The sequence below is a fragment of the Jaculus jaculus genome, chromosome 3 (genome assembly GCF_020740685.1).
Source record: "Jaculus jaculus isolate mJacJac1 chromosome 3, mJacJac1.mat.Y.cur, whole genome shotgun sequence".
Taxonomy (NCBI): domain Eukaryota; kingdom Metazoa; phylum Chordata; class Mammalia; order Rodentia; family Dipodidae; genus Jaculus; species Jaculus jaculus.
This window is the reverse complement of record NC_059104.1, coordinates 89,582,617-89,726,795: the sequence shown is the minus strand read 5'-3', so window position 1 is coordinate 89,726,795 and position 144,179 is coordinate 89,582,617. Positions and strand designations below refer to the sequence as shown.

At 38.0% G+C, this 144,179-nt stretch overlaps 6 protein-coding genes and 2 pseudogenes across 7 annotated transcripts; 6 read left to right on the top strand and 2 right to left on the bottom strand.

The window, feature by feature from the left end:
• Window positions 1–5,280, top strand: part of LOC105944919 — a 6,053-nt pseudogene extending 773 nt beyond the window's left edge.
• Window positions 5,281–15,082: 9,802 nt separating this feature from the next.
• LOC101613017 (olfactory receptor 150) lies at window positions 15,083–21,417 on the top strand. Its single transcript, XM_012951700.2, has 2 exons — window positions 15,083–15,091; window positions 20,476–21,417. The coding sequence occupies exons 1-2, from the start codon at window positions 15,083–15,085 to the stop codon at window positions 21,415–21,417; spliced, it is 951 nt and encodes a 316-aa protein (XP_012807154.2).
• Window positions 21,418–34,590: 13,173 nt separating this feature from the next.
• LOC101613306 lies at window positions 34,591–35,378 on the top strand (annotated as a pseudogene).
• Window positions 35,379–39,924: 4,546 nt separating this feature from the next.
• LOC101596783 lies at window positions 39,925–40,860 on the top strand. Its single transcript, XM_004670559.3, has one exon. The coding sequence runs from the start codon at window positions 39,925–39,927 to the stop codon at window positions 40,858–40,860; it is 936 nt and encodes a 311-aa protein (XP_004670616.3).
• Window positions 40,861–54,725: 13,865 nt separating this feature from the next.
• Window positions 54,726–55,661, bottom strand: LOC101597082 (putative olfactory receptor 10D4). The gene has a single exon (XM_004670560.2). It carries the CDS (start codon window positions 55,659–55,661, stop codon window positions 54,726–54,728), a length of 936 nt encoding a protein of 311 aa, XP_004670617.2.
• An 8,045-nt stretch (window positions 55,662–63,706) lies between these two features.
• Window positions 63,707–64,639, bottom strand: LOC101597367 (olfactory receptor 148-like). The gene has a single exon (XM_004670561.2). It carries the CDS (start codon window positions 64,637–64,639, stop codon window positions 63,707–63,709), a length of 933 nt encoding a protein of 310 aa, XP_004670618.1.
• Window positions 64,640–72,948: 8,309 nt separating this feature from the next.
• Window positions 72,949–98,304, top strand: Vwa5a (von Willebrand factor A domain containing 5A). Of its 2 annotated transcripts, XM_045145838.1 has the most exons (22): window positions 72,949–72,965; window positions 73,276–73,366; window positions 73,963–74,079; window positions 74,249–74,324; window positions 74,501–74,558; window positions 74,670–74,872; window positions 75,580–75,802; window positions 75,922–76,097; window positions 76,347–76,461; window positions 82,491–82,660; window positions 83,847–83,935; window positions 84,119–84,263; window positions 84,681–84,760; window positions 86,759–86,873; window positions 87,772–87,936; window positions 88,192–88,292; window positions 88,546–88,799; window positions 91,967–92,056; window positions 92,149–92,268; window positions 92,723–92,853; window positions 96,645–96,771; window positions 97,315–98,304. In XM_045145838.1, exons 5-22 carry the CDS (start codon window positions 74,516–74,518, stop codon window positions 97,392–97,394), a joined length of 2,427 nt encoding a protein of 808 aa, XP_045001773.1. In that variant the 5' UTR covers window positions 72,949–72,965; window positions 73,276–73,366; window positions 73,963–74,079; window positions 74,249–74,324; window positions 74,501–74,515; the 3' UTR covers window positions 97,395–98,304. The 2 variants fall into 2 exon arrangements, with proteins under 2 accessions (XP_045001773.1, XP_004670619.1); XM_004670562.2 differs by lacking the exons at window positions 72,949–72,965; window positions 73,963–74,079 and having other exon boundaries at window positions 73,269–73,366.
• Window positions 98,305–130,756: 32,452 nt separating this feature from the next.
• Window positions 130,757–131,693, top strand: LOC101613587 (olfactory receptor 149-like). Its single transcript, XM_012951704.2, is given in 2 exon segments — window positions 130,757–131,011; window positions 131,013–131,693. Coding segments are annotated over 2 exon segments (936 nt in total).
• Window positions 131,694–144,179: the final 12,486 nt, after the last annotated feature.

Here is a 144,179-nt window from a genome sequence, read left to right as displayed (position 1 = left end):
GGTTCCCCACCATAACTGTGTGCCACTATTGAACTTGTGTGAGCATCACACCAGGTTATTTGTTGCTAAGTAGGTTAGACCATGAGTTGCTTGGACAGATATTGGTCATTTCCCCCAGTCACCCATGTAGCACCTTCTGGCACTAGACATGCTGACTGTCTGGGGACTGACTCTCTCCTGGTTTCCATCCATGCCATTCCCTTTTACATGTCAGCTGGGTATGGAGTCTTCAGCAATAGGGTCTTACCACTGGCCTTTGATAGGTCATCAAGTACTCTGACAGAAGTCTGTCATTCTTCCAGGAAAACTTGTAGGTTTCTCCGATCAAAAGCTCATTGTGGGTGATAGCCCCATGCTGGTAGTGGGGGTTACAGGTCAGTTCCCACTAAGAAAATGAGGAAAAAAATAACTAATATACAAGAGTTAGAGAGGAGAGAGAGAGAGGGGGAAGGGGGAGAGGGAGAGAGGAAAGATGTAGAAGTTTTAGGTTAGACTTGATCCTACCCTCTCCAGTGTCTTGTGGTTCAGGTATTTCCTGTAAGGGTCTACTGAAGGTTCAGCCATTTGGCCTGAATTTTAGGAAGTAGAATTTTATGGTACCATTGCCATTTGGGTCCAGATTAGTGATTCCCACCCCTTCAATGGCCTTCCCTTACTCCCCATACATCCTAGTGTCTAGTCCATGTGCTTGCTGGGTATGTAAGGTAACTTTGGTAGATTCAGGTTAGGTGTTGTAGCTGAGTGAGACTAAGTGTCGATTTTTTTTTTTCTGTGACAGGGTAAGTTCACTGAGAATGATCTGTTCCAGGTTCAACCATTTTTCCTCAAATTTCTTTGTGTCATTTTTTCTTACTGCTGTATAGAATTCCATTGTGTAGATATACATCTTAGTTGTCCATTCTTCTAGTGATGGACATATGGGTTGATTCCAGGTCTTAGCTATTATTAATTGAGCCGCTACAAACATGGTTGAGCAAATCTCTCTGGCCTGTGGTTTGAAGGTTTTAGGGTAGATGCCCAGTAAGGGTATAACTGGGTCTGTTGGTATCTCTATAGTCAGCTTTTTCAGGAGTCTCCATATTGCTTTCCAAAGTAGTTGTACCATCCTACATTCCCACCAACAGTGAATGAGTGTTCCTTCTTCTCCACATCCTCGCTAGCATTTATTTTCATTTGATTTTTTGATGTTTGCTATCCTTATTGGGGTAAGATGGAATCTCATAGTTGTTTTAATTTGCATTTCTCTGATGATTAGGGATGATGAACATTTTCTTAAGTGTGTGTTTCCATTTGTATATCTTCCTCTGTGAACTGCCTGTTCATCACTTTGCCCCATTCTGTGAGTGGGGTGTTTGTCTTCTTATTATTTGGATTTTTGAGTTCTTTGTAGATTCTAGAGACTAGGCCTCTATCAGTTGGATAACCTGCAAATATTTTCTCCCATTCTGTGGGTAACCTATTGGTTTTGCTTATAATATGCTTGTCTGTAAAGAAACTCTTCAGCTTCATATGATCCCATTGATTAAATGACTGTTTAAGATCGTGAGCCACTGGGGTTTTGTTCAGGAAGTCTTTTTCCATTCCTATATCATGGAAAGTAATTCCTAAATTTTCTTCCAGTAGTATTCTAATTTCTGGTCTAATGTTGAGGTCTTTGATCCATTTGGATTTGAGTGCAGTGCATGGTGAAATGTGTGGATCAAGTTTTGGTTTCCTGCATATCATTATCCAGTTTGTCCAGCACCATTTGTTGAAGATGCTATCTTTTTTCCATCCTATATTGTTCAGGCTTTTGTTGAATATCAAGTAGCTATAGTTGCTTGACTTCAACACACCATTATCAGTAATAGACAGATCATCCAAACAGATGGAACATTCTGTAAAATAGACCATATACTGGGTCACAAAGACTGCCTCCACATATTTAGGAAAATCAACATAATTCCCTGCATGATATCAGATCACAATGCTATATTGCTAGAAATCAACAACAAAAGACCCACCAAGAATCCCAACGGCACCTGGAAACTGAACAGCACACTCTTAAGCAATAAATAGATAGTGGCTGAAATAAAAAATGAAATTGCAAAATTCCTGTAATTGAATGACAATGAGAACACATCATACCAAAATTAATGGACACAATGAAGGCAGTCCACAGGGGAAAATTCATAGCTCTCAATGCCTTCATAAAAAAGACAGAAAGATCCCAAATCAATAACCTAACGATCCACCTAAAGGCACTGGGAAAACAAGAAAAATCCAACCCAAAGAGCTCCAGAAGGAAAGAAATAATTAAAATCAGAGCAGAAATTAATGAATTGGAAACCAAGGAAACAATTAAGGCAATTGATAAAACAAAGGTCTGGTTCTTTGAAACAATAAGCAAGATTGACAAACCTCTGGCCAATTTGATCAAGCAAAAAAAGGAGAGCCTCCAAATTAACATAAGTCAAAATGAAAAAGGAGGGATCACAACAAACATAAGTGAAATTGGGAGAATCATCAGGACTTATTTCAAAAACCTCTACTCCACAAAACTGGATAATGTGGAGGAGATGGATAAATTCCTGGATGCATACTTTCTACCAAAGCTAAACTTAGAACATATTAATCACCTCAATGAACCCATCACACCCATGGAGATTGAAAAAGTAATAAAAAACCTCCCCAAAAAGAAGAGTACAGGACCAGATGGATTCTCAGCTGAATTTTATCAAACCTTCATGGAAGAACTCAACCCAATCTTCCTAAAATTGTGCCACACAATTGAAGGACACTGAAAGCTACCCAACTCCTTCTGTGAAGCTAGTATCACCCTAATCCCAAAACCAGGCAGAGATGCCACAAGGAAAGAAAACTACCGGCCTATTTCCCGAATGAACATAGATGCAAAATATAAGTTTTAAACATTTGATTTTACTTTTGCAAGGTAAGGTCTCACTGTAGCCCAAGCTGACTTTGTAGTTACAGGCTGGCTCTGAACTCATAGCAATTCATACCTCTGTCTCCCAAGTGCTAGGATTAGAAGTGTGTGCCACCATGCCCAACAAAATTTTTAAACTTTTTATGGTGTTTAATTTATTGTTTTTTAGAATAGTCTCTGGTCTACAGGTGTCAACACTTCCAAGGTAGCAAATATTTACTCTTAGATATATTCCATAATGTTTTAGCTTTAGTTGTTACATTTAGTTGTAGGACCTATTTGGAATTAACTTTGGCATGTGGGCTAAGAAAAGTGTTGTGTATTGGTTATTTTACAACTAATTATATCATTATATCAGTACCATTTCTTTAAGAATATCCTTTGCCCACTGAATTATCAGAAAGCTTTAATAATAATTTAATTATACATAGTTGTAAGATTATTTCTGGGAGGTCTATTTCATTCCATTTATCTGAGTTTCTTTTTTTCAATTTTTAAAAAATATATTTTATTTATTTATTTTAGAGAGACAAAGAGGGAAAGAGAGAGAGAGAATGGGTGGGCCAGGGTATCCAGCCACTGCAAATGAACTCCAGATGCATGTGCCCCCTTGGGCATCTGGCTTATGTGGGTCCTAGAGAATCGAACTGGGATCCTTTGGCTTTCAGGCAAATGCCTTAACCACTAAGCCATCTCTCCAGCCCCTGATCTGAGTTTCTATACTTCTAATTATACTACATTATTTTAAAATAAAAGTAAAGGAAATATTGGACTTGTTTGTATATTAACTTATGAGCAAGACTTTTAATGCCTCACCAGAAAGGGTTGAATTAGCTGTGGGAGTTTTGTGAATGTTATTTTAACTAAAAAGCACTTTCTTTGTAGAGAACTAATAAGTATTATAAGAAAGGCCATGAAAAGTTCTTATGAAACTTCATGAACATTACCCTATATGGGTTTCATTTGGGATGAGTTCATAAAATGGGAACAAATGCACGCAGACTAGAAGGTAGACAGACAGGTCTACCCAATAATTCTGTACATTATCCACAGCTTTGAGATTCTTCAAGACTTTAACATGAATGTGAGACTGTCAGAGAACTAGAAAAGCACTTAAATTCTATGTCACACCTCAATGTGTGGAAGGATAATAAAAAAATATCCCATTTTTTAAAAAAAAATTTTGTTTATTTATTTGAGAGTGACAGATACAGAAAGAAAGACAGATAGAGGGAGAGAGAGAGAATGGGCGTGCCAGGGCTTCCAGCCTCTGCAAACGAACTCCAGATGCGTGCGCCCCCTTGTGCATCTGGCTAACATGGGACCTGGGGAACCGAGCCTCCAACAGGGGTCCTTAGGCTTCACAGGCAAGCGCTTAACCGCTAAGCCATCTCTCCAGCCCCCCACTTTTTAATTCCTAAATTGAAGACCTATAAAAAAATGAAATCATTCCACAGTGACTGAGTTCATCCTTGAGGGGCTAACAGACAAGCCAGAGCTGCAGCTGCCCCTGTTCCTCCTCTTCCTAGGATTCTACGTGCTCACTGTGGTGGGGAACCTGGGCATCATCCTGATCCTGCTCAGTTCCCACCTGCACACTCCCATGTACTTCTTCCTCAGCAGCCTGTCCTTCATTGTCCTCTGTTATTCTACTGTCATCACCCCCAAAATGCTAGTGAACTTTGTGACAGAGAAAAATATCATCTCCTACCCTGATTCAGCTCTACTTCTTCCTTGTTTTTGTTATATCCGAATGTCACATGTTGGCTGCTATGGCATATGACCATTATGTTGCCATCTGTAACCCCTTACTGTGTAATGTGACCATGTACTATCAAGTCTGCTCCTGGATGGTTGGTGGGGTATATGGCATGGGCTTTATTGGTGCTGCAGTTCATACACTCTGATGGCTAAGGGTTCTTTTCTGTAAGGCCAATATAATAAACCATTACTTCTGTGATCTTTTTCCACTGATGGAGCTGGCCTGCTCCAGCACTTTTATCAACGAGGTAGTACTTTTATGCCTCAGTGCTTTTAATATCTTTATTCCCACCCTGGTCATTCTTAGCTCTTACATCTTCATCATTGCTAGCATCCTCCGCATTAAATCCACTGAGGGCAGGTTCAAAATCTTCAGCATGTGCAGCTCCCACTTCTTTGCTGTGGCTGTTTTTTTTGGACCTCTGGCATTCATGTATCTGCGGCCATCATCAGTCAGCTCTAAAGACCAAGGGAAAGTGTCATCTGTATTTTATACTACTGTTGTTTCCATGCTGAACCCTCTGATCTATAGCATGAGGAATAAGGATGTCAAACTTGTTCTAAATAAGATCCTTCAAAGAAATTTTACATGAAAAAGAACATTTTTCATTAGCAAAGTTTATAATTTCTGGAGTTTTGATGAGGAAACAGTCCAGAAATGTCAATGCATGGTCAATCATAAGATTATTTATAATATATAATTATTTGAGAACAAAGTTTTGGAGCAGAATTAGATTCCCAGGTTCAGATATGTGGATGGAGTGATTCTGAGATACCCAGAGTCCATCCACATAGAGTAACCTCTAACACTTCTAAATATTCTTACAACTCTTCAAATCTTTTTTTTTAATTATGATGGTTATTATGGCACATGGCTCTTGTAAGCAAGATTTAAACTTATTTAATGAAATAAATGCCTTTTGTAAGTACACTGTGATATTCTTTACCTTTGTATATGTGACCTTGTCTACCAAAGTGCATTGCCAAACATTCTAAAAATTTAATGTCTAAAGTGAATAATTTAAACAAAAATGAAAATATACAGAATGTATTGTCTACTTTTTCTAAGCATATAGAGTTTTATTAGGGAATATGGAGACCAGTGGGGAATAGTATAGTTCCTTCCACAAGGAAATAACACTGATGTATAAGAGTAGCAGTACTTGTTGGTGGGAATGTAGGATGGTACAACCACTTTGGAAAGCAATATGGAGACTCCTGAAAAAGCTGACTATAGAGATACCAACAGACCCAGTTATTCCCTTACTGGGCATCTACCCTAAAACCTTCAAACCACAGGCCAGAGAGATTTGCTCAACCATGTTTGTAGCGGCTCAATTTGTAATAGCTAAAAGCTGGAATCAACCCAGATGTCCATCATTAGAAGAATGGTTAACAAAGATGTGGTATATCTACACAATGGAATTCTACATACAGCAGTAAGAAAAAAATGACACAAAGAAATTTGAGGAAAAATGGTTGAACCTGGAACAGATCATTCTCAGCGAACTTACCCAATCACAGAACAAAAAAATTGACACATAGTCTCACTCATCTACAACACCTAACCTGAATCTACCCAAGATACCTTACATACCCAGCAATCACCTCATGGACTAGACAATAGGATGGATGGGAGGGCGGGCAGGGCATCGAAGGGTGGAAAACAGTAATCTGGACCCACACAGCAATGGTACCATAAAATTCTACTTCCTAAAAGACAGACCAAATGGCTGAACCTTCAGTAGACCCTTACAGGAAACACCTGAACCACAAGACACTGGAGAGGGTAGGATCAAGTCTAACCTAAATCTTCTACATCTTCCCTCCCTCCCTCTCCCCCTCTCCCCTCTCTAACTGTTGTATATTAATTATGTTTTTTCCTCAATTTCTTAGTGGGCACTGACCTGTAACCCCCACTTCTAGCTTGGGGCTACCATCCACAATGAGCTTTTGATCAGAGAAATCTACAAGGTTTCCCAAAGCAATGACAGACTTCTGTCAGAGTACTTGATGACCCACCAAAGGCCAGTGGTAAGACCCTATTGCTGAAGACTCCATACGCAGCTGACATGTAAAATGGAATGGCATGGCTGGAAGCCAGGAGAGAATCAGTCCCCAGACAGTCAGCATGTCTAGTGCCAGAAGGTGCTACATGGGCGACTGGGGGAAATGACCAATATCTGTCCAAGCAACTCATTGTCTAATCTAATTAGCAAAAAATAACCAGATGTGATGCCCACACAAGTGCAATAGTGGCACACAGCCATGGTTGGGAACCAACTGCTCTTGATTTGGCTAACTTATCCCCTCAGTGGTATGGGACCCATAGCTGGAGCTGGGAAACAAGTCAGAACCATACCCAAACATAAGCCCACTCTCCAATATCAAGCTACCATCAATCATGGGGTACAAGAGGGCCTACATCTATCAAACTCTATCAAAAAAGTAAGTGTTATCTCAATTTTCTGGGTGCTAACTTACTCTCCGTTGGAGAATCTGCTTCTCTTTTTCAGATAGATGCAGATCCTAAGGAGAGAGCTGCCCCATCATACCTCAAAAGGGGCCCAACTGAAACTAAGGACAATTGACGAAACAAGCAAGGGTGCTGTTTTCCTGTGAACTGGATACCAGCACAAAGGGGAAGGAAACTAATGCAGAGAAAAATCAACTCCTACTAAATCAGAGAGCCAGAGCCTCAGAGGCCCCAACACCTCAGCACTGAAGCAGACAAAAAATGACCTAACATGGCTCAGGGAAATTTTGTGGAAGAGGGGTGGAAAGAATGTCAGAGTCACATGTTGGGTCATGATTTCCAGAGACATTTATCATACCAATAACTGTGGGCTAACTACACAATGCACGACCCATTTACATCAACAAGGAGGGTCCAATGGGAGGGGGTAGATCATAGATGAGCCTAAACTATGGTACCAAACTGCCTGTATTTGCTGAAAAGAAAACTAATAAATTAAATTTAAAAAAAAGAGTAGCAGTACTAAAAATCTGCATGCATTTTGTACATCATCATATATTTTTGTGTTATTCTTTGATTCAGTTTGGGGGTATGCTAATGTTCTGATATTTCTATACCTATGTTCCTATTTCAAAGAATTTATGCACTTCCCTTGGCCTACATTATACAATATTGGTGACACCAATCTCTATTCAACTCCTATGCCTTCTCCTGTTGGGGACACCACATCTGCATAACCTTTCTCATCTCTCCTTAGAACTGCTTCTCAAATTCTTTGAAGCCAGATAGTTCTCTATGATTTTAGAGCTTCTTCCAGATGATAGATGTTGACTGTATTCTTTATGATTCTTATAAGCTCCAAAGTCTCCAAAAGTTGCATAATGAGACAACCATGGTCAGCTTCAAGTAACACCATACTTACCCTTATCCCAGACCACTTATTACATTGTTTCCATGGTGGCCGTAGCATCAGATTCATTAGATGTCTTTCTCAGCATGAGCATTTAATCCTGTTTACCCTACATCTGTAATATCAGCAGTCTTCTAAACAGTTACACAGTGAATGTTATGTCTTCATCTTGCCTTCAAATATATGGGGATATCTCCATGTGACCTCACATGTAGCATGAACATTTGTAATGAATAGGGGAAGATTCCCCTCTTTGAAAACTAGAATAAATGGTCTTTTTGATTTTCAATATATGAAGGAGTCCTCACCGTACCCCTTTTACTTTCCTTCAAATTACCATACATGTATATCTATCATGGATTGCTTATGTTTTTCATTGTTGTGACAAAATACCTGAAGAGAATTAACTTAAAGAAGGAAAGGGTTATTTTAGTTTACAGTTTGAGAGGATACAGTCCCTCATGATGGGGAAGTCATGGTGAAAAATTTATAGCAGTAACTGGTCACATAGAATCCATAGTCAGGAAGCAGAAGTGATGAATTTTGGTGCTCAGGTTATTTTCTCCTTTTTATTCAATCCAAGACCCCAACCCAGGGAATGGTACCTCCCCATTTAGGGTGACTTTTCCCTTCTCAATTAAGCTAATTTACAAAGCCTCGCATAGTCATACCCAGAGGCTGGTATCCTGTGTGATTGTGGATCCCATTAAATTGGCAATCAATGTGAAGCATCACAATCCACATATGGTTCTTTACATGACTGTCTTATATGGAGTTTTACATTTGGATTTAGCATCACATCTAAGAATAACAATAGTGACAAATATGATTAAAATAAAACATGTAATATATGAATACTATACATAATCTTTCTGTGTAGGGCACTTTCAGATATAATTGCTTTTATTGATTCCCATCTCCCTCCGACTCTTCCTCTCCTTCCGCCAACTACCTCCCCTGTACGTCCTTCGGTTTACATATCTCACCTATCATTTTGTCCATTCCTCCCCACCTCTTCCAGATCATATCTTTAAATTCACTTTTGGTTATATATCTATGTTTGTAGGTTTTTATTCATACTCCCCCATATATGCATACTTAGAGATATTATAAACTAAGATCCACACATCAGAGAAAGTTGTGATTTTGGTGTTTCTGAGTTTGAGTCACTTTACATAATGTGATTCTTTCCATATCCATCCATTTTCCTGCAAATTTCAAATTTTCATGTTTTCCTTAATGCTGAATTGAATTTCACTGTGTATATGTACTACATTTTTTATTATCCATTCATTTGTCACTGCACATATAAGCCATTTTCAATTCTTAGGTATTGTAAAAAAAAGAGTTTCAATAAACATGGATGTACAATAAACATGGACCTCATAGTAGAGTGTAGAAACCTTAGGGAGTATGTCCAGAATTGGCATAGCTGAATTGCATGGGAGGTCTATTTCTTTGTGAGTTACCTCCAAGCTAATGTCTACTATGGCTGTACTAGTCTGTACTCCCACCAAAGGAGATGAGGACTCCCCTTTCTCTGCATCCTTACCAGCATTTCTTGTCTGCTTTCTTGGTGCTAGCCATTCTGACTGTAAGAGGGTATCTCAAAATTATTTTGATTTACATTATTTTTATTTACCTTGGTACTAGCAATATTAAATATTTTAATACTTTGCCATTTGTGTTTCTTCTTTTGATAGCCATCTATTCAGTACATTAGCCCATTTGGTGATTGGCAATATACATTTGTGGTGCTTATGTTTTGCAGTTCTTTGTAAATTCTTGTTATTAGCCCTTGTCTGAAGTACAGGTGACAAAGGTTTTCTTCCTCACTTTAGGCCATCGGCCAGCTATGGTGATGGTTTCCTTTGCCAGTGTAGAAACTTTTAAATTTCATGTAGTCCCACTAATTCTTGGTACTATTTCCTATTTGGAAAGTTCATGCTTATGCCTATATCCTGGAGAATATTCCCTATATTTTTCTCCAGTTCATTCTATGTTTCTGGTTTTAGATTGTGGTTATTGATACATTTTCTTTCTCTCTCTCTCCATATATATATATATATATGTATATATATATATATGCGCATATATGTATATACATATATGTGTACATATATGTACACATGCATATATATGTACAATATATATATGGAGAGAGAGAGAGAGAGAAATACTCATCTAATTTCAATCTTCTGACAGTAGAGATCCTTCATTTGTTGAATAAATTGTATTTATTCCTCTGAATATTCTTGGCTCATTTGTCCAAGCATTGCAGTTTGACTTCTGGATCTTCCATTTTTGTTCCACTGGCCAGTCTGTTTTGTTGCCAGTACCATGCTATCTTTATAACTATTGCATTATAGTGTTATAATTTGAAATCAGGTTTTGTGATGCTTCTTGCTATGCTCTTTTTCCTTAGGATTATTGTGGCCTTTCACAGTGTTGTATGAATCCATACAATTTCCTGGATTAATTTTTCAAGATGTATCAGGGATATCATTGGAATTTTGATGGGCATTGCATTGAATATATTGATTATTTTTGGTAAGCTATTTTCACAGTGTTAATTCTTACACTCTCAGGATATGGAAGGTGTTTTTATTGTATGATACCTAGTTTGATTTCTTTTTTATTTAAGCTCTTTTTATTAATTTATTTTTTATTAGTTTTGTACTCAGTGAATACAGTCAAGTTGGTACCATTGTTAAGCTCATCCTTGTCCTACCTCCTCCCCCTGCCCCTTCCTTGTTGATTTCTTTTTTAATGTCTAGAAGTTATCATTGAAGTAATTTTTGGCTAGGTTTATTTCTAGGTATTTTTTTTATAATTACTGTGAATGGGATATTTTCCTTGATTTCTTTCTCTGCAAGTTCATTTTTGGTATATATAAAGGCTACTGATTTTGTGTATTTATTTTGTATCCTGCAAAATTACTGAAAGTATTTATTAATTCTAAGAGGCTCCTTTTTTGAAGATTCTACTGGGTTTTTAAAATATTGAATCATGTCATCTGAAAACAAGAATGGTTTGACTAGTTTCATTTGCATTTTTATTTTATTATTTTATGTCTTCTTTTTCTCATGTTGCTTTAGCTAGGCCTTTAAGCATGACATTGAATAGAAGTGGCAAATGTGGGCGTCCTTGCGCAGTTTCGATTTTAGAGAAAATGGCCTCAGTTTCCCTCCATGTAATATAATGTTAGCTGTGGGTTTGTTGCATGTGGCAATTATTTTGAAGTATGATGCATCTATTTTGATCTTTTCCATGACTTTCAATATGAAGATGTGTTGGACTTTGTTGAATGCCTCTTCTGTATCAATTAAGATGGGATCCTGTGATTTCTATTCTTAAGTTGATTTATGTGGTACGTTACATTTGTTGGTTTATGTATATTTTACCAACTTTGAATTCTAAATATGAATTCCACTTGGTAATGATAAATAATCTTAATATGTTTTTAATTTTGATTTGCATGAATTTTATTGTGAATTTTTATACCTATGTCCATCGTGGAAATTGGTATATAGTTGCCTTTTTTAATTGTGTTTTTATATGTTTCAGGGATCAAGGTAATGAAGAATGAATTTGAAAGTGTTTTACCACTTTCAATTATATTGGTATACCTTTAGAAGAGTTGGAATTAGATAATCAGTAAAAGTTTGATAGTATTGTAGTATGACTCCATTTGGTGGTAATCTTTTCTTTCTGGAGAGACTTTAAATGAATCTTCAGTTTCATTGTTTGTAATGGGTTTACATAAGTTATTGATGTCATCTACTTTTAATTTTATTAGGTTATATGTGTTTGGAAACTTGTCTATTTCTCCTAGATTTTCTAGTTTTGAGGAACACAAATTTTCAAAGTATTCTCTAATGTTGTTGATTTCAGTGGCATCTGTGGTAAGAACCATATGGCTGTCTCAAATTTTGTTCATTTGCATTTTCTCTCTTCTTTTTGCTAGCTTGGCTAAGAGTTTATCGATATGATGTATTTTTCTCAAAGAACCATCTCTTCATTTGATTAATACTGTATGTTGTTCTTTTGCTATACTCTACTGGGTTTGGAGTTGTCTTATTGTTACTTTCCTAAAGCATTCAGGTGAACCATTAGCTTGTTTATTTGACATCACTGTATGTTCTCCATATTGATGCTTATGGCAATAAACAGTTCTCTTAGGTGTGCCTTGTATAATCATTTTTATTTCTTTATAGGATTTTTAAAATTTTCCTCCATGGTTCCTCCCTCCCTCCCTTCCTTCTTTCCTTCCTTCCTTCCTTCCTTCCTTCCTTCCTTCCTTCCTTCCTTCCTTCCTTCCTTCCTTCTTTCTTTCTTTCTTTCTTTCATTCTTTCTTTCATTCTTTCTTTCTTTTTGAGGTAGGGTCAGGCTGACCTGGAATTCACTATGTAGTTTCAGATTGGCATTGATCTCATGGGTATCCTCCTACCTCTGCTTCCCAAGTGCTGGGATTAAAGGCATGCACTACAACTCACAGGTCCTCCTTGATTTCTTGAATAACCTATTGCTCACTCAAAGATAAGTTGTTCAGATGCCAAAATTTTGTGTAGTTTTTGTATTTTCTCTTTTTGTTAATTTCTACTTTTTATGCTGTGAGATTATAGGATGTATTGTATTACCTCAATTTTTGTATTTGTTAAGATTTGTTGAATGTCATATTTGACATTTGAAATTTGAAGAAGTTTCCATGTACCACTGAAAAGAATGTGTATCCATTTTTATTGGGTGGGATACTCTGTACATGTCTGTTAGGTCCAATTGATTCATGGTGTAGTTTAGCACTGAGGCTTCTTTTCTTATTTTTAGTCCAGATGACATAGCTAAGTAAGAAAGTGAGGGACTAAAATCTCCCACCATTATTGCATCTAGACCTATGTGTCCCTTTCTGCCTTCTACTGTTTTTTTTTTTAATGAAGTTATGAGTCACAGTACTTGGTGAATAAGTGTTTACAACTGAAATATCTTCTTGATGTAGTGTTCTGCTTGTTAAAGTAAAATGTTCCTTTTGGTCTTTTCTGATTATGTTGGTTTGAAGTCTATTTTGCCTGATACAAGGATGGACAATCCTACTTGTTTGCAGCTCCTGTTTGCTTAGCAAGTCAATTACCAGCTTAAGAAATTGTTTGTCTATTTATTTCTGAGAGAGAGAGAAAGAGGCAGATAGATAGAATGGGCACGCCAGATACTCTAGCCTCTTCAAGACAACTCCAGACACATGTGTCACCTTGTATATCTGACTTATGTGGGTACTGGGGAACTGAACCTGGGTATTTAGGCTTCACATGCAAGTGCCTTAACTGCTAAGCCATCCCTCCAGCCCCAATTTCCAACTTTTGATATTCATTTTGTGAATATTTTGTACATAATATTTCAGTAACTATTAAGATCTACTGAAAAGGGTTATCATAGCATGCTAGATGGAGAAATATCTTATAAGTTCTGAGCTTATTCCTAAAGCCCTGTTTTTATTTCTGATGTTTTGGTCTATAGAAATAGTATCAGACTACACTATCTTTGCAGGTTTTACACACTTTTTGGTGACAACCATGAGTGGCAAATTTCCTGCACTCTAGGCTCTAATCAGGCTGCTTCGTCACACTTACTGTCATAAAGATATTTCCTCTGAATGGCTTGCAGAGCTTATAAAACTGTGTTTTTCAGAGCATCATATTTCTAATTCTAAGGTGTGACCATTACTGATCATAACAGGTTTCAATGGGATTATGGTTTATTCTGTTACTAAATTCTTATCGTTGTTTTTCCAAGGTAGGGTCTTACTCTAGCTCAGGCTGACCTGGAATTCACTATGTAGTCTCAGAGTGGCCTCAAACTCGCAATAATCATCCTACCTCTGCCTCTTGAGTGCTGGGATTAAAAGCGTGTGCCAACACACCCGACTCAATAATTTTTATCTTTTGAGACAGGGTCTCAGGTAGCACATGTAGCCTCAATCTCACCATATAACTTCCAAAGACATGATCTTCATAAGTTCACCCCCTCATTCTAGAATTTTAGACATGCATCCTGGACATGCACCATTGACAGGCTAGTTTTGTGTAGTGTTGAGAAGTGAAACCAGGGATTCATGAATACTGGTCAAGTACTCACTAACTGATCTTTGGAGCACAGTTTTTATCATCTTAATTATCTTAAATTCATTTCTATGTCCTGTCTTAACTCCTGAAGCTTCCTTACCTAGACATGGATTCTTGACTTCACTCCCTTTCCAGATTTTCATGGTGATTAATTCCCATGTCTCTCCCACCACTCCAGGGTCTAATCTGCTATACTTCATCACACATTGTGTAATAATAATGTTTCCTGTAATGCTCATGGATCATATAAAATTGTGCCCTATATTATATAATAATTTCAATTCTATGATTTGAATTTCATAGATGTGTAGCATGTTTATTGGGGTACATGATCTACTCTGTTATCCTCTGCTGTGGCTATTTTCTTTGGATCTCTAGCATTTTGGTACAGTCAACTTCAAAGACCAAGGGAGAGTGCCATCAGTGTTTTACATAACTGTTGCTCCCCATGCTGAATCCCCTCATCTGCAGCCCTAGGAATAAGGATGTCAAACTCACACTAAATAAGCTCCTTCACAAGAGAATTTTCATATGAAAAATAATATTTTGCCTTAGTAAAGATTTATAATTTCTATGGCCTTTTTAAGGAAACAACCCAAATGCATCAATACATGTCCAATCATGAGATTAATACTGACACATGCTTATCTGCATGTCCAATAATCCTGGAGAGAGTGAGACCCTATCTATAAAAAAGGAAAAGTTCTCCCTTCACTCAGGTTATGTCCTCAGAAGAATGTAGGGAATGAAAGCAACAATCTACAATTCCAATTATAAATGAATCTCTATTTCTCCAACAATAAGTCTAACAGAAAAACAAAAAGTCATAGCTGGAATTGTTTCAAAAATATGTTAGGTTCAGAGCCCTGTTGTCATAAGGCCTCGTACAGCCATGACACTAGTCCTTAGTGTCTAGCCCATAACCTACTGTTAGCTCCTCATTCAAAATAGAGCCAATTAGGCCCAAGGGACTCAATGAGAGTGTCATATTAAGGATAATACAGGGAATTTTAATTGGTCTACCCCTCTGCAGCTCATCCCTAGTGAAAGGAAATCTTGAGAGGGATTCATTCTGTATGTTTTTATAACAACTCTTAAATACCAAAATGCTATATTAAAAGTAACATCATTTATGCAAGTGCCTCAGGAAGCGACTATGAGAATCCCAGCACGCGGTTTGTCATATGCACATGAACTACTCAGAACTTGAGATCTGCTCCTTAAGTGAAAGTGATTCAGGAAGTTTTATTTTGAACCAACCCAGCAGCAGTGACATCAAGAACCCCTTCAAGTAAGGAGCACTTGGTTTATACCTCACAAATACCTGGGATAGATCTAAGTTCCCAAGTAGAGAAGGGAGTGCCTAAAGTCCACCTGTCTTAAAACTCTTCAATTTCTACATGTTCAAGGACTTTCATGCACTTTGCTTTCAAAACAATAGCAATTTCCTAACGGGCTGAAACTGATTACTCATGTTCTGCAGTGAAATTATCTTCTTGATATTTCAGCCTCTTCTCTCAAACATGCTGTTATCAGAAGGGTTTTGATATCAGCACAAAATGCATCTTATCTACATAGCTTTCTCATCTAAGGCCATATAACAACAAAATTCTGATTTGTATTACTAGTTATATAAGAGAGTAGGCTCAAATCACTTTAATATAAATGTTCAATTTTCATGGAAAAATATAATTTATAAAGTAAATATATCCCAGCTAATGGAAGTCACCAGGTGCTATTTATTTTGTTTCTGACAATTCTGCCTGTTTTAATACTCTGTTTCTTTTAATAAATCACTTGAAATTATGGACATGTTTTAGTGGCTTTTTAGAGTCCTTCCTTATATTAAAATTTTTTTAAAAATTTATTTGCAAGGAGAGCTGGGAGTGGTGGCACACCTTTAATCCCAGCACTTGTGAGGAAGAGGTAGGTGAATTGCTGTGAGCTCGAGGCCACCCTGAGACTACATGATGAGTTCCAGGTCAGCCTGGACTAGAGTGAGACCCTACCTTGAAAAAACAAAGGAAAAAAAAATTATTTTCAAGCAGAGAGAGAGAGAGAATGGGTGCACTAGGGACCCTAGCCATTGCAAACAAACTCCAGATGTACGTACCACTTTGTGCATCTGTCTTTATGTGAGTACAGGGGAACTGAATTCAGATCATTAGGCTTTGTAGGCAAGTGCCTTTATTTCTGAGCCATTTATCCAGCCCCCACGAACCTTATATTTTTAACGTGAAAATATGGTTACTTTAGTGCTTCTTATCTTTGCATTGTGTAGAATTGGTTTATTTGTACTAATTCTCAGAGATTCGGGATTCTGTTAAATAGCATTCATTGATATCTTATTATTGGCTAGCACCATAACAGCTATGTTGCTATCTTCCTGTCCGTTTTCTCCCCATGACCTTCTAGATTGTAACATTCTGAGAAGCAGGGATTCTATATGATGAATCTTTCTATCCTGAATGCCCACCATAGCATTTCTACTTGCCCATATTAAAGAAAAATCTTAATTTTTTAGTAATTAGTAAACTGAACATAATACATGTTCATAATGCATAAAACATGCTCATACCCAAGCAGTATCTTTGTGAAGTACTGTTATCATGGACGTTTACTAATTTTATGCTTCATGTCAGCTTAGTTATTGATGCATTTTTAAAGACAAACTGAAATGTAAACTGCACTGGGATAAAAAATCAAGATTTCCCACTCTATGAATAATCTTAGATATTCCCTGAGTTGACACAACTGTGAGATATTGTTCTCTACTTTTACACAGAAAAAATACATAACTGTGTGGTAGATATAAGATGACTATTGAGATTTAGTTAAGATTTTATCAAGATAATGTCAACTTTCTTAATCTCCTGTTATATTAATCATGTAAACAGTATGATGAAATAAAAGAAACCTACATATGAATTACCAATCAAACCTGTGATGATTCTGAGTCATCATTTTATTCTTTAAAATAACACTTTGTTTTTCATTCAAAGGAAACATTCCAGTTGGAAACAACGTGGGTAAACATGGAGAGCACTGTGCTATATGAAATAAGCCTATCTTTATAGAGAAGTACTGTACAATTATTCTTATGGAAGATAATAATAATAGTTAAACTCAGAAGAAAACACAAAAATGATCACTAGAGGATGAAATATTGGAAAGACCAAGGGAACAAATCTTTAGTAATGATGGATGCATAAACTAGAGATATTCTACTAGGGACAGTGACTAAAATTAACAATATGCTATTTTGTATTCAGCACTTTAAAAGGTAAAGTTACGTTAAGCATTCTAAGCACCAAAAAAAGCAAGGAACAAAAACCACAAAGTAACACCAAGAAATGTTGAGAGATTACAGATATGTTGATTACCTTGATTATGTGGCATGGTCATTAGTATTTATGCATAAAACTGTCAAATTATAGTTATTCAATCTTTACAACTCATTGTAGTATTATTTTTACAATAACACCTGTTTAGAGAAAAACACAAACTTTTCCTTTTAAGTTCATTGTTTGTCATCTTTTTACTTTTTGGACTAGCTTTTTTTCTCCCTTTGGTTTTCCAAGGTAGGGTTTCACTCTAGCCCAGGCTGACCTGAAATTCACTATGTAGTCTCAGTGTGGTCACGAACTCATGGCAATCCTCCTACCTTGGCCTCCTGAGTGCTGGGATTAAAGGCATGCAGCACCATGCCCAGCTTTGGACTGTCTTTTTTAAAGAACAAACTTTAAAATAAATTTTTTTTAAATATTTTTTGTTATTTTTATTTATTTATTTGAGAGTGACAGACACAGAGAGAAAGAGGCAGATATAGAGAGGGAGAGAGAATGGGCACACCAGGGCTTCCAGCCACTGCAAATGAACTCCAGATGCATGCACCCCCTTGTGCATCTGGCTAATGTGGGTCCTGGGGAGTCAAGCCTCGAACCAGGGTCCTTAGGCTTCCCAGGCAAGCGCTTAACCGCTAAGCCATCTCTCCAGCCCTAAAATAAATTTTTGATCCATTTGGAGAGAAAGAGGGGAAAGACAAACTTTTACCTTGGTATTATGTTCAGTTAATTAATTTCATGATAGCATATGATTTTTACATCTTCTAGAAGATGCCTAACCAAGACCAACATTGCATAGATTTAATCTCATGCTTTCTCCATATTGTTATACCTTTAGCTCTAACATTAAGTTCTATTATTAATTTTAAATGAGTTCATTTTAAATCATTAATTTTAAATGAGTTTTATCAAATGGCTTGAAATGGTGCATATTAATTATTTTATAAGTGGACATCTAATTAGCCCAGTACTCTTTGCTATAAAAAATACTTTCCTGGGCTGGGGGGATGACTTAATGGTTAAGGTACTTGCCTGCAAAGCCAAAAGACTTTTATTTCCCAGGACCCACGTAAACCAGTTGCACAAGGTTGCACATGCATCTGGAGTTCATTTGCAGTGGCCAGAAGCCCTGGCATGTCTATTTGTCCTCCCTCCCTCCCCCCCTCCCTCCTCCCCCCCTCTTTCTCTGTCTCTCTGCCTCTTTCCCTTTCTCAAATAAAAATAAAAATTTAAAAAAAACTTTCCTTATTAAATTGCTATAAAACTTTTCTACCAGTTCAATTTTTGGTACATGTAAGTCTGTTTCTGGACTTCCGATTTCGTCCAGTGGATTCATACATCTGTTCTTGCACCAGCACCACACTGCCTTGATGAAACATTGTAGTAATTTTCATGTGGGAAAGGGTAAGACCTCTAACTAAATTCCCCTTCTTCAAGAGGTTATGATTTTCTTGGGCTTCATACATGTTTTAGGGATTTCATGAACTTCACTAATAAAGCTGGGATTTTGATACAGATTGCTCTCTAGAGATATGTAGATTTGGGGAGAAATTTTCCCATTTTCACAATGGTGAATTGTTTGGTAAATCAACACGCTAACTCTTCCCATTTATATAAAACTTTAAATCCTTTCAACAAAGGTTTATAATTCTATGTGTAATATCATAGATTTCATTCATATAACTTACTCATAAGTATTTTATTATGTTCCATATTGCAAATGAACCTTATAGTTGTTGAGTTTTTATTGGTCTTACTTTCCACTTTCCTCATGACCTTTGAAATCTGTCCTGGGTCATGTTCATAGATTGCTCAGAATTTCTAAGCGAAGCTTTATTCTAATTTAATTTCTTGCTATATGGCTAGAAGTGTTCTATTGTTAATTTCTCTACCTAGAATCTCTGCTTTAATACTGAATAATAGTGCAAGGAATGTTAATCATGGTTTGAGATTTAATTATTGTGAAAGCCTTTCAGTACTTTTGGTGATAGATGCTGCTGAAAATGACACTGGAGAGAGCTCTGTGGGACTAGAACTCCCATGCCAGATGCTCTTAAGTCTTAGGTTCTTATTCTTCTCAAAAAAGAATTGAGAATACAGACTTAAGATGAGTAATTATGAATTATGAGATTTATTTTAGGAAGAGTAAAGAGGGAAAGAAAAACAGGAAAGCACTCAAGCAAGTCCTTCTTACATAAGGAAGAAGAGCTTACAGGTAGCTAAGGGGCTCAGAGCTCACCCACATGGCTTGGATCCAATTTGTTAGAATAAGCCTAATCACCAGACTCAACTCTGTCATGAAGGGACCTGATTGATTGGTGGACTCAGAAGTCTAATTCAGGAGGGGCCAACCCACAGGTACTCAGCCCTGGAACAGTTGATAGATAAGCAGGAATCTGTTGCCATTGCTGAGAAAGGTGTGTTAGGAGGTGATTGCTCATAGTCATCTTGGATGAGACTGGAGAAGACATGTTTTCTAGTACTTCCAGGGCAGGCCAGGGGCATCAGTCCCTATGTACCAACTTTCAAAGAAAAAAGTCCTTAGCTAACAGCATACAAAGAAAAAAGGTACATATTCCTAATGCATCTAACAATTTTCAACATCAAATATTGTATTCTCTGTAGGGAAGTTGGGAGTACTCAAATTAAGACATGAAAAGTTCTTTGGAAACTCATTCCAAGTTATTATAAGTTATGTGTATGTTCATGGGTTAGTTGCTAATATGCTCCTAAGTAGGACAACAGAAAGGCATAGATCTAGTTGATACTTATTTACACTTCCAAAGTTTTCTAATCACAAAGTCTTGAACTTCTAACATACATGAAGTGTCTGAAATTGGAGATACCAAACTAAAAAGACCTAAATTCTGTATCATACCTTAATGCACAGAAAGTCAATTAAAAAACTACTTTATTCTTATTTTGTAATTAGGGCTCCCAGAAGAAAATGACCGAAGGAAACAATTCTATAGTAACTGAGTTCATCCTTGCTGGGTTAACAGACAAGCCAGAGCTGCAGCTGCCCCTGTTCCACCTCTTCCTAGGAATCTACGTGCTCACCATGGTGGGGAACCTGGGCATGATCATCCTGATCCTGCTCAGTTCCCCCCTGCACACTCCCATGTACTTCTTCCTCAGCAGCCTGTCCTTCATTGACCTCTGTTATTCCACTATCATTACGCCCAAAATGCTGGTGAACTTTGTGACAGAGAAAAACGTCATCTCCTACCCTGAGTGCATGACTCAGCTCTACTTCTTCATTGCTTTTGTAATATCTGAATGTCACATGTTGGCTGCTATGGCATATGACCGCTATGTTGCCATCTGTAACCCCTTACTGTATAATGTGACCATGTCCTATCAAGTCTGCTCCTGGATGGTTGGTGGGGTATATGGCATGGGCTTTATTGGTGCTGCAGTTCATACACTCTGCATGCTAAGGGTTCTTTTCTGTAAGGCCAATATAATAAACCATTACTACTGTGATCTTTTTCCACTGATGGAGCTGGCCTGCTCCAGCACGTTTATCAATGAGGTAGTACTTTTATGCCTCAGTGCTTTTAATATCTTTATTCCCACCCTGGTCATTCTTAGCTCTTACATCTTCATCATTGCTAGCATCCTCCACATTAAATCCACTGAGGGTAGGTTCAAAGCCTTCAGCACTTGCAGCTCCCACTTCTCTGCTGTGGCTGTCTTTTTTGGATCGCTGGCATTCATGTATCTGCAGCCATTCTCAGTCAACTCCAAAGACAAAGGGAAAGTGTCATCTGTATTTTATACTACTGTTGTACCCTTGCTGAATCCCCTGATCTATAGCTTGAGGAATAGGGATGTAAAACTGGCTCTACATAAGTTCCTACAAAAAGGAAGTTTCATATGAAAAGAAACATTTTGCCTTAGAAAATTTTAATACTTTTTGTACTTTAAAAAACAGATATATCAGTATATATCCAATCATGAGATAATTTCTAGTATGTGATTATTTGATTGGAATGTATTCACACAGGATTGCATTTGCACTTGCAGATATATGCAGGAAGCAATTCTAAGATGTCCCCGGGTACATCTACACAGAGTTTCCAATAACACTGCTAACAATTTTAAACCCATCAAATCCTTCTTGCTTTATGTATATGGAACATGGCTCTTTTAGGTGAGATTCATTTGTGTTATTTATTTAAAGGAATAAATAGATTTGGCAAGAATCCTTTTATAGTCTCTATATTTTGTATATTATCTGGTCAGCTTATAGCCCAGCATTTATGTAAGTGTAGTCTCTAAAATTTCTTTAATTTACATTCACCAGGAGAGAGAGAGAAAGAGAGAATGTACACACCATAGCCTTTTGTCTTTGCAAATTAATTCCAGATAAATGTGTCATTTTGTGTATCTGGCTTTACATGGGTACTAGGGAATTGAATTCGGACCATCAGGATTTGCAAGAAAGCACCTTTAACCACTGAGCCATCTCACCAGGTTTTTTAAAAAATTTTTTTGTTTATTTTTATTTATTTATTTGAAAGTGACAGACAGAGAGGCAGCAGAGAGAGGGAGTGAGAGAGAGGGAGTGAGAATGGGCGTGCCAGGGCTTCCAGCCACTGGAAACAAACTCCAGATGCGTGCAACCCCTTGTGCATCTGGCTAACGTGGGTCCTAGAGAATCGAGCCTTGAACCACGGTCCTTAGGCTTCACAGGCAAGTGCTTTACCACTAAGCCATCTCTCCAGCCCCCCTTTTTTGATTGGTTGTGTGTTTTTTTTTTGATGAGCACTAAATTTATAAGGTTTATGAATTCTCTGATAAGATTTTACTTTTTAACTTACAATAAATATTCTTTAGCAATTTGAAAGAACTACATTTGTAAAGCAGACTAAAACTTAACAAGCCCCAACTATTTAAATCATTCCAAAGTAATTTTATTACAAAAATGTTGTAAAACTGTTGGATGTGAAGATAATGACTGTCTCTATTCTCCCTCTTCTTTTCTTCCTTCTTTGAACCACCCAATAGGTGAGCCTTGCCCAGCCTAGGATTCTGGAATCTCCATGGACTATTATGGTAACTGACTAATCCTTACCATAGGAGGGTTCTAAGGGAGAATGATACCTCCTCCCTGTAATAATCCGTCACCACTCATACATTCCATGCAAGGCCCTTCCCTTGCAGTGCAATGTCCCTCTTCCCCTCCCCACAAACTCTGAAAACTCTTCCCTCCTTTACTTAGTGTTCAGAAGCTAAACTCAAGCTGAAATAGAATGGTGTCAAGCTCAAGGCTTCCAGATTTTATGGTGTCATAGTCAGGAGTCCAGATCTATCTTCTTTAAAAAAAATTTTTTTTATTGACAACTTCCATAATTATAAGCAACATCCCATGGTAATTCCTTCCCTTCCCCCACTGTCCCCTTTGAAACTCCACTCTCCATCATATCCCCTAGCCCTCTCAATCAGTCTCTTTTTTATTTTGGTGTCATAATCTTTGCTTCCTATTATGATGGTCTTGTGTCAGGCACTGTGAGGTCATGGATATCCAGGCCATTTTGTATCTGGAAGAGCCTGTTGTAAGGAGTCCAACCCTTCCATTGGTTCTTACATTCTTTCCACTACCTCCTCTGCAACAGAGCCTGAGCCATGGAAGGTGTGATTAAGATATTTCAGTGCTGAGCACTCCTCTGTCACTTCTTCTCAGCACCATGGTGCCATGTGGCATCCCCAAGGTCACTTCCATCTGAAAAGAGAAGGTTCTCTAGCCAAAAGTGAGAGTAGCATTAATATATGCATATGAAGATTAAGAAAAGTGTTTACTTGGCAGTTTGGTGAGCTTAGTATACACATCTAGCCTGACACCAGCAGTCTTACACCCCTAAGGGCTCATGACTAACTCATGTTGTAAGTTTTCAGTATCAGGGATGTATTCCCTCCCATGGAAAAGACCTTTAGTCAAATTAGAGGGTGGTTGGTTTTCCCCATAACAGATGTACCACTATTGCAACCAATGGCTGACAGGCCAAATATAAGGCTTGCAGTTTCCACTGTTGGGTAACTTCACTGGAAATTTCTTTCTCTCCTATTAAACTGTATGCAGCATGACTTTTTTTCTGCTTTCTGTCAGCTGGTCTACATGGAGGAGATTTTCAGTTCAGCTTCAGCAGAGTTTTTCAGTGGCCTTGCAGCCCATGTATGTGAGGTCTTCAGCAATAGGGTCTTATCATTGATTCCTGGTGGGAAACCAAGCTCCTCAGCAATGGCCTGTAATGTTTTGGGGGCATCAAGGAACTCCCTGGAAGGTATCCCATCCTTGGCACTGAAAATTTTCTATTAACAATCTATGGCTCCTGTGTGTTCCATCGTCCAAAGAAGTAGGTTGCCATATGATTATTTATATCCTCTTAGATTTTGATTAGCCTTCTCTCCACCTTTCCTTAGTCGGTCTCTTCCCCTGACCTCATTTAGACCTTTTAACTCACATTAATTTGTCCTTCTACTTACATATATACAATACCATCCTATTAGGTCCCCCTCCCTCCCTTCAGATCTATCTCCTTACATCAGCAGGATAAAGGATACTATGTGGCATGCTCTGAATGAATCAAGTTAACAGAGGTGTAGGGAGGGGGCCTCTAAATACAAGAATAAAAATAGTTATTGACTGAAGTCTACCTTGTCAGATAGTAGGATATCAGCCCTTGCTTGTTTTCTAGGCCCTTTTGCTTGAAATGCCATTTTCAAACCTTTCATCCTAAGATAGTGTCCATATTTTGCAGAAAGGTGAGTTTCTTGGAGGCAAAATTTGAAGGATCCTGCTTTTTAATCCAGTCTGTAAACCTATGTCTTTTGGTTGGTGCATTGAGGCCATTGATATTAAGAGTTATTATTGAAAGATGAGCATTTATTTTTGCAATTTTCCTTGTTTTATAGTTCTTCAGGTTTTACCTTTGCTCTCTTGTACTAACTAGTATTTGAGTATGATTTGTTTTTCACAGGTTCCTTATATGTGTGCTTTTTTTTTTTTTCCTCTCTCTTCAGCAGGAGGATCCTTTCAAGTATTTTCTGTAGAGCTCATTTTGTCTCCAAATATTCCTTTAGCCTCCTTTTGTCATGGAATGTCCTTGTTTCTCCATCTATCTGATGGATGGTTGGATTTGCCATTCTTAAATAAGCTCTTTGGGGCTTGTCATTTGTTGCTTCCTGATTTATAGTGCTTTTGTTTTCTCATGTGTCATTTGTCCATGGGCCAGGTATTATGGTGCACACCTTAAATCCCAGCACTCGGGAAGCAGAGGTAGGAGGATCACTGTGAGTTCCAGGCCACCCTGAGACTACACAGTGAATTCCAAGTCAACCTGGACTAGAGTGAAATGCTACCTTGAAAAACAAACAAACAAACAAACAATCAAACAAAAAAGGGCAATGGAACTAAATAGAGAGTTCTCAAAAGAAGAAATAGAGATGGCATACCAACATCTGAAAAAATGTTCTACATCCCTAGTCATCAGGGAAATGCAGATTAAAACCATGTTGAGATTCCATCTCACTCCAGTCAGATTGGCTACTATCATGAAAACAAATGACCATAAAGGCTGGCGAGGATGCAGGAAGAGGAACCCTTCTATAATGTTGGTGGGAATACGGTCTGGTCCAGCCATTGTGTAAATCAGTGTGGAGGTTCCTAAGACAACTAAAAATAGATCTACCATATGACCCAGCTACAGCACTCCTAGGCATATATCCTAAGGACTTGTCTCACCACCTAAGAGATACTTGCTCAACCATGTTTATTGTTGCCCTATTCACAATAGCTGGGGAATGGAACACACCTAGATGTCCCTCAGCTGATGAGTGGATAATGAAGATGTGGCACACTTACACAATGGAGTTCTACTCAGTAGTAAGGAAAAATGAAGTTATGAAATTTGCAGGAAAATCGATGGTTCTAGAAAGGATTATACTAAGTGAGGTAACCCAGGCTCAGAAAGCCAAACATTGCATGTTCTCTCGCATACGTGGATCCTAGCTACAAATGATTGGACTTTTATGGGAGTAGGAAGAAAACTAAGTAGCAGAGGCCAGTATGCTATAAAGGAGATATACAGGGCACAAAAAGGGAGAGAGAGGGGACTCCACCCTTTAGGATGGTATTGTATATATGTAAGTAGAAGAACAGATTAATGGGGGTGAAAAGGCCTAAGTAAGGTCAGGGGAAGAGATTGAGTAAAGAGAAGGTGGTGGAGGGCTAATCAAAATCTAAGAGGATATAAATAAGTCATATGGAAACCTAATTTTTTGGACAATGTAACATTCAGAAGCCGTAGATTGTTACTAGGAAAAAGTACCAGGGTGGGAATGCCATCCAGTGAGTTTTTGGCTCAGGAGGTCCTTGATGCCCCCACAACATTACACAGCATTGCAGAGGCCCTTGGTTTCCCAGGGAGCCAAGAAGAGATGGTAAGACCCTATTGCTGAAGAATCCACATATTTGGCCTGCAACATCACTGAGAAACTCTGCTGGAGATGAGATAAAAACCTCCTTCATGTAGACCAGCTGTCAGAAAGCTGGAAAAAGCCATAATGCATGCAGTTCAGTGGGAGAGACAGAAACCACCAGTGAAGATACTCATCGAAGGGGTGGGAAACACAAATCTAGACCCAAAAGTCAATGGTACCATAAAATTCTACTTGATAAAAGGCAGACCAAATGGCTGAACCTTCACCAGGTGCTTACAGGGAACACTTGAACCACAAGACACTGGAAAGGGTAGGACTAAGGCTAACCTTAATCTTCTACATCTTCCCTCTCTCCCTCTCCCTCTCTCTCTCTTCTCTCTAATTCTTGTATATTAGTTATCTTTTTCCTCATTTTCTTAGTAGGCACTGACCTGTAACTCCCAATACCAGCATGGGGCTATCATCCACAATGAGCTTTTGATCAGAGAGATTTACAAGGTTTCCTAATAGACAGACAGATTTCTGTCAGAATACTTGATGAGCCACCAGTGGTTAGTGGTAAGACCCTATTGCTGAAGACACCATATGCAGCTGACAGGTAAAATGGAATGGCATGGCTGGAAGCTGGAAGAGAGTCAGTCCCCAGACAGTCAGCACATCTAGTGCCAGAAGGTGCTACATGGGTGACTGAGGGAATATCTGTCCAAGGAACTCACGGTGTAACCTACTTAGTAGCAAATAACCTGTTGTGATGCCCACACAAGTGAAATAGTGGCACACAGCCATGGTTGGGAACCAACTGCTCTTGATTTGGCTAACTTATCCCCTCAGTGGTATGGGACCCATAGCTGGAGCTGGGAAACAAGTCAGAACCATATCCAAACATTAGCCCACTCTCCAATATCAAGCTACCATCAATCATGGGCTACAAGAGGGCCTATACCTGTTAAATTCTCTATTAAAAAAAGTAAGGGTTATCTCATTTGTCCTGGTGCTAACTTACTCTCCATTGGAGAATCTGCTTCTCTTTTCCAAATAGATGTAGACCCTAAGGAGAGAGCCACCCCATCATACCTCAAAAGGGCCATGGCTGAAACTAAGGAAAATTGGCGAAACAAGCAAAGGTACTGTTTTCCTGATGAACCGGATACCAGCACAAGGGGGAAGGAGACCAACACAGAGAAAAATCAACGCCTACCAAATCAGAGAGCCAGAGCCTCAGAGGCCCCCAACACCTCATCACTGAAGCAGACCAAAAATGAAATCAACATGGCTCAGGGAAATTTTGTGGAAGAGGGGGCAGAAAGAATATCAGAGCCACATGTTGGGTCATGATATGCAGAGACTTTTATCTTACCCATAACTGTGGGCTAACTCCACAATGCATGACCCATATACCTCAACAAGGCAGGGCCAACTGACTGTATTTGCTGAATGCAAAACTAATTAATAAATTTTTTTTAAAAGAAATTTTATTGTTGTAAGCAGAGAAGCCGATGTTATATAAAACAGAATAAAGGTGTCATCTAATGGTAAACATGTAACTTAGCATTTGAATATAATCATAAGCTTTAGGTATCTCATTTAATAAAAGACAAAGCACAAAATTCCTGTGTGTAAACATGAGTTTCTTTTTCTGTGGGACCTGACATCCACATGACATACGTTGAGCAGTTGTGACATTTTTGTAATGTACTAACAGAACTAAGGGCTAAGAATGTCATCAGAGAGCATCTGAAGCCTATGATGAAGATTTCTCCATGTGGCTAAAACCTGCCTATCTGATGGCCAGCCAATATATTTGATAAGGGCCTTCATTTATGACTTTCTTTTGATCTGTAACAATAAAACTTTTATACTGTTGAAACATGGAGTTAGGGTTACCTAAATCTATGTTCCTAGGCCATAGTCATTCATACTTGGCTCATGGATAAACTGTCTCTCATCTTATTTGAGATAAGATCTGTGTCATTTGCATCAACAATTCTAATAATATGTTCATTTAAAATTTGATAGCTGGGGCTGGAAAGGTAGCTTAGTGATTAAGGTGCTTTCTTGAAAAAAACCAAAGGACCCAGGCTTGATTTCTCAGGATCCATATAAGCCAGGTGCATAAGGTGGTACATGTTTCTGGAGCTTCTTCACAGGGACTAAAGGCCCTGGGACACCCATCTATCTGCCTCTTTCTCTCGCTCAAACTAAAATTATATATATCAGATAGCTGTTCTGTGAATAAGAAGCCTTCCACCTCTTCTCCACCACACTAGGATTAAGACTGGGACATTATGGCTCCAACATAATTTTTAATCTCCATGTGATACATTGTGATACATTCACTTCAGAGAGATTCACATATATATTATGAACAATAGAAATGATTCCTGAAAGTACACAAACACACACACACACACTTTTTTTTTTCAAGGTAGGGTCTCACTCTAGCTCAGGGTGAGATGATCTGCATTCTGAACCCATAATTAAAGCCAGAAGGTTTTATTTTGGATCATCAGCACCAAAAACAAGCTCTGTTTCATTTAAGGGGCATTTCTTCCAAGGTTCACATGTAACAGGAATGGAAGTTTCCAACTAGAAGAAAAGTGAGTACTTGAAGTCCACTTGTTCTATTACCCATGAACATCGCAATGTTGAAGGACCTTCATGAGCACTAGTCTTGATACATTACAGGAACTGCCCAATGCTAGCTTAAAGTGATTAATCATGGTCCAGGACCAATATATCTTCAAGGCATGTTTAATGGCTATTGGGATTTAAAGAGTAGCAAAAAATGTATCTCAGTGGCTGTAACTCTCTCCTCTAAGCTAACATAAAATAAATGCAATCCTGACTTACATTACTTTTCATGTAGACACAAGGTTTAAAATATTTTCAAATAACTTTTATTCATGGGTAATTTAAAAATGCTGTCACAAAATATGCCCCCACAAGCTAAGCTAAGCTAAGTAGTGTACTAATCTATGTTTATATTATATCATTATCATATCACCTATTTTGATACCTCATTTCTTTTAATAAATTATTTGAATTTATTGGTACATTTTGGCATTTTTATGAATCAACATTCATGAGCATAAAAATTGTTATAAGGTTTCTTTTCATTGAATATTTGTAGATTTAGCTTATTTCTACATAATGTTCCCAAATCAGGTTTCTCTTCAGAATCTTTCATCAACCCCATTCTGGGCTACCAACATAGCAACTGTGTTCCTATTTATTCCATAGTCTACCTCTCTGCCCATGTCCTTTAGATTAACATTCTGAAGAGCAGGGGTGGTATATCATATCATGTCCTGACCTCCTAGAGAAACCTTTTTGCTTATCATTAAGTTTTCTATCAATCCACATTTACAACCAAACCTTATTGTCTGGAGTCAGCATCATGCAAGACAGATGAAATATAAAGTCTCAGGAAAGAGTTACTCAAGATTTCCAACTCTATGATTAATGTTTAGATGTTCCTTAAGTCAGAAGAACTATGAGCTATTGTTCAAGTATGAAGCAGCCACATCATTTGATAGGATGACTACAAGAAGTGTAACACAAAATCTCACCAAGGTAACCTAAGAAGCTACTACTTAGTGGGGAAGGGAAGCAAATGCCAGTGAAAAATCATGACATATATGCATGAAGATGCCACAGTGAAACACATTTCTTTCTATACTTTATTTTTTTTTTAATTTTTAATTTTTTTTTTTTTTTTTTGAGGTAGTGTCTTGCTCTAGCCCAGGCTGACCTGGAATTCACCATGTAGTCTCAGGATGGCCTCAATCTCACAGAAAATCTCCTACCTCTGCCTCCTATGTACTTGGATTAAAGGTGTCCACCACCACACCCAGTGATAACTTAATTTTGAAAATATAAATCTATTAAATAATAATGATAAACCAAAAATTTAAATGTTCTTCAGCAAGCACCTGATCATTCTGAGTTATCACTGCATTTTTTAAACTAATGCAGTCTTTCCTTCTATAAAGGAAATCTTACAGTTAAAAAGAATGAAGAAGAATAGCCAAGGTAGGAGAATCATTGTAAATTTGAGGCCAGCTTGAGATTACATAGTGAATTCCAGGTCAGCCTGGGCTAGAGTGAGACCCTATTGTGAAAACTGCTCTAAAACTGCCCTAAAAAAGCCACAAATGGACATTAAGGAATCTATGCTAAGTAAAACAAGCCAGTCACAGAAGGAGAAATGCTGAATGTATATACTTATAGTTGCTATAATGTTCATACCCATAGAAGTAGAAAATACCATAATGATTATGACAGAACTGGAGCTGGAGAGACAGGGTGGTTGTATTCAACGTGTACGACTCTTTGCTAATGCTGTAGTACTTCATTTAGGTAAAATGTGTAAAAGTTTAGGTGTCAGGAAAATTAGGTGGGTATAGGATGAATTTATTGTCTTGATCAGTGTGGTAGTTGGCATGAGTTTTTTCATATGTCCAAACTGATCAAATTGCATTTGATTAAATATGTGCAGATCATTGTATATCAACTATACCTCAATAAAACTATTGAAAAACATACTCCCCTTCAATCATTTTGATATTTTATTCATCACTTATTATTCTCTAAGATGAAACAAAGACTGCCTAAGATAATGGATTCAGGAGAGTTTTGGTTTTTGTTTGTTTGCCTCTTCTTTGAAATTATCCAACAAGGGCAGAGGCATGTGGCCCTATAGGTGTTACTACTGAAGCAGAGCAGGAAGCAGCAGGATTTAATAACATGTGTCCAACTCAGACTTAAGGCAATGGATCATCGAGAGTGGGACAGAGAACTGAATTCCATACCTGCTATCAAAGCTGCTATGACCAGACAAGATATAGTGCAGCTTCTGTGATGGGTACCTGTGTTCTCACCTAGGACAGCCTAGGTGAGAAGGTAAGAAACAGAAAAAAAACAAACAAACAAAAAAACAAAAAAACAAAAAAACAAGTTAGCTTGCTAATGAATGTAGTCCAAAACATGGAAGGCTATGTTTCAATGAACAATTCAGCAGTTTTAGTTTATTTATGGAATTACACACCCATCAGCTTGCTATATTGTAGAATATTTTCATCACCATCCTAACCAAAGCCCCATAACTATGAGAAATCACATCCATACCTCCCTTTCCACAACTTCTGTCACAGACTCAGCTGCTTTCTATCTGTATGAACTAGACTGTTCTTTACACTGCAATGTGTGGACTTCCAGGTCTGGCGCCTAACATTGAGTGTTTCAGACTCTTTGAAGTCTATATATATATATGTATATATATATATACACATATATGTGTGTGTGTGTGTATGTCTATTTATATTTTTTTTATTTATATTTATAATCAGAACTCCATCATTCTTTATTGCAGCATAATTTTCCATTTATAGATAAAGTACACCAGTAATTATGCGGGGATTTCAATTTCTTCACATGGCTGTCAGCTACTTACCCTCCCTGGTTTATGTGAAATATCATGATAGATTTTATTTAAATTTCTTTAGTAATTAATGATAATGCTCATATTTTCAGGTGCTTACTAGGAATTTGTCCATTTGCAATAGAAAAATGCTTATGCAAATCTTCTGCACATTTTTGATTGGATTAATTTTAATTTATGGATAGTGCCTTTTATTGACAAATTTTTATACATGTGGATAATGTATTTTGATCACAATACACTCCCATTAACATCTTTGATCCTTCCCCATCACCTTTCATTAATTAACTTTTTCTTGTACTTTGATGTTTATCTTGTGTCCTTTCATGTGGGTATAACCCACTGAATTTATTTAGGGTTGCCTACATGGGCACTGCTGGGATAGAGTACCTGGGTACTACCCCTGCAGAATGTCTTCCAGTCTTCACATAGCCATTAATTACCTACAAAATCCTCAGGAAAGCATAGGAAATTCATAACTTCTACCATCCATGACAGTATACTGATGAACCCATTATTGTGTGTTTCCCTCGGATAACACTCACTGTGAGATCATGAATGCAACTGCCATGTCGTGCCTGGTTTACAACATTCCATACCAGTTCTCCCACTCCCTGGCTCTTGCATTTTTTCTGCCCCCCCCCCCTTCTGCATTGTACCATGAGCACTGGAAGGGGTGTTATAAATGTGGGGTGTTATAAATGTCATTTAGTGTTAAGTAGCCCAGAGTCATTTATTTTCAGCACGTGGATAAGTTGTGATTCTCCTCAGTAGTAACTACCATCTCCAATGGTGAGCTTTTCCCACCAAATGAGAGACTGGCACTAAACTATGGGCATAGGCACACATATCTAGGGGGCAATTTGATGGACACACAATATTTCTATCTAGCAAAAAAAGAAAAAAAAAAGATGGTAGCAGTCCCCTTGTCGGGACTATGACCTTTCCAGCCATAGGTTTTTCACTAGTAGCCAGTAATTCCTTCTCATAGAATGTGCCTCAAATCAAATCAGGTAGCAGTTTGTAACCTCCTACATACCTACATAGTTCTGATACTGTTGCACTAGTGGGTACATCCTACCTAGCTGGCTGGTTTGGTAGCTCACAGGTTTCCCTGCTGGGTAAGATTATTAATAACTTCTCCCCCAGCATCATACATAACACCTTCCACCACTGTGATAGTTAGTCAGTAGGGATGAAGCTTCCAACTTAGCTTCAGATTGATTATTTATGGTCCTGCAGCCAAAACAAGTGGTATCTTCAGCAATAGGCTCTTACCATATGGTTCTGGTGGGCAACTGAGAACCTTGGCAATAATTTGATTTTGGAAGCCTTAAGGGCATTACTGACTGACCATTCACTGGGACATAAGTATCCTGTCACTGAGATTTCCCTATAATAACCTGTAGCTTCTACAAGCAGCATTATCTATTCATGTAAAGTGCTTCTGTTCATACTCATTTTTAATTTTGTTTTAATTAGCTAACAAAGAGGTAGATTTCCATAAGACATTTATATGTCTTTACTTTGGGCTAATCCTTCCCCCTCCTATTGTTCATGCTCTTACCTCTAACCCCATGTATACCTCCCATGCACTAGTTAGGAAATGGAATCAGCCTAGGTGCCCTAGGACTGAGGAATAGCTAGTAAGATTCTGGCTTAAGTTTTAGTCAGCTATAAATAAAAATGAAATGTGCAAGAAAATGAATGGATTTGAATGGCATTTTAAGGCATGTATTCTTTTAAGGTTTCATGATATCCAATATACTACAAGTTTTCTATTACAGACTCTGACTCTGGCATCTTATTCAGGACCACCAATTCCATGGTTACACTTTTTTCTAATATTGATAAAATATTTGTTCTTACTCTAAGTTATGGGGCCCATTTTTTATGAAATTTTATGTATGTCATGAGAAAGTATTGTATCTCAATTCTTTCACATGTAGCTATCTAATTGTCTATTTGTTTACTACAGAACATCTTTTCCACATTGTATTGTTATGAAAAAATAAAAATTTAATCCTTCATAGATATGTTCATTTCTACGTTGCCTATTTTCTTCAACTAATCTGTACATGTATGTTATTATAATACTATAACATTGTAGACAGTTTTTATGTGGGGAACTTGAGACTTCCAACTTAATTTTTCTGTTTCAAGTTTGTGTGATTACTGCAGGTCTGTTTCATGTTAATGGGTATTATATGGAGAAGAAAATCAATAGTGGTAAAAGTCTCGGGTTTTGATAACGATTACACTGAATTTATAATTAGTTTGGAAAATATTGTCATTTTACAATGCTTAAACTTCTGATTTATAGCATGGAATATTGTTTCACTTAGGAAAGAATTTAATGCATCCAATAGTGCTTTATAATTTCAAGTATTAATTACTCCATTTCTTTTATTTATTTTGCTGCTTTATTGTTTTTCATGATATTTCAGCTGGAGTTTTATAATTTCTGTTTTCTTGTTGACTTTCTGTTCTACCACCTTGCTATACTTTCTAATTAATACCAATAGCTCTTTCTTATAGGTTTCTTAGAATTACATATACATATAATATCAATTCATTTACAAGGAAATATATTTTTTTCTTTCTTCCCACTGTGGATTTTATTTTAATGCCTTCTGATTTTATTTTAATGCCAAATTTCCCTGGTTTGAACCTCTATTACAATGTTGAGTAAAAGTGCACAGAGTGTATGCCATGTGTTTTTAGTGACTTATGGGAGAAGTCTTTCAGTCATCACCATTAAACAGATTGAGAGAGAGAGAAAAAAAGCGTGCATGTGCGTACACACACATGCATGTGCACAGGCACCCATATAATGCATTGTTGTTATTATTACAAAGAAAACCATTTTATCTGTATGTTAGAAGGATTACAATACTACATGAAAAGTCTTCAGCAAACTCTTAAATCCAAAGATCTCTTTTTTGGATGTTCAAGGATTGGATATTAACATATCCTTGTTTGTTGTAGTTTCCCAAAAGGGGTAGACCTATACATTCACTTACATGTTCCATATTTTAAGGATCCAAATATCTTAGACTCTTTCAGAATATTGGAAATGCCTGGCTGAAAAAGGCTTAAATTGTGCTGTATACCTTGGAAACTAGTAAGAAAGTACAGACCTATCTCAGTTTATTTCTTTTCTAGAGAAAAATGGTCCAAGGTAATTACTCCACAGTGACTGAGTTAATCTTTGCTGGATTCACAGACAAGCCAGAGCTGCAGCTGCCCCTGTTCCTGCTCTTCCTAGGAATCTATGTGCTCACTGCGGTGGGGAACCTGGGCATGATCATCCTGATCCTGCTCAGTTCCCACCTGCACACCTGTTATATCTGAGTGTCACATGTTGGCTGCTATGGCATATGACTGTTATGTTGTCATTTATAACCCCTTGCTGTACAATGTTACCATGTGCTATCAACTCTGCTCCTGGATGATATTTGTGGTTTACAGTATGGGTTTGATTGGTGCCACAGCTTACACAGTCTGCATGCTAAAAGTCCTTTTCTGTAAGGCTGATGTAATATAGCATTATTTCTGTGATCTCTATCCATGACTGGAGCTCTCCTGCGCCAGTACTACTACCAATGAGGGAGTAGTTCTGTATTTCAGTGTTTTTAATATCCTTTTCCCAAAGGTGAGCATACATAGCTCTTACATCTTCATCCTTGCAAGCATCCTCCACATCTGATATACCAAGGGCAAGCCCAAAGCCTTCAGCACCTGCAGCTCCCACAGCTCTGCTATTGCTGACTTCTTTTGGTTCAACTGCCTTCATGTATCTTCAGCCACTGTCAGAGAGTTCCATGGACCAAGGGAAAGTGTTATCTGTGTTTTATACCATTACTGTCCCCATGTTAAATCCCTTAGTTTATAGCCTGAAGAATAAGGATGTCAAACTTGCCTTAAATAAGTTTCTTAATAAAAGAGGTTTCTTATAAGAAAAAAAAAAAACTATGGTTCTTTATCAGTATTGATAATTTCTGGAGGTTTGTAGACCACAGACCTATGTATATCCACATGTGAGATTATTGCTACTTCTTGCAAGAACAGATTCAAAGAATGAGACAGATGGAAAACACACCTGTTAGGAATACCCAGGAATCCATCCACTCAGGATAATGTGCATCCATGTAACCATTTTTTAATACTCTGAAATGTTTTGATATGTATATCATATTTTGATAATATGTACAGGACACATGGTCCTTTGTATGTGTAACATCTTATTTCAGAAATAAATACATTTGGGCAGTAGACTTTGATATTCTCAATATAATGTACAACCAGACATTTTTTTTAAATTTTGTTCATTTTTTATTTATTTATTGGAGAGTGACAGAGAAAGAGGCAGAGAGAGAGAGAGAGAGAGAGAGAGAGAGAGAGAGAGAGAGAGAGAGAGAGAATGGGCATGCCAGGGCTTCCAGCCACTGCAAACGAACTCGAGATGCATGCGCCCCCTTGTGCATCTGGCTAACATGGGTCCTGGAGAATCAAGCCTTGAACTGGGATCCTTAGGCTTCACAGGCAAGCGCTTCACTGCTAAGCCATCTCTCAAGCCAACCACACTTTTTTTTTTTTCGAGGTAGGGTCTCACTCTAGCTCAGGATGACCTGGAATTCACTCTGTAGTCTCAGGGTGGCCTTGAACTCATGGTGATCCTCCTACCTCTGCCTCCCAAGTGCTGGGATTAAAGGTGTGCGCCACCATGCCCGGCTCCAACCAGACATTTTTAATGAAGTGTATTTCTAAATAATTCTAAAAACTATTATCTCCTAAATAATTTTAGCAAAATAAAATATGCAAATACAAGATCTGATTTTTAGTGTATATAGTACTGTGTTAGGGAATATGGGCAATGACAATGCATGAAAATATAATTTCTTCCCACAAAGTGTTACAGTTGAAAAAAATGACTATACTAAATAGGACTGCAAACTTTATGCAATTTTCATATACATTCATGCAAAGAGTCTTTGATTCAGTTTTGTGACTATGCTCACATCTTTATTTTCCTGATGCATTTGTGCTCATGTCCCATATTCTAAAGAGATAATGTCTTTATTTGAAATGATATGATAGTATCTTAGGTTCAGAAGTGCATTATTTTACTATTACAATCATAAAGGTTATTCATTCACATGCAACAATTGCAATTAGAAAATTATTTTCTTAGTAATGACAAATGGCTTTTGTTATAGTCAACTCCTCCTTCCCAGCATGAACATTTAATCCTGGTTGTCCTGCAATTGCAATGACAATAGTCTTCTGTATTGGGCACAAGTAGTCCTGGCTTTGTCATCATCATGACTGTAAGCTTGTGATGTGAACATTTCAATGTCATGTCACCTTTGTCTCACCCTATAAAACCAGGACCAGCAATGGAAGAAAGAATGCTATTCTCCTGTGTGAAACTAAAATATTCATTCTTCTTGATAGTTTATACACTACTGACTTTTCATACCTCTTTTATTATCCCACAAACTAACCACATATGAATGTATAGAATACATATGCAAAATCATGACTCACCAGATGGCATTATAAATTAATATGTAATCAAAAAATATTAATAATTATAAGAAATATGACAGGGTAAATGTATGATATTACTATACACTATGATAAAACTGGATAGTAGTTTTATATAGAGTTTGTTTTTCATTTCCCTAATACAACAAATTATTATATTCCATAAGAAAATAGTTCCTCATATTTAATTGGCATGTTTAGGCACCATTAACTAAAATGGTAGGGTACTTTAGATACTATTATTTTTTACCAGATATATTTATATAAGTAGGTTTACCTGTATAACACACACACACACACACACACATACACACATATACACAAACACCATATTTCCTTCAAGCAAAAGATCACTCAGGGTTTTACAATAATTCACCAGAGGAATAAGTTTCCTTTAAATTGATGATATCCAGAGTTACAAAAAACAGATGTAGCTTCCATCTTTGGTTTCACATAATTACTCCAGATCCGACCTCCATCATTAACCAAAAGTCCACCAGCCAGAAATACATGGAAGAAAGTGATGTCCCTTCATGTGAAGAATACTGCCTGGAATCATATACTTCGCCTACAACTACATTCCCTTGAGAATGACTTAGTCACTGATATAAGCTGAAAGAGGTGGAGTTGAGAAATACATTATGATTTATATATATGGCAGTGTGTCAAACTGATGTTCATATTATTAAACCATATTTCCTGGGGAAGTAAAGGAGAATATCTATCAAGAACATTTGGTGTCTTTTGCACATTCTAAAATGTGTATTAACTTTTAGGAAGACTCTATGTTGTATCTAGGGCTTTAGATTGGGATTTAGCACTTCGTCTTAGGAAAATAATAGTATGAAGTGGGATTAAAATGAAGTGTGCAATGCACAAATAATATATATGTCATTAAGTATTAAGACCTGCCTGAAAGGTACATGTCATGTTAAATAAAGCAATCCCCATAATTGTAGCAACTCTGGGGTGATATATCCCTATTCAGTAATGCCTTGTTGACTCAACCCTCTTTGTAGATTTTACACACCTTTAAATGACAAGGACAGTGATGAATTCCCATGTATCCCACCACACCAGGTTGTAGTCAGGCACATGCTGCTTTAGCACACATTGTGTGGTAATGATGACTCTCCTGAATGTTTGTGGATCTTATTAAAGTGTGTCTTGAAGTGCATCATATTTCTCATTCTATTTTTTATTGTTATTGATTAGTATCATGCTTTACAGGGTATATGATTTATTCTATTACTAGGTTGTTATTCATTAAAACTCAAAGTGTAACACTACCATGACTTTATAAAATATAAAGTTCACATTCAACAGGAATTTAAGTCAATGCTAAATAAATTTGATTTTGAGAATGTATTGGTACTGGTATATAAAAATTATATATGTTAATAAATACCAGGTAAAACATCAAATATTATTTTACTTCCAGGGAGATAATTTACTATGAAAATAATTTCTATAGCATATGTATTATCCTTGTTTCTCAACATTTCATTTTTAAGTTTATAAGAAAAAAATCATGATCTACTCTCACTAGTCTTGCTAGGGACTATGCATGGGTCTTTAGTAATATCTGAATATTTAAATTGGGAGATAAATAAAATTTGCTGTTACTCAGCCCTCAGTTTGAAATATTACAATAGTTGCTGACTTATGAATGTAAGATAACATTTGAATATTATCAGAGAAGTCCACAAAAGTAAATGTTTGGAAAGAATTTCTTTTCTTTTCTTTTCCCCATTTTCCCTTTATAAGGTATAACAATAGGTATTTCCATTAAAATAAATTTTAAAACTCATCTGAAATGTTGAATTTATAAATGACTTGGATTAAAAGTACCCATGGCTCCCACATCCTTATTTTTCAATTGAAACCTAATAAAAAGCATCAATCACATTTATGTGATTATAATACATGTTTGGCAACTGGTGAGACAAAGGGAATTGTTGATTTTTCCCCAGAGTTGTTACTTGTGGAATAAGATTCTAGTGGGAGGTCATTATCACTGTTTGTTCCCAATCATTGATATCTTCTGGGTTAATTCCCACAAACACAATATATAATCTGGTTATCTTCACATAAACCCAATATTTCAACTCAACATATCAAACAGCCTTTGCAGGGGAACAAATGATTTGGACATTACCTTCATTAGAGAAAAGGATCAGAAATTAAATAATACCTTGAGGCTATTTCTCCTCAAATCATCAGACCCATTTCTCACCCCAGAGCAATGATGACAAAAAAATATCTGAGATTGAGCTCTCTGAATAAGGGGTATGTGTGAATTTTAAATATTTTTTGGTAGTGTGCCAAATGTGTGCTTTTTAAATATTGTATGTTTCTGCTGCAGTCTTTCTTCCAGTACACACAGAGACGTACATAGCTTTATCCATTCAACCCATCCTCCTCTGAAGAGCTGTACTTGCTGGTTGATGAGCATACTCTAACATCCTCCCATCCTCTGCAGTATAAATTCATGTAAAACACTGCTTTGTTTGAACATTTTAACTCAGGCAGAGTGAAAGTTCTGTTTTGTGGTTGTATTTGTATTGACTGAGTTCTAAGGTTCTTTCAACAATTGTAGTAAACAGTTTTGTTGAGACTGGTAATCATCTTTGAAACTGAAGTTAAAAATTCCAAAGTTGTGTTCATCTTATAAGGTTATGATCTAGTTTAATTCAATTCCTCTTTTGGTCATGTAGTCATATAGTGTCCCAAAGAAAAAGGAGAAGCTCAGGTTATAATGTCCTCCAAGTAACAATAATGAGCTCTACTGCATTCTATTTCTCTCTCTCTCTCTCTTTCTCTCTTTTACATACACACACACACAAACACACACACACACACACACACACACACCATACATATAACACATATGCAGAAAAGCACACTCGTTTTCTCTCTTTTGAACTTAGAACCTTCTGACAAGATGACAGGATAATGGAGTCTGGAAATCATTCCATGGTATTCAAGTTCATCCTGGCTGGTCTCTCAGAACAGCCAAAGTTACAGCTGCCCCTGTTCCTCCTCTTCCTAGGAATCTATGTTGTCACTGTGGTGGGGAACCTGGGAATGATCACACTGATCCTGCTCAGTTCCTCCCTGCATACCCCCATGTACTTCTTCCTCAGTAGCCTGTCCTTCATTGACCTTTGCCATTCCACTGTAATTACCCCCAAAATGCTGGCAAATTTTCTGGTGGAGAAGAACATCATCTCTTATCCTGAATGCATGACTCAGCTCTATTTCTTCCTTGTTTTTGCTATTGCAGAGTGTCACATGCTGGCTGCAATGGCATATGACCGTTATGTTGCCATCTGCAACCCCTTGCGTTATAGTGTCATAATGTCTCATCACCTCTGCTTCTGGCTAACAGTGGTAGTTTATACTTTGGGTTTCATTGGGTCATCCATTCACACAGGCTATATGCTGAGACTCTTCTTTTGCAGGACAAATGTGATTAACCACTACTTTTGTGATTTATTTCCTCTCCTGGAGCTTTCCTGCTCCAGTATTTACATCAATGAGTTATTGGTTCTATTCTTAAGTGCATTTAACATCCTGATGCCAAGCTTAGCCATCCTTACCTCCTACATCTTCATCATTACCAGCATCCTCCGCATTCGCTCCACTGAGGGCAGGTACAAGGCCTTCAGCACCTGCAGCTCCCACATCTTGGCTGTTTCTATCTTTTTTGGTTCTGCTGCCTTCATGTATCTGCAACCCTCATCAATCAGCTCCATGGACCAAGGGAAAGTGTCATCTGTCTTTTACACCATTGTTGTGCCCATGCTGAACCCTCTGATCTATAGTCTGAGGAATAAAGATGTCAAATCTGCCATGAAGAATATTTTGAATAAGAGAGGACATACATGAATGGAGTCATTATCATATCAGAAACATGATTTTGATTTGAATATATGTGTATAAAATCTGTTAGTCTTAATTTGCAAATTTTGGCATATCATTGATGCTTTTCGATGTAACAATTTTGAACAATTCTCCTCAAGTACAATTTCTTTGAATTTATATTGTAATGACTATATCTGTAAAATATAAAGAAGGGCTGGAGAGATGGCTTAGCAGTTAAGGCATTTGCCTGCAAAGCCAAAGGACCCAGGTTTGATTCTCCAGGACCCATGTAAACCAGATACCCAAGGGGCACATGTGTCTGGAGTTCATTTGCATGGCTACAGACCCTGGTGTGCCCAACTGTGTCTGTCCCTCTTCTCTCTCTCTCTCTGCTTGAAAATAAATAAATAAATAAAATTTTTAAAATATATAAAGAATAAAATCTCAAGATTTTGAAGCCTTGAAAAGTCTTATTTTGGGGATGTAAAGATTGCTAAGTGGTTAAGGATTTTGCCTGTGAAGCCAAAGGACTAAGGTGCAATTCCTCAGTACCCACACAAAGCCAGATGCACAAGTGGCACATGTATCTGTAAGATGTTCTGTTTTTTTCAAACGGGCTTTAGCTATGTAGCCTAGTGTCACGTGAAACTCACTACTCTCTGCTTCAACCTCCCAAGTGCTGGGATTATAACAAAAGACTACCACGCTTGGTTTACGGTAGGAGCTCCCATAGAGCTTGGATTACAGGGGAGGGCCACCACAATGGGCTGAGAAATTCTAAATTTTGTCTGGCCATGTTGGAAAACACCTTTAATATTTGCTGCTTGGGAGATTTACAGTGGATTGCAAGTTTGAAGCTACATAGTGAATTCAAGGAAACCCTATGTAGAAAAATTTAAAAATTAAGTTGGGCATACTGGTTTATGCTTATAGTCCCAGCATTTAAGAGACTGAGGCAGCAGTCCTGGGATCACAGGAACACTTTGCCCAGCTTTGTTTTTGCGTGGGTGATGAGGATCCAAACTCAAGTCCTCACGTTTATACAGCAAGCATTTTAGTGACTGAGCTATCTCCCTAGCCCAGTGGTAGTGTTTTGTTCAGTTGCCTATGCTGGCTTATAACTCAATAGGTATCACCGGATGGCTTCAACAATCTCTCTGTCTAAGCTTCCTGAGGGGTAGGTGAGACAGGAATGGACCATAACTCTCATCCAGTTCTTTAAGATATACTGCATTTGTACCTTGTTCTTTAAACTGAAATGTTTGCCTTTATTATTATCTATGAAATTTCCTACCACTAGAATTCTTTCTTTAACACCACAATTTGAACTGACTGAAATCCCAATATTTACCTTCATTGATAATGGTCACCATTATTTTCTCTCTTTACTTTGACACAAAATCTGACTTAATCACATTTTTAGACTAACATTATTGCCAATGCTCAGATATCATTTTGGAATCCATTGGATATTTTGGCCATTAATCAACTACTTAAATGAACCCTTTTACATTCTTGCTCCAAAATTACCTAAAATAATTACCACTTTTATTCTTCTACTTAATCTATTATTATTAAATAAAACAGAGGTATGTAATAAAGTTTGTCAAAGAAAATGTTATCTATTAGGACAATATGTAAAACAAAATGGCACCATGGTTACTAGTCTTAGATACCATTTTATAAAGGAAAAAGAGAAAATAAGATATAAATTTCTGATCTTGGTTATGGTCTCATACCACATGTTTTAACTCAAATTAACCATTGGAAATATGTATTAGAATCCATATGCTTTCAAAAGTGAACTGAAGTACAAAATGAGTAATAGCATCACCAAAGTCACATTATATAAAGTATAATTTAAGATGTGAGTTATCCACTCCAAATTCAAAATTTATTTATTTGAGGCAGAAAGAGAGGTGCAAGGACTCTAGCGACTGCAAATGAACTCCAGACACAAGTGCCACTTTATGCATCGGGCTTTACATGAGAACTGGGTAATCTAATCTGAGTCCTTAGGCTTAGTAAGCAGCTGCCTTAACCACTGAGCGATCTCCAAAGCCCCAAGAAATTTTTTTTGTACCAAAACTTAGTTGATGCCAAAAACAGTTATATGTGTTTTACACTTTTTGTACATAGTTCCAATATAGAGTTTGAAAAATGAATAGAAAAATACTTATGTTTCATAAAATGAAATGGTATTGTAACAAGTAGATCAACACCTTAAGGATGAGTATATATATTTTTTATTTATTTGTATATGTATGTTGCAGTCAGATTCACTTTGCTGGTAGAAATCACCCAACCAAGAGCAGGCTGTGGGGACAAAAGAAGTTTATTTTGATTTACAGGCTCCAGGGGGAAGCTCCATGATGGCAGGGGAAATGATGGCATGAGCAGAGGTAGAGGGTAGACATCACCCCATCTGGCCAACATAAGGTGGACAATAGCAACAGGAGAGAGTGCCAAATGTTGGCAAGGGGAAACTGGCTATAACACCCATAAGCCTGCTCCCAACAATACACTCCCCTCAGGAGGCATTAATTCCCAAATCTCCATCAGCTGGGAACCTAGCATTCAGAACACCTAAGTTTATGGAAGATTCCTGAATCAAACCACCACAATGTATATATTGATTAATCTTATTTCATAATCTGACAATTTTAAAGTAGGTGGCATTTATTAAGTCTGAACTGTAAGCCAGCCTACATTTTAAATTTCCCCCCGATTGTCTCAATCTTTATAAATACTCTATAAAGTGAAAATGTTTTTAAAAAAGTAAGTAGAAAATTAAGACACTAATGCTTAAAGAATTTTTTTTTTAGAAATAAGAACAAACTAAAACTACTCAAACATTTGTCATAAGCAATGACATCTAATAATGTTGACTACATTCTCTGCTTTTTCCAAGGTTTCAAGGTATCTGTTATCTTAAATCTTTAAATAAATAATCAAAAAAGAGTGGTGATAACCTTCCCATATAAAGTTATTTGAAAGAGAATAAAGTATGCTGGGTGGGGTGGTGCACACTTTTAATTCCAGTACTCAGAGGGCAGAGGTAGGAGGATCTCTATGAGTTTGAGGTCACCCTGAGACTACAGAGTGAATTCCAGGTCAGCCTAGGCTATAGTGAGACCCTACCTTGAAATATTTTTAAAGTACTGTTTTAAAAATTGAGTGTCAACAAGGAGGGGCCAAGAGGAGGGTGTTAGGTCATGGATGAGCCTAATAATGATACAAAACTAAATGTATTTGCTGAAAACAAAACTAATTAATAAAAATAAATAAATATAAGAACATATGTGTTCAAAAAAAATTGAGTGTCAGTGAATCAAAGGATAGTGAACTTAAAGTCAACATGGGTAACACAGAGTATTCCAGGCCAGCCTAGGTACACGGCATGACCTCATACAAAACAAATAATAATAAATACTGTAATATAATCAATTATGCATCAAAGGCTTCTTAGAGTGCTTGAATGACAGAGGTGCCATGATGGAGGAAAAAGAACAGAGGCAACAACTCACAAAATAGTGGGTGTGGCATACTCATGTTGAGCACAATATGTAAAACCATTATTTTGAACATAAAAGAAAAGAACCTGGGACTATGGTTCATGGGAGAAGTCAAATAATACAGATTACTCCTAAAATCATTCTCTGGCCATATATTCAGTATAGGAAGGTTAATTCCAAATATAGTACAGAGACTTACTGAGTAGTTAATAGAAAGGTCAGAGTACAGAAAGGTCAAGGTGGCTATAGTTTATGTTGCAAACTATTAGAGAAGAGGGATATTCTTAGAGAATATACTCCAGAAAGTTGCATGGTCACCTCAAAAGTGAATGTCTCAATACTAATTTCTGGATGCACAGGCTGATATTCTACAGGGCTAAGCAAAGAAAACTATCAGAACAGTTGTATCTAAGGAGCTGTAAGAAAAAATGCTCCACAACCTCCCCAAACAGTGCCATCAGCAGGGTGCCCAGTTTTCACACCTATTTGCCTATGGAGGACATGTGACACTCAAATCACAACAGTGACTTACAGCCTTCATTTTCTTGCCCATATAAATAAATGCCATATGATACAGTCATTGGCAAAGCTAAACACTTGCCAATTATTTAGTAATGAGAAAGAGACATTTTAAAGAAGGATTATGAGCTCTTCTTTGAGTTTCTACAAGCAAAGAATTCATCTTAGTCAAATTTCTTTGCTGAACAGCCATAGTAATAGCTAACATCCTTGCAGGGCATCACCTATACTGAACAAAGCTTTTCTTTTCTTTTCTTTTCTTTTCTTTTCTTTTCTTTTCTTTTCTTTTCTTTTCTTTTCTTTTGTATTTTATTTCTTTATTTATTTGAGTGGGAGAGATAGAGGAAGAAGCAGAGAGAAAGAGAAAATGGGCATGCCAGGACCTCTAGCCACTGCACAAGAAGTCCAGACGCATGAGTCGCCTGTGCATCTAGCTTACATGTGTCCTGGAGAATTGAACCAGGGTCCTTAGGCTTCGCAGGCAAATGCCTTAACCATTGAGCCATTTCCCCAGCCCCCTGAACAAAGTTTTTCTTTCTGGATCCCATGATGCTTGCTGTAGGGTTATTTATATATAGCTTTAATTAAGAGTCTATCTATCTATCTATCTATCTATCTATCTATCTATCTATCTATACACATATATAAAATTAAATATTATATTATTAATATAATAATATTATATTATTAAATAATAAAAACTAATATTTTACCCTAAAGATATCCAAATGTCAACACATTTAACTGTAAAGACCTGGGACAGTGGCTTCCTGACTGATATTAATTGTAATTATACCATCATCTTACTGTGACATTTGTAAAGGAAAAATGCATTATTTTTCATTACTGGTGCCTTTAGACATATTTGATTTTCCAAGTTACTGCAGTACTTATCATCTGAGCCAGGATAATAAGACAGAACAAAAAAAGAAATAAAAGGCATATATATATATATATATATATATATATATATATATATATATGAAGTAACAATAGCATTGTTTCAAGAAAGAATATTAATATACAAAATTTATTTACATCACTAAGTTATGACAGGGGAACAACTAGAAAATAAAATTTTATTTTATTTATTTTTGGTGGCAATGGTGATTTGAACCCAGGATCTTTTACATTATCAGGTAAGCACTCTACAACTGAACTACATCCACAGCTCTCGATTTCTAATTAATATTTTTAGTTAGAATGCAAAATAACAGATTTTTTTTTGTTTTTGTTTTGTTTTTGGTTTTCGAGGTAAGGTCACTGTGGCCCAGGCTGAGCTGGAATTAACTATGTCGTCTCAGGGTGGTCTCAAACTCATGGCAATCCTCCTACCTCTGCCTCCCGAGTGCTAGGATTAAAGGCATGCGTCACCACGCCTGGTTATTAACAGATATTTTTTTGATGACACTTTAACATACATCATTCTACTCTGCTTATATTTGCCCAGGAAATAAAATTTAACAATAATTCTTGAAATGTCAAAAACATTATAAGCATTATAAAATGTAATAAAAGGTGTATAAATGCCCTACCTTAAGAACTCAAATCATCACTGAAAATATACCATGGTTTCATGCACTGCTGTAAAGTTGTCATATGCAAAGCGTGTTTTCTGCATACAGGTAGATAAATAGATTAATGAGATAAATTAAAATACATACAGAAGTTTCATCTTGTCTTAACTCTTTTCTTTTATTTTGCTAAATATAGTCCTGGAAATCCAATGGAATTAGAGCAGTTAGATCTATGCCTGTATTGCTGAAGAAGTCATTTGTTAGTCTCTGCCTTCTATTACAATGGTCCTGTGTGCCCTTCTTCTGTTGAGCCAGTGACGGACTTAGATAATATGATGTTGTAGAATTTCTTTAACTTGGTATCTAAGTTTATGCCATGGTTATGGAAAAAAACAACAATTCTTGAGGTGGTAGTGTAGGGGAGCCCATATAATAAGTCCAACTTTTTAGATGACAGGAAACCCAAGTAACCAATGGAGGACCCATCTGCAGGTGTCCAGAGACACCAGGTCTTCCCATCTGTTGTTACAGCCATGCCAGGTTTTCCCAATTCCAGATCAAGTTAAAGAGCTGAAGACATAGGCATCCAAGAATAAGGACCCACCTACATTGCAGTAGCAGCAAACAGCCACGGAATGGCAAAAATTAACAACTATGCCAACATACTATAAGAATGTGGAGTGGCATGAACATTGCTAGTGAGAACATGTCCATATTTGAAGTTTTTACTTCTTAATCAAATTAAACAGGTACATATGTTTTATTCAGTAATCCATACATAGGTACTTTTTACATCTAACTTTTTAAACTAGTTTATGAAAATATATGCATTATGCATAGAGGTTGAATATATTGTGCATTTCTTTATGGGAAACTCTCCTAAAATATCTTCTAGACTTTAGATATATTGGAAGCATTATTGTCTATAAACATCCTGCTTTACAACTGAACATCAGAATTCTTGTTCCTATCTAGCAGAAACTAAGTAGCCATTCATCAGCCCTTTTTCTACTCTTCTCCTCCTCTGCCTAACCTCTGGTAACAACCACTCTACTCTCAAATTCTATGAGGTCATCATTTTGACAATCTGTAAATGAGTGATATCATGTGATTTTTATGTTTCAAAAGAGAGGTTAAAATACATATTTATAAAAGTATTTGCACATGAATTTTTACAAAACTTCCTTCATAATATTCTGCAAAACTCAATGAATAAATAGCCACCAACTGGTGAAAGAGTAAGCAAATGATGACCTCTCCCTGACATAAAACGACAAAAAAAAAAAAAAAAAAAAAAAAAAAAAAAAAAAAAAAAAAAAAAAAAAAAAAAAAACCAGCCCCATACAACCAGCTAGAAATTCTCACAGGAAGCATGGTGATTTCCTGAAGCTGAATCCAAACAACATTGGTCTGTGAAGAGCCTGGACAGGCAAAACTAAGCTCATGTGAGTCAATCTGGCTGGATATAGCTCAGTGCTAAAGTATTCACATGATATTTCAAGGCCTTGAATTAATCCTGCACTGCAATGGAAAATAAGACAAATCATAAGAGCGGCTTGAGTGTAGTTAAGGACTGACAGAAACAGGACTTGAAAGAAACATCTGTTGAGATATACATATTCTATACTGAGAACACATTGTAATTTTTATTAGTGTGCCCATTCAGAAGCATAATAGCCAAACAGTTATGTGTTTCATTTTATGTAAATTTCATTTTTTAAAATATAATTCTGGAATGTTCAATTGGTTACAATCTCCTCTCAACAATAATCAACAATAATCTGGCATAAAACACAATCTTTCTCTCTCATTATTAAATAGATAATTGCTGATTTTTACTTTATTTCCCCCCTACTTAATTATCCTTATTTAGCATCACCCAGTCAATCTCCAGAGAAATAATGTACCATGCTGACTGAACTGTGAAAGTTCCTGTAGCAGAGATTTTTTTTTTTTTAACTAGTATATTGGTCATTAGGTAATGAAGCTATCTCCCACATTACTAGACCGTAGCAACAGAAGGATGATAATTTTGGGTGTTCTAATTTTGTTGTCTAATTCTAGGGCTGGAGAGACTGCCCAGTGGTTAATGTGATTGCCCAAAGAGTCTAATGACAGGGTTCGATACCTTAGTACCCATATAAAGCCAGATGCACAAAGTGGCACAGACATTTGGAGTTTGTTTACAGTGGCTAGAGGCCTTGACACATTCATTAATTCTCTCTCTTTTCTTTCTCTCTCCTTGTAAATAAATTTTAAAAACATATTTATTTTAAAAATACCATTCCGATCTTTCTACCTGCTTAATCAGGTTAACTACTATCAAATTCATTATCAAAAGAATAATTTTTCCAGGAAGTTGGTGCATGAGGATAGTTGTGAGTTCAAGGCCTCCCTGAGACTACATAGTGAATTCCAGGTCAGCCTGGGCGAAAGTAATACCCTACCTCAGAAAACCAAAGGAAAAAAAAAAAAAAAAAAAAAGAACAATTTTGTGTTTGCCTCAGACAAAATGATGAATCTGTACATTCAGCACTAAAAACAGATTCTTGCACTATGATTAAAATATGGGGGCTGGGCTGGAGAGATGGCTTAGTGGTTAAGCACATGCCTGTGAAGCCTAAGGACCCTGGTTCAAGGCTCAATTCCCCAGGACCCATGTTAGCCAGATGCACAAGGGGGCACATGTGTCTGGAGTTCATTTGCAGTGGCTGGAAGCCCTGGTGCACCCATTCTCTCTCTTTCTCTCTCTCTCTCTCTCTGTCTGTTGCTGTCAAATAAATAAATAAACAAAAAAATTTTAAATATGGGGGCCATTGAAATACATGTAGAATGGCTTCCTCCAGGTTTCTGTCAGCTGGTCTACATGGAGGAGGTTATCAGCTCAGTTCCAGCAGGATTTCTCAGTGGCCTTGCATCCCAAGTATATGAAGTCTTCAGCAATAGAGTCTTACTACCTATTACTGATAGGAAACCAAGGGCCTCAGCAATGGCCTATAATTTTGGGGGGGGAGGGTATCAGGGACATCCCTGGCCAACAACTCACTGGAGGTATCCCATCCCTGGCAATGAAAATTTTCTAACAATGATATATGGCTCCTGAATGTTCCATTGTCCAAAACCAGAGGATTCCATATGATTTATTTGTATATTCTTACATTTTGATTAGCCCTCCCTCCATCTTTCCTTTACTCAATCTCTTCCCCTGACCTCATTTTGGGCCTTTTCACCCCCATTAATCTATTCTACTACTTAGAAAGAGATACCACCAGTGAAGATACTCAACAGTGGACAATGCAAGCCTTACAAGTAGCCAGCCAGCCCAAATGAGCCAATGAGTGCAATAGTGACATGTCTGTCATGGTGGAAACCAACTGCCCTCCAGTTGGACTGGAGGCCCACTCCATGGGGGGAAACACATCCCTGATACTGAAAAGTTAAAACAGGGGTAGTCATGAGCCCTAGGGGTGTAACATCTGCTGGTGTCTGGAAAAATGTATACAGTATACACATTTATACAATGAAGTTCTACTCAGCAGTAAAGAAAAATGAAGGTATGTGAAATTTGTACAAAAATGGATGGATCTGGAAAAGATTATACTAAGCGAGGTAACCCAGGCCCAGAAAGCCAAGCACCACATATTCTCTCTCATATGTGGATCCTAGCTACAGATGATTGGGCTTCTGTGTGAGAAGGAAAAATATCAGTAGCAGAGGCCAGTAAGCTAAAAGAGATACAAAGGAATGGAGGAGGGTACTTAATAGGTTGGTATTGTATATATGTAAGTAGAAGAATAGATTAAGGGGGGTTGAAAAGGCCCAAAGTGAGGTCAGGGGAGGAGACTAAGTAAAGGAAAGGTGGAGGGAAGTCTAATCAAAATCTAAAAGGATGCAAATAAATTATATGGAAAACTACTTTTCTGAACAATGAAACACTCAGGAGCCATAGATCATGGCTAGAAAATTTTCAGTGCCATGGATGGGATACCATCCAGTGAGTTATTGGCCAGGGAGGTCCCTGATGCCCCCAAAACATTATAGGCCATTGCCAAGGCCCTTGGTTTCCCACCAGGAATAGATAGTAAGATCTTATTGTTGACGATTCCACATACTTGGGCTGCAAGGCCATTGAGAAATCCTGCTGGAACTGAGCTGATAATCTCCTCCATGTTGACCAGCTGACAGAAAGCTGGAAGAAGCCATTCTACGTGCAGTTCAATGGGAGAAAGAGATACCACCAGTGAAGATACTCAATAGTGAACATTGCAAGCCTTATAATTGGCCAGCCAGGTCAAATGAGCCAATGGGTGCAATAGTGGCACATCTGTCATGGTGGAAACCAACTGCCCTCCAAGTGGACTGGATACCCACTCCAAGGGAGGAAATACATCCCTGATACTGAAAACTTAAAATAGGGGTAGTCATGAGCCCTAGGGGTGTAACATCTGCTGATGTCTGGATAAGTGTATATACTATGCTTATCAAACTGCCCAGAAAGCACTTCTCTCAATATTCATACCCTTATATTAATGCTACTCACACTTTTGGTAGAGAATCTTCTCTTTTCAGATGGCAGTGACCTTGGGACAACTCAGAAGGTATCATGGTGCTGGAAAGAAGTGACTAGAGTACCGAGTAACATCTTGATCACACCTTCCAAGGCTCAGTGTCTAATGCAGAAGTGGCGGAAAGAATACAGGAGCCAAAGGAAGGGTAGGACTCCTTACAACGTACTCCCTCCAGACATAAAATGGCCTCGATATCCATGACCTCATAGTGCCTGACACTACCTACACAAGACCATTATAAGAGGAGGAAAAGATCATGACATCAATATAAAAGAGAGACTTATTGAGATGGGGAGGGGATATGGTGGAGAATGGAATTTCAAAGGGGAAAAATGGGGGGAGGGAGGGTATTACCTTGGGATATTTTTTATAATCATGGAAAATGTTTAAAAAATTTGAGAAAAAATATTAAAAATGAATTAAAAAAATAAATTATTTTTGCTGATGGTTCTCTGCCAACTTATTATGAGAACAGTTAAATCTTAAGAGCTTGATTAAATCAATGAGACGTTTAATAGAAGGTGATTTTTAAAATTACCCTAATAGAAAGATGGCTAATTAACAAAGTCTTTGTTGGTAGTTATAAGAAGATAGAGTGCTGAATGGTAAATTGAAAAGGATATATTAAGTTCTGGATTCTATGGTATATTTGCTAGAGATTGTTTCTGGAGAAGCATATAGTTTAGAAGGAACAGTATGTGTTAAAAGATCTGAGTAAGTTGAACAGAAGATTTAAATAGATATATATGTGTTTAAATAGTGACAGGACTTTAAAAATTGTGTAAATCTAAAACTGCAAAATGGCCAGAATAATCAAAATTCACCTTCCTTCTAGAGAAGTCTAACAAGGTCAGACACAGCCAACATTCTGTCATTATCATATGCCAGAAGGTCATAGTACAGGTGTTATTTACTTTCTCTGGGTAGAAGTCTAGTCAGGTCAGACATAAGGAATATCCTGTCTCATAGGTGCATCACAAACAGATGTAATTCTCATTCAGTTTTTATTTTTAATTCCCTGGGTAAAAATAAGACAAGATGTTATCAAGATAGGAAGGGGAAATGTCAAGGCATCACTATGCCTAGATAACAATGTATATGTACCCCTTTCCCTGTTGAGTCTCTGATAGCTACTAGCAACATATAAGCTGACTGGAAGGCAGGGGTATAAAGAGACACCTTTTATTACCTCCCTTCATTATATATGCCAGACTCATGAAATGCCACATCCTTTGTATGGTATTGAGAGTCATTTGGTACTCAAGGCCTAGAAGAGCTCTTAATCTTTTCTCCACTGCTTAAGTGGCCTTCCAAATTATAGGAGACTATTCCTTTAATATCTCTCCTAGCCAAATGTATTTATGTTTAAGACTACAGTTACAAGGTTAACATGCTATGATGCTTGGTTCTCTGTCCTATCACTTGCTCTTGATAATAATTAATAGACTCTATACGCTGTTTAAATATGTTATAAACTGGCAGTAAGTTTAGGTTCAAGCATTCCTTTATATCAGATCCAAGCAGCTTTAAATTAATTCATGTTTCCTACACTCGCTCTCAGATTGGCCATCTGATCAATGATGGAAAAAGGGAAAACAAAGAGCACAAGTGGAATATAAATCCACATTTTATCTCCTACCTTTAACAGCGACTTGTCAACTCACTGACATCCCATTATTCCTTGCTAGAATACTGCTCCTAGATTTTTGTTAGATAAAATAATAAAATGGGTAAACTCCATTTTAAAGTACTGAATCAAGTTACAAATGCCTTCAACTGCAAAAAAAGGAAAAAAAAAAAGACAATCATTAGACTTATCTAGGGCTTATTCCAGACTAAAAGATGTGATCCTAACATGTTAGAGGATGTTACCATTCAGGTTATAAATTTATGTCATCAGGCTTCAAGATGTCAAAATTAAAACTTCAGATTACTAATGTTAATATGCTTATGGTAGCAATTATAAAAACTACCTTTGAAATTATGAAAATCCAGGGTTTGAACTCCTCCTAGTCAGGGAATAGTCGACAAGACGAGAGTCAAAACAGGAGAATCCTTCAAGGGCAGCTGCATGGTCAGCCTGGCCCTGACTCACCCTAGCAGATGATGCAACACTGAGATTCACAGAGCTCTTCACATGTCCCTAAGAGTCTCTCCTACAGAGCCACAGCTGTCCTTCAAAAATTCAATATATAGCTAATTTTTGGCTGCCTACATGGTCTTAAACACTCAGCGAAAGACTGTAACAAAAAGCTTTATTATGTAAACAAGGATATAGTCTAACAGGATTCCTGTTTGATGCTAAATATAGATATCCATTTCTCTTTGTCATATGCTTACTGCTAAGAATACTAGCTTTTACACTGACTTATTACTCCTTCTAACAGAACAAGATCCTCTTTTACTGTCTTGATGATAATCATAAAGTTCTTGATTGTTTATCTTTTATAAATGTTACCCTGAGTTCAAAAGAACAGGCTGAAGTAAAAGATACACATCCAGATGGTGATAAGATATCACTGTTTCACAAGAATTTTTTAAGAAAGCATCTACATCATGTGCTTTTAGATACGTTTCCTCCTGGGAAGACCTAATAGCTCTGCTATACTATATCATGCTATTTAGCCTGAACAGGTAAAAGTGTCATGACAATGTTTCCTTAACAGGAGTTAAAGTTTCTTCTCAGTAAGGGGAATAATACAAAATAGGAAAAAAGGTAGCGATCTTTATAGGTAGTCCTCAAGGCTGAAGAAAGTATCACGATGCCTACTCTGGCAGGACTAGAACCCATGTTTGATCCAGTTTCATCCTAGAAGATAGAAAGCAACAACTCTAGTGACAACTTCCTGTCTCTTCAAGTTTTTCCAGGCTTAGCTCTCCTGTGGGCTGGGTCCTCCTGACTCAGCTTCTTGAGTCGAGCAGTCAATCAGGTCTCTCTCTTACACAGCTGATATTATAATAAGGCTCATCTAATTGTATGCTTGATCCATAAATGGTCCTGGCAGTTGTGTGTAAAACTTCATTCTCTGGAACCCTTTAGGCACACTGTGTAAGGCTTTCTCAGTCTTCTTTCACCCTTTAGAGCTAGGCCAGGAGAGGGGCAGATTTCTTTTGGTCTGTGCATTTTCCTTCCATGCTTTTGAATGTTTTTTTTTTTTTTCTCTCTCTCTTTCCTACATGTTTGGTGTCTCTTTAAGCTCTGAGTCCTTTATTATCTCTTACTCATCTCTGATCCTCTGTGTGAGGGGGAATCTGGCTTGGGCTGTCCTCCTAGCCTTCCCTCTGGCCCTAACTCACCCTAATATTAATCTTATAATTCATAATCTATACTTCTTTTAAGCAGCCTTTCTAATCTTTGCTAGTTTAGACAAAGACCCAAAAATTGGGATCAGTGGGCCTGAGATCTCTTGCATCATTAAGGAATTTAATTCCTTCCTGAACCTAAAATTCTTCAATAAGACCATGAGAAAACCAGTGGGTCTCTTTACACTTTGATGACTTAAAGGACAAAGATGTGTTCTGGGGGATAGTTGAGCTTGGAAGAATGCACAAAACATAGGAATTAATACAATATCTAAGGATATTCTTTATTAATTATACCTTATTATAAAGTAAGAAAATAGAAAATAGACATATAGTCAAACAGTGAAATGTGATTATTTTAAGGTTCAAAGTGTTTCAATGTGCATTTTATTTCAACATGCCATGACACCTGCAGATGACAATCTGTCCTATGAACTTCAAACGTTGTCCAGAAACATTTTAGACTTTCATTTAGTCTCCAGAGTAAGATTTCCCCTGTGAAATATGTTTCTTAGGGCTGATTTTACATCCTTATTCCTCAGGCTATAGATTAGTGGATTCACCGTGGGGGTTACAAGATTGTTCAAGATCTGAACAATTGCACCTAGTAATGGACTGGGACTAGGCTGTAGATAGATGATGATGACTGGCCCATAAGCACAAGCAATGGCTGTGATATGGGCACTGCAGGTGGAGAATGCCCGCTGCCTGCCTTCTGTGGAGCGTATTTTTGAAATGGAGATCCCAATGTGAATGTAGGAAACAAGGATGAGAGAAAAGCAAATGAGAGACAAAAGACCAACATTTGTAAAACCTACCCTTTGTGCTAGAGACGTATCCTCACAGGCTAGAGGTAACACTGCAGGAATATCACAGAAGTAATAGTCTACCTCACTGTGGCCACAGTAGGGCAACTGAAAGGTGAGGGAGGTTAGGATAACAGCATGCACACAGCCACCCATCCAGGTTCCAGTGGCTAAGACAGAGCACACTTTGTGGTTCATGATGACTGTGTATCTCAAGGGGAAGCATATGGCAACAAAGCGGTCATAGGCCATCACAGTGTACAGAAAGCACTCAGTGCAGCCCAGACAATGGTAGAAGAAGAGCTGGGCAACACAGCCCTGAAAAGAGATCCCTCTACTCTGCCCTGAGAGGTATGACAACATCTTGGGAACAGTTGTGGAAGAGAAACCCAGGTCGAAGATGGACAGATTTCCCAAGAAAAAGTACATGGGAGTGTGGAGCCGTGGGGAGGAAAAGACAGCAGTGAGAATGAGCCCATTTCCCAGGAGGGCACATGCATACAGCATGGAGAAGAGACAGAGAAGAGCCTTCTCCAGGCCCTCTGTCTCAGGGATGCCCAGCAGGCTGAATTCAGTCACCGTGGTGCGGTTTCTCATATTTGTGGAAGAATCAGAACCTGGATGTCTGTAAAAAAGAAATTTCAGGATAAATTCATTATGTTTGTAAATAAGGTGAATTTAGATTGGTGGGATGAGAAAGATGTAGGTATTTACAGAGCATTGCTTCCTCAAAAAATTGTCACTTACCACCCTTGCTCTTGGTGGAATGTCTTTCTGAAGTTGTTTATAATATCAGATGGTGTTAGGAAAAATAGAAATTAGGATGGGGGCTGGAGACATGACGCAGTGGTTAAAGGCACTTGCTTACCAAGGCTTCCAGTCAGGGTTTGATTCCTCAGTAACCATGTAAAGTCGTATGTACAAAATGGCATATGCACCTGGAGTTCCTTTGCAGCAATAAGAGGCCCTGGCATACCCATTCTCTCTCTCTCTCTCTCATAAACTAATTACATTTAAAAAATAAATTATTTTTTAGTTGACTTATAATTTAGTTGCTGCTCATCTTATTTCAGCATTAGATAAATACATTATACACCTTAAAGTGGACATAAAACTTATAAATTCATAGGGATGTATTTATATGCAAAGTTGCAGAGTTCACTATTGTTCCTGGCAAAAATCATGATACTTTTAGAAACAAAGATCCAATTCCAGGTTAATCAAAATTAATAAATGGGACTCAGGATTTTTCATTTTTATGTTAAATATGTCTAAGATATTTTATTATAACTGGCAGGTAATTTTAATTTTAAAAATAGATTAAATGCTAATAATAACAGGATTAAAAAATATCAGATAGTGCTCCTTTCACCCTGTGTTCCCTCTTTACACACAATTCTATATTCCATTCACCCCAAATACTCCTGTATGATATTGAAGGAAAAGATTGGAGTAGTCATTGTCTTTATAACAAATAAGGTAGCTTTCAACTTTTCAAGTTCATTTATGAAAATGGCTTGTCATTCTTATTTTATGTTAGCAACAGCAGTAACTGTGCGCAGCAGCATCACATGCCTCTTGATGTGATGTACCAGGAAGAACACAAACAATGCATAACCTAAATCTAATTATAAGGAGATACTAGAAAAACCCAGACTTAAGGAGGGGGTTATACTGGGAAATTGTATATACTACTGACCAAGGTCAGTTTTCTGAAAGATAAGGAATGGTTGAATCAGCAGTCATACAAACATTGCTCTAGGTGCTTGAGAGATGCTTTAGTGGTTAAGGTGCTTGCCTGCAAAGGCTAAGGACCCAGGTTAGATTATCCAGTACCCACAGAAAACCGGATGCACAAAGTGGCTCATGCATCTGGAGTTCATTTGTGGTGGCTAGAGGCTCTGTTGCACCCATTCCCTACCCCTCCCTCAGTGGTATGACAACATCTTGGGAAGAGTTGTGGAAGAGAAACCCAGGTCGAAGATGGACAGATTTCCCAAGAAAAAGTACATGGGAGTGTAGAGCTGTGGGGAGGAAAAGACAGCAGTTGGAGTGAGCCCATTTCCCAGGAGAGCACATGCATACAGCACAGAGAGGAGACAGAGAAGAGCCTTCTCCAGGCCCTCTGTCTCAGGGACGCCCAGCAGGCTGAATTCAGTCACCATGGTGCCGTTTCTCATGTTTGTGGTAGAATCAGAACCTGGATGTCTGTAAAAAGGTATTTCAGGATAAATTCAATATATGTTTGATTAGGTGTGTTTAGATCATGCAGATGGAAAAGAAGAAGATCTCAATACTTACATTACACAGTGCTACTTCCTCAAAGAGTTGTTCTTTACCTTTCTTGCCCTTGGTGGAGTGCCTTATGCTGCATCACTGTTTGTAATTCCCGATGGTGCTCCTTAACAATCTCACCCAGAGCCTCACAAGGCTAGTCTCCTGTCTTCCCTCCTTATACACACTATTAAATTCTATTCATTTCAAATGCCCCTGTGAGGTTCTGAAGGGAAAGAAATAAATACTCCTTGTCTTTATAACAAAGAAAGCTACATTCAACTTCTTAAGTTCATTAATGACAAGGACTTACCATTGTATATTTTTTTCTTTAACTCTCCATTTATGAATACTAAAGGCATACATACAATAAGTACAGTGTTTTCCCACATTATCTCCCTAGGAATGAAGGGCATCAATGAGAAACTTCCAAAAAGAACTTAGTTCTTCTTGAAAGGACCTTCCATTTACAGGTTTTTTATTCTTGTTTTCCCCTACATTTAGTAGATATGAGTACCACTCCATCTTCATGTTAGGTTGCAAAGTCTATAATTCTGGAACCAGATTTGAATTAAACCAATTAATTTTGTATTTGTGAAGATCCAGATAAAGTTAGGAGGAATCTGGTGAAAACAAGGGGGTGTTTAATTTTTAACAATTATCTCCCCCTAATTACCTTTTAATTTAAAAGACTAATCCAAACCTGGTAGATAGCACCTTACCTACATAAGTAATTGTTAGCACTGTCAGTCCCTAGCAAAGAAGTGTCACTTATTTCTTGATATAATGCACTGTGAAGAACACAAAAATAATGCATAACTTAAATGTAGTCATGTGGACCTGTTAGACAAACCGAGTTGTGTGTACTATGGGTCAGTTTTATGAAAAGTAAATAAATGGTGAATCAGAATCCATACCAAAAATAAAATATTCTACAAGACATTTGGGAATAATTGACAGAACTGAAATAAGCTAGATGCATTCAAGTAGATAACAGTACTATGTAAATATTAAATTCCTGACTTTGATTATTGTACTTTGGCAATGTAAGTGGATGACATTTTCTTGGAAAATGTATGCTGAAATGGTGAGAGGTAGAACATGGTATCTGTAAACTGAACTCCAAATTTTCAATGTATTTGTATATATCAAATGAAAGAAGAAAAGTGAAGAAGGCAAATGGTAGAAGGAATACTAAAGCAGTTGTGATAGAAGTTAACAATCTGGGTCAAGCATTTTCAGGAGTTACTTTAAAACTGTTTTATGAAGTTTTAAATTATTTCAAATAAAACCCGGAATAGAAATTTAAAAGGCCTTTAAATTTCAGCACTTAGAAGGTAGAGTTAGGAGGGTTGCCATGAGTTCCAAGCCATTCTGGGAGTAAAAAGTGAATTCTAAGTCAGCTTGAGCTAGAGTGAGACCCTCTCTCAGAAAATAAAAAAAAAATAACAAAATAAATTAAATTAATTTTTTTTTAAATTCTGAATTTTAAAACTTATTTCAATTTTTTTTTCTACACAGAAATCTTTAGCTTATAGATCAACCCACAGAGTACATTACCTCACAGCCTGTAACTGTTTAACATTTGTCTAGTCATTCTCTCTATTCTCCCTTTCTCTCTTTCACCTGAGACAGGAAGTGTGCAGTGAGCACTTAAGTGGTAAACAGAAAGTTTAACTGTCCACACTGCTAAGAGGTGCTGTTTCCTTTTGCTTCCCTAGTGAGAGAGGGATTTCCCGCTGCCTAGATCCCCATCATCCTGAGATCTACAATTTGGAATCCCAAATTCTTCTCTTGTTTTGTAACTTTCAAGTACAATGACGCATATCTAAGTGTGCCTCAGTTCCCCAGGAGTCCTCTCTTGTTTGGCTCTAGAAACTGCAATAATTCACAACACAGGAGACTTTACATAATCTTCCTCTGGGTGTTAATCCCACAAGTCACAATCCAGGAACCTCAGTAGGAAAGCATGGTATTAATCACTTGGGAAAGAGAGGGAGAAAGGTAGAGAGAGAAAATGAGAAAGGAGAGTTATTCTTTTGGGTAAATAATGTATGTACTAATAATTTTCAGAAGTTCATCTGACATCTAAGTCATCACTCACGTAGGAGAGGACTATGTCCAAAGTGGTTACTACTGAAGTCACTACAGACATTAGGATGGAAGAAAGACATTTCCAGAAAAGTTTCTACTGGCTGGGATGAACAGAGTGAGTTAACAAGCAGAAAGACTAAGGAAAATACTTTCAGAGAAGAGGCAATGGCATGCACAATGGCTGTGCTAGCAAGGAATTTCACATATTTGAGACATGTAGTGGCTGGGCCTGGTATTCAAGATCTCTATTTCCAGCTAATTTGGGACACTGTGGGACTAAGATTACAAATTGAGGCCTGCCTGGGCTACAGTACATATTCAGAGCCAGTTTGGAAACTTAGCAAGACTTTGCCTCAAGATAAAACATAAAGTAAATGTAGATATAGCTCAATTTTTACTTTTTTTTACAGTCTTTTTACTAGCAGAGGGATTAACTGGTTCTCTATGCCTTTTCTGGCCTTAGGGAGTGCCCTTAGAGCCCATTCTCTTCTGACTCCTATTCTTTATATATCCCCAATAAAATCCCATCTAGACTTCTGCATGGAGCCACAGTCACACAGTCACTGCCCCTCAGAGGCTGCAGCCCCCTGGGCAAAGCATAAACTCTAGATTGAGTCCCAAGTAAAAAGAAGAAGATGAGGAGGAGGAAGAGGGGAAGGAGAAGAGGGGAAGGAAGAGGAGAAGATGAAGAAGAAGAAATAGGAGGGAGAACAAAATTAGGATTGTAAGACCTTGAAATGACACCAAATGGGTTCTGAGGGGCCCACTAGTCACATTAAGAACACTATCTCTGTATTGAGGCTTAGGAAACATGAACATTCTAAGCAGCACCATGTTTTATACATAGGAAGAAATTATGAAAAGATAATTTTAGTCAGGTGGAAAAAGCAATTCTGGGGATCCTGGGGATATTCAAAGAGATAAATAAGATTCTTGGACTAGAGAATTTTCAGATACTTACAAAAAGTAAAGACTAAAAGATAGTCATTAGCCCATAAAAATACTGCCAACAATATGATGGTAAAAGTCTTGATAAGTCTAATCTGATGACACCAGAACTTATTTTCTTTTTGAATAAGCATAAAAATAGAGATGCAAGGAATAAAAGACTGATAAAAATTTTAAAAACGAATATGGGAATAAAGGAACATTTAGAGGATGATGATGCAAAGGTGAAGACAATATTGGCTGCATAGCCCCAGTTATTCTCATGTAGATATTCACTTTTCTGAGGATGTTCTGGATCCTAAACACCTTCTCATCTCTGCCAATAAGAGTGTGTTCACCTACCTTTAGTTGCTAAAACAAAACTGTAGGGATTTAGATACATGATGAAGAAAACAAGTTTATTTAGATTACAAGGGATAAAAATAGAATACGAGAAACAGAAATGAAAAGAATATCATGTAAAAACACTGCTGAGGTATGTGTATGTGTGTGTGTAATCTCCAACAAACAGTGGCTTCTTCAATTTTGAGAAAATTGGTAAATAATACTCAACTGTGGTCTTGGTAGAATTCAATTAAGAAAGTGCAGCTTAGTGGGAGACCCAGAGGAGAATGTTACCAACTGATAATTAAGCTAGACCATCTTATCTTCCACAGTGTGAGATAAGAAGATTTTCCCTTAAAGGTTATTTTGAGAGTCCTGCTGGCCTGTGAAGGGGGTAAGCTTATGAAAGAGCCTAGGGACAAAGGCAGGCAGTGAAATTTGAGTGTGGAAATTGTTGTGACCTCTTGAAATGCCACTGTAACACAGGTGCCACTGTCAGAACCAAGTGCATGACTCATATAGACAAGACACTTGGGGCATGGTGGCTAGTTCCAGCACCATGAGCTATAATTCTGCAGGAGATTTCTGATTAGCCACATGGACTACTCATGTGACAATAGACAGTAGCAGAGAAGCAGCTTCTGAACACAGCACATTATGCTAGAACAGCAGCCTGACATCTGCTGTCATCAGGATGTCTGAGACGACCCTGTAGGAAAAGACAGAGGTTTACTGACCTGGTCAGACTACATGCTACCCTGCCAAAATTTACTAGTTGGCTCTCTATGCCTTTTCTGGCCTTAGGGAGTTCCCTTAGAGCCCATCCTCTTCTGACTCCTGTTCTTTATATATCCCCAATAAATTCCCATCTAGACTTCAGCATGGAGCCACAGGCACACAATCACTGCCCCTCAAAGGCTATAGCCCCTGGTTCATGATAAATGCATACGTGAACCATGTAATCTTTCCATGTCTTATGCTGCAGGTATAGAAAACTAGATAGAATTCAAGTTTGTCAGAAGATGCTGTAGAAACCACACACAATACAAAGGAGGATGGTTTTGTCTTCACTGCTTTGCCATGAATAAGAGAGCAGATGAGCACAGACTAAGTGTCATATTTTTCAAGGTTGGGATTTATGACACTAACAATTTTCATATTTAGAGAAGACAGTGAAAAAAGCTTGTCCAATAGTGATCTCCAGTAGGATGCAATCAAGAGACATAATGAAGTAAATGTGTCAAATCTTGAAGCTCCTCAAGTCCAACTCTTCCTTCTCCAGTGTCCAGGTGCATACCACTCCAATCTGGGGAAAGTGACCTACATGTCATCTTGGGACGTCAGAAACTCTTAATGTCATAAGGCTATTTGAAGGCACAGTAGCTTTGGGGATCAAACTGATGCGGCATCACAAAAATTTGGACAGGTTGGGCTGGAGAGATTTCTTAGAAGTTAAGACACTTACCTTTGAAGCCTAAGGACCCATGTAAGCCAGATGCAAAAAATGTGAGGTAAGTGCAAGGTTGCACAATGCCCACTAGGTGGTGCAATAGTCTGGAGTTCAATTTCAATGGCTGAGGCCCTGGTATGCCAATTCTCTCTCTGTCTTTCTCTATAAAATAAAATAAAATAAAATAAAATAAAATAAAATAAAATAAAATAAAATAAAATAAAACTTTGGATTTGACAGGCCTTGGAAAGGGAAAGGCCCACTTGGCCTGGCTGACAATGAAGAATTGTCTGAGTTGGTGGTATTTTGGCACAGGGACACCAAACAGAGCAGTGAGGTGGGTCAGCAATGAGTACCTGTTATGTTTGTATTGGCAAAAATGAAAAAATACATGAGGCAAACATAATGGCACTGTATGCATTTGCTATGAAGGTAGGTGAGCCTAGAAGCTATACTCCCCAATGCAGCTTTTCTATAGTTGAGAGGAAAACTTGTCATTAAAAATGATACCACAGAGGAAAATTGGTAGGAAATCATTACAGGGAAATGATACATAATAACTCAACTCTTAAACTTTAATCTCTATAGAAAAGAAGAAAAAAATGTCCCTCAATTTTGGTTTTTGGCAGCACAACACAGGAGCAAAACAAAAGAAAAGTTGTGTGGGGATCAGGCCAGGTTTTACCATAACTGGTATGTTTCAGAGAACCAGACACTTGACTGCTCTACCCATAGGTGGCAGAAAGGATCATGGAGACAGGTGAGGTCAGTGTACAGACCAGACCTGTTTCCAGTGTGTACTAGAGAAGCTTACTGAGCTTCTTTGTTAACACTACGAGTTCTAATAGGAGGTGATGAGGGGTGGTAAAGTACCACTCAACTAATTCAGGAAAGCCAGAGCAGAGGGTAGAGGATAAAGAACGGGGACTTCTCAGTCAACAGAAAATGAGTTGAAGTAAAGTGCTAGAGTTCTGTCATTTGAGGTTTCAAATACTCAAAGCTCTTCTACAGAAAAAGAAAGTTTGCAGTTTAGAAATTAATGCTTAGAGTAAACCATGTGATATATGTGAAAGTTCCCTATCGTGACCATAAAACATGTCATACTTTATAAACTGTCTATACCCTTTTCTGTGAAACAGGAAACTGAAATATCATAAGCAAGAAAGGGGAACAAACACATTCTAGGTAGAGCAAAAGTTTGAGCTGAGATGAGCTGAAGGTGGGCTTGGCTCAGAGAGGGGCTGTACAGGGTCAAAGTCACTCTCCACCTTCTCCAGGAGAAGGAACTGCCATGACAGATACAGAAAGCCTCTACATGGTTTCTGGGATTCTTTCTTCAGAGTTAAGTCATAGTTACCTCTGTTACTAGCTTCCCCAGCCTCAGAATTATTTAGGAGGCCTTGGAATGCAGAGGCTGCACAACCTTGAAAGTATTAGAGACAAACAGCGTATTTAAAAAATTTCTATTATGTTGTTATTTATTTTTTTTTAAAAATGAATTAAAGGCTGGTAATAGACAATACATTTTTAAATCCATTACAACATATACAAATCATTTCTGAACAGCAAGGATTATACTGTGAAACACCTTTCTTAAGGACCTTTTCACTTCCTTGTTTCTCAGGGAATAGATTAAGGAGTTCAGCATGGGGGAGACAATGTTATTTAATATTTGCACAATGGCACCAAGCAGGGGGTTGGGTGTGCGTTGCAGGTAGATAATGATGACAGGTCCATAGGCACAGAGAATTGCAGTGAGGTGGGCGCTGCAGGTGGAGAATGCTTTCTGCCTGCCCTCTGCTGAACGGATTCTCAGAATGGCAATCCCGATGTGAGCATAGGAGACACAAACACTGAACAGAAGCATGAGAGCCAGAAAGCCGACATTAATGGAACCCACTCTCTGGGCCAGGGTACTGTCAGTACAAGACAGGGGCAAGACAGCAGGAAGGTCACAAAAGAAGTAATCCACCTGATTGGGCCCACAGTATGTTAATTGAAAAGTAAAGGATGTTAGGATGCTAGCATGAAGACTCCCTACCACCCAGGCTACTGTGACCAAGCTCACACACACTCCAGGTTTCATAATGAGCATGTATCTCAGAGGGTGACAGATGGCCACGTAACGATCATAGGCCATCACAGAATAGATGCAACCTTCAGTAGAACCTAGAAGATGATAGAAGAAGAGCTGGGCAGCACATCCCTTATAAGAGATGGCTCGGCTCTGGCCAGACAGATAAAGCAGCATCTTGGGACAAGTAACTGATGGGAACAACATATCAAACATGGAGAGAAGTCCCAGGAAGAAATACATTGGGGTATGAAGGGTAGATGAAAACACAATTGCAATAAAGATGAGCAAATTTCCAAGCAAAGTGAAGAAGTAGATGAGTGAGAACATGGCAAATAGCAGAGTTTCCAGTCCTTCTGTCTGAGGAATCCCCAGTAGAATGAAGCCAGTCAGTAGTGTGTGATTTCTCATTCTCTGGGAAGATGGTCTAAGTAGAGTCAGCATTCAACAAAACACGAAAACAAGAAAGCAGACTTGTTAAAATAAAGAAAATATCAGCACATTACTACCACTCTTATTGAAATATAAAGATTATGTCTTAATTTGTTCATTGCCATAAAATAATACCTGTAACTGGGTACATTGTAAAGAGTGAATACTTGTTTGGCTCACATTTTTCCAGGTAAGTCAAGAGGAAAATATGGTGAGGACCTTATTCCTGATGTGGCTTCTATAGTGTCTGGAATAGCAAATCAAAGCATATACTTCAGATAGAATCCAGTAGGCTTTTCTAACTGAAACACTGAAGAGATGACCCATTCGTCCATTAATCCATTAATGAATTAGCCCATTAATTATAGTAGAACCCTCTTGACTAATCACTTTTTAAAGTCCCTATCCAGTTCCACACTTAATACCTCACAAGTGATTTTAAACATCAACATTAGATTTGGTAGGACTTGCAAATGATAGCAGATGATATTTGACATTAGAAATTTTGAATTTTGTTAGAATACTTAGGGATTAGTAAACCATATGTCTGCTACCATATCTGGAGATAATATTTTCCTTTCCTGATTATGTATACAAAAGTAAATGAAATGTTATAGTATCAAATATGTAATGTGAAGAGGCAAAACATCCTCATTCCAAACTGAAGACCATACCAAATGTCCTTAACCAATTTATAACCAATTTATAATTAATGGTATATAATGTAACAACCTTAAACTCAATTCTCCTGATTTCTTTTCAAATGTAAATAGTGGTTTATATTTTCTCCCTCCCCTGTTCCTGGTAAACACCATCCTGTTCCATGGCTGCTGCATTTTAATTGAAGCAGGTAAGTGAGCCTGCAGAGAGCTGGAAACTACCTCTGTGGAGAGTGGTTGGCTGTCCTTTGCAATACTCATTTTTAAAGGCTCTAGTGAGGCATCCTAGAAGAGATATTTCCTCTTGCATCTTTACTTGTATGATTTGTGGTTTAAAAATACAGAGTACATGAAAGTGGTCTAATTGTGACTGCTCTGATTTTAAATTTTAATTTCCTGTCAACTTCTTATCCTCCTTAATGATTAGTAGGTACTCTTTGATAGTTTAGTTTATAAAATTTGGACGGTATTATTGATACATAAATCAGAAATACTGATGGAATTAAATATAAATTCATTGAAATTAATTTGTTCTTGACTCTGCAGCACTTTTCGCATGTAACTGCCATTCAAAGATCTTCTAGATGAAACATTTATTGGAAAATAATATTTTCAATTTATCATATACATGTTTTTAAGCGCTGTATAGCAACCATATCTAATGCAGTTCATCACTCTCTCACTTCTAGGAAATAGTAAATGGTATAAGTAAATATGTTTATTAAATATATTTATGTATTATTCCAATCAAATTTTAAAAGCTTTGATATTATCCATTTTTCCCTTAAACAACTTTGTGTTGCTATTCCAGAGAGAAATAGTTACACAAAACCTCAAGTCTTATGCGAAATAAAAGGAATTCGACATTCACCTAAACAGTATAAGTTTTTAACTTAGAAGAGGAAAAGCGAGTGCTGAATATCATGTCTTCATAATTGTTTAGAACTGATTACTGTCTGTCTACGTTGGGAGGTTGGATCACAAGTTAAGGAGAGAGAAAGGACTACTTCAAATAGTGGGAAAATGAGAAAGTCATGATTATTGAAAAGTTCTATGAGAAAGAGACTGTTTAAGGGAATTAGTATAAATATACTTGAAATAGAACAAAACCTATGTATAGAATCAGAGACTAGATTTAGAACCTGTGCCTTTGTCATGTAGCAGCGAAAGTGATATATTGTAATTTGCTACTTCACTATTGCCATGGGGTCTAGTCTGTAGAAACTGTGTTTAGTGTTTTTGGGTTATAGAAGTTTTGGGTCCTTCAGAAGTTTCTTGTTGGTAGAAAGTCAATATTCGTTACTTTATAATTTGCTTTTCAACTGCTGTGGTCTGTTTCTTATAGCCCATTACATGGAGTTGAAATCACTTTGTATTGGTTCTGAATAGTGAAAAGCAGGTCATGGCCACCGAGGGGCGCCCATGCTCTAGATTAACCGTATTTCTACACAGTAGTCCTTGGGAGTTTCAGTTAGGCTCACTAACAACAGGGCATGCCCAAAACACTTCGTGTATGTATTTGAACACATTCCTAGCAAAATGGTTTAATAGCAGGGTACAAAAAAATCAGGATACAATATGTGGCCTTTAAGTTAATGACAATATAGGGGACAAATGCAATTAGAAACTGTTATCAAATGAATGGGAAAATAACATTGAAATTGTGAGATGTTCCTGTAATTGTGCTTAGTATATAGTGGGTTCTCACTGCAAGCTTGCTATTAACTCAGATACTAGTTCTTTCCTGGAATCGCATTAAATATGATTTAAATATGGGAGGTATTTATGAAATAACCTTGAGAATGATAGAGAAATTTTATTTTCATTTTCAAGAAGAGACAAGCAAATGGGGGAAGAAAGGACAAAGTTTTAAAAATAAGATTAAGTTTACTGTTTACTGATGTTTTCTATACCTTCATTTTCCTTATACCTGAAAGAGGGATATTATTACATCCTACTAGTGGGCTGCTAGTTTAAAGGGGATAATATAGTAATGAGACATTTAATGTGATTTCTGACATTTTTCAGATGCTCAACAACTGCTATCACTCCTTTACTTAGGGCCACTGTAAACACTTTTGAGGAGCTGATATGCATCTCAATGGCAAAGTATTTGTTTAGCATATGCAACACCTTGCATTTGACCCTCACCACCAAGGGACAAAGAAAAGAAACAACAAAAGCACTCATGAAATTTATTGGCTTAATATTTGCATAGGCACAAATAAATAACTTACAGTTATTTAGTCTCCAGAAGTATGTACAAAACATGCCTGGGCTCCACAAAGATTGCTGAATTTTTCCAAGGTGTAAAACATCACATATGGAGAAGATTGGGAGCCATGGTCTAAGTGCCTACTACATCCTTCACAGCTCACATGTAAGACCTTCCAAACTATTCAAAACAGTGAACTATGAATTATGCTAAACATGCAATCTATCAGTGATGTGCACAGTGACCAAGCATGTAGTGTTGCAAACATGATTTCCAATAAGATTGTAATTTAAAACAACAAAAACCTAAGAGACATAGCTCATGAAAATAATCCCATAACTCATTGAAATTCTTGTTTACTATTTAAAAACAATGCTGTTCTTACAACTTCAAATGTTATCTTTGAAATATTAGACATTTAATCTTCTACCCATTTTATACTCATCCTAGACAGGTTTATAGACATCATAGACATATGGAGATGAGAATAAAAAAAAAAATCAAATAATTTAGATTTCTACTCCTTATAGAATGGCTGTAGTCTCCCTGGCAGATTAAATACAAATTCCAACATGTACTTAGGAATGAGACAGCAAGAGTGTATCCAATAGAACTAGAGCTATAGGCATAAACAATGCACAAGTTTTGGATTTCACTGATAACACTATAGGTTGTTAATTGGAAACACAGTAGTATCTGTATCAGCAGCCTCAAACTTAACTTCTCTTAAAAGCTATCACTCCAAATGTGTTGCTTTGAGATTAATGGGATATTGTTAGAAAGACAGGATTTTAGGGGCAAAATGGAAAAATTTTTACCACACAACTTAATTTTTTTCACTCTCCATTTCTGTCCCATGAATCTGTTTATTGACAGCCACCATTGTAACTGTGCTCCATGAATATCTGGGGTCTTATAATGATTGTGCTTGTATATGGTAGATACCTACCTACTGTTTGGTTTTCCATAACTTATAATACCTCACAAAATTACTATAAAGATGAAATATGACAATTGTTCTGAAAATTGTTCATCTATAATATGATGTTTACCATTGGTTCATTGTGATTATATTTATTATTGCAAGTTTGCTACTAGCAAATGTGTGAAGATACCTGCATGGAAGTGATAGTTCCGAATGAGGTCATTCTGAAATACCAGGTCTAGTCAGGACCAAGTAAAACAGAAGTGCCCCTTTGACCATGTCATATTGTAGGAACAGGTGGAGGGAAGGGAGGCATGTTAGAAGAAATGTAATCTAACTTCAGAGGATCAGGAAAATGTATTTGACATACCTTTTTCTCATAATGATTATTATTTTCTCCATATTAATAAAAACATACTAATTTTCATTTCTAAGCTATTTTGTGTTTCTTAGAACATGACAGAAGTTGAATTATTTGATCATGAAGTAGAGAAATAGAAAGGACTGCATTCCTGAATGCTGTGTATGAGACAGTGAACTGGGAAAAGACCCTGATCATGCCATCAAAGGAGAAGGAAGCCCCTAACAATAACTTAATTAATTAATCTTAATTAATTAAACAATAAATAAATTAATTAATTAATCTCAGCTCTTCAGGTATCTAGAATGACAGTAAAAAGTGAAACAGGAAAAACAAGAGAAGCTGTGAGCACTTACATGGTCAAAGAGATTAAAGGTGATTCAAAGAAGAAAAGCAGAATTTCTCTGTGACTACATCTTAGCTTCTATTACATAATTGTGGGATCTCCATGACAAACTTCCCCTTTCCGGAATACCCTGAAATTGGGCTTGTGTCCTGTGGCTGCAGACCCCAAGCGGTTCTTCTTTGCAGTCAGAGTCACACACAGAGCATACTTTGTACCTGCTGGCACCTGCTGCTTCAGTTTGTGGAAATGAAACCATCTCCTGTACTTGCGTGATTTTAAATGATTTTGTTGTCCCTGTGGATCCTCATGCCCCTCTACCTATCCAAGCAATTGTGGAGCAGAGCAGGATTCCTCTGAGACTAGGGGACAATTAAACTGGAGTGCTGAAAGTTTCAAATTGTCAAACAGCACAGTAATCAAGACAATCTTCAAAGGAAGTAGAGGTCAAATAGAGTTGTGATGGTCACATTTTCTGTTTTAGATGAACACCTCATTGACTCTGTTGTGCTCTACAAGCTTTATGTATTTTCCAGATCTCTCATTTCCCCCCTACTTTCTTTTAGTATTATCTCCTGTGTCTTCTTGCATCCACAAAGATGTGCTGGTTTAGGGAAAGAAGACAAAATTCTGGACATAGACTTTGTTCATGTTGAGCTATCTATTAGTATGAACAAGGTGAAAATCAATGTTGAGACATAACAGGAATATATGATGTGAAATCATTTTTTGGTAAATTGCTGATGAGTGTTTGCCTCCCTGGGGAAGGATAAGGGGTTACTTACAAGACTGGTAACTCCAAAGCAACTGTACCATCAAGAGATCTCATCTAAGCATGGATGATAAACTCCCCTTAGCTGCTTAGATGGACCTTCCTGTCCCTTGATATTCTACCTGTTATATACTCCCCACTGAGGCCAGGCGGCCTTGAGTGTCACTCAATACATGGTCCCTGGGCATACCAGAGATCTCAAATGAGGGTAGAAAGACACTTCTCACTCCTTCCATCTATGAGGGAACATCAATGGGCTTACTCTTAAGAGTCTTTTGTGAGAAGTCACAGCGGCTTCTGATAAGGATGGAAACAGTTGTTTTTCTTGGAGACCTGTGTCACATGATAGCATGGTATATTGGAAGTACAGAATTTAGAGTGGAGCCAGCTGATTTTAAATAGCCTGTACTTGTTCTCTGTTATACAATAGTCATGTACAACATACACATGTTTCCATAAACCACCAACAAACCACACCTATGAGAAAGTTGTTAGCAAATTAAAATGGAGCTGAAAAATCTTATTGCATAGTGACATCATAGCAATCATAACATCTTTGGTCAATGGATCTAGAACAATGTGTCATCTGGTTGTGCTGACACTGATTATAAAGGAACTTACTGCACTGCTTGTCATGTATAAATATAGTAATACAATTATATAAGGTGCACAACATTTAATAATGGTATATATAAGTTTGTTATTGGTTTATATATTTATTATTCTACACTTTTATTATTAATCTATAGTGGACCTCTTTTACTTATAGAATAAAAGAAGCTCACTATAACACAATTTGATATGCCATCCCATGCTTCACACACATTGTATTTACTTTGTCTCTTGACTACATCAAGAATTCATGGGGGGGAGGGGCTGGAGAGATGGCTTAGCGGTTAAGCACTTGCCTGTGAAGCCTAAGGACCCCAGTTCAAGGCTCCATTCCCCAGGACCCACGTTAGCCAGATGCACAAGGGGGGTGCACGTGTCTGGAGTTCGATTTGCAGTGGCTGGAAGCCCTGGCACGCCCATTCTCTCTCTATAGGCCTCTTTCTCTCTCTGTCACTTCAAAATAAATAAATAAAAATAAACAAAAAAAAATTTAAAAAAAAGAATTCATGGGATGTGGCTGGAGAGATGGCTTAACAGTTAAGGTGCTTGCCTGTGAAGCCTAAGGACCATGTTTGACTCTCCAGATCTCATGTAAGTCAGATGTACAAAGGTGAAGCAAGAGCAAGGTCACACATGTCCACTAGGTGGTGGAAGCCTCTAGAGGTCAATTACAGTGGCTGAGACCCTGCCATGGCAATTCTCTCTTTCTTTCTCAAACAGTAAAAAAATTATAATAAATTAATGGGATGTGATTGACATGTACCATTTGAGTTTCTGTAAATATTTCCTATGACATTTGCAAATGAATAAATTATTTAACAAAAATGTTCATTCATGTCCTTGAAGTTTAACAGCTATGATGATGTTTTGTTTTCTTTGTGTGTATATGGTATATGTGTGTTCACATGTGTCTGAGTGTGCATATGTATGAAGGACAGATATTGATACTAGGTGTCTTCTTCAATCACTCTACACCTTTTTGATGGAACAAATTATTTCACTTAACATGCAGCTCATGAATTTGGCCAGACTAGCTGGCAGTAAACCCTAGGAATGCTTCTGCCTCCACCTTCCCAGTGCTGGAATTACAGAAGTGCAGCATCCCAGCTTTTTATGTTGGTACTGCAAATCTAGGCTCAGTCCCCATGCTTGCATTGCAAGCACTTTACTGACCAAGCCATCTCTTTTACCACTGGATTGTTCTTTCTTTAAGCATGTCACTATCATATACTTTCTTTGTATACATTTATTTCTTTATTCTTGTATATATAAGGTTCAGTTTGATAATAATTTTTCTCAATTTTATTGCCAAAACAACAATATGAAGAATAGTGCCTATCATACCTATTTATCTATATTGAAAAAAAAACATATAAATATATATAAATTTGCATTTTATATGCATATACTTATATAAAATATATTGAGTGGGATTCTCCTAGAGCCCTTCTGCTGGTCACCAACCCTCTCTGGAAATCCCTGCTGGGCTGCGAGTCTGGAGTCTGGCAAAGAGAAACCAGCTGCAGTCAGGAATTCCCTTTAAAACATTTGATGTTTTCCTTTAAAAACATTTGATCAGTAGACTCCTTAAACATTTTACATACAGAATGAACTTATCTTTTGTGTCTAAAGTGAATGGAGTGAATTTATCCATTGTCTCTAACAAAACATATTAATGTTTTAATAACCATAAATATGATTTGTGCTAATTGTGTCAGGTTTAAGGCATAATTGTCATTCTGATAACTTGCATCATTTGTGTTGTCTTACAATTGGGAATACATGTATCAGAAACTTGTCTCTAGAGCTTAGTCCTGATGAAATAGTTTGAACTTACCTGCGCTTTATGTTACATGTACATATACACATATGTATGTATGTATATGACTGTAAAGGCATTTTCACATGCATGTATGTACTTTTAGATCCATTACAACTTATAAAGAAAATGAGTGAAGCTTGTATGTCACTATCTTCATTTCTTAGCTGCAGAAATAAAAAATAAAAAATTCTGGGGGGTGGGGAAGTTCTCACAAATTTAGACCATAACCTAGATGATTCTTCCTCCAAACCACATACACTTTGCTTGAAGCTTAACAGTAATTGTGACTTTCTTTAATGCTCAGGTTAAACTGGTCATTCAAAGTAGGACATAGGAAAGTTGATCACTACTAGAGAATCACAGATATTTACAACTACACTGTTACTCAAACGTTTGGTTTTATTACTTTAGAAAATATTCATAAGTGACCCGTACCTGAAAGACAGTGTTGTCATGGTGACTGGATGCTGTCTCATTGCAGCAGAAGTGTGTTCCTTGCCTCCCATGAAAACCCAGAGAGGGAAGACTCCAGTAGGAGAGGAGGAGTCAATGATGCAATGCCCATAGAGATCCCAGCAGCACAGAGGAAGCCTTTGGTAATTAAGTTTGTTACGAAGTATGCCATTTTAATGTCATTTTTATGGTCCTGTTGTAGCGTTTTTCCTTGATAAACAAATCTCTTCCTTTTGCCTAATTCTGTTCCTTTTCAGAAACCAGACAGGGGGCAAGGGAAGCAAATGTTCTAAAGACAATGGTATTCTCTTCCTTGGAGAGAACGACAGACGTTCGAATATTCGCTAGTGAATTTCTCCTCCATCCCTTAGTCATTTGCTGTTTTATACTGGGGCCTTAGAAGAGGGCGGGTTTTCCAGGAATTCCTGACTGCAGCTGGTTTCTCTTTGCCAGACTCCAGACTCGCAGCCCAGCGGGGATTTCCGGAGAGGGTTGGTGACCAGCAGAAGGGCTCTAGGAGAATCCCACTTCCAGCTGCTAAAGAGTAAGAGACTACTATCCCTCCACCCCTCCATGATGCGATCCAGTGCTCAGATCTGGCAAAGAATTTTCCATCTGCAAGTCCCAGGGTGGGGCTTGAATCCTTACTTGTGGAGGTTTGGAAGTTTAGGGAAATCATGTGGGGGCTGCAGGAGACATTCAGCTATCCGTTAATGATTTCACGATCCAAACCCTCTTCCTACTAGTTTTCTCTTAGACGTTTTTTCCCTCCCTCCTTCCCTTTCAGACAGCCACCGTTTTCTCAGTTTTGTGTAAACTTGTGATGCGGAAATAGAACTTTATCGTCCACCCTCACCAAATGACTCTAGCCCCTTAAGCCCTAGCATATAGACATTTGACAGACATCATGCTCTTTGTAAGCGTGGAGCACTAAGAATTCTGGACAGAAAACGTAAAGTTGAACTACCCTCTGTTCCGTGTCCAAACTGTGCTCCACTGTCCAAATCACGCCTTGGCTGGATTCTTGGCTCTTCACTTTCCCCCAGCAACAGAGAGCAGGGGTGTGGCCAGCTGTTCCGGCATGCTTCCCGCCCCCTGCCTGCAGCTGAGCTGCTGGGCTCCCTTCTGCTTTCACACAAGGTCTATCTCCGAGGCAGCTGCCTGGCTTAAAGAGAAGACCCTGCTCCAGCTGCCTCAGGTTTCCAGGCTTGGACTTGACTCACCTGGGGCCTGCCTCTCCGAATTTCCTTCCAAGAGGCAAGTAATTCTAATCTAAAAGGATTAGGTTTTGCTAGAGAAGGTAGGAGAAAGTGTGCAGCTGTATAGCAATCTCCCTCAATGGAGGATTGGCTCTAGAATTAGAACCAGGAAGCACAGGGTGTTTCATTGTCAGAGGACCTTTGTGATCCTCTCTCTCCTCTCTCAGCCACCTGTGGTGAGAACCTCCAGGCTCAGAGACCCTGCGACTAGGCACAGTCAACCATTCTGCTGTTTGCTCCAGGGTGAGTCTCCCTCTGTAAGCTGCTAGCAGCTGTCATTAGAAATTCTTCCCTCCCTTCCCAGATCCAGACCCTCTTGTGTGTCCCATTTAAAGGTCTTTGCGGAAGCCCTTTTGTTTTCCACAGCATCTTCTCATATTTCTTGATTTGTACTTTTGCTTAAGATGTGTCTTTTACAGAAACTCGGTGTCATCATGGTGCGCTCCTGTGGGCTACTCACTGGCCAAAAGGATCCAGGTAAGCCTGACTCATGACTTTTAATGCCACATTATCTTTGGTAACCAGTGTCATTCCTGGCCTGTGGGCAGCATTCTAAAAAAGTTTATTGAACTCCTGAACTGTCCCCAGTGGCACTGAAGAGCATTGCTGTGGCCTTATCTATTCATGACTTTGTGGCTGGTGTATCTGCAACCTTAAACTATGAGAATGAGGAGAAAGTCCCTTTGGAGGCCTTCTTTGTGTTCCCTGTGGATGAAGACTCGGCCGTCTATAGCTTTGAAGCCTTGGTGGATGGGAAGAAAATTGTGGCAGAATTACAGGACAAAATGAAGGTATGGGTGACAACTCTCTCTATATGGAATTATATATATTGGGAAGAAGGAATTTATTTCAAGCTTAGAGATCCAGGGTAAGTTCTACCAAATGATGGAAGAAGCTGGCTCCCATTCATAAATGTGTATGTATTTATGTATGTATCTCTCTCTCTCTCTCTCTCTCTCTCTCTTTCTCTCCCTCTCTCTCTCTCTCTCTCTCTCTCTCTCTCTCTCTGTGTGTGTGTGTGTGTGTGTGTATGTATGTCATTAATTATAGATGTGTAGTGGCACAAGTATGCAATTCTAAAAGTTGCATCATAGAGGTAGGAGAATATGGACCTAAAAGCCATCTTTGGTTACATGGTGAATTTAGGACTAGCTAGAGCTTCATAAGAAACCATGAAATATCTCCAAAGAAGCTAACTTGTCATTAGTGAAGTGACACATGCATTATCTGTGGGTGACAACTATATTATCTCCTTCCTTCTAACTTACTTACTGTCTTGTCTTTAGATCTTTATCACATGCAACAACACAATAACACTGGTGTTGAATGTTTTTTCTTATGTTCTCTTCACACTTCTATTTGCTTAAAATCATCTAGGTAGAACAATCAGAGGCATTCAGAGCATAGTTCTGAAACGGACAAGACCTAACACTATCCCTCCTTGCCAGTATTCCATTTGACATTGTCTTTCTTTTCTACCACTCATGCTATTCCTTAGGCCCACAGCAACTATGAGGATGCTCTCTCCCAAGGATTCCAGGCCTACTTATTGGAAGAGGATAAGTGCTCCAGGGATGTCTTCTGTTGCAATGTGGGGAACCTCCTACCTGGGTCAAAGGTGGCACTCACTTTGAAATATGTGCAGGAGCTGTCCCTGGAAGCAGATGGGGCCCTGCGCTATGTACTCCCGGCAATCCTGAATCCTAGATACCATCTCTCTGGTGAATATGTGTCCTCTTTGAATGCATGTGGTGGCATGAGTGGGGAGAGAGAGTCCTGTAAGTTTATGCTGTGCTAAAATGTGTTGGCGAGGGTACTAGAAATCTGTTACATTTTGCAGATCGATGTGCAGACAGCTGTCTAGACTTAAAGACGCCCATAGTCCCATTGGAGGACCTGCCCTATACACTCAGCATGGTTGCCACCATCAGCTCTCAGCATGGCATTGAGAGGGTGCAATCCAATTGCCCTTTGAGTCCTACTGAGTACCTTGGGGGTGAGAAGACGTCTGCTCAGGTAATTGGTAAGAGAGTTCCAGTCCTCTGTCTTCATGTTCCTGACCTGCTCCTCATTCAAACATCTAGGATCTTCCTTTCTTTTTGAATCACTGTCTTCCTTCACTACCCCTTGTAAGATACAGAGCTCTTTTTCCCTTGTTCCCTGTTTGGCTGCTCATAGAAGAACTCAGCTCCAAGCTCTCACTTCAGCAACTGGGAGCAATCAGTTGCAGCTCTAACGTGAATTCTTTGTTTTCCCCCAACTCAGGTTTCCTTAGCTGAAGGGCACAAGTTTGATCGGGATGTGGAACTCCTGATTTACTACAGTGAGGTGCACCGACCCAGTGTATCTGTGGAGATGGGGATGCCTGAAATGAAGCCAGGTATTTTCTGTTTCCCTCTATAGGTCCCTCTGGGGTGGTAACTCTCTGTTTTGGAACTATTCTCCACTATTCTCACCTTTCTTTCCTTTTGTCATGTAGTAGATATAATAGATCACTGTGAAACATTGAAAGACTACACTTTTGCCTACAACAGTTGTTAGGCTTGCTTAATAAACAGCTTGTTATTCTTTGTAGGCTAGTTTAAATGGAACAGTAGATAAATGGGGAAAGATTGTGAACATAAAACTCACAAAAGAAAATTACAATAAACATGACAATGACCAGATTTTTTCTTCTTTTATTTTTTCACATTTCCCTTGTTTTTGAAAGTATTGCTTCCTTTTTTAAGTTTTAAAAACTTCATTAAAAATGTAAACAATCTCCTCTTACCACCCTTCTTTGTCCCCTCTCCTCCATCCCCACTCTATTGAACCCTTCATCTTTCCAACTACTCCTCTTCTATTTCAGAGTCTTTTTTTTTTTTTTTTTGCCCTCCACCATCCATGACAACATGTTGATGGCATCAATATCATATAGGCATCATCAGGCAACAACAGTCAATGTGAGGTCATGAATGCAACAACCACTCTGTCTGGAAGACATCTCCCTTAATGCTAAACACTCTGTTGTCACTTCTCAGCACTTTGATAAGTTTTGAGTCTACCCAGCAAGTCACTGCCATCTGAGAAGGGACACTTCTGTATTCAAAAGTGAGAGCTGGGCTGAAGAGATAGCTTAGTGATTAAGGCATTTGCCTGTGAAGTCAAAGGACCCAGGTTAAATTCCCCAGGACTCGTGTAAGCCAGATGCACTAGATGGCACATGCATCTGGAGTTAGGTTGCAGCAGCTAAAGGCCCTGGTACTCCCATCTCCCTCTCTTGTATCTGTCTCTTCCTCTCTCTCTGTGTCATAAATAAAAATAAATTTTAAAAAGTAAGAGCAGCACTAATATATTTGCATAAATATAAATATCTTGACGTCAACTTGATGGACGTAATATAAGAACTTCAATAAACAATAGTAGTAGCAATTGTTTTATGGCCCATGATCTTCCAAGCCATAGGTTTTTGACTTGGTTATTAGTACCAGGCATGGATTCCTACCCATGGAGTGGGCTCCCATATCCATTGACAGAAGTTGGTTACTACCATGACAGACCTGCCACTCTTATACTAGTGGGCCCATCTTGCCTGAATAGCCAGTTGTGTAGCATGCAGGACTCACTGCTTGTTAAGACTATCAATGACTTTTCTCTAACAGCATGATGGATAGCACTTTCCAGAACTATCACAGGTAGTCAACAGAGGAAAGTGTACCAGCTCCATTCTAGGTTGAATTCTCAGTGTCCTGTAAGTAGAAGCATATAGTGAAAAGGACAAATCTTGGTAGAATGGAAATACAAAATAATTCTGTGAACTTTTAACTTTTCAAAGGATCAAAGATGATCAATTATAATGCTTTATACTTCAAAAAGTCTGATTAACTTGGCCATTTCATAGGTTGTTTGCAGCAAGATGATTTGATACCAATCATTTGAAGTGAATTATGGGCAAATTCGCTAAAACTCATGTTGATTTTTGCAATTCTAGATTTTGGAATTTTACCTAAACAAATTTAAGTATGAGTAAATTTAGAAGTGAATCCAATGCATTTAAATATTATCAATTCTAAAATAATCAAAATGTCATATCATGACTAAATTCACAATGCTATCAATAACCAACTTAAAGTTAACCTACTAAAATAATATTCACTGAAGGATTAAATTAAGTTCATATAAAAACAGCCGTACAGAGAATGAAAGATATGTCCTAAAGACAAATTGCCAATAAATATATATTAGGAAAAATCATTATAAACATAGGAAATATGAAAGTAATAATTGTGATTAGGTTGCAACTTCTTTAAATTTAGCAAATAAATTTTATTTAAGCAATATTATCTGAAATTTATCATTTTTCGTACTGAGATAAATATTAAAATATAACATTTTACCTCTTTCAGGTAGACAGTTCTTTGGCCTATAGTAATGAAATAATTATGACTATGCATTTCTAAAACTTATTTTTCCTAGTTTCTTGATTTCTAAAATATAAAAGCAAAATTTCTAACAAATTTATACTCTTACTTAGTTTAATGTCACTTCTTTGCTAAATGTTCCTGAATGTGTATGCGTGCTTCTTGTAACCCAAACTGGGCCTTCCTTGAGTACCAAGACGTGTGGTACCTGGGATGGGGATGCTGCTCCTTTTGCAGTATGTTTGACATTGATGTGACTGCAGCATCCTTGGGAACAACCATGATCACAGCATGAACAATGTGGCTACTCTTCTGCTGTTACGATACCAAGTGCTAGGAGGACAGTTTACTGAAGTGAGTTTTACACAGGCAATCGTAGTCTTCTAATGCTAATTTTAACATATCTTATTCTTATTTATTAAAGAGAGAGAGAAGAGAATTTGGGCATGCCAGGGCCTCTAGCCACTTCAAACAAACACTAGATGCATGTGCCACCATGTAAATTTGGCTTATGTGGGTTCTGAGGAGTCCAACCTAGGTCCTTAGTCTTTGCAGGCAAGTGGCTTAACCACTAAGCAATCTCTCCAGCCTCACTGCTAATTTTTGACCAACGTGGCTTCACACTTAAGCCCACCAATGTGAACTTTTGGGCTTTGACTCACCTCACTTGTTTAGCAGTTTTTACCTTAGATCTAGCTATCCATGCTGAGATTGCAGAGAGACTCCCTAACTAGTCAGTTTTGCTAGAACCTGCCCTTCCCCATGGAGCTCTGATCTCTCCTTGCACTTGCCATTGCACCTTCCCTATCCTCTTAGTGGGCTCCTTCTGATATGCCCACCAAATACTGCACAAGTGAGCTAGTCTTTTATCAGGATTGTTTTAAACTATGAAATATTTCATAATGTTAGACTTCAAAAGACAAAGATTTGAGATCTCAGTCTTTCTTTCTAAGAAGTTCCATTTCAGATTCTCTGATCAGTTAGCTGATGAGTCCAACTTTGCCATTCATAGAGGATATTAGAGGTAGCAGTTTGTTTTTTTTTCAGTATTGAGAATCTTCCAAAAGTGTCACTCACGTCCTGCTTCTTAGGTTATATATTTTGTCCAGATGTTGTGTTGTTTTTATTTTCAAGGAAACAGTACCCTTGGGTGGCATCCTGGCTCAATGAAACCCTCCAGTGTTGACCATAAGAAGCACTGTACTAAGAAATCAGCATTTTACTTTTGAAACGTACAATGTACTCACTATATTAAATGTGAGACATTTATAAATTTGAGATTGTAATTAATGCAATCAACATATATGTGTGGAGTTATAGCAAAGTGGCAGAGCAATTAGCTAGCATTTACAAGGTCTTAGGTTTGATCATCAGCGCCACATAAGAAATAAAAAAAAAAGATAAAAATAAAATTAAATAATTTCATACAATTTTAATTAATAGCTTTTTGTTTCAGGAAAATATAAGGAATTTCCAGAGGTGAAATAATTTTAATCCTCCTGGAAGAGGTAGGGTGGGTAATTCACATCCTCTACAGACCATGGGTTTGGACCTTAGGTCATATCACTTTCATAGCAGCCTTTTTGACAGCATAATGGTAGTCCCACTGCAACAAGTTGCCTTGAATCACACATTACACAAATATATTGTTAGTTTTCATTATATAGTATACATCCAGAGTTCCAAATTTTCTAAGCTTACTTTTTTAGCTTATCTCCTATCAAATACTTTCTTGGATGGCACCCATTTAATTATGAAATTTTGTTTAATCTATTACTAGAGTATCTTATAGAAGGAAGCTATGCTCACCACTCTACCACCAATGCCACAATGCCTATGGATAAAATAAAAACTCATCCCATTACTACAGGCATACTAAACCCTTGGACTATTTAGAATATAATTTTTTCCAGGCATGCTGGCATGCGCCTTTAATCCCAGCACTCGGGAGGCAGACATAGAAGGATTGCTGTGAGTTTGAGGCCAGGCTGGGACTACACAATAAGATCCAGGTCAGCCTGAGCTTGAGGTGAGACCATACCTCAAAAAAAAAAAATCCTAAAATAAATAAATGGATAAATTGACTAGTTAATTTAGCTTTGAATCACTTTGCAAAAAAACAAAAAACAAACAAAAAAAAAAACAAGGAGTATCTGTGATGGTTAATTTCATGAACTTGACAGGATCCAGAAACACCTTGTAGACAAATCTCTAGGAACATCTATGAAGGATTTTCCAGATTAGGCTATTTGGGGTAGGAATATCTGTCCTGTCTCTGGAAAGCACCATTCCATGGACTATAATCTCAGAGTCAGTTGAGAGAGAGAGAAAGAGAAAATAGAGAGAGCGAGAGCGAGAGAGAGTAAGCTGAAGTAGCATCCATCACTCTGTTTCCTGATGGGTTGTAATATGACCAGCTGCTTTATGGCCTTACTGCCAGGCCTTCCTTGCCATGATGGATTGTACCATAGAATTGTGAGCCCAAATAAGTCTTTCCTTCTTAAGTTGCTTTTTCAGGTATTTTGGCATAGCAACAAGAAAAAATAACACTTATCATGTTATGTTCTCTAAAGTATTATATTGGAGCTGTTATAAAACAACCATTCACATTTAATTTCCATTTCAATAGTAGATTTTTAATTCCAGAATCAACTTTCATTTGTTCATGAAACAAAATTTCAGCTATGACTTAGACAGCTTTTCCATATAGGGTACTCTCCGTGGTCTCCATCACCCCACTGAATGAAGTGCTTAGAGTTCACTAGTCACAGTCATCCCTTCATCTTGGCTGGTCAGCACTCCATAAGTGGATGGAGCTGTACTGGCACATGGTGTTCTTATTGATGTGCTTGTCATTTGTGTGCATGAGAATTGTGCCCATGAACATCATTTTCATTTTCCAGATCAATTCAAGTTTGTATGAAGCGTCCCATTGATTTGGTTTGTAGGTAAATTTGCCTGTTTCTTTTGGCTCATGTTAACCTAATGTATATCACAGATCTGTTGAGCCATCGAGAAATGAGTATCCAGTGACACAGTTGTCACTATTGCCTGTGCCTACTGAGTTCTATCTTCTTTCTTTACCTCCATATCTCTTCTATTTCTGTCTTGTATATGCTTATAATTCACCTCAAGCCCTTTGCAAGCAGATAGTTCATATACTTAAATTTAAGAATTTAGATTTGAGATTTTCCAGTTACTGTCGAGTTCATGGTTAATTCTTGGGGACATTTTCTGTTGGTTTTTGTTTACTTGTTTATTGTTTTCATTTTGCAATTCTGGGAATTGAATCCAGAACCTCTCTCATGCTAGGCAAGCACTATGACATTGAGCTATATCCTCAGCATACTTTACTTTTCACTTTTTTTTTTTTTTTTCCGAGGTAGGGTCTCACTGTAGCACAGGCTGACCTGGAATTCACTGTGGAGTCTCAGGGTGGCCTCGAACTCACGGCGATCCTCCTACCTCTGCCTCCCGAGTGCTGGGAGGAAAGGTGTGCACCACCATGCCCAGCTTTTCTTTTCACTTTTTAAACTTTTTTTTTTTAAATTTATTTGAGAGTGACAGACAGAGAAAGAGGCACACAGAGAGAGAAAGAGAGAGAGAGAGAGGGAGAGAGGGAGGTAGAGAGAGAATGGGTGTGCCAGGGCTTCTGGCCACTGAAAATGAACTCCAGACATGTGCGCCCCCTTGTGCATCTGGCTAACATGGGTCCTGGGTAGTCGAACTTTGAACTGGGGTCCTTAGGCTTCACAGGCAAGAGCTTAACCACAAAGCCATCTCTCCAGCCCCTTTTTAAACTTTAATAAAGGTTTTTCTTAAGTTGCTCAGGTAGGTTTTAATCTCACTTTGTAACATAGGCTTCCTTGAACTTTTGATCCTCCTGCCTCAGCTTTCCTAGTAGCTGTCATTACAAATCTTTGCCCAACATACCTGGCTATTCTTGAAGATTTTAAGTAAGATTCTTGAGTTCCTTCTTATCTTACAGGCCCCTTTTCTTTCTGTTTAGAGTCTCTGATGGGAGCTCCTTCTGCAATGGTGAGTTTCTATCCAGATATCCCAGAAGTTGAAGCCTCAAGCACACGTGGAGAATTTGTGTTCCTCATGGACCGCTCAGGAAGCATGCAGAGCCCTATGAGTAGCCAGGACAGGTCTCAGCTGCGCATAGATGCTGCCAAGGTAAAAACAGCTGCTATCCTTTTCCTGAACAGATGTTCCCTAAGGAGAAATCTTAGGGCTTTCAACTAGGGTCCACTTGGAGGTGTCAGTGCATTCTCTATCAAACCCTAGGGCTTTTCCTGGAATACAAGGTGGAATGAAGTAGGGTAAGAGGCCACACCTTCAAGAGTTAGGCTAGGAAGCCTGGAGATATGGCTTAATGGATAAGTTGCTTTCTGTGCAAGTGTAACAAGTAGAGTTTGGATACCCAGAATCCCTGTAAAAAATGCATGACCCACAATTCTCATGGGGATGACATGCATCCCCAGTGAGGAAGTCCCCTTCAGAAAAGGAGCAGGGATGAGAGAAAGGATGGTACCAGCTTGTGTTGTTTACATACTAAGTATGTCCATATATAATAAAAATAAACATAAAGTGAAAAAAAAGAGGGCTATAGAGATGGCTTAGTGGTTAAGCACTTGCCTGTGAAGCCTAAGGACCCCAGTTCGTGGCTCAATTCCCCAGGACCCATGGTAGCCAGATGCACAAGGGGGCACATGCATCTGAAGTTTGTTTGCAGTGGCTGGAAGCCCTGCCCATCCTTTCTCTCTCTCTCTATCTGCTTCTTTCTCTCTCACTCTCTGTCACTCTCAAATAAATAAATAAAAATGAACAAAAAAAAAAAAAGAAAAAAGAGTTCAAATACACAGAGATAGACAATGGAAAATGAAAGATGTATAAGTCAGATGACACAAAAAACAGGGTGAATAAGGCTAAAAATTGAATGAATAGCATGAGGATTAAAATTGAAATTGTGCTAGGGATTTTTGCTAAATAAACAATTTTAACAATTCTTGTCATCAAATAAAGTGAGATTCATAGCCCATAAAAAAGTAGGATATGAGTGTGCATCCATAATCCCTGCATGCCTATAGTGATAAAGGGAAGCAGAGACAGAGCATCCACCAGAAGCTCATGGACAAGCTATCCTGGCAAATAGAATGATGCACAAGAGACCCAGCCTCAAACAAGGTGGAAGGAGAAGAGCCACACCATACATTGCTTTCTGACCTCTGCATGTGCGCGCGCGCGCACACACACACACACACACACACACACACACTCCCTCCAAAGGAAAATACAGTTAGTCAGGGATCTGTGTGTCTCAGAGTATCTTCTTCCCTCAGCTCATTTCGCTCCCCTTCAGGAAACGCTGATTCTGCTGCTGAAGAGTTTGCCTGAGGGCTGTTATTTCAATGTCTATGGCTTTGGATCATCTTATGAGGCATTCTTTCCGTAAGTATCTAGAAAGACCATAGAATGGACAAGATGATATCTTAAAGGGGAGGACCGTATAGTTACTGGGGCAGTGTTAACATGAACCTGAGGGGTGTCCAATAGGTGGCTGTGTGGTAGCGTTTCTTGGCTCTCACAAGTTGGAGCCACCATCTTGTGACCAGGCATGCTTACTTTTCTCAGGGAGAGTGTGAAGTACACACAGGAAACCATGGAGAAGGCAGTGAAACAAGTGAAACTCATGTTGGCCGATCTAGGAGGCACTGAAATACTAACGCCACTACAGAAAATTTACAGAGGATCTTCCATCCCAGGCCACCCCTTGCAGGTAAGAATTGGCACAAGACTGACAAAATGTAACCTTTCTTCAAGAATCTATGCCCCTGAGTTTCATAGCCAGATTATGGTAATATGATGTGAATACATCTATCATAGAGTACAGAAAAATAAGATAAGAGGCATTTGTATTCTTCCCTAATGCCATGCTAAGATTATGGAAGCTCCTTAATGGAATAACCTATAATGTCTAATGAAGCTAGTATGTGTGTTGCTTAAAATTCCCAGGGTTCTGGACAGACACTGTACAGACATTGTAAGTGACAGTGGAATCCTGGGGAATAGGGATCTCTGGCCTGTTTGAAAAATGGTGTCAGAAACTTTACAGTAAAGCAGTTGAGATTTTCAAGGGTGAATTCTAATATTTAGAAATGAACTTGAGAGTGACTAGAATGTTTTCTCTGTGCAGGTCTTTGTCTTCACAGATGGAGAAGTTACTGACACATTTAGTGTCATTAAGGAAGTGAAATTTAACAGTAAGAAACACAGGTATGAGGAGAGTGTGATCTGTACTGTGAGATGAGACTCCAGTAAGGCTACATTTGTAATCAAGTACCACATCATGCAAAGCAGTTTGATAATGACTATATAATTTCAAGCTTACCATATGACAATTTATTATTTCACATGAAAAATCAAAAGTAGTATTCTGAATAGCATCAAGAAAATAATAAACTCATTTGTCCTATGGTTTTCTAAACTGGTTGTCAATAGACATATCACTCTGCTTTCTTTCTTTTTTTCTTTTTATTTTTTCATTTTTGGTGAAGTAAAATATAGAAAGTCACACAAATAATAAAAACTGAGGTGGAAAAATGCTTGCAATGAGCTCGCTGTGTAATTTCCACACACGTCTAGAACTAATCTGTGATAATACCTTCCCCTCTTCCCTTTTTGTCATACTCTTTTCAGAATTATAACACATAGCTCACATGACTTACAATTTCCTGGTTTGTTTGAGCTGGTTTGCAAATAAAAATAATAGCATGAAAAAAAAAATAATAGCATGCTTATTGGCTTTTTATATTGTCTTGCTTTTAATAGTACATTGAGATGCAAATACTCTGTTGATATGACATTCATGGTATTATAAACAATTTATGTTGACTCTAATAAGCATATTTGATCCTCCATATCTGACAGTTCTAAAGGCATGTATTTGAGTTTTACACAGAGTTTATATTGTATTGGGTACTACAGGTAGTCTGGAGATAATTCAAATTACTCAGGAATGCAGTTAGACCATAAGTGAATACTGTAACATTTTTTTGTCATGGATGTGAACATGTGCATTTGGTATCCTCCCTGGTTGTAGAAACAAGCCCCATGGATACCAACAAACAACTATATATATCTTTTTACAGAAATATTAGTTCCTTTGATTACCCAGAAATAGAATGTCTGGAGATGGTCAAGTAGTTGTCTAAGATACTGCACTTATTTAATCTTATACACATCTTATAAGTTTCCAATGGCCTCATTTGCTAACTAAAATTTTCTATTTTCTCTTATTAAATTTCCACCAATTTTGTGCATGTGTAGTAATATCTCATTATGGTTTTAACCTACATTTTCCTGGTATCCCTGCTTCATTTATCTATCTATCTATCTATCTATCTATCTATCTATCTATCTATCTATCTATCTATCATCTATCTATCTATCTATCTATCTATCTATCTATCTATCTATCTATCTGTATATATTTGCCCATTTGCCTGTCCTCTTTTGTGTACACTTTCCAACAAGCTTTCTGTATGTGTTTTTCTATGAGCTTGACTTTCTTCTCTTACTGATACATAGTTCTTTTTACACTCTAAAGTACATTGACGACACTGTGTTCTAGAGATGAATTTTATTGTCCTGCTCTTTGTCTTTACATCTTTAATGTGATCCCTTTTGAGTAATAGCTGTGTGGTGGTTTGAATAAAATAGATGGCCCCAAATATATTCAGTTCTTTATTGTTTGTAGTTTGCATCTGCAGCCACCTGGCTGGAGGCATTGTCACCAGGTAGATCTTAAGGTGTGATGATGGGTTTCAGATTTCAATCTAAAGATATGAAAAGTGTGCCTAGCTGCAGTTCCTAAAGTGTGCTGTGGCTTTTGGCTTTTTGCTGGTGTTGCGCTGGGACATGTGAAGGTAGGAGAGCTTCTTCAGCCATTATGGAACTTCCCCTCGATCTGTAAGCTTCAATAAATCCCTTCCTTCATAACTGTGCCTGGTCTGGAATTTCATCTCAGCGAACCTGAAGCTGTCTGCTACAAGCTGTTATTATTTTAATTCAAAATTTTATTCTTTTTCTTTACGGTTAGTGACTTTTGTGTCTGCTTTATCTTTTTCTAACACTGAGGTCATCAAGAAATTTCCTTCTTTTATGAAATTTTGCTATTTTTTTTTAAGATAGTCTATCTATGACTTATTTTTGTGAATTTTGTGAGTTAAGAGTTCCTTCTCTAATCTAATCTTGATCTGTTTACACTTGCAGATGTTTTTCATTTGGCATTGGAGAAGGAGCCTCCACCAGCTTAATAAAAAGCATTGCACGGGTATCAGGGGGCACTTCAGAGTTTATCACAGGCAAGGACCGCATGCAGTCCAAGGTGAGGAGCAGTCCAAGGTGAGGAACAGTCCAAGTGTCCAGAGGTGGGAAGTTCAGAGCAAGCATGAGACTGGGCAGTAGCCCGACTTACCTTGAGGACATATTTCCATGTCTGTGGTACTCTTGTACCATATACTTACTGGGGATGATTTCAGCCTTCTGGAAGAAGAGTCCATTGCATTTTCTGAAAAATGGTCTTCTCAGTTAGATATGCAGAGATTCAATGTTGAGAAGTTGAGGCTTAATTGTAGGCCGAAGACAGAGAAACTAAGAGGTTTGGCTGTTAAGTCTGAGCATCATGTAGTACAGGCTTTCATCCTTAGAAATGATAACAAGCAATGGAGAAGGATCATATATGAGGTTGCTAATACATGGGACATATTGCAAATTTATATTATTTTTTTACTAGTATGTTCAAAGACATCTCCAGATTCATTTCTAATTCTCTCTTACATAGTTGAGGATATATTTTCTATTTCTCTTTTCCAGGAGTTTCTCCTCTCCCAACATCTCTTTCATGTACATATACATATTAAATCTCTAAACTTTAGATTCCCCTGTGCAAAAGAAGATAAATAGACCACATCTCTGTACAGGATTAAAGATTAGGCATGGCATTCATTATATCACATAACCCCTAGTGCACAGTCAATGGTTGATGGTAACTGTCATTGTCATTCCTACTTGCTTTTCTTTCTTTCTTTCTTTCTTTTTTTTTTTTTTGAAATAGGGTCTTACTGTAGCCCAAGCTGACCTGGAACTCACTCTGTAGTCCCAGGCTAGCCTCAAACTTACAGCAATCCTCCTACCTCAGCTTCCCAAATGCTGGGATAATGGTGTACACTGCCACCCCTGGCCATCCCTACCTGTTTATGCTGACTCTATTCATATTTCTCCAGGCTCTCAGGTCTCTGAAGCGTTCTCTACAATCTGTGGTAGAGGACATCTCTCTGAGCTGGACTTTGCCTCCCGGTCTGTCTGTTAATATGCTTTCCCCAGAACAGACAGTCATCTTTAGGGGTCAGAGGTTAATCTTCTATGCCCAACTGACTGGAGTGATGCCGGTGAGTCTCCATTTCGTTTGTTCCTTTTTGCAGAGTAGCTACGGTCCTGGCAGTTTTATGAAAGCTGGTAATTGGTTTAGACATTCAGCATAATTTTGAAGAGCCAGCTTATAGTCCTTCACATCACATAAGGACTCTGTTTTCATGAGCACCTGATTGACAGAAAGCATGTGCTGAGTGGTGATCTAACCTAGTTCACAGACTTTGTCTTGTTATCTCTCCTACTTATCACTTCCACTCTTCTCTAACTTGCAGCCAACTGAGGTTGAAGGAGAAGTACACCTCAAGTATACCCTCCATGGCAAGAGTTTTGAAGAAAAGGTGACATTTTCTCCACAACCAAAGCCTGATACCAAGTGAGAATTCCGTTTCCTTGCCCTTTCTCTTCTTTCCTTTTTCCTGCTATCTTTGCTGGTTAGATTCTTTCCCTTCATTCTGAACCCAACTTTTCTCTATAATAATCTATAATTTATTTTCCTTTCTAACCTACTCAATTCTTTTCTCTCCCCTTTTCTTACTTTTTCTTCCTTCTGAGATACATAACTTTGAAGGGCTATTAGTAATTTTCATATTAGATTTCTATAACTCTCAGCAAGTTTTTCTTTTCAGCCTCACTATTCACCGTCTTGCTGCAAAGTGTCTGATCCAGACCAAAGACCTGGGCTTCAGGGAGACTCCAGCAAGAGATAAAAAAGAGGTCCTGAACATCAGCCTTGAGTCTGGAGTCATGAGCTCCTTCACGGCTTTCATTGCCATAAACAGGGAGCTCAACCAGCCAGTGCAGGGGCCCCTGGCTCACAGGGAGATCCCAAGACCAGTTCTTTTCAGTGCTCCCGCCACAAGGTCACAAAACTATGGTCCTGGTAAGTTTTATTCCATTCATATTTCTATAGAATAAGGAGCCTGGTAAGTTTATCCCATTCATATTTCTATAGAATAAAAAGTTCTGTATATATGAGCATATCATGTTAAGATAAGGGTTTCAAAAGGTTCTTAAGTTGCTTTGTTTTCTTGGGTACTTAGAGAATTTCTGAATAGTCATTTTTGGATTGATCTTTTATTGATAATTTAACATGTAAACATCACATACTTGATTATAATCCTCTCCCTTTACTTTCCTCTGTCTTCCTTTTACCCACCACAATTTTACTGAACCTCCCCGGGATCCTCTTACCAAGTAGTCTTTCCTCTCTTCTGATGTCTCATTCTTTTTTGTAGGTCAAAATATTGATTAACTCCAGTATTTTACAGATTTTATGAGCATAACAATATGCCCTGTGAGATCATGAATGCACCAGTCAGTTCATGTCCAGAATATAGAACCCCCATAGTTTTCCTCCCTACCCGATCTATGGCTCTTATATTCTTTTGGTCCCTTCTTCTGCAATGTTCCCTGAGCCTTGGAGGGGGGGGTGTTAGAAATGTCTCATTCAGCATTATGCTTTCAATAGGTTCCTATTTTCAGTGCTGTGGTGAATTTTGATTTTCCTCAGTGTCAATTGCCATCTCAAAAGCAAAGCTTCTCTGTCCAGAAGGGAAGGCAGCACTAAAATTCTTTCTGCCACCTCCTTCACAATGTTCCCTGAGCCCTGATGGGCATGATAGAGATGTCTCATCTAGTGTTCTGCACTTGAATATTGAATGCTACTTCTCATAATTTTGATGTTGTTTTGGGTCTACCCATTGTAGTTGTCATATGTAAAAAGAAACTTCTCCAACCAAAATAATAGTCCTACTCTATGGGCATAAGTGTATTTTTTTACAGGACAATTTGATTGGCATAATGTATCCATTTAGCCAAAGAACAGTGGCAGCTTCCCACCTATAGCCCATAACCTTTTAAGACATAGGCTTTTAACTTGGTTATCAGGACCTGACAGGTATTCCCACCTGTGGAGCAGGGCTAATATCCAATCAGAGAGCAGTTGATTATCCCCACTACTGACATGCTACTATTGCATTAGTGAGTACATCTTTCTTGGCTAGCAAGCTGTACAGATTGCAGGGGCCACTGCTGGTTAAGACTGTTGATGACTTTTTTCCCATACCAGCTTGTGTAGCACTTTCTAGAACTCTGACATGTAGCCATCAGGGAGGAGGATTCCAGCTTCTCAGTGTCCTGTGATCAAAGTATGCAGTGTCTTCAGCAATAGAGTTTAACCATCTGGCTATGGAGGGCAACAAAGAGCATTGTCAGTAGCCTATATTGTTTTGGGGGAATCTTGAGCATCCCCAACCAACAACTCAATGGGGCATGTCCCACCCCTGGGACTGGGGATTTCCTGTAAGAACTGATGGTTTCTTGGTATAGAATTCTTCACCTGAGCAGGGTACTTCTGCCCAAGCTCTCTTTATCTCTGTCTCCTTAAGTTATGGTTTTAATTAGGTAATAAAAAGATTTCTTTGTACATATTTATAACATCATTAGTTTTGTATATCTCTCTACCCACACCCTCCTCTCCTCTCCTTTTCCCCTTGCCATACTTAGACTTTATTTCCCCTGGTATTCTGTCCTTATATTTACTAACCTGGATACTACTAGCCCTCCCTTAATCCCTTCCTACTTTTCCTCCCTCCTGGCCTTTTTTCTAGCTTCCTGACCTCTACTACTGACTCTATGTTAAATACATATCTAAACATTCAAAGTTATGATCCAAATATAAGAGAACTCTTCTAAGGAGCTAGACTATGTCCTTGAGAAAGATCTTTGAAACTATGGGTGGCAAAACAAGGAAATACTACAACATAGAAATGCATATAAACAGTAATGTTTAAAATATGAAGATGATTTGTGCTCTTGATTATTAGATGGTTGATAAACCACACAGAAGGCTGATGACCAATGGTCTTAGGCACGAAGTAGAAGATGAGAAGGGTTGAGGGACAGAGGGGAGTTGAAAGAGTCAGTGGAGACAATAATGAAGCAGAAAACTCAGAATGAAAGAGCTTTGGTTGTTGAGCATGACTGAGGATCCAGTTGAGGTTGACATCTTCACAAATTACTAAAGGGAATCAATGCCACTGTGATTCATTTCAGCAGTGCTCAGCAGCTTCCGCATGTGAAGTGGGTGGAGGGTTGGCCTCATTTCCAAGTGGTATCTTGCCAGATGTGGATGATGACAAGATATAGAATTTAAGCAATTGGTAAGAATGTGCAGTGTTGGGCCTGAGGTGTAGACTGAATACAGAATAAAATAAAAATGGAAGGACTTTGATACTTAGGGAAAGAATAGCAGAATTAAGGACTTAATTGGGTAAACTCTCATCTGAGATCAAATGAAATAATCTCTAAATTAACACACTATAAGTAATTGGATATTATATTACTTTAATTAATTTTTGACAAACGGAGTAATTCTGAATATTAAAAGGTTGTCATGAGTTGGGAAATTGGGGCTGAAGTAGAATTGAGACAAAGTACTTGGAAGTGAGGAAGTGAAGATCCTTTGTATCAGAATGTTGAATAGACAATATACATGGGGCCAAAGTCTCCTGAGATGTAGGCAGAGGTTGAAATGGATGGAAGTAAAAGTCTGGTTTCCAGATGATTCAGCAGGACACAGAAAGTGATAAGCAAGTTGAAGGTCAACAGTACGAAGGACATTGGAAATTAACACAGGTGAAGGGGAAGAGTAATCCCCCAGGCTAAAGATACTTCCAGGCTTCGGTGCTGTGAGTCCAGTTCATTAAGAAAACAATTTCTTGAGAGTGCTAACGAGAGATACATTTTATAAGAAGATAAATTTATCTTATGTTAAGGTAAAGTCAGAAGAAGCTCTCTTTGTGATTCTAAAGATGCAGGGAAGATTGCTTAGCCTATGTCAGAAGTTTAGGAAGCAGTAGAAAGAAGAAGAAGGTTCAGTGGGTAAGGGTTTGTATAGGAAAGGCAGCTCCAGGGAGAGAAATGAAACAACACAGGTGGTAACAAAAGCTGAAGAAAATCTGTCTCAAATACTGAGACTAGATGATCTTCTCCGGCTCTGGGGAGCACGGGGACCTCAGTTTAAATGTCTGTGTTGATGTTTTCCAGCTGTTGCCATGCCATCTTTTGGGAGTCCTCCTGCACCTCAGCCTCTAAGGCAGCTGCCTTGCTGTGCAACCATGACATACAAGCGGGGTGGTAAGAATCTTTTCAATGGACTCTGTTATAAGTGAGCATCTTTAGAGGGACAGTTTCTTATTAGTGTTTATCTGTCACACATATCATACTAGGTGCACCTCAACCTTGTAGCCTGACACTTGGAAACGTATCTTTCAATGAGGCTACACATGAAATGAGCAAGAAGACACCTTCTTCTGCCAAAATGACCAAGTTCAAAAGTAACCATAAAGGTAAGATGAGCTATAGTATGCTGCTTTAGTCTTTCAAATTCTGCTATATCTTTCTCTAGATAGGAGGTTATCTATTTGGGGGACCAGGATGTCAATAAGACTTGTCTAGGCCCTGTATCTCAAGGCTCATCCCCATCTTGTTAGGCTACAGTATAAGACCCAGAAACTCCAGTTAACTCTGGGATCATTTCTTGCTCAAGAAAGCCCTTTTGTCATATCTGCCTTCAGACTGCCTATAAGCAGACCCTCACCCCTGCACAACCATACTGCCATCCTCTCTGGAACCTTACTGCTCTGTCTGTCCCTTCATAAATTGGGCCTAAAGACAAATCTGGAGACAAATATCTCTTAGCAGCACTTTTGCTACAGTCTATCTCTGACTTAGAAAAATACTCAGTTACAAATTGAGTTCAATAGCTACCTAATTTCCCATCTTTTTCTATTCTCTTCAAAGTCTTTGGTGAAAATTATATTGTGCAGCTGATATGCCTCCAGAATGCAAATGGTTCTTGGGATATGGAAGAAGATCTGGCCAAGGTCCTGGGGACTAGTTTGGAAGACATGCAGGCTGCACACCCTACTGAGGTGAGACCAACAGAAATTAAAACGAAGAGGATATTTTTATGCAATAAAATACTGTGAGAATTTGTGTCAAACAGGGCCAAATATAGGAGGATAGAAGGGTGACCTAGACTAAATAAACTTCTAACACAGATGCTGATAGTTTTTTGTGATTGTGTTAGAGCAGAACACATAAACAATTAAGGGGCTAGTTAATAAGAGTTCATGCTAAGAGTGGTGGATAACAAAGTGAAAACAAAAATCCTCTTCTACTTCACTGATGTTCACTATCAGTCATCTTCGTCGTAAAAGTAACAGTGAGCCATTGCATGGTGCCCCACACTGGGCTAGCACTTAGTGTTCATGGTGTTCCTTACATTTCACATTAGTTTAGCACTTCTTTTAGGTTAGTTCTTATAGTTGAAGAAACTGAAGCTTCAAGAGGTACAACAACCTCCCAATGACTGAGTTGCATCCCATGCTAGGGCTATTTGTCTTCATGACTACTGATGATAATTCTATTCTTGCTCGTCTTCCTACTGTAAAAAGTTACCATATTTGAGGGGTCACAGCCCTGAATTTAGGGAAGACTAACCTCTGGAGCCTTCCTATCCAGAAGTTGACAAACTGCGTTTAGGATAAGAGTCTGAGAAGTATGAGAGCTAACTCCTGATACCCCAACCCTGGAGTGGGGTAACTACCTCTAGCTCTCTAGCTGCAGCTTGAGTGGAGGTGGGGAGGCTGGAGAAAAGTTTAATTCAAGCCATTAGTAGACCTGCTACATTTGCTGCCCCTCCATTCTGATGTTCCTGTGGCAATGGCTTCCTCTGCGTGCGAGTGATCATTGGCATTTTTAGTGAACTGCCAAAAAACAGTCCTATGTGAACAAGTAGGACTTTATATGAGCATAGTGTAAGGAACCTTGAACATTTTTTAAAGGAATGGACTTAGGGGCATGACCCACTGGACTCTGCACATCATAAGAGCACTCACATTAAGCCCACCCACCTGTTGTCTGTGGGCCCATAGTTACTCATCTTGTTGTCTTCAAGGCTATGCTCAGCATGTCTTTTGTATGTGTGTTTACTTTGCATAGAGAGACTGACCAGGCCACTGAGGAAATTAACAAAGAATAGCTAAAGATCAGTCAGCATCTCTAAACATTGTTTGTCCCTATTATTCATCTGTGTTGTTCAGGGCAAAGGTATACCAAGGCAGAGGAAATCTAGTCACATTGCTCTAAATGAGTGGATTACACAGTTGTAAGATTACCTTTAAGGTGAGTTACAAGTAAGGTATTTAGCATCTCACAGCAATATCTGAAAGTTATGTCTAAGGTCCATAAGAAATATAACCATAGTTATTTTTCATATTTCATTCTCATAGTTCATTCCCAAAGTTTGTTATTATAGTTCACCCCCACTAACATGTGGTTCCCATTTTGGGAAAGAAAAAAAAGTTCACTGAAGTCAGAGTAGGCTAAGATTTAGGAGTCTCCTAGCTATCATAAATGTGTTAAATACACTAACAAGGATAAAAGTACATTCAGAATCTGAAGGCAACTCGATAAATCCTCTAATACATATAGAAAAATTCTTAAAAGACAAATATAGGAAACATAAAGGACATATTATTCTGAATTTTTTAAATTTGAAGGGTTAGATAGACCTCACATATTTTGTTACTGCACTCTATAATTCAGTATCCACCAGTCAGTGACATGTGGCTGTTGAGTCTGATTCAAAGGTTGAGTATAAAATATGTAAAGCATGTTACAAATTGTTAACTACATGTTCAACTGATGATTTGTGATATATTGAGGTAAATAAAATATGTTTAGCTGAGAAGACAGTTCATTATTATAGTGCATTTTTTTTTTTTACCTTTTAAAAGTTATTTTAGAGAGAGAGAGAGAGAGAGATGGAGAAAGAAAGAGAGAGATTGGGCACACAAGTGCCTCCAGCCACTGCAAACAAACTGCAGACACATGTGCCACCTTGTGCATCTGGCTTACAGAGGTACTGAGGAATAGGACCTGGGTCCTTAGTATTCACAGGCAAGCGCCTCCAGCCCCAAAGTGCATCTTAACAGATGCAAGGCCCACATAATCACCAGCCCCTAAAACAAAATAGAATGTCAAAATTATGGTTTTTGTTTATTTTTAAAATATAGATATTGGAAGGTTTTATATTTTATGTAATAATCTTGTTTGAAAACAAGGAATTAAAAGGATAATTTATATACTTTTTTTTTTTTTTTCTTCAAGGTAGGGTCTCATTCTAGCCCAGGCTGGCTTGGAATTCACTATGTAGTCTCAGCTGGCTTTAAAGTCATGGCAATCCTCCTAACTCTGCCTCCTGAGTGATGGGATTAAAGGTGTGTACCACCATGCCTGGCTAATTTATAAACATTTGAAAGAAGATATGAATATCAATAAGGAAGCAAGAGACCTGCTGTATCTGATTGCAGCAAACAATTTGACTTATTTTTTAATTATTTATTTTGGGGGAGGGACAAAGAGATAAAGAGAGAATGGGCACACCAGGGCCTTCAGCTACTGTGAACAAACTCCAAATGCATGCAACCCTTGTGTGCATATGTGACATTATATGTTTGTATCACTGTGTGTCTGGCTATGTAGGACCTAGACCTTCAAACATGAGTTCTTAGGCTTTGCAGGCAAGTGACTTAACCATTAAGTCATCTCTCCAGCCATAGAGTTATTTTTAATAAGTATCTCTACCAAGTACAAACTTGTTGAACCTAGCACTAGATAATTGATTTTATAATGTAGTATTTTAAAATATTTAAATCTCTTATTAGAATTATTTTTGATTGACCATGCTCTTAATTTTCATATTAGGCCATTTTTGTTAATTTTCTTTTATTTCATTATTTATTTATTTATTTATTGGGAGGCCGTGTTTTCAATGAAGATTTTGATGAAATTTTAGACAAAATGTTATTTGTAGGTGACAAAAATTAAAGATAAGGTATTATATAAGAGAATCTAGATTCTAATTTTCTTGAAAACAAGGAAATACAAAATATAGGAGAAACAAAAATCAAGTACTACCATTGTTGGCTCTGAGTTCTCAGCTGAACAGGTAAAGGAGAGAAGCACATTGGTCTACAGGCAGATGCTGGTGACGCCAAAGGCTTGAGGTGGCTATAGACAATGTGAAGTAGCATATTTCAAACATGATTAGTTGAGGCCACAGCATTACCTTTACAGCCATTGTATTCTTTGGCTGTGGTCACAGAATTTCATTAACATCTTTACTTCTAGCGGTGACCATTGTAGGAGCTGCATTAAAAAAAAAAATACTCACTGTATACTTTTAGAGTAGAATAAGCCTGAGAATTTTACTGATTTGTGTGTGCACATTATTTCTCTTTTGTAGGAATTACTTTCTTTCAAAAGTGTTATTTTGGCATTTATTTTCATTTACTTTTTGATGGAGGGGAGGTGTAGAGGGTGAGGATTCATGTCTTTAAAAAGGTACATGTTATTCTGTAAGTACAGTGAGAGAGTTCTTTCGTGGGTATTTTGAAGGGTTCCCAGCACTGTCCTCAGCTTATACCAGATTCATACTGTAAGACCCTTCTACCTTAAGACTTGGTAGATTGCTACTCTGGGGCTCAGGGCCTGACTTTAGGTCTCACAAGTGTTAGATAAGGGTAGACAGGGACCCGGTAACTCCATCTAGCAGTAGTGTAAGAGATAAGAAGCCAGACGGGAAGCGAAGCTCTAGAATCCTCTTGCGGGAGTCCCTGCCCCAGCCTGTCCTCAGGGAAGTCTGTCTGTCGTGCAGCTTGTGGAACCTTCTTGCTGGGCCACAGTGTTGGCCGTGCTCTGGCTGCACGCTAATGGCAGGGATCTGAAGTGTGAATGGGAGCTTCTGGAAAGGAAGGCGGTGGTCTGGATTCGCAAAAATGCAGGTAGGAGACAGTTCCCCCTGCTTCCCTGGCCCTGCTTCCTTTCTCTTAGGAAGCCGGCTGTCCCCGCAGGTGCTGCATCTCCAGACCTGGCAGAGGGTGAGCACTGGGCAGTCCCCTAGGAACCCCCACTATCCTGGCTCACACCCTTTCTACTCACCCACTAGCCCTTTCTGGGCAAGATGAGGGTGAAATCTCCAACTGGGAATGTTGGAAGACGATTAAAGAGGGAAAGAACTCGGATGGGGGCTATTGTGACAAAAAGGGCACAGAATAGTACTTACTCTCTCAGTACCAAGCTGAGGAGCAATAGCCCTGAACTCTGAGCAGGTACTGCTTGTGTATTTGTTGCCTTCCTACTGCTTAGTGTTCTTGGGGACAGACAAGCTTAAAATCGAATCAAAATAGAAAGAAAGAAAAGCCAAGGGTACTAAGGATCAAGGAGGGCTAAGGAGAGTTGACCATTGGAGGCTCAGTGAGGTTGGGGGAAGTGCTCTCCTTAGCTCTTTTGTAGGAGATCCTGAGTCTTGCCTCTTTTCCTCACAGGCTCCACTATCCCAGCACTTGTGAAAGCTGCGAACACTTTTCTGAAGTCCTCTGTGGATCCTGCCATCATTGCCTACTGAAAATGCCATCTGGAAAAAGAGGCGCTTTTCTTTGTCACTTCCATGTCCCTCACCTCTTCCTCTGCTGACATGGGGTTTTGTTTTGTTAGCTTATAGGGTCTTTCATAGCTATAAAAGCAAAAGGTGTCCAGTCACCTTAGGTCTCTGTTTCAGTTCCATTTGATGTGATCTTTTTTGTCCTAAGTGCCCCTATGACTAGTGCTACTGACTCTTTAAACTGTTTGCAGAGGTTCACAACATTCATACAGAATCATGCTTCCTGTAGCTTTTCCATATTAATGACATTAAATGTTATCACCTGTACTCCTTATTAAGGACTGCAGCATGGCTGCTACAAAATGCCCAGGTTGGAGAATTGTCTTCATTATCTTTTTAAATTCCTTTTCAAGCTTCTATAATTGTCAGAACCATACTGGTAAGCTTTGAATTTTTCTATTCTTAAAAGTTAGAGATAAGTTGAAAGCTAACTTCAGAGTCAATGTAACCTGAAGATCATAAACAGAGATTCAGTGCTTCCACTGTGAACATTGGTACTGTTATGGACCCCTTAATTAACTCTGTGCTCCAGTCTGTTCTTCATGCTTTTCCTTTCATTGTCTAAATGACTTTGGTACATGATGCTATTTGAGGATATGTGTCTCACCATAATCATTAGTCACCCTTTATCTGTAATAAAATACTTAAACAAAATTTAACTCATGAAGCCTTTGACTATTATCTAGTTTACTCAGCATTAATGACATTTGTGCCTGAGACCTGAACCTGGATTTATTACGATATGAAGAATAACAGAGACTGTCATCACTCTGACATTTATTTTTCACATACCTCATCCTAGTGAAATGATCCTATATGATGTACTATTCCCCCAATTATTGCTTTATCAATATTAAAATTGTTTCTGAAATAACTTGGTTTTATTAATAATTTTATTATTTTACATAAATTTTATAATTTTATTATTAATCATTATTAGTTTTATTATTCCATATTTTCAGTTCCAGCACCACCTCCTCTGCTGTTGGCTGGCTTTACTGCCTCACATGAAACAAGCTAACGGCACTTGTCATAAGACCACTGTGAGAATCCTGAACATACACTTAGTTATATGCTGATGGGTGATGATTCAACCTCTGAGAAAGGTAAAACTTGTATTAAACTAGAACTCTATAGGACTTTCAGTTGAATACTCAAGAATTCAGAACAGGACAACAGTACCTTTCACTACAATGCTAGATAGTGTACTCTTGAGTTTTCTTTAGCTGTTCAGTGAGCTGACAGTATAAGAATTTGTGATTACATCATGGAATCTTATCTCCCTGAATTTTAGTCTGAGTTTGCTTATGCCTGAATGTCACTGTAGATTAGGGCTATAGTATCAACTGGATGTTTTTAGAAAACACATTTTTAGTCAACACTAAAAACTACTGCATTGAAGTGGGTGTTTTCAAAAAGACCCCAGGTAATTTGTATGTACATTAATGTATATAGCTCCTGCATATTTAAAAGTAAAAAGATAGTTTCCCAAGGACTGTGGAAATTTGGAACAATGCTCAGCTGGGGGTTTTTATTCCATTTGTTGTCCAGTTCTCCTTTTTCCATTTTCAACTTCCTGGCCAGGCTAGGGCTCAAAACTTAGCACAGAACCTCCTACAACAAAACAACACAGCAAATTGAGCACAAATAAGCTCACTTGTCTTTCATCTTATCCTCTGAGTTGGAGAGAGTTGAGTTTTTAAAGAGCACAGGGAATCCGCACTTATGTTGCCTCAAGATTTTCCCATCCGGTGTAGGAGCTCCACGTCAGATTCTGTATAGCCTTCATGCAATCAGTCCATTGCCTACGTTGTGCAGTATTAGTGCTGTCACGCTGGAATGCTTAGCCTCCATTGCTCCTCTTCCTGAAATAGGTGATTGGCCAGAAGATCAATAAAAGTTTCACACAATGAGCTAGCTGTTTATGTCATTTTTTTCTATAGTTATTTCAGTTTTTGCCTCACATGTTTTGATGTTCTTGTCTTTGGAACATTCCAATTTAAGATGAGTATATTTTGCTACAGAATTGATTTATCATTAGGTGATACTTTGATTTTTTTTTTGTTCTGAATTTGGCTTTTTCAAAAATTAACATTACTACTTCATGTATCTGTCAATTAATGTTAGCATGATATAGTTGTCTCCTACTCTTTGTTTTGAAGTTATGTCTTTAAATTTAAAGTAGTTTTCTTATACCAAACATGGGCTGAATCTTCTTTGCTTCTCTGTTTTTTAAATATCTATTTATTTAATCCATTTGTTACAAAGTCTTTGAAATAATTGGGTTGATAACAACTTGTTTTTCCAACTATCTATTTCTTTCTTCCTTTCTTTTTTTTTGAGGTAGTGTCTCACTCTACTCCAGGCTGATCTGGAATTTACTGTGTAGCCTCAGGGTGGCCTCAAACTCACAGCAGTCCTCCTCTGCATCCAGAGTGTTGAGACAGCTTCAAGTTCACTGAGATTAACTTCCAGACAAGGCACAGTTATGGAGGAAGGGAAATTTATTGAAGCGTGCAGATCCAAGGGAAGTTCATAATGGCAGAAGAAGCTGGCCTGCCTTCACAGGTCCAAACAGAGAGAGAGAAGAACCAGTCAAAAAGCCAAAAGCCACATAGCACAGCACACTTCAGGAATTTCAGCTAGGCAAACTTTTCATATCTTTAGATTGAAATCTGAAACCCACCACCACACCTTAAGATCTGCCCAGTGACACTGCTTCCAGCCAGGTGACTACAGATGCAAACTACAAACAAATAAAAAACTGAATATATTTGGAGTCATGTATTAAACCACAACACTCAGGGTGGCCTCAAACTCACAGCAGTCCTCCTACATCTGCATCCTGAGTGTTGAGAATAAAGGTATGTGCCACCAAACCTGGCTTTGTTAAGTATTTTATATGTGGATTTGTGTATGAATTTTCATCTTGTTTCCTCTATTTACTTTATTTTTTTTTTTAGAGAGAGAGAAAGAAAGAGAGAGAGAGAGAGTTGGCTCCTGAGTGCTTCAGCCACTGCCATTGAATTCCAGACTCTTCCACCACATAGTGGGCATGTGTGACCTTGTGCTTGCCTCAACCTTGTGTGTCTGGCTAATGTGGGATCTGGAGAATAGAACATGCTTTCTTAGGCTTCGCAGGCAAGCACTTTAACCACCAAGCCATCTCTTCTGCCTTTGTTTCCTCTATTTTTAATTAACCATTTGTATAATTTCATTCCATCTCCTCTCTTCATATTTCCATTATATTTCTTTAAAATGTTTAGTTATTGCTTTAGAATTTGCTGAACATGTTTATTAACTAACATAGGTACCCATTCATGTCAGATTTGTTGTTCATTAACTTCAACCAATTTGATGTAGAACACATCCTTAGAGTGCAAGGATAGCCAGTAATGAAGAGGGCTGAACCTCTGTGAATATCCTTCGAGACATCACTCCGCGGTTGTCATGCTGCCTCAGTAGCAATCATCAAGACCTTGTTGTCAGTGATTGTCTCAGCATCCATACTGCCCCAGTGCTTTGTTCTCTGGAAAGTAGGTGAAACAAAACTCTTAGGACAAATTCAAAGCAAGCCCTGCTCTCTAACACAGTGAGGACTAAGCAAAAGTGAATGGAGGTTGTCCTGGAACCTTGCAGAACTGCTGCAGTGAACAGAGAAGCCCTTAACAAAAGACAACTCCATGTGCCATGTGCTTCAGTTTTACATTGTCCTGGAGCTATGCTTGATACCATGAACTCTTGCTGCTATAGCCTATCCTGATGTTTAAAGTAACAAAAGCAGCCAGGCTATCATAAGCACAGTGTGTCCAACTTTCTGGCTGATAGTACCCTGCTCAAGGCAACCAGACACCAGAGAAGGTTCTCACTGCTATCACTTAGAGAGTGAAATCACCTCAGTCCCCAACATCCTAATTTATTTAAAGAAAAATAAATATTAAATAGTGGTACTTTAATAAAGGCCTATCATTAGCATCAATTGTACTTTAATAGTATTTAAAACTATTATACTCTTAGGCACATAGCCCTAGGGGAAAATGAATTGTTTTCTTCAGTCTCATTGCCTATCCCTGAGAAATTGAGGCAGGAATTAAGCCATGGCAAACATTACTAAGTACTACTGAATACTGTTAAATACTATTAGAATTATTAATTTTATGGTAAGTTTTCACCAAGTCTTTCTTATGAAAACTTTTTTAAATGCTTTCTATAGGTGATACAAACTGAGTAACTGGTCACTGGAGAGGCCCTTCACCTATATCTGGCACCCTTGAGCGGGGAACTGTAAGCCAGTAGCACCTTACCTGGTAACCAGCTGGATTGCCTTCATGACATTCTAGCTATTTTGCAAATATTGCAATCACCCTGGAGACTCTTTATCAGTTGGGAAAGATGGGTACAATCATGTCTGACGATTCATTCCAGTCAAGGCCATTGTGGACAACTTGTACCAACACTTTGTCAAGGCAGAGCAAGATATGATGCATTCAAGATAATCCTGCAGCCTTTATCACATAGCTCTTAGGAGGTTAATTTCTCCTGGTGGCTCAGCAGAAGGCCCAGGATTAGAGTAAACATCCATTTGCTTGAAAGGCTACATGTACCATGAGTAGGGGCAAATATCCCTACCACACTCTTTGGCAGGCTATTTTTTTGTTTGTTTGTTTGTTTGTTTTATTAGGAGGCACTTATTCTTTGCTGCCTCCTTGTATTGAGAAAATCATTTTTGGAATGGTCTTCTCCTGCCAACTTGCGATCTTTATTTTAAGTTAAGCAACCTGACCTAGCAACATGAAGAGGAGGTGGCATTACTGGGCATAGCAGGAAAGGTACAAGAGCAGTGTAAGAGTCAAGAATGAGGCTGAAGAGTCCCAGAAAGCAGCCTGCAGCAGCAATACTAGGAAGAGGGCCAACGTATAGAAGGGTTGTGAAGGATGTTAGAGTTATTGAGAAGGCTTTGACAGAGTAGGCCCTGATTGCTACATAAAGGTCCAGGGAGTTGCCAAGCTTCAAGTAGGAGAATTCCATGACCAAGGGTCAAAGAGAGGTCATACTAAGTCATTGTAAAGCTATGGGTCCTGTAACGGTTCAAGAATCACTGCTGAAAGACCCCAGAGTCAAATAGTATGTAAAAACAAAGAGTGTTTATTCTGCAGATTCAGCCAACATGTAGGGGTCAACTGTTCATATAAAAATGGCAATGAGGAAAGGAACACACAGGGTCCTTTTAAGCACAGATAGAGGAATTTTGGCGGGCTTAGGTAATTTTTTAATTTTCTTTAAAATGATTGGCTAGGCAAGCAGTAATAACAGTTGTACATTTCTCATTGGTTGGGGCAGGAAGCTGGAAAGGGACATGTCTCCAAGGACTGAGTCAGCCCCAGTGATTATCTTGTCAAGGTTACTGTTGATTAATAGTCCTTTGTTCGTAGTTTCTTGGTTGCCTCTCTGGGAAACTGAAACTTAGGCCTAGTTAGGATAGCATTTTACTGAAGCCTGCTATGGTATCAGTTTGGTCCCTTCATTCCCGCCTCATCTCGAATCCTTGAGATGTATCTAAAGTTTGGTACTACTGTTATCTCAAAACCATTAATTGTACTATGGCTAAGTAATCCTTAACAAGTTTGACCAAGGCATTAATAATGCAGGGGCCACAGGTGAGGGCAATCAACAGGAGGATGAGTGGCCCTGTTAAGGCAGAGACCAGAGTTGCTAACCAGGGGGACCAATTAAACTGAGACCCGTGCCATCCTTGGGATTGTTCCCTTTCTAGTTTACTTTCATGTAGTCTCTTTCTAAGTATGGCCATATATTCTTTTATAAAACCAGAATAATTAATGTAGAAACAACATTCTTCTTTTAAGGCAGCCCAGAGGCCACCTTGTTGGAGAAATAATAGGTCTAATCCTTATCTGTTAGGTATAAGTACTTTAGCTAAGGAGAAAAGGGAGTCTTGGAACAGGAGATGGATTTTTCCACTTGTTCTAAATCTGTATCAATGGCTGACCTGAGGTATTTATAGTTTTTGTCTTGGAGTACTAAAGCAGAGGTGCCGGTGCCTATTGCTCTGGCCAGTCCTATGCCTAAAAAGGGAATATAACAGCATGACTGTAACAATTTCCCATTTGTCCCATTTTGTTCTGTTTGTACAGGAAGGCCTTGATCAGGATAGTAGACAATCTGGGGGACCAGCTATACTAGCACACAAAAATCACCAGTTTGACTGAGGACCTAGTATGGTCACAGGGTATGGACACAGGGAGCCAAGCCTGTAGTGTAGGCCCACCATCTGACATTGGAGGGAACTATATATCCAGGACTGTCAGGACCCAGTTGGGAATAACTCAGGGGAATCTGGTTTCCGACACAAAGTCTAGTTCCTGTTATATATTCGAGTGTTAACTTTCCAATTCCTGTTTGTTCCCATCTACCTTGGGTTGCCTCATTCGACAATGAGTGATATTCCAGGATTGCTATTCCTTCATACTATAGGTGGGGGTGGGTTTAAATATAGCCAACAGGGTTTAGTCAGTTTGGGTTGGGAAGAATTGAGGACCTGGATGGTAGCTCTTAAAACTTGCATTGAGCCAGCTACCCGAACATGTTTGAGAAGAGGAGAAGGGAGAGCGGTCCGGAAGGTACGAGCTATAGATGAAGCCAGTGACTCAGAGTACACATGGAAAAATGGTTCTTTGGAAGTGGGCAAGAGACAAGAAATTTTTTCTTGTCCTTTTTATCTTTAGGGGTCCAGTCACCCTAAATCTATACCCCTTTATTTCTCCCTCTCAGGAGAAGACACTCTAACTGCTTTTAGGGGACAAAGGATGAAGACATCAGATCACTTACTATTTCCTGCTGAATGGGACACAGAGTTCTGATTTGTTTCAGTTAGACTCTCACAGAGAACAGAACTATTCTAATGGACCCCAGAGTGTAGGAAGATAGTCTTGGAAGACAACATTGGGGAGAAAGAATAAAAGTAAGGAGTTGATGAGAAGTGAACACACAGCAAACTGGTCCTTTTTGTGGTTGAGGAAAGCCAGGTAGACAGGCTTGGATTGTCTCAGGTCCATCTGAGGATGAGCTGTCTGAGATTTTTCTTTCAGAACTGTTTATTAAATGGCACAGTAGTATTCAACATAGCTTGTAAAACAGATGAGATATTAGCAGAGTTATCAGAAACATATACACAACATTTAACTTTGATAATATAGAGTCACTGGGTGTCACTAAAGTCTGTAATGTTCATATATATATATATATATATATATATATATATATATATATATCTCAGAATTATTTACATATTCTAGATTTGAAAATAACCATTTTTACATATATAGTTTTTTTTTTATAGAATTAGAATTATGGGAAAAAGATGTCTTAATGTTTGTTTCCCCTCTTGAGAAGCTCTTATTGTATTACTTAATAGGCCATTCATATATTTAAGGTATTTTTTAATCTTTGGTTATATATTTCTCTTGGTGTTTAGGATTATATACACAGCCAAAATTTAATAAGGATTAATATTGTAGGTCATTAATGGCTCTCCAAAGAGACTTTAGGAATCTAGGAGTAGCTCTATAGCTTACTGGTGTTTTCTGTCTCTTAAGATAAGTCAGGGCCATGCTGGCCAAGTACTTTTCCCTTCTTTGTGAAGTCAGGAGGACTGACTGCTCCTCAATTGTGACTCTCCTGTTTCAGACTGTACACCAATTTTGTTTGGGTCCCTATATCCTCCCTGCTCAGGAAGACAGGTAACTTACCAGGGGTCCAGTGTAGAAATGTCCCATCATCTCCAGTGGCCTCATGACCTGGAAGCACAGTCCAGAATGTTGTCAACTTTTACTCCAATGACTCAAGTTGGCTTTGGCTTTCTACATGGGTAATTAGTAAACTTAGAAAGGAAGATACATCATCCTGGATGTATGTACATATAGAGCATATCTGATTACTGAAATAGATTTAGTTAAAGAATGGCACAAGAGCTTCTAAAATCATTTTGTCCAATCTTTTTAATTTTTGTTGTACTGTCAGCATAAGCCATATATCTGAGGCATAGAAATTAGGCACATCTTACACTTGAAATATCTAAGTTATAAGCATAGGCAGAACCTGTTACTGGTCTTGAAAACAATACCAATTAATTTGCAAACAAACTAATTAATTTAGCCTAGAATTTGTCAGAAAAGCACAAATAATACAGTATAAAGTCTTAGCACCTGTGTTTGAAAACATTTGTGAATAGTTCAGATAACTTTGTGGGTACCAATTACCCAGAGAATGTTGGAAACTGAACCACAAAGCTTGAATATTATTTTTTTTTTCTCAGATGAGGACCATTGTTTGAGCATGAGGCTGTACCCTAAAGTAGGGAATGTGTCTTAAGAGTTAATTTTGTAAGCCAGGTGTGATGGCACACGCCTTTAATCCCAGCACTAGGTAGGCAGAGGTAGGAGGATTGCCATCAGTTCAAGGCCACCCTGAGACTCCATAGTGAATTCCAGATCAGCCTGGGCTAGAGTGAGACCCTACCTCGAAAAACAAACAAACAAAAAAAAAGAGTTAATTTTGTTATAAGCACTGGATTTAAAATTTCAGAAATAAGACAGTTACTATACATACAATAGAGCATAATCTGGTATTTTCTGAGCCAAAACAGCTAGCTAAATTTTAACATAACCCTTGATAAATCTTTTTTGAAAGAAAATATACCATTTGACAACCAATGATTTTGGTTTGATCTTAATAGCTACTGATTTTATGTATATACAAATTTTTATTAACACAAACAGTTTTTTTTTTTTTTATTTGAGAGCGACAGACACAGAAAGAAAGACAGATAGAGGGAGAGAGAGAGAATGGGCACGCCAGGGCTTCCAGCCTCTGCAAACGAACTCCAGACGCATGCGCCCCCTTGTGCATCTGGCTAACGTGGGACCTGGGGAACGGAGCCTCGAACCGGAGTCCTTAGGCTTCACAGGCAAGCGCTTAACCGCTAAGCCATCTCTCCAGCCCAACACAAACAGTTTTATGTTTTACCCACAACTTAAATTTGATAAAGTTAAGCAAATTATCACAACATATTTTAGCCTGAAAACTAGTTTTTTGTTCCTTAAGAATTTGTAAACATTTGAAAACTCTCTAATTTTAGGCATTGGTGTTTAGGTTTAGCCTGAAAATTTTTTCCTACACATGCACATACACATACTTTATACACATACTTTACCATTTTGATCTATGTACCATTCAAAAAGCATTTTAAACGAGAATTCTATGTCCCAACATTGAAAAATTCTTTCCCAGTTCCTTCAATCAACTCATCTCAACCCGTTATTAAACATCTTTCTTATATGCTATTAAGAAAAAAACTACACCAAGTTGATTAATCCTATTACTAACAAGCAAGAGGTCTAATGACAATTTTATGTTATTAATATCAATGACACACTTGGAAATGATTTTTTTAGGAATAATTAAGGCAAATTTTGTTGCTGTCTTGTGGTAGGCTGGCTTAGAAATCAGGTCAGTAGCCTCCTCCTTTTAAGTAACAGGACATTATAATCTTTTTTAAATTATTTAAAAATACCTGACAAATCGTAAGTTAATAATCCTCTGTGTAAGTTGATGTTGACCCAGAACATCAACTCAGTAATTATATTTATGATATCATGTAACAAAGTACAGCACTGTTTACATCAAACTTCAGTTCACCATGGGCTTTAGTTATGCAATTTTTTTTTTTTTTTTTTTTTCTGCTTGGTGATGGCACTGTGGCAGCTAGGCAGGACTTGCATACATGGCTACGTGAAGCGGAAAGGGGGGAGGGCTGGGACTAATGGAAAAAGATGGGGCCTCCAGGACTGCAGGAGGCCACTGAAGAAAGAGAGAGCCTGCTGGGGGGCCACTGTGAAAAGAAGGGGAATGCAGGGGGAGGGGCCCAGGGAGAGGAGGCAGAGACATGGCGTCTGACTCTGACTCATGCTGCTTTGGAGAGCTTGCAAAGCTGGCTTTCAGTTTCACCATTTAAAGGGAGTGAGGGGAAATTTCCTTCCTGAACTTTTTGTTTCCTAGCCAGATAAATTATGCCGATCCATATGTCTGGGTCACATGGGTGCCCTGAAATAATCCAGGGGGTGGCCTAGAGGAATTTTTTTTTTCCCAAAAGGAAGTAACCTCTCACTGGGAGAGCTTAATTCCCATAACTTTCAGGAAAGCTCTTATTCCATGAATCTGAGATTTCTTTTGGCAGAAGGCAATGTTACCCATGACAGAGAAAGATTAGAAATGCCAAGACCAGAGAGCAATATTCCTGAGGGCTGATTAGCACACAGGGGATTCCCCAAAGATCTGGGAGTGAGCCTGTCCACAAGTTTAAGAGGCCAGCGACTTGCCCTACAGGTTTTTAAGAGGTCAATGTGTTAGTGGGTTTTGGTGTCATAGAGAAATAAATAGAGGGATTTTTCCAATACCGAGTGGGTTGTGGGGTCCAGGTGGAGGATGGCTGGCCTTCAGTTAATACCAAAGAGTTGCCTTGGCCAATAGATACCAGTTGCCAGTTTTTCATGTCTGGTCCCATGCAATGGCTCAAACTGAAAACAAAGGAGAAAAAAGAGAAACCTGCCAGCCCTCTAAAACATGGAGGCAAGGCTGCATGGGCTGATGTTGCCCAGTCCCTCTGGATTAGCACTCATCTTCCCTGCCTGTCTCATAGGTTCTCTGTTCAAGCACCAGCTGTGGGTCGCTGGATTCTTGCTCTGGGCCACTGTCATCTCCCAAAGATGCCCAGGCAACCAGGGTAGGAGAGTGCATGGAAGTAAAAGACTTTTGGGAGGAGTATCAGTGAATAACTCTTTCCTTACCTTCAGGGTTGTTAGGGTAGCAGTTTGGGCAAATCAAGGGAAAAGTCACATCAATGTTGGCCTGGACCACTGTGGGCTGGATATGTGGTCCAGGAACTGACTTTTGGGGTGTGGTTAGGACTCGTTCTTTTTCCTCAGCTGTGAAGAACACCTGAAAAAGTTTTAGCTCAGTTAATGGTGGGAAGGTGGAAGGCACCTCCCTCTGGCCATCCCACATTGGAAATTGCCCATTCATTCCTGCAAAACATGGTTAGTTTTCCAGGCATTGGAAATAATCCTTGAAGTGTGAGTGGACTAGGTCCAGTGGGGTGGAACTTGGCACTTGTCCCATGGTGAACAAGTGAACAAGACACAAACATACAGACACAAAATCATTTTTCCCAGGAAACAAAAAAGAAACTAAAACACTGCAGCCTATCCCATAAACAGGCTCTGTCAGATGGGCACAACCCATCAGTGTTTACCAAGACCAGAGTCAGACTGGAGCTCCTAGGCTCCACCAGATTATAGCTTTCCAGATCTACCAGATGGAAGCTTATCCCATGAATGGGCTGCACCAAAATGGAGCTCTTCAGCTCCATGAGAAGGGGGTCTGGAGCATCCTTGGAGCCCCCTGGCCCCAAGGTAATTACTGGCTCATCAGCCTTACCACCATGGGCCTCCAGATTGCACCCAGATGCCAGATGTACCTAAAACGAAATAAAGAACAGAACAGACCAAAGACACACAGTACAGAGGGGTGCCCTTACTCACCAATCAGTGGAGAACCAAATACTGTCCTGGAAATGCTCCACTATTGAATCTGAGGGTCCCCAGTGATTCTGAACAAGCCCCCAAATATAAGGGTCCAAGACTTGCTGAAGAAAGACCCAAGACTCAAATAGTATATAAAACAAAGAGCATTTATTCTGCAGAATCAGCCAGCATGAGGGGTCAACCATTCATATAAAAATGGTGATGATGAAAGGAACACACAGGCTTCTTTTAATCACAACAAGAGGAATTTTCATGGACTTAGGTAATTTTTAATTTTTTTTTAATGATTTGTTAGGTAAGCAGTAATTACAGTTGTGCATTTCTTATTGGTTGGGGTAAGAAGCTGGAAAGGGACACATTTCCAGAGACTGACTCAGTCCAGGTGATTATTTTGTCAAGGTTACTGTTGACTAAGAGTCCTTTGTTTGTGGTTTCTTGGCTGCCTCTCCAGGAAACTGAAACTTAGGCCTAATTAGAATAGAGTCTTACTGAATCCTGTCATGGCATAGGTTTTGTCCCTTCAACCCCATAGATGTTGGAGCTACAACACTAACAGGCACTGTTTGATGTTATTGATAACTGCTGAAAGCACCAACTATTACACTAGTTACCATGTGTATGGATGATGATAGTCAAGGCGTAGAAGTAAGACATAAGCATTGGAGCTAAAGGTCTCTGGCCTCTAGGTCTTGGAATTCTTGTTTGACTCTTGTTCTCAGGAACAAGAAATATAAGTCTATAGGTTCTTAGGCTTAGGCCTAGAACCACCAACACTGTGGAGGCCACCCTTATCTTTTGGTGATATCCATCCATATAGATCAAAAGAACCCTGCCCTGCTGATTACTAGCACAAGGAAACATTCCCCATGGCACATTAAAAAATTATATAATTTTTTTCCAACTTTTCATTAACAACTTCCATTATTATAAAAAATACCCCATGGAAATACCCTTTTCACCCCCATTAATCTATTCTTCTACTTACATTTATATAATACCATCCTATTAAGTACTCCCCTCCCTTCCTTTCTCTTTCCTTTGTATCTCTTTTCTATCTTACTGGCCTCTGCTGCTGAGTTTTTCCTTTTCACACAGAAAGCCAATCATCTGTAGCTAGGATCTACATATGAGAGAAATCATGTGATGCTTGGCTTTCTGGCCCTGAGTTACTTCAATTAGCATAATCCTTTCCAGATCCATCCATTTTTCTGAAAATTTCATAACTTCATTTTTATTTACTGCTGCATAGAGCACCATTGTATATGTTTGTATAGTATGTCCCTATGATTTTTTGAATTTCTCTGGTATCTGTTGTGATGTTGCCCCTTTCATCTCTAATTTTATTAATTTGTGTCTCTTCTCTCTTTCTTTTGGTCAGACTTGCTAAGGGTTTATCAATTTTGTTTATCCTTTCAAAGAACCAACTCTTTGTTACATTCCTTATTTGGCTTGTTTTTTTGTTGTTGTTGTTTGTTTGTTTCTATTTCATTAATTTCTGCCCTAATCTTTATTATTTTTTCCAGTCTACTGATTTCTGGTTTGCTTTGTTCTTCTTTTTCCAAGTCTTTAATGTGAAGCATTAGATTGTTTACTTGCAACCTTTCTAATTTCTTAATATAGGCACTTAAAACTATAAATTTACCCCTTAGGACTGCCTTCATTTTGTCCCAGAGGTTTTGGTATGTTGTGTTCTCATTATCATTTAACTTCATGAATTTTTTGATTTCCTACTTGATTTCTTCATTGACCCATTCATCATTTAGTAGTGTATTGTTTAGTTTCCATGATTTTGTGTATGCTCTATAGCTTTTCTTGCTATTGATTTGTAGTTTGATTCCATTGTGGTCAGATAGAATGCAAGGAATTATTTCAATTTTCCTGTATTTAAGATTTTCTTTGTGTCCTATTATATGGTCTATATTAGAGAATGTTCCATGTGATGCTGATTAGAATGTATATTCTGCAGCATTGAGATGAAATGTCCTGTATATATCTGTTAGGTCCATTTGTTCTATGACCACATTTAGTCCAGATGCCCCTCTGTTTATGTTTTCCTGGGATGACCTGTCAATTGATGAGAGTGGGGTGTTGAAGTCATCTACTACAACTGTGCTTGGTGTTATCTGTGAACTTAGTTTTAATACCATTTGTTTGATGGATTTGGGAACCCCCATGTTAGGTGCATATATGTTTAGGATTGTAATGCCCTCCTATTGGACTGTGCACTTAATCAATATGAAGTGACCTTCCTTATCTTTCTTAACTAATTTTGGACTGAAGTCTACCTTGTCAGATATTAAGATATCAAGTCCTGCTTGTTTTCTAGGCCCATTTGCTTGAAACATCGTTTTCCAACCTCTCATCCTAAGATAATGTCCATCCTTTGTAGGAAGGTGGGTTTCTTAGACGCAACAAATTATAGGATCCTGCTTTTTTTTTTTAAATTTTTTTGTTTATTTTTTTTATTTACTTATTTGAGAGTGATAGAGAGAGAAAGAGGCAGATAGAGAGAGAGAGGATGGGAGCACCAGGGCCTCCAGCCACTGCAGACGAACTCCAGATGTGTGTGCCCCCTTGCGCATCTGGCTAACGTGGGACCTGGGGAACCGAGCCTCGAACTGGGGTCCTTAGGCTTCACAGGCAAGCACTTAACCACTAAGCCATCTCTCCAGCCCAGGATCCTGCTTTTTAACCCAGTCTGCAAATTATGTCTTTTGTTTGGGGCATTGAGGCCATTGATACTAAGAGATATTATTGACAGGTGTGTATTCATGTTTGCCATTTTTTTGGTAGTTCCTCCTGTTCTACCTTTGCTGTCTTGTGTTAACTAGTATTTGAGTATTGCTTGTTTTTTTTCCAGGTTCCTTCTATGTGTGCTTTTCTTTCTCTTCAGCATGGAGGACTCTTTCAAATATCTTCTGTAGAACTGGTTTTGTCTACAAATAGTCCTTTAGCCTGCTTTTATTGTGGAATGTCCTTATTTCTCTATCTATTTGAATGGATAGTTTTGCGGGATAAAGTAACCTTGGTTGACAGTTGTTATCTTTCAGAACTTGGAATACATCACTCCAAGCCCTTCTAGCTTTTAAAGTTTGTGTTGAGTTATCTGCTGTAATCCTGTTGGGCTTGCCTTTGTAGGTAACCTGATCTTTCTCTCTGACTGCTTTCAATATTTTTTCTTTGGTTTGTGTGTTTGGTAATTTGATTATAATAAGGTGGGGAGAGGTTCTTTCCAGGTTTTGTCTGATTGGTGTTCTAAAGGATTCCTGTATCTGCACTGGCCCCTCTTTCCCAGTTTGGGGGAAGTTTTCACCTATGATTTTGTAGAAGATGCCTATTATGCCTTTGGAGTGAAATTCTTCTCCTTCTAGTATATCCTGAATTCTTATGTTTGATTTTTTCATAGTGTCCTGAATATCTTGAAATTGCCATTCATACTTTGCTATTAGTTTGTCTTTCTCTTTGTTGGAGTGTATTAGGTCTGCCACCTGGTCGTCTAGCTTAGATATTCTGTCCTCTCCTTTATCCATTCTACCAGTGAGATTTTCTAGAGTTTTTTATTTCATTAATTGTGTGTTCTTATTGCTAGTAATTCTGACTGGGTTTTCTTTATTATTTGTATTTCCTTATTTATGTCTTGTATTGACGTCTTTTTTTTTCAGTAAATTGGTGTCCTGTGTCTTTGATTCCTTCGATTTCCTCTTTCATTCCTTTGATTTCTTCTTTGAGTTACTTGAACATATTTATAATCATTCTTTTGAAATCTTTCTCAGATATTTCCTCTAATTCATTCTTGCTGGAGGTTATTTCTGATGCATTAATACTTTTTGGTGGATTATATTGTCTTGATTTGGCGTTTCTTGTGTTATAATGTATATATTTTTGCATTTTGGATTAAGTTAATGTTTGGATTTTCTAGTTATCTGGGTATTATTAGATGTATCAATCAACCTGATGTTATATATCTTTAGGTTAGGAGCTGAAGGTACTAGGTGTGGCTCTTAAGACTCACATAGTATCTACAATAGTGAACCTTGGTGTTGGGTTTCCCTGCTATGGGAGTATTCAAGTAGGCTGAGAGGAATAAAATACAGATAGATTCTAAAATTTAACTAAACAATGTACACATTCAATGAAAATCAGCACACAGTATTTATGCAAGAGTTGGTATTAAGTCAACAACATCCTCTATCAACAAGGAGGTTAAGATTTCTGGTCTGTTGACGATTCCAAGTCAGCTTGTGAAGCAACAAATAACAAGCCCAAAATATAGCTTATTTAAGAATGGCAAATCTGACTATCCATCAGATTTAACATATAGTTCATCCTGATATGGAAGGTGCAATTAGCACTTCTGATTTGGGGCTGTATACCAGGTTTATTAGGTGGGTATTGACCTGATGTAATCCCAGTTACCTTTTGGGATGATTTTAGTCTCCATTATGCTGTGCTCCTGCTCGGTACCTCTTTGGTGCACTGTGAGTTGACTTGCTGGGTGCTGTACTGCTGCTCTGTTCGCCAGAGCTGGACAGTGGCTTTTCCTGTGGCTCAAGCCAAGTCTGGAAGCTTTGGCCCCCACGGACCCAGCACTGCTGCTGCTGTAGCCACCACAGCTGGGACCACCACTGCTGGGGCCACTTTGGCCTGCCTGTGTGGGCTCTGGATCTCTCCTACTTCTCTGCTGCTATTTTAATTTCTTATACACTTCAGTTTTTTAGTAAACATGTGTATTTTCCTGTTTTTTTTTTTCTCCCCAAGGCTGCTTTGGTGTGGTTCCTATGGCAACATCTTCAAAATTATATAATTTAATATATACTGTTGACCTTATAAAATCACTGTACTTCTGTGACTTTAACAAAATTCTTAAATGATAAAAATTTCACCTTAATATATATTATTAGAACTACTAAACAATCTGAGTATGTGACATATATCTGTCATCACAGAATGTTATTGTCTGAGCCAAGAAGATAAGTCTAAGACCAGCCTGAGTTACAGAATAAAAGCCTATCAAATTAATTAAATGAAGTAACTACATATGAAAATGCAAAAAGGTAGAATATATGTTTAACAAATTATACAGCTATATAACTTTTATTATGGGAAAAGGAATTAATGCAAGATGCTGTAAGAAGAAAGCTGAATGAGTATTGAATGCTAGGCATTTGCAGGACTTTTGTGTGTTATCCAGCAACTAATTTTTGTTTAAAGGTTAACTTTTCAAAGTATTTTTTCACTTTCCTGTTTTTAATTTTAATTTTATTTTTAATTTTAATACAAAGTAAGCATGTTTCCGTACAGCATTTATATATATACTATATTGTACTTCATCTTGGCTGATCCTTCCTTTCACCTCCACTCCACCCCATCTCCCTGATTTCCCACACTCCAGTTTTTAAACATTCACCCACACTATTCTCCTTTTCACTTTCATATCTCACATTAACTATCCCAGTCTTCTTGAAAACCTGTTGGCTTAGGTCATAGGCTAATTTCTAGTTTCCTGACCTCTACCCATATTAATTTGCATATAAATATACATGCATATGAGATAGAACAAGTAATTTTTGTGCTTCTGAGCCTGAGTTACTGATACAGGAATTTTTGGGTTACTGATTGTTGCAGTCAGGTTCACATTGCTGGCAGAAATCACCCAACCTCAAGCAGCTTGTGGGAAACGGGTTTATTTTGGCTTAAAGACTTGAGGGGAAACTCCATGATAGCAGGATATGATATAAGCAGAGTGTGACTGTGCCAGCCTGCAGCACAAGAGTTGAAACAGACCCCAAAGGAGGGAGTGGGAATGCATCTGAGACAAGAACACAAGGAATGGAGCCAAGACAAGTTCTGATCAAGGCTCAGGTTTATTCAGGCAGATACAAGCTTATACACAGAATAAAAAACTTTCTTGACAATGCCTACATGCCTAAAGTCAGCTTCAACAGGGCCATATGATAATTTATGTCTCTGTGTCTGGTGCCTGCTTCTTCTAGGCCATACGACAAGGCCTCTGTGCCTGGTGCCTACCTCACGTTAATTGCCTCTGTGTCAAGAGGTCAAAGAGCAGCTTCAGTTCACAAGGTTGAAGAGAAGCTTCAGCTCCCGACATCTCCCCCTTCTTTATTTATTAAAAGAAGTGACTGTGCCTGTCTTAGGTTGTCAGAGGCAGAAGAACATCCTTATCCATCATTGGATAAATGTATTATTCTTCAATATGTGCCCTGTCTTAGGTTGGATGCCTCCTCCACTGATCTTACCCATCTCTGGCTACCAGCCATATAAAATTCAGGGAGAATTAGTATAAAGTCTGAGGGAGCCAAGGATGTATTCTATAGTGCATACCTCGGACCTCTACATGAACATTCACAATAGACTTTATTAGACACTTGAAAAAATAGGCAATAGGCATAGGAGAAGCAGAAGACCAACTCCAACAGCTGCCAAGCTGCCTATCCAGGAACTTAGAGAGTCCCAACCAGGCAACACAGACTTAATTGCAGTAAGTAAATCATTAGCAGCCTTAGTGGCATCAAAATCAAGATGACTTTTCTGTATTGCTAGAATTTTTGAATGTAAACTAACCAAATCTAACAAAATGTTATCATGGTGCCAAATTCCTTCCAAGTGCATTTTGACCTTTAACCAATCTTTATAACTAGCATTATAAATTTTAGAGGTGATGCATATCCATTGGTAATCTGCATGACATTCCAATCAAGCTCTAATTTTCATACCTTGAATCTGCTCTTCTAAATAGGTCACTACATCAAACAAAGCATCTATTTTTTCTTCTAACTTCTTGTCTATGGCTACTTGAGTTCCCAAAGCAACAGAAACATTTTTAGCTAGATTATTAACAAAGTGCGAAGTATGAACTTCTTGTGTAAGAGCAAAGCAGCAATAGTAGTAGAAGCTAATAATGTAGTAAATGCAACAACCCCAGCAATAATTAAACCTACAACTCTCTTTTGTCTACTTAAACTGTTTTTAACTTCCTCTAGAATTTGAATACCCTTGTCAGAATACCAAGGCTTTGAAAGATTATCAGGAATCATAACATATGCAGGTTGTTGACAATCATTAGAGTTTCAGAATCATGAGAAATATAATAGGGCAGACTACAATTATCACAGGCAACATTAAACATTGCTTCAGACCCATGATACCAAGTAATATTTATATTTCCTAATATCAGGGCATAAGGTGGTGTAACACAGGCCATAACAGTTCCCTTTGGAAGACTATTTGAATTATTGCTGTCAGATGTAACCTTGATATCTCCCATAGCAGCAGCAATTTTCCACACATAAGTTTGTTGATGTCCATTATCTGACCACCATAGTCCTGAGGACAGTCCAGTAGACTTTACTGTAAGCAAGATGTAGATGATACCATATTATCAGGATCAACAGTGTCCTCTTGTTTGATCTCATGGCCTGCATGCTGGACCAAACATTCTGGCAACCATGTGGCTCCATTTTCTTTCTATGAAAAAGTACAAACAGATCCTCGACCTCATATTAATACAGGGTTGGGTCCACTCCATTTGTTAGTCAATGTATCTTTCCACATTACTTTAGCATAATTAGTCTTAGTTTGTGCATGCCAAAAATGGTCAGCAGCAGAAAACCCTTTTGCATCCAAAAGTAAAAAAAAAAAAAATAAATAAACTATGATTTAACCATTTTTTTACTGATCCTTGCGTAATTTCCTCCTTTTTAGTTTTTTGTAACCAGATTTTTAATGTTCCATTTGCTGGTTCAATGATACTTTGCCCTTGGGGGTTATAAGGAATTCCAGTAACATGCTCAATATTAAAAGAAGAACAAAAGTGCTTAAATCCTGTACTTGTATATCCTGGACCATGGCTAAGCTATCTCTAATGATACCCAAATTGTTGATATAAAAGCAACATTGCTCTCCCAGTGCTTAGCATAGTCTTCCTTGCTGTAGGAAGAGTAGATCTAATCCCCTCTTATTTCTCACTGTCATGAGAAGACACTCTAACTGCTTTAGGGGACTGGGTCGAAGACATCAGATCATTTACTATTTTCCACTGAATGGACCACAAACTGGGGATTTGTTGCACCTAGAGAGTCTCTCCCAGAGAGGGGAACTATTTTAATGGACCCCAGAGTATAGGAAGATAGTCTTGAAAGAGAACATTGGGGAGAAAGAATAAAAGTAAGGAGTTAATGAGAAGTGAGAACACAGCAAAGTGGTCTTTTGGAGGTCGAGGGAATCCAGGTAGACAGGCTTGGATCATCTCAGGACCATTTGAGGATGAGCTGGCTGAGCTTTTCTTTCAAAACTATTCATTAAATGGCACAGTAATATTCAACATGGCTTGTAAAACAGATGAGATGTTAGCAGAGTTATCAGAAACATATACACAACATTTAATCTTGATAATAAAAAGCTTTTGGGTGCCATTGAAGGCTGTACAAATATATTTTTTGGCCTCAGAATTAATTTACATATTTTGATTTGAAAATAACCCTTTGAACATCTATAGTTGTTTTTCTTTTTTATAGAATTAGAACTATGAGGAAAAGATGCCTTAATGTTTATTTGTTTCCTTTCTTGAAAAGCTCTTGTGTTACTTAATAGGCCATTCATATATTTAAGGTATTTTTTATCTTTCGTTATACATTTCTTTGGGTTTAAGACCATGCAGATAGCCAAAAATTAATTAAGGATTAATTTTGGAGATCATCAATGGCTCTCCAAAGAGACCTTAGGGACACAGGAGCAGCCCCATAGCTTAGTGGTGTCTTTTGCCTGTGAGGATGAGTCAGGGCCATACTGTCCAAGTAGTTTTCCCTTCTTTGGGATGTCAGGAGGACTGATTGCTCCTCAATTGTGACTCTTCTGTTTTACATTGTACACCAATTTTGTTTGGGTCTCCATATCCTCCCTGCTGAGTAAGACAGGTGACTTACCAGGGGGTCAGTGTAGAAGTGTCCCATCATCTCCAGTGGCCTCATGACATGGGAGCACAGGCCAAAATATTAACAATTTTTTTTAAAAAAAATTATTTATTTATTTATTTATTTATTTATTTATTTATTTATTTGAGAGCGACAGACACAGAGAGAAAGACAGATAGAGGGAGAGAGAGAGAATGGGCGCGCCAGGGCTTCCAGCCTCTGCAAACGAACTCCAGATGCGTGCGCCCCCTTGTGCATCTGGCTGACGTGGCACCTGGGGAACCGAGCCTCGAACTGGGGTCCTTAGGCTTCACAGGCAAGTGCTTTAACCACTAAGCCATCTCTCCAGCCCAACAATTTTTTTTATTCTAATGATTCCAATTGGCTTTGGCTTCTATGTAGGTGATTAACACACTTAGGAAGTTACACCAGCCTGGATGTACGTATATATAGAGCACATTTAATTTCTGAAATAGACTTAGTTAAAGAATGGCACAAGGGCTTTTAAAATCATTTTGTCCTCTTTAAAATTTTAGTTGTACTATGGCAGCATAAGGTATAGAAAGTAGGCACATCTCATATTTTAAATACCTAATATTTATAAATATAGGCAGAACCTGTTACCAGTCTTGAAAACAGTGCCAGTTGATTTGCACACTTAACTAATTTAACCTAGAAATTATCAGAAAAAGACAAATATGACAGTATAAGGTCTTAGCGTCTGTGTGAAAACATCTTTGATTAGTTCAGATACCTGTGTGGGTACAAATTATCCAGAGAACATTGGAAACAGAACCTTGGAGCTTGAATATATATATATATATATATATTTTGTCAGATGAGGACCATTGTTTGTGCATGAGTCTGTAACCTAAAGTAGGGAATATATCTTAAGAGTTAATTTTGTTATAAGCACTGGACTTAAGATGCCAAAATTGAGATAGTTACTTTACATACAATAGAGTAGAATCTGGTCTTTTCTGAACCAAAACAGCTAGCTAAATGTATATATAACCCTTGATAAATCTTTTTGAAAGAAAAAACATTATTTGATGACCAATGATTTTGGCTTAAACTTGATAGCTATTGATTTCATGTACCACAGAAATTTTTATTAACATAAAACAATTTTATGTTTTACCCATGACTTAAATTTGATAAAGCTTAAGCAAGTTATCCCAACATATTTTAGCCTGAAAATTAGTTTTCTTAAAGAGTTTGTAGACAGTTTAAAAACTTCTAACTTTAGGAATGGTGTTTAGCCTGAACTTTTTTTTTTTTTTAACATCCGCACACCTTTATTTACATACCTTAACATTATGATCTAAGTACCATTCAAAAGGCATTTTTAACAAGCACTCTATGTCCCAACATTGAAAAATTCCTTCCCAGTTCCTTCAATCACTTCATCTCACCTCATCATTAACCATCTTTCTTATAAGGCTATTAAAACCTGCGTCCATCTCATCTCCTCATTTACAAACAGCCATAAACATGACATAACTAGTAAGCACAATAAACACACACATACACACACACATACCACACAAACAAAAAGAACAAATTCTCCTGATAAACAAGCTTTTCCTAGAGATGCCAATCATCTGCTGTTAGAATTTTCCCTGCCCTGCTCTATAATTGACATAGTATATGGTGACGTAGGTCCATATTGTGCACAAGCTGTTTTTAATTCTTTTATGTCTTTAAAATTAAAGGAAGTATATTGCCTCATCATTTGATTACCCTGTTGAAATTCAGTTACTGGAGAAGTCAACGGGAAAACTCGTGCTTCCTCATCACCTTCTTCCATGGCTTTCTGTATTACCTTTTCTAAGGGGGAGCAATTAAAAACAGGCTGAGTAGGATGCACTGAAGATATGTGGACAATTTCAGAAGGCTTCTTAGTAATACTATCTAACTCATCTTTTAACTTTCTTTTTTCTTTCTCCAGGTTTATTTTCTCCTTTAAGGCTGCCACCTCATTTTTTAATTCTTCTACATATACTTGTGTAGAGGGCATGGAGGCAAAGGGATGCGGTGAGTCCCAATCTGCATGATAATTAGTGGACTTGGCCTCTAATTCTGCTTCTTCTTGTGGCTCTAATTCCTCCTCTTTCTCATCACTATCTTCCTTAGAAACTTGTAAGGATTGTAATGTTTTATTCAATTCTTTGTGAGTTACAGGTGTCCCTTTTTCAGAACTTTGATTTCTAATTTCTTCAGTGACATCTTGAGTGTGATCTAACATTTGCTTCACTAAACTATATTTTGTACCTGAATCCAAGGCATCCTTTATCAAAGACCATAAGGAAAAAGCAATTACCAGAACCTTATTAGGACCATGAGCTTGTAAAAAGCCATTTAATTCTTTCCCTACTTTCTCCCAAGCATCTGAATCAATATTTCCTTGCTCTATAAACCAAGGGCTTATTTTATTAACGAAATCAAAAAATTTGCTTAAAGAACTTGATGCAATCCCAATTCCTTGTGCTTTTAAAATATCTTTTACCACAGCAATTAGCTCCTTTTTACTCTTTGCTTGACTCATAATTGCTCCAACTTACCTTATGCCAGAAGACTAAGCAGGTGACTGCAGTCCTCTTTTTAGTTTTTTCTTTCTTTTTTAGTTTTTCTTTCTTCTGTGGATCCTGAGTTGATGTTGGTGCTCCTCACTGAAGTCCCTCGTATTCAGGTCCCTTCTTCTGGGTGCCATGCTGTGCCAGCCTGCAGCACAAGAGTCAAAACAGACCCCGAAGGAGGGAGTGGGAATGGATCTGAGACAAGAACACAAGAAATGGAGCCAAGATAAGTTCTGATCAAGGCTCAGGTTTATTCAGGCAGAAACAAGCTTATATACAGAATAAAACATTTTCTTGACAATGCCTACATGCCTAAAGTCAGCTTCACCAGGGCCTTATGATAATTTATGTCTCTGTGTCTGGTGCCTGCTTCTTCTAGGCTGTACAATAAGGCCTCTGTGCCTGGTGCCTACCTCACGTTAATTGCCTCTGTGTCAAGAGGTCAAAGAGCAGCTTCAGTTCACAAGGTTGAAGAGAAGCTTCAGCTCCTGACAGGTGACCATCACCTCCTGGCCAACATCAGGTGGACAACAGTAGTAGGAGAGTGTGTCAAATGCTGGCAAGGGGAAGCTGGCTATAATAGCCATAAGCCTGTCCTCAACAATACACTGCCTCTAGAAGGTGTTAATTCCCCAATCTCCATCAGCTGGGGACCTAGCATTCAGAACACCTAAGTTTATGGGGGACACTGGAATCAAAATAGCACACTGATATATGCCAATGCACCAATAATTTTGTGGTATACTGGATCCTTTACTACAAATTCAAAGAATGAAATCCACAAGCCAGAGAATAAGGTCCAGAAAGATTTTATTATAGCTAAAAGACTTAGGAGGGAGAAGAGGAGGGGCTCAAGCACAGAATGTAAAAGAAAAAGAGCTATTAGAGCTCTTTTCAGGGAGGCAAGAGAGGTTTGAGAAGCCCAGAATATAAGTGAAGAAGGTAGAGCTCTTGCTCAGGTCAGGGATAGTTATGCAAATCGTGAGGAAGAGCAGCTGGTTTAGCCAGGTGTCTGGAGTCAGGTTCTCTGGAAAATGACAGTCTTCTCAGAATATTAATTTTCTTTGAAGAGTCTCCTCAGAATGGAGTGGAAGGGCACCCTAAGGGGAAGAAGTAAGTAAAGGCCTAATCCTTCTGATAATTCTGAAATGTAGTGAAATGTGATGACCTAGATTTCTCCTATAGACCCAAAAAGCTAGCATTTCAATCAAAAGTAAACTTTCATTTGGGGGTCTATATTTAAACTGCCTAGCCAATTTATATCTCTTATCATTACTCTTTGGATATGAACTTTTTCCAGTTCCACCCATTTTGTTGAATTTGTATAGTTTCATCTTTCTTTACAGCTGAATATAACTTCATTGTGTGTATGTATCACATCTTAATATTCTATTTGTCTGTGGATGGGCATCTAAACTGGTTTCATTTCCTTGCTTTTGTGCATGAAATAGAATGAGCATGGATGTGTAAGTTCTCTCTAAGACATCATTACACGGTTTTCCTCAGTTCATTCTATAACGTATTGGTAAAAAGCCAGAATTTTGGTTTCTTTCTGTGAAAAGAATCAGGTTTTCTTCAATTACTTGTTTGTACAAGGACTTTAAAATATTTAGTTTTATTTGTTAATTGGCTAGAAAGTAAAGTTTGGGGCCATCTAAAAGCCTTCCAAATATCAATAGTTTTCCCCTTTGATAGTGCTTCCCTCACTCTTGTTTAGACAAATTGCTTTTTACAGATGGTGGCAAATATCTAGGACACCTAAGAGCCACCCAAATGACAACAGGAAAAAGATGAGTACCTGGCACTGGACAAGTTATCTCTATCATACCCACCAGGGCCCAGGCAACAATGGAGAGGAAGAGGTGGATTGAATGTGAGTGCTGCTCTCACTACTGGCCTGAGAACCTCCTCTGCGGAGATGCTGATAGACACTGGAGAGACTCAAATCAAAGCAGAAACAGGCTACCTAGAGCTCAACACAAAATGATACTTCTTACCCACCCTCCAAGGCTCAGGGAACATTATGGAAGAGGGGTCAAGAACGTTAGAGCCACACGGTGGAAAGGTGTACTGTGAGACACTGTCCTGACAGGAACTGACTGATGCACTGACCCACAGTGATTACTGAAACCCCACTGGGAGGGCCCTCAGTGTAATGGGGTGTAGATTAGGGGACAAAAGAGGACTGATTGTAATATGACCATTTTACAGTATGTTTGTATACTAAAGTTCCCCATATTAAAATTATTTTCAAGAGAAAAAGTAAGGGTTATTTATCATGGAAAGGTGCTTTCTTGATCCACATAATTTTGAATCCTTCCTCAAGAAAATATGGCTTTCTATAGACAAAATGCAAGCTCTTTATCAGTTGTTCAGTTCACAACTGAGAACTTTCTGTATTTTCCTTTTACATACTTTATAGTCACTTTGGTTAGATGATTGTCATTACCCAGTGATCTGTGATCCCATTTGCTCAAGCATTAAACATTTTATGTTTTAATAGACATGTCTGAATAAAAGTCTAAGTTAAAACATTTCTTCCATAATATCATTTTGAGACTTCTCTAGAAGCCCTTATAAAATCCAACAGATTATTTTTCTCTCTTTATAGAAAGAACCATTAAGCTGATTAGCCATGGCAGCATGGTCAACTACTGGTGATACTTTTCCTATGTAAGTGACTTTATGGGAATATGTATCACTAAATAATGATCCCTAGATCCCTTGAAGTTCCTAGAAATCTGTTGTACTGTTTTTATAATATGTTTCATAATTGCAATTATTGTCTTAAAATGTCATATAACACAAAATAAATGGATTTTCATTGTCAGTTGCACTGCAGTGCACTCCCATCAGATTTTTAATCATGACAATTTAAAGATTTGTCATTCATATGCCATTACTCTTTCCTGCCTTGCTGAGAGCTGTTGCCAGCAGATATGATATGTGTTTGCAAGATATTCATAAAAATGACTGACTCAGATTTCTGATGACTTTATGCTTACATCACTGAACCAGACAACATTGTCCAGTGCTCTTGTGGAAAATGGCTAGATCCACCAAAATTAGCCAAATGCTAACTAAAATTAAGATAAATACATGCTAAATATATGAAATCTATATGATATGAGGAGGATAATTGTAAATTTTATAACTTTTTGCTTAAAATTCTGGCTCTTAGTTTCTTGTTTTATTGAACAAGAACAAATTTTTCTTTTAAACTACCTATACCTTACAGTAATTTTATAATACATTTATAAATAAATATAAAATATTTGAGCTGGAAGGATGGTTCAGCCATTAAAGGTACTTGCTTTCAAAGCCTATTAAACTGGGTTCTATTCCCTAGTTTCCGTGTAAAACCAAATGTATTAAGGAGTACATGCTTCCAGAGTACATTGGCAGTGGCAAGAAGCCCTATTGTGTCCATTTTTCTCTGTTTTTCTCTCTCTCTGTTTGCAAATAAATAAATAAAATATTTAACTACCCGATTCTTCCATAATTTAAAAACTCTCATTAAATGTTTCTATCTTCATCACAATGTAAGTATTTGAATAAGCTTAATAAGAAACTGTCATCATAACAGGGTATAATTGGACATGACCTTGGCTTGGCTGTCTAGAATAGAGTGGCAACTTAAACTGTAGCCTGTGGTATTTTGGTATAAATAAGACTCCTTAGATATTACCAAGTCTTTAATTGAAGTGTCATTTTAAAAAGAACACTTGTAGTTGGGCATGGTGGTACCCGCTCTCAATCTTAGTACTCAGGAGGCAGAGGAAGGGGGATTGCTGTGAGTTCAAGGCCACTCTGAATCTACATAGTGAATTCCAGGTCAGACTGGGCTTGAGTGAGAACGTACCTTGAAAAACAAACAAACAAAATATATAATTGCAGTCTTACACCACTTATATAAATTTAATGAGACTAGGATTACTTTGTAAAATATCTTAATCCTCCTATGATTACTTCCTGTGATTGTATTTCAGTAGCAAAATGTATTATGCCTGTTAATGTATTCTAGTATTGTTCATTGTTTTTGAGGTTTGTTGAAAAAACTGTCCACATCTCTAAAATTAACCTATTAATAATCCCCTTCTCTCAGAGAGACAGCTGTGTAGGTTCATTTTAGTAGTTGGTGATGATGTAGTGGAAAGTGCACTAATCTTGGAAGTGCCTGGGATCTCTTCCTTACTGTAGGAGCATTGCACTTGCTCCAAGTTCAAGTGCCTTTGTTTATAAAAATAGGTTATCATGATCTAGTACTCCATTGTTGATAACTAATTCAAACAATAGGAAAGCTCCTTGGAAAACTTGAGCAACCATATAGGCCAAAAGATCACTCAAGACTTAAGATAAAATTCTACCAGTGATTCAACTCAATTACTTTGGTTAATTTGCTTATGGTTCTTTAAGAAAAAATTTGTTGAAAGATTCTTGCTTAAGATTCATGAGACATATTTCAACTACAAAAATAAGAGAGATAGGGCTGGAGAGATGGCCTAGCGGTTAAGTGCTTGCCTGTGAAGGCCTAAGGACCCTGGTTCGAGGCTCGTTTCCCCAGGACCCACGTTAGTCAGATGCACAAGAGGGCGCATGAGTCTGGAGTTCGTTTGCGGTAGCTGGAAGCCCTGGCATGCCCATTCCCTCTCTATCTGTCTTTCTCTCCCTCTCTCTCTGTAACTTTCAAATAAATAAATAAAAATGAACAAAAAATATTTTAAAAAAATAAGAGAGATATACTTGCCTAGTAAATGTATGGCAAGAATTGAAATAAAAAATGCTTATGTAGTCCTTTATGCAATCCTAAAACAACACAAATGCACCATTATTAGACAATAAAAATTGCAGTCTACTTGCTAAGACTTCCCACCATGCAACTTCTATCCTATGAAGTCTAGTCTAATTCTGCTTGGACAACAATGACAACATGTGTTTATCATCTCTCAACATGGTCTAGCAATAACTAAATTGCAATTAAAGATAAAATAGTTTTGTGATTATGGATATGTTTGTGATTTCTTTTGACCTTAAGGTTAAGTTGAATTATCATTTTTCTAAAGCTCCCCTTCTTCCACATTAGGTTACTATCCTTGAAAAATATTTAATGGTATGAACAATATTAAATAATTTTAATTTTTTATTGACAACTTCCATAAATGTAAACAATATCCCATGGTAATTCCCTCCTTTCCCCATCTTCCCCATTGAAACTCCACTCTCCATCATATCTCCTGCACCTCTCAGTCTGTCTTTTATTTTGATGTCATGATCTTTTCCCCTATAATGATGGTCTTGTGTAGGTAGTGTCAGGCACTGTGAGGTCATGGATATCCAGGCCATTTTGTGCCTGGAGGAGCACTTTGAAGGGAGTCCTACCCTTCCTTTGGCTCTTATACTCTTTCCACCACCTCTTCCACAATGGACCCTGAGCCTAGGAAGATGTGATTGAGGTACTTCAGTGCTGAGCACTTCTCTGTCACTTCTTAGCACCATGGTGCCTTCTGAGTCATCCCAAGGTCCCTGCCATCTAAAAAGAGAAGATTCTCTAACCAAAAGTGAGAGTAGCATTAACATATGGGCATGAACATTAAGAGAAGTGCTTACTGGGTAGTTTGGTGAGCATAGTATATACATCCAACCAGACAGCAACAAATGTTACACCACTAGAGCTCATGACTACCCCTGTTGTAGGTTTTCAGTATCATGGATGTATTACCTCCCATGGAACAGGCCTCTAGTCAAATTAGAGAGTGGTTGGATTCCTCCATAACAGATGTGGCACTATTGCATCCATTGGCTCATTTGGCCTTGCTGGCCAAATACAAGGCTTGTAGTGTCCATTGTTGAGTATCTTCAGTGGTAATTTCTTTCTTTCCCATAGAATTGCATGCAGTGTTACTTTTTCCAGCTTCCTGACATCTGGTCTACATGGAGATTTTCAGCTCAACTCCAGCAGGATTTCTCAGTGACCTTGCAGCCCAAGTATGTGGAGTCTTCAGCAATAGGGTCTTACCATCTATTCCTGGTGGGAAGCCAAAGGTCTTGGCAATGGCCTGTAATATTTTGGGGACATCAGAGACCTTCCTGGCCAACAACTCACTGGAAGGTGTCCCATCCCTTGCACTGAAAATTTTCTAGTAATAATCTATGGCTCCTAAGTTCCATTGTCCAAAAAAGTAGGTTTCCATATGACTTTTTTATATCCTCTTTGATTTTGGTTAGCCCTCCCTCCACCTTTCCTTTACTCAATCTCTTCTCCTGACCTGACCTCACTTAAGCCTTTTCTCTCCCATTAATCTGTTCTTCTATTTAGAGATACACAATACTATCCTATTAAATCCCTCCTCCCACTCCTTCTATTCCCTTTCTAGTTCCTTTCTAGCTTACTGACCTCTGCTACTGAGCTTTTTTTTTTTTTTTTCTACTCACATAGAAGTCCAATCATTTGTAGCTAGGATCTATATATGAGAGAGAACCTGTGACACTTGACTTTCTGGGTCTGGGTTACCTCCCTAAGTATAATATTTTCCAGATCTATCCATGCCTTTAATCCCAGCACTCAGGGGTCAGATTTAGAAGGATCACTGTCAGTTTGAGGCCAGCCTGAGACTACATAGTGAATTTCAGGTTAGCCTTGGCTAGTGTGAGACCATACCTGGACACACACACACACACACACACACACACACACACACACACACACACACATCTTATTTTATTGATTCAAATTAACACTATCCTAAGAGATATATCTGAAAGATGCTTTTCTTTAGTTACATCTAATTATAAAAATGTAAATGTGGGCTGGATAGATGGCTTAGCAGCTAAGGTGCATGCCTATGAAGCCTAAGGACCCAAGTTTGATTTTCCAGGTCCCTTGTAAGCCAGATGCATATGGTGGTGCATGCATCTGGAGTTCATTTGCAGTGGCTAGAGGCCTTGGTATGCCCATTCTCACTCTCTTTTTCTCTCCCTCAGCCCTCTCTCCTTCTCTAATAAATAAAAAATCTTTTAAAAAGTAGATGTATCATAAAGTCACTCATTTCAAATTGCATCTTCCAATAATTAAATAATTCTTTTTAAATTTGAATTTATGTATTTCTATCACATAGTCAATAACTTATGAATATCTCTATAGACACTATAATCATTTGAAGTGCACATTATACTTCCTTATTTGGGTATTAAATGCAAATCTCTAATTCATCATACTACACCATTTAAAAATATTGACTTTGAAAGTCAATATTGAAAGTCAACATTTCAGCACTGCTACCTTGTATACATGTAATAGTTAAATTGTCTGTTTTGTTAAATAATATCTATTTCATGTATAGTTTCTATTGAATATGAAATGTAATAATAAAGTTAAAATTTAGGCATATAGATGCACAAGTTGACACATGTATCTGTAGTTTGTAGTGACTACAGGCCCTGGCACACCCATTCTCTCTCTCTCTCTCTCTCTCTCTCTCTCTCTCTCTCTCTCTCTCTCTCTCTATATATATATATATATATATATATATACATATATATATGTCCATCTTTTTCTCCCTGTCTCTCAAATAAATAAATAAGTCAAATATTTTTTTAATTGAGGCTGGAGAGATCGCTAAATGGTTAATGGACTTGCCTGCAAAGTCAAAGGACCCAGGTTCAATTCCCTAGGACCCACGTAAGCCAGATGCACATGGTGGCACATGAATCTGGAGTTCATTTGTAGCATCTGAAGGCCCTGGTGCATCCATTCTCTCTCCTTCTATCTGTCTCTTTCTCTGTCTCTCAAACAAATATAATAAAGTTTAAAAAGATGAGGGCTAGCATTTAATATGCAGAAAGTGCTTACCATAAATTGTTAACTGGATAGTACATATTTGGGTGATAACCTTTCTTTTCTGATTGGTTACAACCCCTATTATTTTTCTTGTTATCATCTTATGAGTGACTATGGCCTTCTAAGTGACTATTTCTCTTATGGAATAATAACTTGTGCATATAAACTGATAGTAAATTCCTAACAAATAGTTACTGGTTATATCTTCATCTTGAATTGCAAGGTTTGTTGTAAATATTTATTTACAACATTTATAACCATACAGATGTGCAGATTTTTTTAAAAAAAATATGATATAAATTATACCATATGCAACAACTTAAAGGTATACAAAGCAACAAAACACAGGTATAATACTACAGGTTAACTCCTATTATAATTGGAGCCTATTCTACTATGTGAATCATTTTGGAGGGCAATGTTTCCCACTTTAGAATATCTCTTATCAATGATACCATCACTATTATTTCATGGGTACATGATAAGTAAAGTTTATATACTAATTGTTCCCACAGAGCTATACCTGAGTGCCAAGTGGGGCTTAAGAGGAACTGAAAAGCACTTCCTTCTGAGAAAGCAATCTGGGGATACTCTGTTATCATGGTTGTGCAAGTCCCAGGATAGTTGATTCTTTATAGGTAGGTAAATGAGAAACCCTTTGACTAGAGTGCATTCTGTTCTAATCAGAAATAATAAGTGTAAACTGCTGATATGGCACTGTGGAAATGACCATGTTTCCAGTGTGCTGCGTAAGTACTATAACTTTTGCCAGGTCCACTCAGACTAGGCCACGTGAATGCTAACAGATCCAATCTTGGAATCTTCTTTATCCCTGGAATTTTTATTCCTTCTAATTGATTTAAAAATAGGAAAAGATTAAAAAATCAAAATAAAGATGGTTTCTGAGAATAAGCAGGTGTCTTGAAGAACCTTTACTGACCAGATGAAAAATTTGGGAAATTTTAGTTGCTCAGAAAGACGACTATACAGGTGTGGCTAAAGTGATGTGAGGAGAAGAAGTTCATTCTAACCCTTTTAATACCACTGTTTTTGCCTTTAGTCTCTTGCACTGTAGCCAGTCTTAGGGTTTTACTGGGGCACACAGGCTAGCTGGGTTTTATTTTTAGAAAAGTGGCTCAGTGATGCTTGTCTACCCTATTAAAGCCCCATGCCAAATTATGGCACAATACCACAAAGCTCCTATTTAAGAGATGATACCAAGTTTAATCTGTAAGGGATATGCAAAACCTGTTGTATTATTTTCAAACTAGATAAGATTTGGAGTAAGCATGATTTATAATCAAGACTGTAAATGATCAGGAAAAAGTAAGACATGAATACTGTCTCAACCGTCACTTAAAAAAACCCAAAAAGCAACAGTGAGCAGTGAGAATCCATTTGGAAGGGAATGAATCTTGCCCAGCAAGGAAGTAAGCTCTTAGAAAGTAAAGGAAAATACAGAGAAGTAGAAAGGGCTCAGTGGGAAGGGTATGAAGAAGGGGATGAGAGAGAGTGATGTATCAATGCACATTATGTTATAGTTGTATATAAATTATAAATAAAATAGTTATTTAAATTGGCATGCCAATTCTCTTTCTCTCTCTGTCATATAAAAAAGTCTAGGCTGTTGGACTTGCCTCAAACAAAATACTTTTTTTAAAGTCTATGAAACCTATTGTACTAATTATTTTCACTAGCATAGCTAATAAGAATAAAAGTAAGGATTTATATTAATATCATGATTTTTAATGAAATCTCTTATTTTGCAGAAGGAAATGAGTAGTGGGTTTTGACTATTTAAAAATATGACAGGAAGACTTGGAGAGATGGCTCAGCAGTTTAGGCACCTGCCTGCAAAGCCTAAGGAACCAACAATTCCCCAAGACCTACATAAAGCCAAATGCATGAGGTGGCACATGATTCTGGAGTCGGTTGGCAGTGGTTAAAGGCCATGGCATACCCATTCTCTCTCTCTCTTTCTCTTTCAAATTCATAAATAAATAAGTATATGACATCTTTTTAAAAAGGTATCAAGGTATCACAGGAATTCAAACTATAAACATGCTCTGAGGAAATGATTTATATCTTGAAACTGTTTTGACTATACCCTTAATTGTATGGTCTTGACACAGAAGATCATCAGCGTGTGCTTCAAAAAACATCATCTGGGGGCTAGGGCTAGACTGACTTCAATATAGTGCTTGGTATTTGTGCATTGATCTTGATCTTGCCTTTCATAAGAAGGCAAGCTGCTATATATTAAAAACATATGCAAAGTTCTCAACAAAACCTTGACAGTCTCACATTAGTATTCCAACTTTGGTGACTTTGAATGTTTTCAAGGTCAGATATTCTTTCAGATATGAAGAATCTCTCAGTGGTTACTGAGTTTATCCTGCTGGGCATCCCAAACACCAAGGGTCTGGAGATCATGCTCTTCATCCCGTTCCTGTCTTTCTACATCTTTACTCTTATGGGGAACCTGCTCATACTCCTTGCAATTGTCTCTTCCACTCGGCTTCACACTCCCATGTACTTCTTCCTATGCAAGCTGTCCATTTGTGACATGTTTTTCCCTTCTGTGAGTTCTCCCAAGATGCTGCTCTACCTCTCAGGAAAACAGCCCAGCCATCTCCTATGCCGGCTGTGTGTCCCAGCTCTTCTTCTACCACTTCCTGGGCTGCACTAAGTGTTTCTTGTACATGGTGATGACCTATGACCGCTTTGTGGCCATATGTTACCCTCTACACTATTCAGTAATCATGAGTCACAGAATATGTGCAATCCTGGCCACAGGGACATAATTTTTTGGCTGCATTCAGGCCACATTTCTAACTACTCTCACCTTCCAGTTGCCCTACTGTGGCCCCAATGAGGTGGATTATTACTTCTGTGACATCCCAGTGATGCTGAAGCTGGCTTGTGCAGATACATCAGCCCTGGAGATGGTTGGGTTCATCAGTGTAGGCCTCATGCCCCTCAGCTGCTTCCTCCTCATCCTCACCTCCTACAGCTGCATCGTCTGCTCCATCCTGCAGATCCGCTCTGCTGAGGGCCGACGCAGAGCCTTCTCCACCTGCAGCGCCCACCTCATGGCCATCCTGCTCTTCTACATGCCAGTTGTCCTTAGATACCTAAGGCCAACCCCCAGCCCATCATTGGATACAACAGTTCATGTCCTGAATAATTTGGTAACCCCTATGTTGAACCCTTTGATATATAATCTGAGGAATAAAGAGGTGAAATCATCACTGTGGAGGGTCTTACATCAGCCCAATTTTCTTCCTGAGCAGTTGTAAAAAAAGATTAGTACCAAACACTTAAGTCACACACCATATACATGGTAAGACACTTTCATTTGATTTTTATAAATATTTTTGAACTTGTCCTCATTTTGCCCATGAAGGACCAGCAGCAAAGAGCAAAAGTTACCTGGCCAAGCATAACTGGAAAGCAAATATTAGAAGGAAACACGAAGGCTAATTTTCTGACTCTGAGACCTGTGCTTTATCAGGGACATTGACGTAGGCCAAAGGGAACTCTACCCAGCAGACAAATCAACCTGGATCTTCTGCTCCTCTATTTTCTTCATCCTTTCCTACTGTCGTCTTCTGTTATCCTCTCACTGGTGTTTCTTCTTGGCTCTGGTGATGATCCCCTAAAATGTCTGCACTAAATGAGTCACAGGTCACCAGCCTAGGAGTTGTTGTAACTATGAACCAGATAAATACTTGTGGCTTCAAAGGACATCCTGTTACAACTGAAACATAAAGAGAAAGGCTAGGACCTAAGATGAATCTTTCAGATGACCAGAGTTACCAGTGTATCACATTACTTACAAATCATGCTGGTTGGGCTGAGATGTGGAAGCATGTGCTATGTGCGAGCATTCAGCATGCAAATGAGAAAAGAAAAGAGCCAGAGGAAAACCATGGGGGCGGAACTGTGCTGTGATTCCATGCTAGAAAACCTGGACCCACATCAACCTTGATCTGTATAGTCACAATGTTCCATCTGAGATGTTGCTGTTAAGTCCTTGATTTTTTTGTTTACTTGAAGTGTTGGACTTTGGAGTACTTTCTTCCATTTCTTGATTTTTCCACTGTTTTTACTATAAATAATCAGTGTGGTATTTTAATACGGAAAGTTATGTCATGACTGAATTAATCAAGACCCCTCTTGAGTGTTATAAGAATGATATAGAAAGGTAATACACTGGCATGAAAATGATGAAAGAGTAGTGAACAGCAGCAGGAAGACCATAGTTTTCCTTCTACACTGCTTGTTGCCAAAGAGCAGCCAAAAAGTCAGCTGGGCTAATCTGGATATGACTACTGTGCCTGCAGCTGCAGCCACTAAGGTGAGATGACAGGTGTTCCCAAACAGTAGTAAAATGTTTCCCTGTTCACTACTCTTAACCTCCTAAAATCACTTCTTAGTGTTGTTTCCTCATTTTTTAGTAAAAATAAATAAATAAATAATTTTAAAGAAAGTACAACTCCTTACAACGTGCTCCCTCCAGACATAAAATGGCCTGGATATCCATGACCTCACAGTGCCTGACACTACCTTCAGAAGAGCATCATAGGAGGAGGGAAAGACCATGACATCAAAATAAAAGAGAGACTGATTGAAATGGGCAGGGGATATGATGGAGAATGGAATTTCAAAGTGGGGGGAGGGAGGATATTACCATGGGATATTTTTTATAATCATGGAAAATGTTAATAAAAATTGAGATAAATAAATAAATATTTTTTGGGGAAAAAAGGCTCCAAATAGGGAATCTGGAAATACAAATCAAATTACTTCAAGTTTAATGCATATCAAATTCTTCTTAGTCCTGTGAAGAGTACCCGTTTGTTCTGGGGTTAGAGAAGGATCATGCAGAATAGGCATGATGACTGAAGATGTTTTGCTTGTTTGTTTGCTTGGGTGCTGTAGGTAAACAATGGTTGGGGATCCATTTTGTTACAATGGTATGATATGTCTTAACTGTTTATCATTTAGGACAGATTGTTTTGCTTGTCCCTTGCTCATGGGTTGGAGGAATGGCTTGCCCAAAATCACTCTATTCCAATCTCTTTAATAAACTACCCTCTTTACTTGTTACAGTGGTTTTGGTTGCCAGTGAGATAGTATGAAGTGAATTGTGGAGTAATGTTTCAAAGTATATATGCAGAGGTCGAGGCCTCGTGTATTCATTCCCTGCTCTTTCTGGACTCTGGTGATGTGTTTTACATCAAATTACATAAAATTAATGAAAGACAAATCTGAAATGAATGCTTTAAGTCAGTCAGTTAGTAGTCAGTTCTTTTGTGTGAGAATACTGACTTTAATTTTACAAAATAAATTTCAGGGAAATAGAAAAACATTATCTCATTACCCTGTGTAGAACTAGTTCACTGAGAGTGATCCATGCCGTCTCTAACTAAAATAGGCTAAGTTGGCGAGAAACAGTCTACCCTACTATTTACCTTTCCTCTGCTTCTCATTTCAGTGTTCACAATTTACTTTAATTCTTGCTTCTGTAATATTCTAAAGCAATAAGAGCATCAATAATTCATATGACTTTATCCTGTTAGAAGTCTTTCTAAATAATATTTTATAGATAGTAAACAATTAAAATAATAAGAACACAAATTAGGTTAAATAGAAAGAATCATGATAACATGGACACATGTGGCCTACCATCCACATTAAGGGAAAAAGTCATCCTAGTAGAAAGAAGTTCCCAGCAGAACTTGCCTGTTCTAGGATCCTTCACTTTCCCTGACCAGCAGAACTTGCCTGTTCTAGGATCCTTCACTTTCCCTGAAGTCATCATTTTCTTAATTTTTACATGTTTTTTTGTTTCTTAGTTTTACCTTTTATGTTTGTGTCTGGGTTGTTGTTTGAATATAAAATACCCACCCCTGTCCTGCCCCCATGCCACCTGCCTCAGTATGCTTATGTGGCTCCCAACTGGCGGCACTGTTTAGAAGCTTTATTGGAGGAAGCAGCTGCTTGGTACAGTAGGTCTTAAGGCTTTATAGCCTGCCCCACTTTCTGCTTGCTCTGTGCTTCTTCACTCTGAAGGCAGTACTTCAAGACAGCCTGCCATGTTTCCCTGTCATAATGGACTGTAACCCTTAGAAGCCTAAACTGAAATTAAAAAAAAACAAACAAGAAATCAAAAAAACCCTTTCCTTCCTTAAGTTGCTTCACAGCAACGAGAAAGTGAACAATCCCTAAACAATTTGTTATGGAGTTTTTAGCTTTATATTGATGTAAATTTACTGAAATTTTCCTTTTTTGCTTTAATGTTACATTTTTGGTAGTTATAAATTTGCATTTATCTGAAGTTAATTCATTACTGCCAAAGTATAATAGCCCATAAAGTATATTAACTTACCCTCTATGGAATATTCCATTATATGACTATGTCAGTATTTTTATTATTTATTTATTTATTTTTGGTTTTCTAAGGTAGGGTCTCACTCTAGCTGAACCTGACCTGGAATTTACTATGTATTCTCAGGGTGGCCTCGAACTCTCGGCGATCCTCCTACCTCTGCCTCCCGAGTGCTGGGATTAAAGGCGTGTGCCACCACTCCAGGCTATGTCAGTATTTTTATTCATAAATATATAAGCACAAATTTTTAAAATATAAGAAGACTTTTCTTTTCAATAACCACAATAGTTTGGTAAGTGATTGATTTCTTTCCTAGGTATACACATGGTGCACAGACACCATTACCAACCTCTCCATCTGTCTAATTTGCTTCCATGAGGGAGATTTTAAAATGGGAAATTTTATATAACTTGGCTTTTCCCACCAGTTTATACTGACAAGCAATTCATTTGGAAGATTCTCCAAGGAAGTGCGGTAAGGCATTGTAGAAAGAATAGCCAGTTAGCAAGTCTCTGTGGCTTACTATTGTGGGAAACTGTGGTCTAGATTAGAATTACCCCTAAGCAGTCCCATTGGGTGAAATTTTGTACAAAGCTTTGTCCCAAATTTGTTTGTTTTTATACTTAGAGAAACAAATTAGACATTTCTGACCTGTGCTGCTCATATGTATATGGGCTGAAAAAGAATCCTCTGCCAGAAACCATGTTTGGGTACAGGATATAGGGATCTCTGAACATATGCTCTGAAGATGACCTCAGGAGTGGGCTGAGAGATTTTGTACAGAGAGTTAAGAAATGTAGGCCTGGAGAGATTGCTTAGTGGTTAAGGTGTTTGCCTACAAAGTCAGAGGACCTATATCCAATTCCCTAGGACCCACCTGAGCCAGATACACAAAGTGGCACATGCATCTGGAATTCATTTGCAGGTTGGAGGCTCTGACATGCATATTCTCTTTCTCTCTCTGCCTCTTTCTCTCAAATAAATAATTAAAAACTAAAAAAAGAAATGTTGGTTCTTTTAGTTTAATCACTTCCTAAAAGAATATCTTCTTAAAATTCAAGCCACATGATAGCACTGTCCTTAATTAGGACTTTTAGTAATTATTTGTTGTTTTTAGGTTAAGTAAAAGACAAACAAACTTGGTAATTTGGTATATACTGTCTCAGGATTTAAAAATTAGACCAAACACACCAATTTAGCCTTTTCAGAGCCAGCAATATAGTCACCTCATTCTTCCTTAATTTCTTTTAAAATATCTCTTAACAATTTTTTAATTCATCCATCAACTTACTAAGTATTGATAGTGCCAAGCACCAGAGTGGTAAACATCTTCACAAATAATTATTCTCATGAAGCTCAGAGCCAAGCTTGGAAGGCGGATATAGAAATTATTAAGGAAAACTAGTAAATATATAATAGTATGTATAAAAGTTAGAGTAGTAAAATGAAGATAAATGAATAATACTGTGCAATTATTGAAAATATTTTTTAAGAACAGTTAAAACAGATTGATTCAAACGTGTGTGTGTGTGTGTGTGTGTGTGTAGTCATATAAGTGATCATATTCGTATGTGGAAGTCAGAGAATAACTTCTGGTGTTGTTCCTCAGGAATGCCTTCCATTTTTTTTTTTTAATCCAAGGACTCTCGTTGATTTGGAACTTTCCAAGTTTTCTACACTGTCTGGCAACTAACTCCCAGGGATTCACCTTTATGAATCCTAGAAGTATGACTTCTAGATGGCCTTTTATTCATTATGAGAAACTCAGTTCATATATCTGTTAGAATTTATTAACAAGTTGGTAGAAAGAAATTCACATTCAATTTTTAAACTCTGCTTATATTTTATGTTGACAGAAGTAACAGACATACAACATTTGAAATTTGTCATAATATGTATGAATATTTTGACTTTTAACAAGTCATTTAATTTAAAATGTTATACTTTAGTTGATGAAACAGATATATTTAAACCTACTTAGTTAAATCATAAAGTTTAACTTTATTCTTTAATATACCTGTTATTGTATCTTGAAGTTAATATGAAGTTGATAAATATTGTAGCTACCTCTCTCTTGTAAGTTTTCAACTTACAAGAACTTTTGGAAATATCTCTTTGTGAATACTGGTATCATATGATATTTATAAATGGTTGGATTTAGAATCAAGTATATATGAGTTTAAGAGTTTAAGTTCATATTTAGCCATTTATCATTTGTGTATCATTAAGCAAGATGAATTCAGTCTTGTCAGAGGAATTACTTAACTTACTTACTCAAGGCTTAGCTTTAAGACACTGACAAACATTAGCCAGTGTATTAGTCAATGTATTACTTCTCCTCAAAAACATAACCACTCATGCATAAATTCCTACAATTAGAAGAATATGCATCTTAATAAGCCTAGTTGTGTAACTATTTCCTCCAATTTGAAATATTCCCCTCTGGAAGGACTAGGGACTCATAAGACATCAGGATGCACATGAAGTGAGGCCCAGGAAGTAAAGAACATTCTTAGGCCCAGGAAGTTCCTCCATCTCATCAAACGCACAAGGCCTCTCCTGGAGGTTAAATGAGTAGTAAAAATTGCTGAAGAGAAGACTCTCCAATGGGCTGAGTTGTGGCAGTCATGCAAGCAGCTACATGGATGCAGCTTTTGTGAGCCATCACCTACGTCCGTGTGAGCTTTTCTGTGCTGCCACTGTCTTTGAGTCTTCCATGCTCCTAAAAATGTAACTCCATTATCCATACTTCTGTCAGTAACCTCAATAAAGTCACTGGTTTATTAAGCTAGCCTTGGGTGGAATCGCTTCTCAGGTATGTTGTTGGTGCCCAATTTTGGGTGAAGAGACATTTATTCACATCTCCATAGGAAAAGTCACAACACTACAGTACATTGAAAATATTATAAGTTGAAAATGCCTCTACTACACCTGACCTACTGAATATCCTCACTTAGTAGCACCATACACTGTTGAGAAGCAGATATTTTTTCTTTGTGGGTTCCTGGATGATTAGGAGCTGGGGCTCACAGCCTTTGCCCAGCATCACCATATATGGTCAGGCTGCATATTGTCTGTCAAGAAGTCAAAATGCAAACCTAAGTAGAACTTCTACTGACTGTGTATTGTAAAGTTGAATCATTACATCTAGAGTACATTGTTTGTAGTGTGTATGCGCATGTGTGTGAGTGTGTGTGTGTGTGTGTGTGTGTATACAACGTCGGTGGCTGAGAGATCTGACTCTAAATGGCTGAGAACCAGAAAAGCCAATTATAAGGGCTCCAATCTGAAGAGAGGAGAAGAACCATGGCCCAGTGACTCAGCAAAGCCTAATGAGTGATTTGTTCAGTCGGAGGCTGCATAGATTGAAAGGGGGCTACTCATATGGGGAGAGAGATCTGATTTACTTATTCTACAATTTCAAATGTTAATCTTACTGAAAACACATCCATATCTGCACCCAGTAACATTAGCTCAGGTGTCTGTGCTTGGTAGCCAAAGGAAGGTGACATAAAATTAACTATTATGTTTTTGTGTTTAATAAATGATTATAATTTAATTTACTACAAAATACTTTATACATCAATTGGTACTCATGCCATATGGTGAATAAAAGCAACACTGGATCAGCCTGTTCCCCTTAGAGTTCTTGCAATACCCTTGTTTTATGTAAAGATGCTGAGAATTTCAGCTCAGGAACATATGACCCCATAAAATTGATATGGTAACTAGTAGTTAAAATGCACTGTTCATGTCACTTCAACATATTGGCATTTAGCTACAAATAACATGTTTTAGGCAAATATACCCAAATTGCTAATTAAAAAAATAAGGCACAAAATTCCAATTGCACAAAATTCTCAGGCAACATTAGAAATGTCAAAACTTCTGCATACAAGAACTCTCAAAAATTAAGAATTCATCACAGTAATTCAATATTAGCAAACTTGTAAGACTAAAGCCTATGTTAATTTCTGTAGGGTTTAGATTGGATAAGCCAGCTAGTAGACTTGTTAAAATTAAAACTGCCAACTGAAGAGGATAAAGGAAAGCTACCACCAGGAAATGCTTGAGATACCAAGGAAATAGATAATTGTGTTGCAATTACCAAAGATTTAGCGTGGCTTGGGTGCTGTGCTTAGTCATTAACATGCTTGTCTGATTTAATTCTCATAATGAACCAGTGGAGTAAGTAGTTTCTATTATCCCTATTTTCCAGTTTAGAGAACTGACACTGACAATTTGGATAACTAGCTCAAAATCAGTCACGTGATTTTGCTGTCATCCAGTCTTAAGTTTTTTTTCCTTCAAACCCATCTCTGCTCTCCTGCCTCTCCTGTACAATACACGATGTGAGATGAAAACACACAGGGTCTATGTTCATGCCTATTAGCATCATTGTGGAAATTAAGAAAGTGATCCTTATTTTTAATTAGGTAATTGAAAATTCCTAATAGGAAACCCATTTACAAACTTTGCTTACTACTTACATCAACCTACAATATCTCTCAAAGGGAATCACAGAACTTTTTAATTAATTAATCTCAAGAGCATCAATCATGTGAGATGCATCTAATGCTCATTATGACTTTGAGTTTTTTCCCCAGTAGTTTTTGGTTCTCATTTATGAACTGTGCCATGGGGCAAAGTAGATTAATAAGACTGGGGATTGATTGGCTTAAGTAATGTCAAAGGCTTGTTAAAGTGTTTATGTCATATATTCTTTCTGCAATTGTTACTCCAAGGATAAACCAAGAGTGAATATAGCACATACACATTCTGGGATGCAAACTTCTTTTCCACACATCCTTGTTCACTAGCTCATTGACCATTTTGTTCAACATCTCCATAATGAAGATGATTCTAAAACAGCATTAAAAAGTTTTTCTATGAAACTTACCCTATTTATGGGAACTGGTGATAAAAAAATGCCACTTGCCACCTCAAAATGCATGAAATAATTATGTCTGGAATATATAAAACAGAGCTTGGAGTTACTAACATTGAGACTCCAATTGGATATGTATTCTCAGTTGTAGATGTCTCACATCTGCAAAAATTATCAATGGAATTTGTCATTACATTTCAGTAGAAAGAGTTAGCTTTGGCCAGGAAATAGCATAAAATAAAATTAAGACCATGCAGTTAAAACAATCAGCTGGGCCAGGGTAAGTGATTTGAGACTATGAATTTCAAAGGGGAATGCAGAAGGCCCAAGCTGTCAACTGTCAATTCTCATGGTTTTTGTAGTTATTTTCTGGTTCTTTCCATCACTGTAAGCAATTAAGTTATATCATAACTTATGTCACCCTCAAGTATGAAACACAAGGTTAGGTGTAATTTATGTTCCCAAGAATTTCCAATACCCTCAAAGCATATGTGTATGTGTATGCAAGCTTGTACACAATCTAATGTCCACAAGATACAATGTTATTCATAATACACAAATAGAGCAATGTTTTAATAAAATATTTTAACATTCTTTAGGAGCCATGATAAAAAAATATATACCAAATAGAGTGATAAACACTCCTATCTTTTTTAGATATAAGTAGATATGGATGAGTAGCATCTTTAATGTTATGCAAAGCAATAATTTAATATGTGATGAATACAAAGAGGTCAAACAATATACATAAAAGAACACCAAAAAGATGAGAAAAGATGAGGTGCTCTGCTCATCATCTGACTCAGGATTTAAGATTTTATAATGGTCTTGGATCTTGTCTTAGTTGGTGAATAAATAGAAAACTTCCCCAAGTAGGCACTGTGTGCCTCTGCTTTTCAATCACTAATTCTATCTTTATTTTCTCCACAGAGGTTCAGTACAGGAGGTTGAGAATAGCTGAAAGTCTTTCACTACTTGTGCTATGGGATTGCATGTCTCCTTGTAAGTGATATCCTTGTGTAGTTGGCCAACAGTCTATGCCAGATTTACTATTTGTAGAGCTATGCCTGACCATTTGGAATTACAATTTATTCCCTGGAAAGCAAAGCACCTCACTTTTTTACTTATTCTATGCCACTTATGTATATTGTTCAGCTTCTCTGTGTTCCTTCATATATAGAATTATTGCTGTGCGTAACTTTTAAGATGAAATCTATCCCTATCAACTTATATCTAAAAGGATATGAGTGTTTGCCACTCTATTTTGGTATAGATGTTTTATTTATTATGAACACTAAATTTTTAAATATATTACTAAAATAATGAAGTCTGTTCTATTTGTGTATTATATTATTGTCATTCCATTGACTAGAGCTAAAGAGAAACATTTAGACCAAGCCCCCAAGAAAAGCCATCATGAATATATCATAGTTATTTTATGATTTGATTTCTGATTATTATAAACAAGCTTTCAGTCAAAGGAAAGAACAACATGACTAATGTAAACACAGTTTCTAAAATGTCGAGGGGGAGAGTTCTACATAGTGTACTGACTGTGTAAAATTAATGCAACAAATTAGGAGTTTTCCATTGCATCTAGGGACCTCAGATCTAAGTGTACTTTAACTAACAAATACATTAATTTAGCATATATATTTTGAGAATTTAATAAAATACTTAGCTAAGACCTATAGAGAATAAAAAGATGAGTCAGATAAGATCTCTATGAAATTAACTATGAAGCAAATTATGTAACTTATTATATGAAGACAGCATTCCATATCAAACTGGCTCAGCCTTATTGCCTTACCTTGTCTTTACTGTGTTTTTGAATTGACTGACCTAAACCATCTAATTTTCATGAATATAATTTGATTTTCCCAACATAATAAAATTGCCCTGTTATACATTGCTCGGGCTATCTCCTCAATGTTAAAGGACACATGTTTATGCATTATATTTATGTTGTGCTATTTTATGGGATGGTATTTTATAGCATTTACATTACTTACAGAATGATGCTATTGCAATAGATTTGTGTGAGCCATGCTGAAAGTATTCGCTTTATTTCAGGACCCAGAGAGGAAGAACACAGCAGGCTTAGAAAAGATAATCTATCTCTATCTGTGTTCTCATTTGTTATCTCTGTATTTGGTTTCCATGGAGACCATTTTAGAGAGGACCTGGTGAGTCAGCAACAGACCAAGGCTAATTCATGAGTCCCTGGGAAATGAGAGGTTAGTGATAAAGTCAGTAAAAATGTTGCTGCTGGTGGAGGTTTGTGGGTGGGACAGAGATGAAATAACTTTCAAAGTCCATTAAAGCTAATGAGGGCTGTTATCTTCCAAACACAATTACGCTTTAGATATCACAAAATTAGGTTAGCAATTTATCCACAAAAGTACCTGATTGTACAACTGATGTCATGATTGTACATCATGATGTCATGATGTCCCTTGGGGCCTTCCAGTTTAATGTATAGCATCCAGATATGATGTGGACTTCACAGTGACCCCAAACACCTCTTTTCTATAGAAAATCTTCTCATCAGAATCTCAATTAGAATTGATAGTCTTTCTTCAGAATTTCATTAAATTTTCTACACAATTCAATAATTTACCCAGTAAAATAAAAATTTAAATTTAGTCATTATTTGAAGGTTTAAATTACAAGGATTATTCAACTATAGCCAAGTATAATGACCTATAGAATCTAATTCGCCAGACAGAGATATTTAAAAATGAATAGTCTACTGGCAGAAAGAAATGCCAGCTCCTTGCTCTTTAATGACAAAATCACAGAATCATGGGCATACATTTTAATTGTAAGAGTAATGAATGATGGAGCACCAAAGTAAGGAGTAAGGAGCAAGGAGCTGGCATCATTCATCTTATCTACTGACAGACCATAAACAAAAGATGGAGCTTACAATCAAGATTCAAGATTATCAAGAACAATGTCCCCATTCTCTCCCTCTCCTTCTCCCTCTTTTGGTCAAATAAATAAATAAAAATAAAAATATTTTTAAAAAGAAGGGCTGGAGGGATGTCTTAGCAGTTAAGACACTTGCCTTCAAATCCAAAGGACCCTGGTTCAATTCCCCAGGACCCACATTAGCCAGATGCACAAGGGGGTGCACAGGTCTGGAATTTGTTTGCAGTAACTAGAGCCCTGGCACACCTGTTTCTCTCTCTGTCTCTTCTTCTCTCTATTTCTGTCAAATAAATAAATAAAAATGTTAAAAATATTTTCAAAAGAACAATGTCATAAACCCCAGAGTGTATCTCCTACTGTCCTTTGGCTAAACCAATGTTATGACAATGAAAAATTCTTCCAATTATGTATGTTTATGCCCTTTGATTAATGCTGATCTCATTTTTTGTGAGAGAAGTTTCTATTTGCAGATAGAGGCAAATGCCAAGGATATCCAAACTCACCAAAATGACAAAAAATAAAAATAAAAAACAGAATGAACAGTGTTTGGCAGTAGAATATGTTTTCTACCACACACTACAGGGCTCAGGACACACTGCAGAGGAAGTAGCCAAAAGACTATGAGTGAAATGCTCATTTCTTGCCAGATAACATTCTCTGTGCAGATGGAGACAGGCACTGAAAGACTCAAAACACATCAAAGCATAAAATAAGGGACCCCACAAAGCTCAACACTAATGTAGATTTCCATCACACTCTCCGAGGCTCAGGCAACATTGTGGAAGACGGAGCGTGGGAAGAAAGTAAGAGCTACAAGGTACGTAGGGGTGCTGTCCTGCCAGCAGAAACCAAGTGGCGGAGTCATGATACCAGAGAAATTATTGACACCCATACAAGATTAGCATGGTTCTGAGCCCATCAGAATTTTTCAGAGAGAGAGAGAGAGAGAGAGAGAGAGAGAGAGAGGGAGGGAGGGAGGGAGGGAGAGAGAGAGGGAGGGAGGGAGGGAGAGAGAGAGAGGCAGAAACAGGAGGGGAAAATAGTCAGTTTTCATCATACCCTCTCCAGTGCCTTGTGAATCCAGTATTCCCTCTAAAGGCCTGGTGGAAGTTCAACCATTTAATCTGTCTTTTGGGATGTAGAATTTTATGATACTATGGCCTTTTGGGTCCAGTTTTGTGTCCCCCACTCCCCTTACACTTCTCTCCCTTCCCCATCCTCCCTATTGTCTGGTCATTGAGATGCTTGGTAGGTGTGTCAGAAACTTGGGTAGATTCAGGTAAGGAGTGATAAATGAGAGAAACTATACAACAATTCTCTTTCTGTGATTGGGTGAGTTCCCCAAGAATGATATGTTCCAGGACCAACCATTTTTCTTCAAATTTCATTGTGTCATTTTCCTTACTGTTGTGCAGAATTCCATTGTGTACCACATCTTAGTTATCCATTCTTCTCTCTCATCTCTCTATCTCTTTTATACCACTTATCCTTTTCTTCCTTCTCTTCTTGGGTTCTGACCTGTAACTCCCGGTACGAGCAGGTGGATACTATCCACAATAAGCTACAAGG

Coding starts and splice junctions, on each gene's coding strand:
- LOC101596783 (XM_004670559.3), top strand. CDS start 39,925: ATGGAGTCTGGAAATCATTCCATGGTATTCAAGTTCATCCTGGCTGGT.
- LOC101597082 (XM_004670560.2), bottom strand. CDS start 55,661: ATGAGAAACCGCACCACGGTGACTGAATTCAGCCTGCTGGGCATCCCT.
- LOC101597367 (XM_004670561.2), bottom strand. CDS start 64,639: ATGAGAAATCACACACTACTGACTGGCTTCATTCTACTGGGGATTCCT.
- Vwa5a (XM_045145838.1), top strand. CDS start 74,516: ATGGTGCGCTCCTGTGGGCTACTCACTGGCCAAAAGGATCCAG. Junction 88,293..88,545: donor CAACCAAAGCCTGATACCAA/GTGAGAATTCCG, acceptor TTTTCTTTTCAG/CCTCACTATTCACCGTCTTG. Junction 92,057..92,148: donor CATGACATACAAGCGGGGTG/GTAAGAATCTTT, acceptor ATATCATACTAG/GTGCACCTCAACCTTGTAGC.